General features: G+C 43.2%; 1 protein-coding gene, 1 long non-coding RNA gene and 1 pseudogene across 4 annotated transcripts; 1 reads left to right on the top strand and 2 right to left on the bottom strand.

The window, feature by feature from the left end:
- Positions 1-17,068: 17,068 nt before the first annotated feature.
- Positions 17,069-121,917, bottom strand: LAMC1 (laminin subunit gamma 1). Its single transcript, XM_084866567.1, has 28 exons — positions 121,092-121,917; positions 57,377-57,681; positions 53,500-53,630; positions 51,388-51,554; positions 49,392-49,580; positions 48,457-48,574; positions 47,992-48,090; positions 47,758-47,894; positions 46,781-46,903; positions 46,500-46,689; positions 46,083-46,195; positions 43,695-43,916; positions 43,406-43,594; positions 38,185-38,430; positions 37,537-37,690; positions 36,825-36,967; positions 35,638-35,816; positions 34,210-34,366; positions 32,439-32,644; positions 31,687-31,766; positions 30,039-30,176; positions 29,353-29,497; positions 28,208-28,357; positions 27,833-27,947; positions 25,430-25,629; positions 24,290-24,448; positions 21,695-21,794; positions 17,069-20,098 (listed from the first exon to the last, which is right to left on the bottom strand). The coding sequence occupies exons 1-28, from the start codon at positions 121,483-121,485 to the stop codon at positions 19,842-19,844; spliced, it is 4,806 nt and encodes a 1,601-aa protein (XP_084722693.1). The 5' UTR covers positions 121,486-121,917; the 3' UTR covers positions 17,069-19,841.
- On the top strand, positions 82,078-88,887 carry LOC311613122. Of its 2 annotated transcripts, none has more exons than XR_014793398.1 (3): positions 82,078-85,372; positions 85,410-86,840; positions 86,980-88,887. It is a non-coding gene; the product is annotated as an uncharacterized lncRNA (long non-coding RNA). The 2 variants fall into 2 exon arrangements; XR_014793399.1 differs by having other exon boundaries at positions 85,410-86,951; positions 87,103-87,824.
- Positions 107,458-109,513, bottom strand: LOC311613118 (adenylate kinase isoenzyme 6-like; annotated as a pseudogene). The gene has a single exon. The product of its transcript is annotated as an adenylate kinase isoenzyme 6-like (transcript).
- Positions 121,918-127,502: the final 5,585 nt, after the last annotated feature.

Genomic DNA, 127,502 nt, shown 5'->3' with positions numbered 1-127,502 from the left:
TCAGCAAAAGCAGAATATGACTCCTCAGTGTTTTGGAAGAATTGTTTATATGGAAGGGAATACATTTTATAGGCCCCAGGAGTTCTTAGAATGACACTATGAGAAAAAGTCTGCACACAGAAAAGAACATATTTTACTTGAACTCCAGGTAGAAAATGTCCTTTTGAGTAAAAACTGTGGGCTTTTGTCTGGTTGGTTCGCTTCTTAGTTTTAATCTTATACTCAATATTTTCTAAGAAATGTCTCATCATTGGGTTGTACACCTAAAACTAATATAATATTGTATGTCAACTGGAAAAAAATAAAAATTATAAAGCATTATAGGGCAGTACAGATACATACATGAAACTTTGAGACGAATTAAAAAAAAAAGGGGGGGGGGGCAATTCTATATCTTTTGACCATTCAGGGCCTGATGGAAAATCCAGCTTAGAGGTACCTGACTCAATACGATCAACATTCTAATCTTTCCTGTTGGAATTTTCTGAAGGATTAACTTTATACCTAATTTTATATTAATAAAAATTAATTTGGTGAACTTCCTTTCAGAACCAGATCTTGTCTAGCCAGTCAGCCACGACATAGATTTCCCCCTCTGGAACAAAGACAGAGCCAGAAGGGTGATGCCACGCAGGGCCAGGCCCATTCAGAGCAAGTCCCCTTACGCAGAGCGAGGCTGGACCCCACAGGAGAACCAGCAGGTGTTAGGGGGTAGGTGGACTCTGTGACACTAACCCTCACTGAATGTTCAGGAAAACAGTGCAAAATATCCTGGAATTTATTTGTTAGCATATTATAAAATTATCTGTCACCTGTAAAGTTAACCAACTTTCTTTTTAAAATATATTTTCTAGGAGTTTATTGATCTGATATATGAAATCAACTCTTCTTTATTTTATTAAAAGGACCTCTTAATTGTTCTTGGTTCTAAAACTTTAGGATTTGCTAAACAAAAGTATATTTTAGCATTTCCCAATATTTTATGATTTTATAAACTTTATATGTCTCCTGGTCTATCTGGCTGAAAAATCCCTTTTTTTTAGACATCTAGTAACCATCCCTGGTGATGGTTTTGGTTGTTCTTTTTTTTAAGCTGTTTCCGGTTTTCTATGAATGTTTTGACAAAGAAAAACCAGATTGAAAAAGGTTTTTACATTTAACAGCTTACAGTCATTTTCTTAACATTCTTAAGAGGTAATTTAGATAAGATGTAATTTCTATCATATTAATATTTAAAGTGAGATATAGAAAGGTGAGATTTGGCCTGATTGGAAGAAAACCAATTCTGAAACTCAAGTTCTCTTATTTTATTAAAATAACATATCACCAAACTGTAAATTCATACAACTAAGTGAGACTAAAATGAATATAAAAGAATGATGTATAAGAATGCTATAAGAAACATCAAACGTCAAAATGAGATGTTGCTTATGAAAGATTTTTTTTCTTTACATTTTACAAGTGGTTTCTTTTTTTATAAACTGTTTTTATGAAGTCCTAAGTTTTAAGATCATTTTCATTCATTCAGTTTTAGATGTGAATTTGAAAAGTACTTTCTGAAGTTTAGAGCTTGAAGAAGATGAAGAGACCTACGCTTAAGACCAAGAGTGTCCTCAACCAAAGGACTTGTATGCATACATATAAGCTTAACCAATGGACACAGACACCAGGGGGGTGAGGGCATGAGTAGGGGGGCGGATAATGGGAGGATAAGGACACATATGTAATACCTTACTCAAAGAAATTTTTTAAAAAAAAGACCAAGGGTGTTACTAGAGAGAAAAACCATGTCCATATTCTCAGTGCCTCTTGGCATTCATGTTCTTAGTCTCATCACAGAGAAAGTGTCCTCCAACCCATATATTTCATAGATTTAACCAAACCGTCGCTGCCTTCAAGAAGGCCCACACCACCACTCTAGGTAATTAAAAGAAGTTAGTATGCCCTGGCTGGTGTGGCTCAGAGGTTATAGCATTGGCTTGTTCACTGAAGGGTCTCGAGTTCGATTCCTGGTCAAGGGCAGCTACCTGGGTTTCAGATTCTATCCCTGCCCTGGGAAGCAACACAATCAATGTGTCTCTCTCTCACATAATGTTTCTCTCTCTCACATAATGTTCTCTCTCTCTCTCTCTCTCTCTCTCTCTCTCTCTCTCTCTCTCTCTCTTCTTTGGGAAGCAATGCAATCAATGTGTCTCTCTCACATAATGTTTCTCTTTCTCTCTCTCCCCTTCCTTTCTTCTCCTCCATTCTCTCTAAAAATCAATAGAAAAAATATCCTCGGATGAGGATTGACAAAAAACAGACAACACAAAGCTAGTGTAGCTTTATTCCCTATTTTTCACATTTATTATTTTTTATTTATTGTTTAAGGTATTACATATGTGCCTTATCCCCTCATTCCTCCCCTAACTCTGCTCTCCCGCTCATGCCCTCACCCCCTGGTGTCTGTGTCCATTGGTTATGCTGATTTTCACATTTATTTTTAATGATGGAAAGGAACTTTTATAGGAGATGTCAACTCTTTTTAGTGTCTGCAAGTTTTGAGAGTCACAAACATTTTAAGTTTTCTATCAGCTAGGATGGATTTAGCCGCAAGGAATAGAAATCCCAACTCAAAGTGGTTTTTACAATAAGCAAACCTATAGGCTCACATAATTGAAAATCCAGAGGTTGGTGAGAAACGGGGTTATATTATCCCGTGGTCCATTGAGATCATCAAGGAGGCAAGTTTTATCTTTTTCTTCCATCACCCAGAGTGCAGTTCACCTGAAGGCAGCTGTCCTCAAAGCTGTAAACTGGTGGCCAGTTACAATCAGGTTTATAGGTTTCCTTATTCACATAGGCAGGATGAGATCAAACTCCTCTCCCCCAAACTCCAAACAAAAATCTTTCCTCTGTCATAGGCCTGTCTCTGAACTAGTAATTTTCTCCAGGAAAATTGCTTTAGGCTGATTGGTTTTAGCCTAGATGCAGTAATCACTGGCAAGAGGTTTTGGAGAACTGTGATTAGCTTAGTCCAAAGGCCAGCAAACGTGGCTGTGGCCGAATCCCGCCCACCAGCTGCCTCTGTGAAGTTTTATTGGGACAGTCAGACTCTCCCTCTGCACGTTACCCATGGCTACTTTTGCGTTGTAACAAGCGAGCTCAGTAATTGCTATCAGAGACTATCGGATCCAGAAAAGCTCAAATAGTTACTCTCTGGACGTCTACAGAAAAGGTTTGCCAGACCCTGTGTTGGGTGAGCATGGGCCTGCTTTGGAGCTGGGTCCAATCCCTCATGTTGCCACACACGAGAGAAAGTTGGACTCAAAGTTAGGTTGACATGTAGTCCCCTCACATGTCAACCTAAGTGGAGTGTTTTCTCGTTTTTTTTTTGTTTTGTTTTTGTTTTTTGTTTTTTGTTTTTTGTTTTTCCTGAGAAGAGCTGAAAACAGATGAACAGAAACCAGTCTCTGAAAGAAAGCCCTCGTTTCTGAAATCCATGGGCTTATGTCTCATCTAGATTCATCGATATCGGTTCCTTCGATTGATCTGTGTTCCAACCTTGGCTCTATGGTTCTTTGCTTTTGATTCTTATTTATGGGTGCGTGCTTTTCTGAATTGTCTTCAAGAAATTTGTTAATTTCATGGAACCCCCAAGCTTTATTCAGATCTTCAACCCTCCACCAGCGCTACCTGGAGTTTCCCTGAGACTCGCTGCAGTCAGAGGAGAAGTCTGCGGCAAACCAGGGCTTGGCAGTGCCGGCCCAGTCACCGGAAGGGCCAGGCCTGCCCAGGGTTACGTCATGATCTTCTAGGTAAGCAATTTCCTGCCCAAACAGCCATCTGACCTTTCTTTTTCCATAGCTTTCCTTGTTTATTTTTCTTATGACAGGTGCAATGCATGCCCACTGTGGAAACATTAGAAAACACAGATAACAAAAGGGGGGAAAATAAAGAAAGAAAGCTTGTCATCATCCCACACCCCAGGGAACTCTGCGAACATGCTGCTGCCTGTTCCAGAGGCGCAGTCTTCCCTGCAAGTGATCCGAGCAGCTTTGACTTTTCCAGCAGGAAGTCGTGACGGAATGGTTTATTTTATTTTATTTTATTTTTTTTAGCCCCCTCTATTTACCAAGTTACTGAACGGGTGTATTCTTGGACTCGCCTTTCTAAGGGTCTTCAGTCAATCGTGAACTTTCTCACCGCTTTTGGAAGAGGCCAGAGTCGGAGAAGTTGCTGTTTCCCATTGCTCTCTCAATGCCTCGCGGACATCGTTTGCAAACATGAAAGAGCCCCCTTCTCTGCATTTGGGCTGGTTATATACAAATGTGCCGTATTTTGTAAATAAAAGGGAGCCAACCTTTCTGAAGTATAGGGTTGGGAAAGTCTGCCCAGTTTCGCAAATCCTCATTTAGGCACACCTGTGGGTTTGCTAAGGCTCATTATAGAAACCACTTGAAAATGCCCCAAGGTTGGGTTGTTTCCAAGGCATCAGATGGGTATGATTTGGGTGTAGGGCTAGAATAGACTATAGGATAGGACTCAAGGTTACTCCAAGTGCCTGTGGGGGTCTGAGAGTGTGCTCAAGGCCAATGTTGTAATTAGGAACCAGGCATGACTTCAGAGAGGGGTGCCTTCCCGCCTTGCTCACGCACCCACCCCACTCCATTATTTCTCTATAGAATCCACACACGGGCCAAAATGACTCTGGCCATTCATAGCCTAAGGATACTTCCTGTTGAAGCTCCTGCTACCAGGACAAGGAGTGAATGGGGAGGAAAGTACAAAAATGATAGATGTGAGAATAACACTGACTTTGGGCCCAGACCATCTGGGTTTTTATTCCAGCCACACTTTTACAGACGAGAGAGCTTGGGTCTGTTTTTCTTCATGGATAAAACAATGACATAATAACACTCACCTCCTTCATAGTGCTGGCTGCTGTGAAGGTGAAAGGTACTACATGGGCTAAAAACTGAGCGCAGTATCCTAGTAACACAGGCTCTTATTTTTACGAGGGGAAAGGGTCCGGAATGGGAGAACTGGGAGCTCTGAAACATACTTCTCTTCACAGAATTGCCAGCCTGTGCAGTCCATATTTACAGGGTTCTGGCTGCCCAGAACTGCCTGCTTCGTGACCAGACTTTCTGCATCAGATGGACTCTGAGAGTTTACTTTCCAGTCAAGTACATTTCTATACATTTGGCCCCAGCCAGTGTGGCTCAGTTGGTTGGGCGTTGTCCTGTGCACCGAGAGGTTGCTGGTTGATTTCCCCTGCTAATTTAACTCAATGTCCCTTTCCTGTTCCAGGATTCTACCCAGGCTACCAGATTATTTAGTGGTCATGTTTTGCTCGGCTCCTCTTAACGGACAGTCTCTTAGACTGTTCATGTTTTAGATGACCTCGGCAGTTTTGAAGAGTACTGGTCACTGTTTTGTAGACTGTCCCTCAGCTGAGGACTGCCGGATATGTTTCTCATCATTAGATTGGGGTTGTGAGGTTTGGGGAGGAAGATCATAAAGGTAAGTGGCATTTTTATTTCATCTGGTAAAAGGTATGTTGATATTGACCTTGATCACCTGGCTGAGGTTATTTGCCTGGTTTCTCTTGAAGTTACTCTTTTCTCCCTCTTCCCATATCTGACTCTTTGGAAGGAAGTCACTACACATGCCCACAACTAAGGTGTGGGGGGTTACCCACTCCCTCCTCGAGAGCAGAGTATCTATGTAAATTATTTGGAATTCTTCCGTATGGGAAAGTTGTCTTTTCTCGTCAAGTAATTTTCCTAGTCGAATCTTTTTCTTGAATGAATTATTTAATTTCTACCAAGAAACCAGTGAAAAATAGTCTAAAGCCAGCTTTCCCCAAACCGATGTCCTTAACATTCACCACTTTCTGCCATCAAGTATTAATGCTTGGAGTGTTCTTAAGCTGAGCATGGGGGGAATATAACAAAAGGAAGGTTGCTAAAACCAGCTCTGGAATTAGAGAGTCCTTGTTAACCCTACATGGAAAGGCCTGAAAATGAAGAAGGAGCTAAAAATAAAACGAGTGGGATGGTCAAAGCCAGTATGAATGAAAAGCTGTGAGCCAAGTGGAAAAGAATCCTCTGGCGAGTTCAAACTGGTTGCCTCAGCCTGTCCTGAAAATGTGTTCTCCGTGTTCTGGGCCACACGGTTCCTTCTGTAGCCATAACCCCTGCCCCTCCTCAGAAAGGAAGCCATCTCCACGTCCCTCCTAAAGCACACATCCGTAGATTGTGCTCTAGCATTGGCATGCTCCCTCAAATCTCTCTCTCACACACACCACACAACTCGAGAATAAAGGACGCGTCATGGAATTAGGATGATTACAATGAGAATAACTGGCTGGGTAGCTCAACACCCACTTGGACTTTTTCTTAGAAAGCCTTACTGTAAAACTAAAAAGCATGCGTTTGGAGTTGTTCGTTTGAAAGGAAATGGGGGATGATATTGTTGGATCAGCCTATCAGATTTCTACCTCTGTTTGGTCAGATTAAACTTTAGTGACCGTTGTCTTCATTGCTTCCAAAGCATCAGCTTACAGAAATAGGCGAGTGTTTGTTCATTTCTTCAAAGTTTACCCCAAGACGGAGAGACCTTGAATGTGCTCACCGGGTAGCTTTCAATCCCCATAGGTAGGGCACAGCCTGGGCATAGCATTCCACGGTGATTCTGACACATTTCTTTGGGAAGCCACCCATTGCATGGGCTAGAGAGGCATCCGTCTCTCAATGGTGAACTCCTGTCTTTCCTTGTTCTGCTGTGCTCCCACAGCTCTCTGGGACAGGCCTTCATTTTCACTTGTTATCCCAGGCCACTGAAATGAGCAGAAGGAAAACAGCCTTTGATCAGCTCCAGTGTAACCACCGTGAAGATTTTTAAAAGAAATAACTCTATCTGGTTCAGAGACTCCTCCATTTCCCACTTCCTATAAATGAAGCAAATAGAGAATCCCTGATTAAATAAAAAGTTCAGGAATGAAGCTTTTGGAGTTGACTATGGTTTCTGGCTAATTAAACCCTGCTAACATTTCCCCCCCTAAAGTATGGCACTCGCTCTTCTTTCCAGACTAAGGTATTCATGCCTTCACTTAACATGTTGGGTGCCCTCTCTGTGTCCCCCAAATTGTATGAAGTGTGATGACTGTCATCTTTCTGGAATATTTTAGATCTCATTCACTCATAACCATTATTTTTCCTCTTCAGCGCTATAGTTAATGGAGACAGTGTAGGCCGAATTTTTGCCCACCCTTTGACCTCACTTCAGAATTTTGAAAAGTTCTTTGTCTTTTTTTGTTTTTATTTTTCAGAGAGATCAGTAATATGAGTTTTTGTTCTTGAGATATTTTTCTTCCCAATTAACTCAATTGTTGAAAAACAGCCAGTCAAGTTAAGGGTTCTGATTAAGAATGTCTAGCTTAAAGGTTTTCAAATTCTTTGCCTGAAAAGGTACACATGGAAGAAGGTCAATTTGCAGGACTCATGGCAACCACAAAGGGAAGTACAGTAATCTGATATTTGGTTAGAGCAGATCAAATACCCCTTGTGAAACCATTGGCTTTACAGAAATTACTCAAGTGTACTTCACCAACCCCAAGTATGTGCGCTTGCTAATGTTCACCTGGGATTCAAACCCATCCCTTTCCATCAAGGAGTCTCATCAACTGTCCCAGTCGTGTGTGTGCAGGATGCAGAGAGCCAGGGCATTGGTGAGTCATGATGGATCATGCATGGACTATGGACTACCAGTGAACAATGATTTAATTTGGTTTCACTTAGAAATAAGACTTTTGAACAATTTACTAAAGTGGCTTCTATGGGCACAAGATTGAAAGAAAAAAAAATGCGACTGCTAACCAAATACATGATCGTTTAAAACATACCCTGCTCGGCTACTCATTCCTGCTATTCCAAGTAACAGTACCTCTTCCAGAACTTCAGTTTCAAACACCTAACCTCTAATCACAAACTCTGCCTTTTCAAAGTCAGTCTCTCTATTGACCAGACCTTAATACCAACCCCCTCTGGGACCTACAGTCCACTGAACCTACCACCTTTGCACTCCTCCAACCCCCTCTTGCCATCTCAGCCCTCCTTACTCACTATAAATGCCATGGTCAGTCATGCCTTCGAGTCCCATTAGAACCCCATGCACAATTTACTGTCATAACTTTGAATCCATGCCTATTAACCTCAGGCGGTTCTGACCAATCAGACTCCATCTCCATAGTCCATTGGTTCTCCTATTCTCCTTGAAGACTACTTCACACTTTCCCCTTTTCTTCTCACATTTCACACTTCCTCCCCCATGTCACTCTCAGCTAGTGGCCTAGCTAGAAGCACCAGAAGATAACCTCTGCCACACGCTTTGCTTACACATCCACTGCCTGTCCTCCCTTTCATCTTCCCTATGGTTACATGCCCCATGGAAGGCCGACAGGAGGACTTAGCCCTTCTCCTGGAGAAGGTTTCTCCACTCTTTCTCTGGAGTCAATGGCTTTTCTTTCTTTTCTCAAATGTTCCCATCTTAAAAAACAAGAACAACTCCTTTGAGTCCATGTTATACGTTAGCTTCTGCCCTATTTTTCTGCTCCCTTATAGGCAATAAGAGTTGTCTTTACTCGAATGCTAACCTTATCTTGACCACTTTGTATAAAAATTACAAGCTCCATTTCACACCCCAAACACTTTCTGCCCCTTCCCTGCTTTATTTTTCTCCATAGAACTTTCTACCTTACAAGACATTGGCATGCTACTTGAAGGTAGTATGACGTGATGGATGAGATGGTAAGTGCTGGAGTCTGTTTGCCCGAGTTCAAGGCCTGGGTGTGCCATTTACCAGGTAGTCAAAATAGAATCTCTCTCTCCTTCATTTTCCCCATCAATAAAATGAGAATATTAACTAATAGCACTCACCCCATTGGGTTGTACGCTTAATATTAATAAAGTGCTTGGAACAGCATCTGGAACATATTAAGTGCTACATAGTTAGCTTACATAGTTCATCTACCCCTTGTTTATTATGTCTCCCCTGCTAGAATGTAAATTCCATAAGGGCAGGGTTTTGTCTGCTCTATCCCCACCACATCGGCAGGGCCTCACACAGAGCTTCTCAGTATATAGTTGTAGAATGACAGGTCATCAGTTTCTCATGTCTGGAGTCAGTAGGAAACATTTGCTAAAAAAAAAAAAAAAAAAAAAAAATGCTTACTTTAATGATGTGCATAAGAACAAAAATCAGAGTTCCCCTAGTGCATGGGCCTGGATAATAAATCCGTGCAAATCATCGATAGGTGGTAAGTCTCTCTCCCGGGTTATTCCAGAAAGTCACAGAATAGATTCTCAGTGTGCTAGGTGGACATGCAATGCTTTATGTTATTAGATGAGTAACCATCAAAAGTCATTTTCCTCTGATACCAGAGAACCAACCGAGGTGTTCCAGTTCTAAACTGAAGCTCCTCTCAATATCTTTTGACCAGAATCTTCTTCACAGTGCCACTGAAGAGAGCAAGTGCCCACAGGGCACTCTGGGGTACCCAGTAGAGGACCTAAATAAAAGTCACTATTTTCTTCCTCTACCATCTCGCAGGCTCTGGAAATATAGACTCCAAAGGCTAAGCTGCAGAGTTCAGATCTTTTAGTTCATGGAAGCAGCATTATTTCTGCTGCTGTTTTGTTTTAATAAAAACATACCTGGCACCAAGTCCTGGCTGATACATCAGGGCTATGAGCTTGCTGTCCAGAGCTTATGTTCTAAGCATGGTGTTCTAAGCTTATGTTCTAAGTGGGTTTAGAGCAGGTCAGGGCCCAAGAGCAGCTCTGAACAACTCTGGTTTTGAGTGTCGACCTGTGAACCAGGAGGTCACGGTTCGATTCCTGGTCAGGGCACATGTCCAGGTTGTGGGCTCCATCCCCAGTGTGGGGTGTGCAGGAGGCAGTGGATCAATGATTCTCTCTTATCATTGATGTTTCTCTCTCTCTCTCCCTTTCTCTCTGAGATCAATAAAAATATATTTTTTTAAAAAAGAAGTCAGTTTTTCCTCTTCCATTTCTGAGTTTGAAAGGTTTAATGAAGCAGACAGTGAAGGCTCTGCCCCGTCAAGCCATTGCCCGTTGCCCCAGTGAATGCACGCCTTGGGGTGCCCTTTCTTCCTCTGGCAGAAGGCTGATTCTGCAGCCTCCGGGCACATTCTGGAGGCCCGGCACTCCCCGCGGAGCCGCACCCATGTCGTCATGCAGTGAGCACACCAAACAGGTTCTCCTGGCCAGACAGCGGCTGAGGTGTCTGCAGTGCAAGGGAAGTACAGTCATGCACACGCCCAGTGAAACAGTGACATAAAGGAAGCAACTGCTCTGCCTTAAAATAAATATAGTAAGTGCACTGCGGTTGGATTTCCCATGTGGGGGTGATGGAGCCCATGGGTCCTTCCGGGCTCCTTACTTTTGCATTTGTGATTTCGTATGTTTTTAAAAACTAGGCCCCAAGTACAAGCTTCAGGCCCCACAGTAACTTAAGTTTGCCTGGTTATACTACATGTTGTGTAGCTACACCTACTTACCCATTTCTAGAAAATGACTTAGCTAAGGGCACTCAGCGAATTTGTCCATGAATCGTGGCCACGCGATAGGGCCCGAGGTTAAAACAGAACTTCTTTTGATGTCTTCAGGTGTATTTGTTGGTTATCCTAATTTCAAAGGCCTCTCTCACACTAAGTGACTTGGCTCTTTCATTTTGTGCTTGAGGAAACATTTAAAACAAGCTCGCCAAATTCATAGCATTAGATGGTAATGATGAACTATAAAAAGTCTCATCTATTTCATGATCTTTTGGTCTGTTCACAGCTCGTGGACACAAATTAGTATTTCAAAGATCTTGTGGAAAGTGGAGAAATCAATTGGAAGTGAAAATACTTCCATTACAAGGTTTAAAAAGATTTATCGCCGCAACCAGTTTGGCTCAGTGGATAGAGCGTCAGCCTGCGGACTGAAAGGTCCTAGGTTCGATTCCGGTCAAGGGCATCTACCTTGGTTTCGGGCACATCCCAATAGGGGGCATGCAAGAGGCAGCTGGTCAATGACTCTCTCATCGATGTTTCTAACTCCCTCTCTCTTCCTCTCTGTAAAAAATCAATAAAATACATATTTTTTTTAAAAAAAGTAGATTTATCAATATCTTAAAATACAAAGGAAGTCTCAGGAACTGTTCCAGATAGAAGGACATGAAAGAGACATGACAACTGAACACAACACGTGAGTTCAGGTTTTCTTTTTCTATAAAGGACATTATTGAGACAAACAATATATTAATTATCTATGGTTGTGTAACACATTACCCTAAATTTAGTGGCTTAAGACAACACAACTTTATTGTATTTCTGTAGGTGAGAAGTCTGATTGGGGTTTTCCTAGTGTCAATCAAGGCGTCTCTATTCCCTTCTGGAGGCTCTAGGGGAGAAGCCATTCTCGCCCCTTCTATCTTAGAGGAACCCGCGTTCCTTGGCTCCTGCCTGCTTCCTCCATTCTCCGGCCAGCAATGGTGGGCTAGTTCTCACCACATTGCATCACTATGGCTTCCTTTTCTGCCTCCCTGTTCCAATTATAAGAATCCTTAGGATGATATTGGCCCCTCAGATAACCCACATAATCTATTTTAAGATCAGCTTACATTCCCCTTGGCTGAGTAACCTAATCCATTCACAGGTTGTAGGGATTAGCATGTGGATATCTTTGGAGGCCCATCATTCTGCCTACCACGAATGGTAAAACCTGAATAATTAATGGCTGTAGATCACATATGTCAAACACAAGGCCCGCGGGCCAAATCCAGCCCGCCAGGCCTTGCAATGTGGCCCGCACCGCGCTGTCATCACTGCACTCCGCTGTCAGTTTATGACATTGTCAGTTTATGACTGTTCAGTAAACCATTCAGCCCGCGATTTAGGCTGGATTTTAGATTTTGGCCCCTTCTCTGATTGAGTTCGACACCCCTACTGTAGATAATAGTAGTGTATCTATGGTAATTTCTCCGATTTTGGAAACTATACTGTAGTTATGTAAGAAAGTTCCCTGTCTTTACATTGAAGTATTTATGGGTTAATGGGGCAACATGCTTGCAATCTAAAACAGTCTCTCTCTCTCTCTCTCTCTCTCTCTCTCTCTCTCTCTCTCTCTCTCTCCTCCCTCCCTCCCTCCCTCCCTCCCTCCCTCTCTCTCTCTCTCTCTCTCCCCTCCTTCTCCCTCTCCCTTTTCCTCTCCCTCTCTCCATCCTTCTCTATCTCCTTTTCTCCCTCCCTCCTTCCACAGACAGCAAGAGCAAGAGTGAGAGCAGCAAAACAGTCAATGTATTAAATATTAACATTTAGGGAATCCAGGTCAACTATCGAAGAACATTTTGTACTATTCTTGCAATTTTTCTGTAAATGTGAAATTGTGTAATAATAATAAAAAATGTTAATGTAATCTTTGTTGTAAGTAAATCTCCCATTTCTAATAAATACTTAAATTTGTCACATTATTGTGAATGACATGTTCATTCTGATCTTTAAAAATCTCTTTTGAAGCATTAATGACATTTTAGCCATTTGTTTAATGACATTATTTGTAATGAACTATGAATGTTATACATGGGGGAGTCTTATGTCTATTACGAAAGTAAAATAAATTATTTTGGACTTCACATTAATATCCAATCTGTGGGCATTAATGTGGAATATTCTGTTTCTATTTTAAAATTCAGTATTATTTTAAAAAAGGTGTCTTGAAGAAGAAAGTGTTTAAAAGCAGGCAAAAGACTATAGTTAAGAGTATCCTGCCAATATTAATTTCTTAGTTTTGATAAATGCACCGTGGTTCTCTCAGATGTTGACACTAGAGATAGCTGAGCTAGCTTTACACTCTACCCCTGGACGGACTAGTAAATGGGGCAGCAGGAGAGGAGTGTGAGCTGGGTGGTGTCTATGGGCCAGGCTGCTGGAGGACAATCGGGGTCCAAGTGATAATTCTGCTACTAACTGGTCATGTATATTGGTCAAGTTACTAATATACTTTAAATTCTGTTTTGATTTCTCCAAAAAAGGGATTTGCTGATGCTGAAAATAACTGTGTACCATGAAAATTCTTAAAGGGAAAATAAAACCAAAATCACAGGTGAATAAGGCAACATGCTGAGGTAGTGGTGAGGATGATGGAGCGGGGGACCACGCTTGAATTTCCTCACTGGGCCAATGGACACCCTAATCAAACGAGGGGCAAATGAAAGAAAATAATTATGAAGGTGCCTTTTCAAACAGGGCATACAATGCAGGCTACCCCGATAGTGCCAATCGGTCCAAAGTCCCCAGGAACTTAAAGAGGGGGCGACCCATCTGTAATCTACAGGGTGAAACTCGCATCTCTGGCCCGTTCTCAGCCTCTGCATCAGCTCGACCGAGACCGCGGAGAGCAGACTGTCTGAGCCAAGGGCAATCAGCAAGTTGCAACACACACACTTCTCTGACCAGGCTAAACGTGTAATCACCCAAATCACAGCTGTCTCCCCCGAGCCTTCATCCTGGACGCTGGCTCAGCAACCCAGGAAGGTGTAATCCACACCAGCACAGCCCCTCCTCCCCACACAGGTCTGCTGTGGCTGGACTTGTGCTTACGTTGCATGAACCTCAAGCTGGAAACTATGCTCAGGAGGGAAGAAGCATTTGTGGGAGAAATGGCGGGGATCGATTAACAGCGAAGAGCAAGGAAAACGAATGTACAGCCCAGAAGGCAGGCGCTGAATATTCAGAAAGAAATCGCACTAGAAATGCTTAACACTTAGTTGCCACAGCACAAATGTTGATGATCACATTTAGTTACTGCAATGATGAAGGATCTCAGTATCAGGACAGTCTCCATGGAATGGACCCCCTAAAACATCAGCCTTAGGTTCAAGTAGAATCTTTTGCTACTAGCCATAGCGAAAATGGATTGTAGGAGGAAGGGAGGGTGGTCCTCACAGGTGTGAGTAGGCACATTTCACAGCCACTGAAGTCGACGTGGACATTATTGTGGGACTCATGCTGTAAGAGAGTTACATTTCCGATCAAGGCGTTATCCTCCACTTTCTGTAGAAATTAATACAAACTGTTTTTGAATTACTCATAAACCATACCTCTACGGCCTCTATTACAAGGCTTCTAATCCCAGTCTGTTTAAATTCACTGGGACCATTCCAAGGAGTCAGAGAAAAGGGAAGGGAATTAATGCTATAACTTGGGCCGGAGCCAGAGATACCTTCAAAAGAGGCTGTGGGTAAAAAAATCACAGCCCCACACCCCTGGCACCGGGAGTGGCTACTGTGTGGCTGGGAGCTGGAGGAACAGATCCCATCACTCACTGGACGCTGGCTGCTTAGCTGTGTGGCGTGTGCAGTGCCATTGAGTGAAAGACAGCAGTTGGTTTGCTTATCGTCCTGCAAACCCCTGCGTAGATGAGTGTGTGGAGGGAGCAGAATGTTGTTGGAAGGAGGCAAGAGAGGGCATTAAGGAGTATCTCTAAACCTCCCTCTCTGCTCACAGCAGGGGAAAGTAACAGGAGTAAGGAGAAAAGGCAGATGAGGAAGGATGACTACGTTCATGTCATCTAGACAACCTGAGTAACTACACCCCCCAGCCCCGAGGATGTGAATAGGAATGACACAGACCTGGGTCTTGGGGAGAGGGAGGGAGGTAGAGGAGGGTGGAACACCTGATCAATAATCGTGCCCAAGGGCCGTGCTAGGAGAGTACAAGGCTGGGAGGGATGGTGGACATCAGGAAGGACTGGCTAGTTTCCTATATTGGGAAAGGGCCATCTAGGCAGAGAGAAGAGTTAAAGCAAAGACATGGAGGTTTTATACAACACTTGAAGTGTTGTTTCTCGCATTTGAATTGCAAATCTGAGACTTTGAAGCTTTTCTTTGGACTTCTGCTAAATATTTCCCTTTTTTAAAATACATATTTTTATTGATTTCAGAGAGGAAGAAAGAGGAAGAGAGAGATCAAAACATCAATGATGAAAGGGAATCATTGATCACTGCCTCCTGCACGCTACCAATTGGGGGTCAAGCCCGCAACCCAGGCATTTGTCCTTGACCAAATTCGAACCTGGGAACCTCCAGTCTGCAGGCTGACACTCTATCCACTGAGCCAAACCAGCTAGGGCAAAATATTTCCCTTTCTTAAGCATGCATTTAGAATTCCATTTATCCATGCAGAGCAGATGCAATCCTTCTAGGACACGCAGTACGAATAGAGGACACGCTAGTTGACCACTCCTGAACCAGTGGAGCCTGAGAGAGAGGTTACTAACTAGAAAGTTTCTTACTTTTCACTCCAACTAGGAATACTCACTTCATTTAAACCCGCTTAGTGTGAATGGGTCAAACTATCCGCCTTTCTCACTTGTTTCCACAAGCTATGGGCCTGCGGAGATCTGATGTTTCCTCGGGCCGGGGCTTTCCTCACCTTAGGGAGAAGGTGCACCTGCTTTTCTACCTCGGGACCCCTTGGTCCCAAGGGGTCCTCTTTGGCATTATCCCACTATCAGCTTCATGGACGGAGCTGGTGAGTTCAGATTCCCTGGGGACTACGATGCTTATTTAAGGAGTTGGCCTCTGGGGATTTTTGTGAATCACCTTACCAACTTTGCAGAAACTGCTGGTACCAACTTTGCAGAAACTGTGAAAACAAAAGGAATAGGCCCACGTTTTAAAAATCCCACTCATCCCGCTGACACAGTCACTAGAAAGGATGTGTTTGTATTTGAACCAGATCCTGCAAACGAACTAAGAGGAGGTGTGTGAAGCTCTCGGAGGAAGTGGTAAGGGAAGCCCTCAGGATTTCTTCTACAGGTCACGTAGTCACATGATACCCAAGCTGGGGAAGGTGGCATGTCCTCCACAGGGACGCAGGGCTGTCAACGGCTGAGGAGCGGACCAAAGCCCACCTGCTGTCTCTGTAGCTCCAACGCTGTTCGCCTGGTCTCAGGTGACTCCAGCCGGCTCAGCCCGGCAGGCCAAGGTACAATGAGCTACGCCTGGCCTGCTGGTCCGGCACATTCCTTACTCACCTTTCTTTTTATTCCAGGTTTGGGTGTTTCCCTTCATCTGAAGAAACCATCTTTAGCTAAAGACATGTGAGTATTCAGAAGGCGAGACAACTTGTTACATGCAGCTGCTCATTTAAGAAGCCCAAGTAACTTAAAAATAGTCCTTCTCCTTGCCAGGACCGGTTTGGCTCAATGGATAGAGCGTTGGCTTGGGGACTGAAGGGTCCCGGGTTCGATTCCGGTCAAGGGCATGTACCTTGGTTGCGGGCATATCCCCAGTAGAGGGTGTGCAAGAGGCAGCTGATCAATGACTCTCTCTCATCGATGTTTCTAACTCTCTCTCTCCCTTCCTCTCTGTATAAAAATCAATAAAATATATATTTAAAAAAAAAAATAGTCCTCAGCCGAAACCGGTTTGGATCAGTGGATAGAGCGTTGGCCTGTGGACTGAAAGGCCCCGGGTTCGATTCCGGTCAAGGGCATGTACCTTGGTTGCGGGCACATCCCCAGTAGGGGGTGTGCAAGAGACAGCTGATCGATGATTCTCTCTCATCAACATTTCTAACTCTCTATCCCTCTCTCTTCCTCTCCGTAAAGAATCAATAAAATATATTTTTTTAAAAATAGTCCTCAGTAGTCATTCGTCAAGTTTTGAGATGACACCAGGGGTAAACTACAGACGGCAGGCCCCTGGCCTGTGCTTGTCAATAGCTTTCCTGGGACGCAGCTACACTCAGTTGTTCCCGTGCTGTCCATGGTGGCCTTTCTCCTCCAATGGCGGAGCAGCTGTGACAGATATCGTCTGGACGGCAAAGTCTAGGACAAATATTTGCTCTCCAGCTCTTTCCAGAAAAAGCTTGCCAACCTCTGGGCTACACAGAAGTATCCCAATCTGAGAAGGGTAAGAGGAAAAAAATGTACACACACACAGAGGACTGTTCTTAAAAAACAAGTAAACACCTTTTCATACCTCCACCCCCCATATTCAAGACACACCAAATATGAAGGGTTACAAATATTCAGATTTTATTATAAATAAAATACTGGTTGTTTTTTTTTTAAACATAAAAATTGCCAAGTGTTGCATTTTATTCACCACCCTGGAGAGCAAGACTGTAGAAATGAAGGCACACAGCTCAGGTGAAGGCACATGGGAAAGGGCCACCGTGGGGATTAAAAACAGAACCCCAGGGGACAGCGGTCTCTGCCCCCGTGACACCCAGCACTCCGCAGCAGCCACCCTGTCGGTTGTATTAAGCTGTAAAATACAGATAACTGGAACTCTACAATGAGACAATGGCTATATTGCAGGGGTGTAATCAAGGTATCATCTTATAAAGAACCTTTATTTAAAAAATAAAATTCTGCTTACAAACATACCACACAGATGGAGGAGAAAAGAAAAGAGAGAAGAAAAAAAAAAAAAAAAAGAGCCAACAACAACAGAATCAAAGTATTTCACCGTTGCCCAAGACTCACTGGAGTGACCCTGACCCAGAGGCTGGATGGAAAACTACCCTGGCAGTCTATCTCAGGCCTCTTCCTGCAACCTTAACCACACGTCTATTAGGAAACGGCCACTTTGCCAGAGGAACTAGCTAGGAAACTCTGATGTGACAACTTGGCAAGAAGGAGCCATGGGTCCTGGGAGAGCAGGAGAGAAGCAAGAGCGAAGGCTTAGGGGTGTGCCACGGGAAGCCACCTCTGGTCGCAAGGGGAGATGGGAGGGGCAGAACTGAGCTAGGCGGCTCTCCCGCTCTATCTGGAGCGCCTCCCTGATGCGCTCTCAGGAATGATGCAATCTCTCCTAAGACTGACCCATCCCCAGCTCCAACCACTGCAGAACGGGCACCTCTAGCTCATTCCTGGCTAGAGCTACACTGATGTTGAAGACATCCTGCAAAATGTTCTCACCCCACCATCCCCTGGCAGCCTGGCATTCCTGCTCGGGAGCAGGCGTTAAGAGCAACACCGTGCTGCCGTTTAGGATCACACCGGGGCTACAGTGAAGCTGGGGATGCTGGCTGCGGCTGGAGGACAGCAGGCTGATGTTCGAGTGAGAAAACGGCATGCTGCAAACACAAGGCAAAGAGCAAAGGGATGGACCAGGTACAACCTGGAGAACTGCGGGTGGGAGGGGCAGAGGTAATCAGACACATTGTGCCCGGGACGAGGCGAAGTGGAGAGAAGTGAACAGACAGTGCCATTCTAGAAAGAGGACCAAGTATATTTACATAAATTCCTTATTCTATAATCATGATAAACAAAAAAAAAACACATTCACACAAAAATATAAATTTTGAAAATAATTAATAGCACCAGTGTGTCAGATAATAGTTTCTTTCCCCCGCTACGCAAAGTATAAAGTTGCATAGTGTTAAAGGCTATATATGAATCTCGAAGGCAGGTCGGTAGGAGGAAGGGGTCGTGTGGCAGGGAATTGTCACACTGTGATCTTAAAGGAAGACCACAGAGCTGAGGATCAGAAGTCGAGAAGCCCACTAGGAAACTCCACGTAAGGGTCTTCCCTCCACACATAGAGGGAAGCGTTCGAGTGGGTTTGAAATCACAAAGTGCAGGAACTAGATGGTGTCGGCAGCTGTATGGACTACGGAGGGCAAGTATTTGCCACCTGGATTTCTGCAAACACGTGTTTTTGAGGAATTCTAGACGATGGGAACGTCAGAAGAAATAAATGAGGCTAGGGATCAAATATGTCATCTCTTCCCCATGGAAGAAAAATGGATCCTGACAACAAAAACTGACCTAAGTTTTATCCCTTCGCTAGAAAAGTCTGGGGCTTGTTTTTCTTGTGTTTTGTCAAGATCTTAGGGACCAACTACTCTCTGCCAGATAACAACACTAGTTCCCATACCAACACACTAACACAAAGCTCTAAGAATCAGATTTGGGGAAGAGGGGGGAAATAAACAACTTTAGTGGTTATCATATCCCTATTTCTTCTTGCATAGATTCCATGGATAGGAAATATCAAAGGATGTCTAGTGGCAAGTACAAGCTGCCCATCCAGATTGAAATGATCAGCTGCCCAAGGATCTGAAGAATGTGTATCTTCCTAGTCAATTGTGAACATAGGAGAAGATGTCCGGCCCCATATTCTCCCGGGGAACTGGCGTGAACAATTGCATCCTTCCCCGGGGATGGCTCAGTGTCCTATACTCAACGTAGCTAAAGCAAGTGGTGACGGCTCTCGACCTTCTTAAGGACCAATACCTTTGGCACAGGAGGTTTGGTTACTTTTGCTTACGAGGAGGAGGGGCAGGAGACGTGGATGCATTCTCTTTAGCTATAGGCTGGTTATACTGGCCATCGCAATGCTACCACAAGCAGCCAAACTTTTCCTTCATAGAAACGACAGGACTGGGGCGGAGGAGGTTCTGTTGGCACCAGTGAGAAGGGGAGGGCTACTTGCCCAGCCCCGGCACGCAAGGGTTCCCACGAAGTGTGCACGCCACTGGAGGAGGCCACTGCGTGAGGATGCGTCCTTGCGCGGCTCAGAAGGGAAAAGTGTGGATATGGGAGCGCCGTCAGTGGAAGAGAGACTTGGTTAGATAAAACCCTTGGTTCCCGATTCATGATGATGGTTCCTTTGCTTCTCTTAAAAACTTTGTGACGTTTCCTGGTTCAAAAGGACAGCAGTGGCGAGCAGCAGAGAAGTGGGGGTCTGAAAAATGTCATCTTTGTGCGGAGGCACACCCCGGCCTCACAGCGGCTCCCGGCAGCGGGAGGACTGCCTGCCAGCCCCGGAGAAAGGCGTTAGGGCTTTTCGATGGACGGGGTGTTGAAGCAGCCGGAGGGTAAGGTCTTCCTGATGTCCTCCAGGTTGTGGATGTCCTTCATGATCTCCTCGATGTCCTTGTTGTAGTCCAGGATGGCGGCCTCCTGCTTCCTGGCTTCGTTCTCCAGGTCGGACACTTTCCTGTCCAAATCGCTGGCTTTCATTTCATCTTTGGCTTTGTTCAGGGTGCCTTCGATCTCGTTGAGCTTGTTCAAGTCCACGGTGTCCAGCTGCCCTGTAGAGTCAGAGAGGACCCAGGAGAGAACAGATGCGTTCAGAAAGGATCATTGAGCCTTTTTTTTTTTTTTTTTTTTTTTTGCCTTCACTCCACAAGCACCCCTGGCCTTCTCACAGAGCCCAGCAGCTGCTGCTACGAAAAGGCGGCCTGCGGATGGGACGTGTCCCTGTCGTGCTAGGGCATCCGCAAGGCAAGCCAAGCACCACGCCGACCCAACCAGGCAGGAAGCGGGAGGACGCATACTGAGTCCTGGGCTGGATGCATTCTCTGAGAAAATGGTTTTTGTGAAATGTTTCCTAAGTGCCCAGCCTTGGGACCTTAAACCTTGCTGTGGTTTTGAAGGTCATCTGGTGGCATTTAGTACTTTCCCCATGTAACCTGTGCGTCATTGCAGTGGCCTCTAATATACACAAACCCCTTTGGGCTAGAACCCGAAGCCTCAGCGCTGAGGTTCCAGGGAAGCTGAGCTGGTTCTGGGAGTCATGTCCTGCTCTCCAGAGTTAGACCCCACGAGGGGCCCTGTGGGCAATGGCCAGGGCTGAAATGCCGGCATCATTTCGCGAAGCTTCACTTTAAGGTCAGCGAGAAAGAGAGGTTTCTTTGGAAAGGAACTGCTTCCATAATAAATGGAAGTAGACTTCCACACACAAGTCAGCACTTCATACATGCTGTACTGTACTTGATTGTAACTGCTCACAAGGCCATGTGACATCAGGGATTCTCAGATGTTAAGTAATTTGCCCAAGTCTGCACAGCTTCTGGGCAACAAAGCAAAGATTCCAACCCAAGTCGGATGAACTTTAAAAATCCAGCTCTTTCTTCCACAAAAATCGGCCTCTTTTGGCTAACTTTCATTTTCAAACCCATCTGCTAGCACACCATTTATTATTCTTGACATTTGAGACAGATAAAAAATATACCCTCACTCCCCCCCAAAAAACACTGCCCAAACTTTAAAGGCTAGGAAATGAATGAATGCCTTGTACAGAGCTGTGCGGACTACAGTTTCCCACTTTCTGATGAAGGCCAGTGACAAAGGAGATCTGTCTTATAGGAAGTCTGCTCTCTATCAAGCTGGATGAAAAGAGGGTTCCAGTATGCTTATATTTCCTTGGGGGGGGAAATTGAGCCTTTTTTTTTTTTTTTTTTTTTTTGACATATAAGGTTCACCTCATCAGATTATCCTTCCATCAGCAAATGAAGAGAATTCCAAGCAGTGGCGTCACAACCAGCCGAAAGTGTTCTTTTATCACATCCCTGAAATCCTTTACAGGCACTGCCAGCAGGATGAGCTAAGGATAATCACTGTTCGCCTGGATCCTAAACCTCAGTCATAAATGAGCCACCCCTGCTGGCAGCACATCTCCAAACTTCTGTGGAGTCCTGGGACCACCGTCAGACACAATACCTAGTCAGATTCTATGGGAGGACCTTGTACGTACGTACTAACTGAAGTACTACAACCAAAAGTCAAGATTCGGTTCACACAAAACTTGCATCATATATAATATCTGTTTTTGAATCAACTACATCAGAGCCCAAGAACAGTACAAAGGATTCGGAGATTCCCTAAGTGACACTATGGCTACTCACCCAGCTGCTCCAAGAGGTTGTTAATAAGGTTGAGGAGGCTGGAGACGGAGTTCTTGGCCTTCCTGGCATTGATCTCGGCTTCCTGGGCAGCCTGAGAGGCCTGTGGGGGGAAGGGGGGGGAAGGATAAATGATACACCTCTCCTGACCGTATGCTCTCATCTGCTTGAAGCACTTCTTCCCCCAATGAGCCAACTAATTTCATTTTCCTAACTCCTAAAACCTCAATCTCTCACTGCAGGGTTATGTTTGTTTTTTTTTGTGTGTTTTTTTTTTGGGGGGGGGGGGGAGTTAGAGGGGTGGGTACATCTTCATGTTGAGGATGTTGCTATTTTTAATACACATAACAGTTATGAATAGGCAGGCACTCAGCATGCCTACACTAACTGTGTTTGTATTTCAAAGATCAGCATTATCTCCTTCTCTCACTCTCTCACTCAAAAACACATGGAGTTGTATTCATAATAAAATCCATCAGGCAGAAACAAGTTATTTTTAAAGAATGAGCACAAAAACTATATTTTAGACCTAAAACATGTCTTTCAGGACATTCTTAGAAGTTTGATTATTATTAGAAATGTCCTATCTTCAGGAAACTTTCATAATCAAGTGACACTCTTCAATAATTGTCTCCCCAACCTGCCGTGCGTGCACACACACACACACACACACACACACACACACTTTACATACCCCAAAACAATTTACATTTTAAAAATCAACCAAAGATAAATATAATTGGGAAAATTCCAGGAAACCTGAATAAATACACTTGTGCATGAGTCACAGGAGTAGGCCAGGGAAGAGGAAGTGTCCAAATATCAGAACACAGATGCTCTCAGAAATAAAGCTCCCTGGACACAAGCGAGTGGCTGCGAACTCCCTGCCACATAAATGCTTTTCTTAGTTTTGGGGTCAAGACAAGGTGAAATTTTTGGATAAGAACAATGTCAAAATTTTAAAAAGAAAAAAAAAAAAAAGCCTTCACCTTAATCACAAACCAATGATTAATCTCTGTGGAAATCACAGTCAGCCGTCCCTCCGGAGCCTTTGCAGGCTGCTCTGTGCACGAAGGACGGAGCTGTGGCCGAGAGCAATGCTGCTGCCCTGGCCCTGCTGCCCCTTCTGGGAACAACCATGAGCCTGTGCTCTTTTGGTTAAAAAAAAAAAAAACCACAACAAACCACCAAGTCACAATACTGGCCCAATGCTGGCCTTTCAGGATTGATAAAAAGGCAGATAGGATACTGTGTGTGATGGTGCGTTATTTACCAAATAGAAGTTATTTACCGAAAGGAACAACAACAAAAAATGGACCTTCTTTCCACCCTTCGAATAGAGCCCAGGCCCTTTTTGGAAGATTAACAAGAATATAGTCTTCTTGCCCGACCAGCATGGCTCAAGTGGTTGAGCGTCGACCTATAAACTTGGAGGTCACGGTTCGATTCCCAGTCAGGGCACATGCAGGGGTTGCAAGGCTCAATCCCTAGTAGGGAGTGTGCAGGAGGCAGCCGATCAATGGTTCTCTCTCATCATTGATGATTCTTGCTCTCTCACTCAATAAAAATAATATTTTTAAAATCAATAAAAATATATTTTAAAAAAAGATAGAAAAGAATACAGCCTTCTTCTTCCAACAGGATCTAAAACTAATGTTTCTACAACCAGATTACAGATGAAATCTGGAGACCCTCGATGAAAAACACCTATTTTTGCTAGAAGGAAATTTCCAGTGAGGCCACACCTTGCTACGGAAAATGAAGACAATCCAAAAAAAAAAAAAAAAAAAAAATGACAACCATCAAAAAAAAGCATAATAAAACAGGGTGTTGGCACAGGAATGCTTCCTGTTATCACTTCCTTAACGTCTTCTCTACCTACATGAGCTGCCTAGTATTTCTCCTTCCCATCCAAAGGCGAAAAAGACCCACAGCGAAGGGCCTGTTTTTTGGCAGGACTGGAAGTGCACAATGAAATGAGTTCATGTCTGTCATTCCTGTGACTGTGATCAGATGGAACTGGGAAGGAGTATGTCCACTGTGGCTTCATTCAAGTCTTTCAAAAGCCAAATACGGCATCAACCGTTTTTGGTGCATTCACAAGTCAACTTGGTTACAAATGGCGTTATCACACAAAAGGGGAATGATTCAATGTGATGCAAGTTTGGGATGGTTTGCCAGCTTCAGAAAATGTCCTTTTACACAAGAAGCAGGTTTTTGCCTCAAGGGAGCAAGTGGCTGGGAGAACAAGAGCAGGAAGGAAATTGACTTTTCATGGCATCCTTCTTTGTTCCTTTTTTTTTTACTTTATAACCTCTATGAATTATCCATTCAAAAACATAAACGCATACTGTGGAGTACCCTAAAGCCTCAGATGTGCAAAACAATGTTTTGATTTTAACTGAGAGCAGCTTTGGGAGGGGACAATTGTGCAACCACCTGGCAGAACATCCAAATTCTTTGTCTTCTATGTAAGTTTCTAACCCAATTCCTGACTAAAAAACACAATGAGAAATGGAAATCCGTATGAAAGAGACTCTTTTTATATGAAATACCCTTCCCTTTCTGCCCATGAGCACCTATGGCAATATCGCTTACCATCCCCGCCATCATCATATCCTGGTCCGCGTCATCTTGTTTTTTCTTCAGCTCCTTTTCTGCTTCTTGTAGCTGTTTCAACATATTGTTCACCTCATTGTCCAGGTCTGTCACTTCTGCAAAAGTCCTTTCAGCTTCTGCCTTGGTGCTGGTAGCATTCTAAGTACAAAAGAAAGAATGGTTAAAAAACAACAACACACCATTAACCTGTCAATGGCTCAAACATACAATCCAGAAAGAATAAGGCAGTAATTTATACTGGATGTTGACTTGCATATTGAGTTTATCGTTTATTTTTGTCTTCTACTATTCCCATTGTTAGTTGAGGTCACAGAGCTGGCAAATGCTGAACATTTTAATGGGGTACACTTTCCACCACATCATATTGATTAGATTCTTTTTCACTTGGGTACATTTTAAATTCAAGGCTGGTTTTGTTCTACTTGGCAGTTCATCATAATGCACAAAAAGACCATAATCCGAAAGTAGGAATATCTCATACAATTCAGTTAAGTGGAAACTGACTGTTCTAAAGAAACTAAAAACGTGTGATTCTCAAATATGTAATATTAGAATCAGCACCAACCCTCCTGTAGATTGACCTGTAGGTAGGAAAAAAGCCAGCCAGACAATGAGTAGAAAAGGCCAGCAGTGGCAGCTATAGAAATTCTAAATAGGTGGCGGCTTAGGTATGGCCAATATGCTTGACTGAGCAGCTTCAAAGATGTATTGACTTGGCACTCTATACAAGGTTGAAAAAAAAGGTCAACTGTCCAGGTCAAAGAACTGTCCTGATTTCGAAAGAGCCTAATTTATTTTTTGTAGGAAGGTGCTCTATGGGTCCCTGAAGTCATTTACATGCTCACAAACTCAGGTCCTGCCACTGAGATAGTAGAAGTTTTAGTCAAAGACCTTTCCAATGATTCTCCCTCCTAGATCAGAGGAGTTGTCTATTCTAATGCCTTATAAAAAATATATATATGTGTGTATATATATATAAATCATAAGGTTAGTTTAAGATCATTTTACTGAGGCCAAGGAAACATTTACCAGGGCTCTTGAGTGTCTGGAAGGAAACAGAAAAATAACTCAAGAAACACATGAGCAAAGACTTTGTTTCGAGAAGAGGCAAATACACACCTTCTGGACAGCGCTGGCAATCCTCTCCGCCTCGTGGGCCTTGTTCTTAGCCTCTGTGGCATCCGCTGCTGCATTGCCCAGGGCCAGCTGTGCCTCCCTCGTCTTTTCATTGGCTTCAAATATGGTCTGGTTGATGGCGGGGATTCTCTTTAGTGCCTCCTCTGCAGCAGTCTTGTTATCATTCACTCGCTTATCAAAGTCTAAAACAAGTTCAAGGAATGCATTTGAACTAGACACTTAACAAACCAAAGGGAAGCTTTCAGGGAGCTGAGACTGGGTTTTATGATACAAACTAGAGGCCTGATGCATGAAGATTCGTGCAAGAATGGGCCTTCCTTCCCCTGGCTGCTGGCACTGCCTTCACTCAGGCCAGAGCCGCCATTTTGCCTTTGCTCCAGCCCAGAGCCATTTTTCTATCTTTGCCCTGGCCCAGAGCTGCCTTTCCGTCTTCCCACGATGCCCAGAGACCCGGAGTGGCTGGGGCAGGGTGGACTGCTCCCGGCTACTGGGCGCCTGTGTATGCAAATTATCCTGCCATATTTGTTGGGGTAATTTGCATGCTCACTCCTGATTGGCTGGTGGGTATCACGAAGGTATGGTCAATTTGCATCTATCTTTTTTTAGTGTAGACAAGGAAAGTCAGGGGAGAAAAATGAAAGCAGCATGGACTGAAATCTCAGAAGAACAAAGCACACAGCTCTATACAGGAGAGTCGGAGGAATGAACATCTAGCTCTAAAAGGTAAATTCTTACCTGGGAAGTGTATTTTCAGGTAGAGTGCTGGGCATACCATCACTACCACCTCAACCAATACTAAAAACTGCCGTTTCCTTGTGTTCACTATGTGCTAGGTGCTGAGTGAAGAGCTTTGTTGTGTCTGTGATGCAGGCATTGTGCCATTTTTATATGTGAGAAAACTGAAGATTAAAAAGATAGGTAATTTCCCCAAGGGTTCACAGTGAGACGGAGATCAGCGATTCTAACTCAACCCCACTGACATTGGGACCCTACATTCAACCATCCTTATGTCAAGCATTAGTATTCATAGAGCCTGTGGCTACTTTATCAGAGATAAATCCAGGACTACATAGTGAATTCAGAACATTTCTTTTTTTAATTTGGGCAAGAAAAGAAAACACAAATATTGAGATGCAACTGGCAGAGAAAATTAAAGATAATCTCCATTTACTAAGAGAGGTCAGCTAACTAGGCATATCTAGGTTAAGTAAGTGAGCCTACCAAAAAAAAAGTTTCCTTTTTTTCTCCATATGCAGGAGTGAGATGACATGAGCTCTGGTTTTTGTTTTTGTTTTTTCTCTTTAAAATATTTCAGAAAAAAAGTAAAATGGGCCCTGGCTAGATGGCTCAGTTGGAGCGTCATCCTGTACAGCAGAAAGGTTTCAAGTTCGATTCCTTGTCAGGGCACATACCCAGGTTTCGGGTTTGATCACATAGGAGGTAACCAATCGGTGTTTCTCATATTGATATTTCTCTCTCTCCCCCCGGAAAATAAATAAAAACATATACTAGGTGAGGATTAAAAAAGGTAAGATGGATATTGGGGGATGAAATAAATGCAGTAAAAACCATAACTGTTGAATATGGATGACAGTATATAGAATTTATTATACTACAATAGTTTTCCCCTTATCTATGATTTTGCTTTCCACATTTTCAGTTATCTGCTGTTAATCACAGCCCAAAAATATTAAATAGTACTTCTATAAACAAACAACTCCTAAGTTTTTCCCAACTGGCGTGGCTCAGTGGTTGAGCTTTGACCCAGGAACCCAGAGATCACTGGTTCAATTCCTGGTCAGGGCACATGCCCACGTTGCAGGCTTGATTTCAAATAGAGAGCATGCAAGAAGCAGATGATTGATGATGTTTCTATATCATCAATATTCCTATCTCTCTATCCCTCTACCTTCCTCTCTCTGTAAAAATCAATAAAAACATATTTAAAAAAAAAGAAAAAGAAATTTCGAACAATTTTGAAGTGAATCATCCCCTTATCCAACCTAGGGTATCATGCTGTATGTGGAATTTAGGAAGATATTTTGAGAGAGACCTCATTCAATTCCTTTTAGTACAGTATATTGTTATAATAGTCCTATTTTGTTAGTAGTTATTATTGTTAACCTCCTTATATGCCTAATTTATAAATCAAACTTTATCATAGGTATATATATCTAGGATTTGGTACTATCTGTGGTTTCAGGCATCCATGGGGGGGTTAGAGGGGGTGTCTTGAAACATATCCCCCACAGATAAGTGGGGATAACCATTACTTTTCTAAGAATCGCATGGTTAAAATAAAAAATAAAAATAAAAAGGAATTTGGCCTTGTGGAGGAAGCATACAAATTGACCCTGTGACCCTTGTTCCCTGACCCTTTCCTACCTTTCAGGTTGTTGAGGATGTCATTGGCTTCTTGTAAGGTATTCCGGCCCCGTTTAGCAGCTTCTTCTGCAAGCGCCTTGGCAGCATCGGCTCGAGCTAGGAGTTGGTCGGCGGTCTGCAAGCACATGGCTGATCAGAGGCCAAACCAGCCAAGGTGAGCCCCCTCTCCCCTAACAGATCAGACACAGCCAGGCAGCCACCCTGAGACTCGCCAGCACCCAGCAGGCTGGGCCTGGGCATCCCGCACAGGCCCTGCTCTGAAGATGCCATGCTGTGCTGCCTCTGCTACTGTGGTGACATTACAGACACAGCTTACACGTGGACGGTTTCAGATTTTTGCCCCAAGGAATGAAGCAACCTGCAAATCAAACCGACCTGCTGTTCGACCTTGCCGCCCTCCAGAAGTTTCTTCACTTCGTACTCCTTCCCTCTCATGTCATCTCTGAGGTCCTCATAATCTTTTAACTTCTGGTCAATCAGACGGCTCAGATCCTCAGCTTCCTTCTTTATCTTATTTGCCTCATTCTGTGAGAAGTAAGACCATTCCATTTTATATCAAACAAACGGATGAAGGGGTAGGCTTAGCTACTCTATAATACTTAGTAGGTATTCTTAAAAGAACAGCATAGGTCAAAATATGGACCTTTTTAAAAATTGAGCATATTTCACACGTGGTGAAATGCACAATGCTTAGTTTGATGAATCTAGATAAATATATTTACCTATAACCAGCACCCCAACCAGGATACAGACTATTTCCTCCCCAGGAAATTCCCTTGCATCTCTTTCCAGTCAATTTCCACACCCATCTTTCCAATAACGCAGCTGCCACCAGTCTGATTTTTAGTATCATCAATTAGTTTTGCCTATTCTCAAATTTCACATATGTGGAATGATACAGTATATACATGTCTGAAGAGACCTAAACCTTTATGATAAAAATAAAATCAACACTGTGGATATAAGAAGGGTAATATAATAAATTTTAAGTTTTAATGTTATATATATATAAAACATTAAAACTTAAAATTTATTTTATATATACCATTTATCCAGAACCTGGTATGAGGATTTATTAGAGTACAGATGAAATAAAATACTACTACCAATTCCAAAATATTTTACCTGACTTTGAGCATCCTGATGTAATTTTTTCATTTAAACCATTCTCTTTTATTTCTCTCCGTTCTCAACCAGGTAGTGCCTGGGAGTGACGGACTAGGTGTACTCTGCTTTAATTAATCCAAGTATGTTACAATTCAGATTTAGATGAAAGTCTTAGGGGTAACTATTCATATCACTAAAGTATTCTCTGCTAGTTAACGTTTATAATCACAGATTCCTTACCTCAATTAGTTCTATTATGTGTATAAAACAGAACTCGCCTTAGCTGGTCAGAATAGCTTTTACCCAGACTGTGTGTGTGTGTGTGTGTGTGTGTGTGTGTGTGTGTGTGTGTGTGCAGGGAGGGGTGACAGTGACAACCAAAGCTCTGTGCATACAGGCTGTCAATCCCATACCTCCAAGGCTTCTGAGTCCACAGGCGACAGCTGGGACACGCTGGCATAGATCTCCACAGCTTTCTCCCCGGCCCTTTTGGCCTCCTCATGCACTCGGGCCGCTTGCTTCTCTAGATCCTGGGAGATGTTCTTCGCTTGTTCATACCTAAGGGACAAGAGATGGGGTTTCACGAAAAACTCAGTTGCTTTTGGCACCTTAATGTTAAGTGGATTCACTTCCGTTTAAATCACTAGGAGCGTATTTCAAAAACCTCAAAGAAAATGCCGCCTTAAACTGCTGTTGTTTAAAACCAACATAGCTAAAGTTTACATTTCATCTCATCAATTCTATTCCTAACATTTGGTCTACCTTATACTTTCTCATAACGACACTTTTAAAATATTTCTAACTCAAAGTGTATTTCCTCTCTGTTATGATTCTTCTTCTGTTTTCATTTATGCAGTTTTAAGTATCATGGCTAGTCTTGTTATTGTTTTCTGCAATTATAGTAATTGGACCAAATGATATCTCCATGGTTCTACATCCTCAGCTCCAATTATGGGACCAGGTGAAAAGCAGGACGAGCAGAAGAAACCTTAGCGCATGAATGCATGCTCTGAATCCGCCGGCATTTGATTTTTCAATGAACTGGTGTTACTTACAAGAACACTGGAATAGCTATAAGCCACTTTTAGATTTCACTCACTTCCTATTAAGCTCTTCAATCTCCAATGCTGTTTGATTTTCTCCTGCCAGTGTCCTCAAAAGCAGATTATATGCCTCAGTTGATGTGTCATTGGCTGTCTGGGCCACCCGGACAATGTCATCAGCTTCTTGTTTATGGCTGTATAACACATAAGAAAAAATAAACCATGAAACAGAGCCATCTGATGGGGAAAGCAGTAGAACTTAGGGAATGCTTACCTTATTACATATACTAATGTATATATGCATCTACAAATACTAGAAAATCTTATATCTTTGGAAATAGGCAATCATTTTAGTGGGCCTGGGTTTACAAGTAGCATTCTATTATATAAGAAAATGGTATTTTCCAAGAAAATTAATGGTATAAAATTTATAGGAACAAATGTTTCTATTTCTTCAAAAACTTGCCTACAATTACTTAAGAGTTATTTATATATAAAACCATGTATTCTAGCAAGAACGCCTGTATCTACTCATAAACACAAATCCCAGACCTACTCTGGTTCATTTACTACACAGTCTTGAAATAGCTTTGACTATTCAGATTTCTTACATGCAACCCCATTACTGGCCAAGAAAAGCAACTCAACACCAAATGGCAAGGAACATATCAAGAGGCTCTCCAGTCAAATAAATGCATTTCAGATGGGTAACCGCTAAGGTATTTTTCTTCAGCTCTAAAAGTTTGTATTATACTGCAATGACACACGGCAGTAGATAGCCGCTCATGTTGGTATGATAAACTTTCCTTCAAAATTCACGTATGAAGTACACTGGAATTAACTGATCTCCAAGATCTAATTTTCTTGGGAGCTTTCCATACTGTTTTCAGCTGTCTCTTTTAATCAGAAAATCCAGCTATGAGACCAGGAATGCTCTGTGAGCTGAAGGACACAGCTCACACATTCACATTTGCACACGTTTCAGCAAAATGCCAATGTAATTGCTCTGGACACCAGGGATAAAACTCCAACCTCAGGCTTTCCGAAGCAGCCATGAGGTTGACAGCTGTTCTGCAGTGCATTCAACAAACATTATTGAGTGCTTACTGTATGCCACACATTGTTTTAGGCACTGAGGACTTCAGTAGTATATAAAACACAAAAATGCCTGCCCTTACGGAGCATACATTCCAGCAATTTTATTTTTAAAAAAATTTTTAACTTGATCCCCTCTACAATTTAAAGTGTTCTTAAGAAATTACATGACACTTAATTTTTTTTTTAAAAAAAATTAGGAATGAAATGGTCTGTTTTCTTTGGCTAATTTTCAAATGTACTGTGGCTTAGTAAGTGGTTTTTCCTGAAGCTTGAAAATTAAACATTTTTGTTAAAAATAATTAAATTCTGCTGAGCTTCTTAGTTACCTATTAACTTTAAAGTTTTGAAATTAAACATCTAAAAATTTTATTTTTTTCAGATGTGCAAACATAATTTCCCTTCAAGCCATCATACTCTAATATCCAAAGTAAATATTCTAATTTCAAAGCAAAGGAAGAAAAGAGCACATGTAGCTGATAACATTCCAGAAAAGAGAGCCAGCGTTGCGAGGGAGGGTGGTGTGGAAAGAGCTTGCGGGTGTAGGATACGGGAACACACCACAGGCAAAGCCACAACTTCGCCAGGGAACAGGGGTCTGGCCATTACCGTTCCGCAAGTCTTCGTGCCTCTTCTGCCAAAAGGGTCATGTTGTTCGGATCCCCCGTGGACTCTGGCTGAGTGATTGACTGAAGGAGAAATAAACAAAACACTAACTTCAAAGGGCTGGATTACGGTATTTCATTTTAATAAAGCAAGTGTCAAAGCCAAATTTTTAAAAAACATGTTTTCTGACAGAGGATTTCTGAGAGAGGAAGAGAGAGAGAAAAACATCAATGAGAGAATCATTTGATTGGCTGCTTCTTGCACGGCCGCCTTCTGGGGATTGAGCCAGCAACCCGGGCATGTGCCCTTGACCAGGAATTGAACCATGACTTCCTGGTTCCTGGGTCCATGCTCAATCGCTGAGCCATATTGGCCAGGCAAAACTAAATTGTTATTAGTGTCATTTAGCAAAAAGAAAGCCTCTTCTTAATTTCAGAGATCTTTAATAGCAGCATCCTTGATTGTAGTTATTACTTCTAGTTTCAGGAAAGGATTAAAAGAAACTAGAGCCATAGAAGGAACAAAGCTAGAGAAAAAGAACCCAGATGTAACTTTGGTTCTGGATCCAGCTCCTGATAACTGTTTTTATGACTACTGTGAGCAACCTGGTTTTCTTGCTCCATGTTTAGTGACAAATAAAAGGACACAGGAGGCAAGTTAGCTGAAGGAGTGAACACTCCACTGACTGTAACAGACCTGCTACGAATTACCAAGGGATGCCCCCACCCCCACCTCAAAGCATCATGCTCACTCACCACGTTGGCAACAGCAATCTTTGCTTTCTCAAGTTCCCTGGACGCAATTTCAATCAACTGCTCTGTGCTTTCGACCCGGGCACGCGCTTGTTCAGCCAAGTTTCCAGTCTCTTCAATGGTATTCCGGATATTCTGTAAGCGGCTAATCTGGCTGGATAGGGAGTTATTCACTCTCTGGAGGCGATCCATCAAATTTTGATCAACATCTGCAAGGGCAATGCAGAAGAAGGTGCATGGATTATTGCAAGGGTCAGGATGGGGGACACATCACCACACATGGGATCCGAGGCACCCATCATCCTTACTCTTCCAAACACAGCAGCTTCCTGAAAAGTTTCCCCATCGGCAGAGCCAGTCAGTCATGACTGTGCCCAGTTACATTCATCACAGTGTCTGTCTGTCCCACTTGACTCTGAGATTCTCTCTCTCATTCATCACTATAACCCAGTCATAGTGTGTAGTCATGACTTAAAATGTTACAATCAATGCAAATAACCAAAAAACACCTATCGTGGACATACGCTCTTGACATATCGTTTTATTTTCCTTAAAAATTTACCTCACAGAACAAATTCTGGATTCTCGTGTAAAATTTACCCGGCCAAAAGCAGATGCATCCAATTATTTCCTTCTCTACATCAGTAATTTTTATGGAGTCAAAATTCTAGATATTAGATACTGACAACAAGAAATAAGCCATGTATTAAGTTTTTGTACTCTAACTGGAAGACTTCTCTAACACCGCATGGATACAAATTCATACACTCAGCAGGCAAGTCCATCACTGCAGCCCCAAATGTTATAACGTTAACGCGCATTTACTGCGAGCGTCTGTGATCCGGGCATCTCAGAGATGGAGAGCCCCAAAGCAGAGTGACCTCAGCCAGATGGTGAGTACCTTACTCATCTTTCCATTATTGCTGTTTAGCACCATGCTTGGCATACAATAGGCACTCAATACCTGTAGGAAAGAACTTGTCCAAATGTAGGAAAGAGCTAATTCAGAGTAAGAAATAAAGACCTAAAGTGATTTTAAAAAGCAAGTAAATTATTTAAAGTAACTTCTTTTTTACATCTTTTACTTTCAAAGCTTCAAAAACTGTTTCTTGTGAAGTCAATCAAGTATCTACTCAATTGTTTTCTTAATCTTAAGTCAATCCCTTTGCTGCCTGTTACAGGTCTCAATCAGATAATATACATAGAACTGGTCTACCAAATTGGGAATGATATTAAAGATGCACATAATATGTAAAATATATACTTTTATGTTTACTAGCACATATGCTTCTAATTAATTAGAAAATTTCCCAAGTAGACACCAATTTCCAATCTTTGCTTTTGTAAATACTGTTATACATTCAATATCTGTTTAGCCAATAATCACAGTCCCTAACTTTTCCTCACAAGAGTCCTTTCTACGAAAATAATAAAGCAGTGACTAACATAAACTCTTACTAGAATGATAGAAAACCAATGCTACAATTTTCTATTTAAAATAATGCACACCTTTAATGATTTTTAAAGAAACTATTTAGAACACGTTGTAATGAAAAAAATGTATAAAACAGAATTTTAATGTCTAATCCTTTTTGATGTATTTGGAGAATTTTTTAGGTTTACTTAAACCATTAAGTAGACAGGTTCTTGAAAGGCTACAAATAGTTTAAAAATCGAGAAAGAATTTTATAAAACCATACAAATTCACCTTGAATTAAGACTGGATTGCCTCACGGAAGTTACCCACCCCTTTCCCCCATTGGATCCTGGGTACCTTTGACATCCTGAGCCTCACGAAGGAGGTCCATCACCTCTCTCTCTGCTTCCTTCAGTCGATCCTCGAAGGCTTGATCTGGCACCACCTCACCCCCAGTGCCAAGGTTTGCCATGAGAGCCTCTAATTCCTGAAGTTTCACTCGATGTTCAGCGACCTAAATATAATGAAGGGAGAAGAGGAAAAGGTAGGACATACAGGTATTCCAGAAGAACTCAACTGTACTTCCTGCAGGAATACAACTCAGAGGGCACTCTATAACAAGTAGGTCCAGTCACTCTATGCATGCCCATTCCATCGACTTCATTTTTATTTGTATTTAATAAATACACATTTTATTTTTCAATTACACTTTACATTCAATATTACAGGCGTTCAGTACCAGAGTTAGACAATCATACAGTTTACAAAGTGTTCCCCTGGTATTTCCAGTCCCCACTTGGCACCATATATTACAATGGTATCACCTGTACGCTTGTGCTGAACTTCACTCCTTTGACTTTAAACACCACGTGCTGAGGATTCTCCAGTTCTACCTCTCCCTTACCCTTTAGACTACCTTCCTGACATCTCCACTTGGCTATCCAGTAGGTATCTCAACTTAACATCCAAAATTATACTCTCGATTTTTTCCTCTTAAATCTGTTCTGAGTCATCTCAATAAATAATTGACTCAATAAAAATGAGTCAATGACTCAAGTCAATCAATGACTCAATAAAAAATTGCCTCCGGTACCTTAAGCAAAATACCCTACATCCATCCCGACCCTTCTCTTTCCCAATGCTTGCCCGCTGTACTGACTTACCCCGCACACATACATGTTTATCCAGTTCAATCTAGGCTTCCCCTTTGCCATCATTATTCACGTAGCAGTCAGAGTGGTCTTAAAAGAGGAGTTGGATTTCCTAGCTTAAAACTCTTTGGTACATTCCCATTTGATTTGGTATGGAATCTAAATTCCTTACTCTGGTCAACGCGTGCGACCTAAACTGTCTCTACCTACCTCTCCAGTTTTATCACAAACGGCTCCCTCCTCATTCGGCATGCTCCGGGCACCTCCCAGAGTTGAGGCTTTGGTACCTGTGTTCCCTCTGCCTGGAACAGCCTACCTTCCACTTGCTTGTTCCTCCTTATCCTTAAGATCTCACCTGAAGTGAATTTCCTTCCAGAGGCCTAGGATAAAGTAGCTCCCTCAGTTTTTTTGTTTTGGTCTCTATTCTTACGGGCACTAATCTCAGTTACCATTTCTCTATTTAATGTTTATACTTTATCTCCCAACAGGAGCCTGAGTCTCTGAGAGCAGGCACTGTGTCTACCTTGTTCACCATTTTTTTCTCCAGAGCTCAATGCACAGGGAGTGGCCATTCAACACCTGTACTGTGAGTAAGTGAATGAATGAATGAATAAGTGCACTGCTGGCAGCTCACCTTATCCTTCACCAGCCGGTAACATGCTGGACACTCCTGGCAGCCAGGCCAAGACCGATTGTAGAAATAGTTCTCTTCACATTGGTCACAGCGATTTCCCACAAAGCCTTCTCTGCATTGACAGCGACCATCGTCTTTGCACTGGAGTGAAAGGGACCCCTCAGGGTGACAGTCACAGGCTGCAGAATAAAGGCCAAAAAGAACAGAATAAGGAAAAGGAGAAAGAGTGCATTTTCTCTGAACTCAGGCTACCAATAAACTTATGGTAATATCATGATAAGTAGACTTTAATAAAAAAAAAAAAACAAAAAAAAAAAAACAGGCTTACTTAGAATTAAATGGTAAAGTCTACTTAGTTGAGAATACAGACATTTTTATAGCAAAAATAAATAATAAAGTAACATGTACATCCTTTGGAGGGGGGCACGTTTCATGTCACTCAATAATTACAGAAATTAGTCTACCGTATTAAACTGATCAGAGCCCTTTCTGTGCATTTGGAGAAGTCTTCTCTCCGCTGTTTAATATTTCTCTCACTGAGGAGCTAGAAAACCCAAACGCTAATGCTTGTATTATATTTGCTGGTCTGTTTCCTCACTTTGTTCTCTGAGCAGAAACTCAATGACTTGTGCTGCGTTCCACAGGAGAAACGAAGGAATTCAGCAAGCAAAACCCACACTGTTCTGAGGCCCAATTCCAGGCGAGTGTTTATGCCAAGGAGCAGCAGCTGTTTACGTGTAACTGCACCAAAAGCGCCCCAAGGGTGGGAAGCCACTGCAGCCAGCGAGTCAACAAACAGTTCTGAGCAGACGCCCTCCCCGTTCCACTATCTGCACTAAGAACGTGATCAATAAAATGTTTTACTGAGCACAGTGGGACACTGAGGAACCGAAGGGAGGCTTCTCTTTGGGAAAATAAAAGGCTGGCAGAAGGAAGAATCAGGAACATAATAAAAGAAGACATCAAGAGGGTGGCTGCCAAGAAACCAGAGAGGCTCTCAATCCTCAGAGTTGAGAAAAGGAAAATATTCATGGAAAAAAGCAAAGATGATGATTTAGAAACTGGCTGTGAGCCATCGGGGAGACGGGGGGGGGGGGGGGGGGGGCTGTCAAGAGTTCTTTCTGGACTTACGGTCCCAGCTAGAATTAGGGGAGACTTAAGAGTTCACTGCCATGGACACCCCTTACGTTTGCAGCCTTCGGGTCCAAAGCCAAAGTGGTTGACCTCACAGTGCTCGCAGTGCTGACCGGTGATGCCAGGCTGGCACTCACACTGGCCGGTGCGGATGTCACACAGTCCGTTGGTGGAACCCAGAGCATGGCAGTCACACCTGGAATGAACACAGGACATTTCTCAGGTTAAAAAAAATACACACACACAAAAAAAACACAGACTTTAAGCAAATTTCTTTTTTCCCCCTTTTAGCATAAAACGGATAGAATTTGTAACAGAAAACAGGATGTTAAGGACTACTGAGCCCCTGAGGTTCAAGTAATTTTCAGGAGCTCTTTTCCTAAGCCAGCACACACACACTGTTATTCCACCACTAAGCCACTGCTTGTGGCTCTCTGACCTGGCGCCTCCTAGGCCCTGACCAGGGAGTTTTGAAAACAAGAATTCCCCAACTGCCACCCTGGAGGTCTGAGTCTAAACATCTCTGAAAGGGCCTCGTCATTTGTCTATTTTTAAAACGCTGCTCAGATGAGGCTGACCCAACCGCGGCCACAGCAACCCGCCTTGCCTCCATTAGCTTCATTACAGCTTTCCAGTCCTGCCTCCCTCGTCAGGCACTTGAGTAACTCCTGAACCGAGTCAAGCCGACGACAACGCGTGAACATTCATCGCTTCCGATGAAAAAAGCAACGATCACTTCTACCCAAGGCCCCTGACGCCCCTCACCTCTGGCAGCCCTGCCCGCTGTGCAGGTTGTAGAATCCGGGTTCACAAGCTCCACAGTCCCGGCCGGTGACGTGAGGCAGGCAGTCGCACTGGCCGGTCACGGGGCTGCAGCCGCTCTGCTCCCGAGAGGTCCCGTAGGGGTTGCAATCGCAGGCTAAGGTGGGGAGAGAGGGACGGCAAAAGAGGCAAGTCACCCAAGAGAAACACAAAAAATGCAGACTTTACAAATAGGCTCTTTAGATGTGTGTTGTCCAGTGCAGAGGCCACCGGCCACCTGTGGCTGTTGAGGGTAGCTGCTTTGAACTGAGATGCTGGAAATATGAAATACACGTGAATTCCAAAGACTTGGTGTGGGGGAAAAACATACATCTCAATAATGTGCTATTACTGGTTACTTGTTGAAATGATAACCTACGTTAGCTATGTTAGGTTACCTAAAATATATTATTAAAATTAATTTCACCTGTTTCTCTTTATTTGGATGTCCCTACAGAAAAATGTAAGTCACATAAGTGACGCGTAGCTATTTCTACTGCGCAGTGCTGCTTCAGGCCAAACAACTGTAAATATTTAAAGAGCCTGACCACACAGGGAGTTCTCAGAATGAGCACAATTGGGACAGACAGCATCTGGCCGGTGGCTGATCACCTTTGCATTTGTCTGCCGGGTTGGGAGCCAGCGGGTTTCCGAAGAAGCCATCTTTGCAGCGGTCGCAGTAGAAGCCGGCCGTGTTGTAGATGCACTTCAGGCACTCTCCCGTCAGGCGGTTGCAATTTCCGACCGCATTGGGATCGATGTTGGCGTTGCACTGGCACAGCCGGCAAAGCCTCACAGGGCCGTTCGTCCCCTGAGGGTCTCCAAAGTAGCCATCATCGCAGAGCTCACATCTCTTACCTGCGCACGACACAATCGGATGTTAGGAAAGAAAGGCCTTAGGTGTTTCCGGTGCTGCTGGTTACGAAGAGTCTGCTTACAAATTACCCTGGTGACAAATAGCCTAGTGTAACCACTGACTGGGAGGCAACCTGGTGCAGTGGATGTGGCAGCAGCCTAGGAGAGCAGAGGACCTGGGCTGTGGTCCTGGCCCTGTGACTATGGGCACCTCTCCAGTTCCGCATCAGAAAGTTTGCCTACTTCAGCTCAACTGTCCTGAGGATTACCTGAGATCACACACTGAACGTGCTTTGTGAGTCAGGTTCAGAGTTAACCTCTCCATTCCCAAGGGATGGCACATTCACATGTTTGCTTTGTTGATAATATGAAGATGAAAAGTGACTCTTGATAGTATAAATCTCCCATACCAGTGGTCGGCAAACTGCGGCTCTTTGCCCCTTTGAGTGTGGCTCTTCCACAAAATACCATGTACCCTAATTAAGTTAATAACTATGTACCTACCTATATAGTTTAAGTTTAAAAAATTTGGCTCTCAAAAGAAATTTCAATCGTTGTATGTTGATATGTAGCTCTATTGACTAATGAGTTTGCCAACCACTGTCCTATACAACAGGGTGAGTAGGATCATTCTCTTAAAAAATAAAAGGCTAATCCTTGTTTGAGCAGCATCAACCAGCACAGAATCTGAGCATTTTTTTTTAAATATATTTTTTTGATTTTGTACAGAGAGGAAGGGAGAGAGATAGAGAGTTAAAAACATCGATGAGAGAGAGTCATCGATCAGCTGCCTCTTGCACACCCCCTACTGGGGATATGCCCGCAACCAAGGTACATGCCCTTGACTGGAATCAAACCTGGGACCTTTCAGTCCCCAAGCCGATGCTCTATCCATTGAGCCAAACCGGTTTCGGCGAATCTGAGCATTTTATAAGGGAATCTGGAGATCATTTGCCACTCACGTCTATCATAGCTAAGGGACCGGGGAGAGAGGTTAAATTACTTGCCCACAACCAAACAGGTAGTGAGACAGAGCTAGAATTCAGGGCTCTTCCTACCACACTAAACGCATGACTCTGTGAAGCAGGAAGAGATGAGAGTGATGTAGATGAGGTTGGTGTCAGCGGAAGAAGTGAAAAGTGGTCAGATTTACATAGAACTGGTATCGCTTGCTGGCTGCCTGCATCTGGAAATCAAGGATATGCCTAGGATTTTAACTTGAGCAACGAGGTGCAAGAAAGTATTTTTACTGAGATGACCAAGATTGGGGAGGGAACAGGGTTGAGACAGGAAAAAGAAGAAATCTAAGATCTAGCTGGATTTGCTTAAATTTGAGATTCCTTTAGCCATCTGGACCAAGACCACGGAAGAAAAGAGTCAGCAGATTCAAATCAGCAAGACCTGAAGAGAATTTGGTAAAGATATTACCTACCCAGATATGGGCAGAGTATAGGGAAACCACCGGAAGATGTAGCACCTGGGGCAGTAACCATGGGACTGATGGGCTCCACAACCTGGACTTCAGGGGTGGAGGGAGGGAGTAGTTACCAGAACCTCAGAGTTTCCAATTTTATTAGAAAGATCTGTTTGGAACCTAATAGTTTCTAACTTTACTAGAAAGATCCGTTTGGAGAAGGCCACCTGCCACAGCTGAGAACTTTGATTAAGGCCACCAAACCATGAGGATCCTACAGAAAAGGAGCCTCAGAACAAATACTCTGCATTTGCCAGGGAGGCTACCATTCTATGTGGCCCTGTAGGTCTCGTGAGGGTAGAGACAGATGAAGGATGGAGGAGGAGGAGCATATGGAGGGCTTCCAGCCACCACCCGAGTGGAGATGGTAAATAGATAGCCGGTGCTCAGGGCATCAAGGCCAGGGCTGAAGATACAGATTTTGCAGTTGTAACAGAGAGGTTTTGAATCCCAAAGATGGATGCACCTAAGGGGAGACTATCAAGTTGACATGAAAGCCCGAGGTTGAGAATCAGAAGTGATCAAAGGACACCCAAGAGAAGAGAGGTAGGAGGAAACCAAGGAGATGGAAGTGTCAAAAAAGGCAAAGGGAGAAAATGTTTGGAGCAAAGTGAGCAGTTAACAGTGCCCAGTGTGGCCAAGACCGGGCCAGAGGAGGACTGACCACTGTAGGTGGCTAACGGAGACCACGGACGAGGCGAACAGAACAGAACAGAACCGTGGCTGGGCTCAGGCAGAAGGGGAAGAAACAGCATGCTGAGAGAGGAGAGGAAGCTGGTCTCTGATGCAAATAGTTGCCAGACCCCCACCTGAATCCTTGTCCAGAGTAGCTTGAAGACAGCATTTCAGTTCTGCTTTTTCATTAGATAACTTAGCTATTCTAGATAGGATCCACATTTAAAATGCTTTGAAACCTGTTTGGAATAAAACTTAATTTTAAAAATCTGGTGGAAAACATAAACCAGAACTACATGGTAGCCCCACTCCAAAATACCCTCTGGCAGCTACGGCTCATCTACTCTTTGTCTTAAGAGTCTAGGATGCAGGTTCAGGTCCAGGCTGTACTATTTACAAGGTGTTGGGCAGGTTACATGCCTGTTTAGCCTCAGTTTTCCTTGTCATCCCTCCCAGCAATAGGAGAGGTGTCCTTCTTTCTTCTCCTTTAACACAGTGTGCATCCCTCCGTCTGAACTAACCATACTGTATTAAAATTACCTCGGCTTCCCTCCATACTTTTAGCCCCTGAAGAGTAGAGACCATCCATTAATCATTTTTATATTCCTAATGCCATGCACTCAAAAATCGATTGAAAAAGACTTATTATTAATTTATCTCAAAAAATGTTTTAAAAATTAAATGTGAATGCAAACTACGTTAGGATCTCAGTGATTATCAGGAGTTATTTATATTCTTCAATAGTGTCCTAAATGAATTGCATCTTACCTTGTATCTGCATTCTCTATTCATTTACTCAATAATTATTTGCATTCATTCAACAAACACATATTTTGAATGCTATTCTGAGTGTTAGGGATACAAAAAGTGAATAAAATAAATAAAGATCCCTGCTCTCATGGAGCTTAAACTGGGGGTGAAGGAGTAGAGAGGGAAGATAGATAATAAACAAGAAAATATCAAATGATTAAAGAATGCTGGGGGGGGGGGGGGGGGAGTAAAGAAGGATAAGGAATACAGTGAGAGCATTTTTTACTGCGGCTATTCTGCTTTTCAATGACATCTATACCCCAATGCACATCTCCAAGAACTGCTATAGATCATTCCTTCAAGCCAGGTGGTAACTACTGAGACAAATATACTTCCCAAGCTTTGTGGGAGAAACACCTGATAGAAACCAACATGTTTATAACATTTCCCAAGATCTCTTATTTTACACTCCATTTCTACATTGAAGCATCCCAAACTGTCTTAATCCAACATTGGTATCCTTTAGTATAGACATGAGGACAACTGTTTTGTTTTTGCAAATGCCATCTGCCCAGGGAAACAACAAAATGAGTAAGGGGCTCTACCATCAAACGTTATATTAAGCACATCCAAGAGTAGATACTATACATGTGGTACGTGCTAGATCCTATGGCCGCAGAGTAAAAGGCACGAAGCACCTAGGGTAGCAGGGCAGGGAGGGTCCATTGGAAAGTCTTCCTGGGAAAGTGATGTTTCAACCCCACCTCCCAGAAGAGACAGGCGTTGGCCAGGAAAAGGGAGGTTTGGGTAGGAGAGAGTGGGGTGGGCACTCTAAAGGAGAACAGCAGACGGCAGCCAAAGAGCCTGGCACACCTGAGGGACGACGAGAAGCCTAGGACTGGAGCAGAACGTGGGAGTGGGTGACGGGGAATGAGGCTGGGAAGTCTGTCTGTGTGAGACTCTTTTGGGCCACTGACTTTTTTTAAAAAACAGGAAAGAGTAAAAAATATAAAGTTCTATACAAATTTCCACTCCTTATTTTTCCAACTATCTTACGCAAATGATCACATCTCTGTGTTGCAATGTCCTGATCTTGGGAAGGGGTCAGTGGAGAAGGGAGGGAGATGGGGTGTTTGGATGCTTCCCAATGATTAAAGAATGTTTTGATGAAACACAAGAGATACCGATGATTAGCTCAGTGTTCTGGTCTCTCGCTTATTTTTATGCTCTGTAGCAACATCTTTGGAACAAAAGGCTTGTAATGGAGCCCAAGGCTGTATCAGAGGCCTGGCCAGAACTTCTCCATTACGTGGAGGCTGAAGTCAATGTGAGAAGGGAAATAGTCACCAGTGAGCCTCTGTCTCCCCAGGCAGCCAGCCTGGGTGGGCAGTTCCTTGAGTAGCTAGGAAAGACTTAGTTTTATGTTTTCATCAGAAAGAAAGAAACCCAGAGAATGGGAACACTGGCCTATCCAAAGCTATTAAAAAAAAAAAAAAAAAAGAAAGAAAAAAAAAAAAAAGAACACATTTCCCAATAAATGTGATGGGCTCTGATACTCTGAAAGAACAATTTGGAGAAAGGATATAAAACAATTGTCTTAATGACCACTTTGTATCAAGAAGCCAAGGATAATGGCCCCACAAACTAAAAACCAAGTTGTTTTGGTTTTCATCTTAAGTGGGGGAGTATACGATCTCGATCAGCATCTTTGGGGCCAGAACACCTAGGTTGAAATTCTAGCTCCTCTAATGATGAGCCCGCAGGCTTGGTCATGTAACCTAGTGTCTCTGTGCCTCAGTTTCCTTAGCTGGAACATGGGATGATAGCAGAACCTATCTCACAGGGTTCTGAGGATTAATGAGACAGGAAAAGTTCCTGAACATAAATATGTTAGCTACTGTAAGTATCTAATATGCGTTTTATAAGTCTATAACCAACCCATTTCCTACAAAAGGTTGTCTACGAGGAAAATTGTATTCATTAAAGCCAGACAAAAATAATCCAGACATTTTCAAAGCCCTTCTCCTCACGGTGTTTCTAAGGATGGGCACTGTGAGCAGGGGGAAGGAGCAGACTCACCGGTGGTCCCAGTAGGACAGTTGGTGCACACCACCTCCTGGGTTGTAGGGACAACAGCACAGCTTGAGCCCCCAGGACACGGGCAGGGCTGGCAATCAGAGGAGGTCCCCGCGGTTGGATCTCCATAGTACCCGTCACTGCACTTCTCACAGTTGGGGCCGGCAGTGTTGTCTCTGCAGTTGCAAACCCCTGTTTGGAGAGGAGGTGTGAGAAACAGGCAAAGGAGACAATGAGGATTTCCTACCCGTCTGCTGAGGAGAACTTAGGCCCCCAAAGAACACCCGCTCACCTGTCTCAGGGTCACAGGTCTCACTGTGTCCGTTGCAGGTACAGAGCACACAGGGGCTATACGGCCCGAGACTCGGGGTTTCTCTTCTGTAGCCCGAGATGCACACCTCACAGAACTGCCCTCCGTATCCCACAGGACAGGTGCAGGTCTCCACCCAAGCGGCAGGGACCCCTGGCCCGGGACGAGCACTAGCCAGGGTGACATCATCCAAATAGCCAGCGCCTGTGTGAGGTGAGGAAAAGAGAATCGCTGAACTGGTTTCCGTTTCGCAAATGCTCACAAGAAGTCAGTAACATTAAAAGGTAACCAAATCCAAGCTTCCAGAGACAAGCAGCCATCAGTTTAATGCATTTACTGGAGAAGATAAGTAGAAAATAGCATTTAGAGTAAACATGCGGTAGCTGGTGCTGTTCCTGGAATATAGCAAACATATTTTTAAACACACACCGAGATTGTTGGCTTTTACAGTTCTCCCAATCACCAATATAGAAAATTAAAAGCACTGGACCATAATCCAGGGCAAGAAGAGAGAAGAGCAATACTATGGAGGACAAGAAGAGTTTAGGTCTGCAGTCAGTCAACCGTTTTGTTCTCTTGTGACAAAAGCAGGTACTGATCGTAGAAAGACAAGAAAGCAGAGAAAGCACCTGTCAACAAGTACCACTCAATTGTATTTTTTTATACTCTGCATAAAACAGCAAAAATAAGGACACACGTTCTAATACTCTGGGCTACTTCAACACGTACGCAATTATTCCAAAGCAATTATGCCATATATCACAATGCTTTCCCCTTTCCAGAAGAAAAAAAAAAAAGAGGAAGCTTTATAATGGCTTAGATCAGTGGTTGGCAAACCTCGGCTCGCGAGCCACATGCGGCTCTTTGGCCCCTTGAGTGTGGCTCTTCCACAAACTACCACGTGCGGGCGCGCACGTACAGTGCGATTGAAACTTCCTGGCCCATGTGCAGAAGTCCGTTTTCGGCCTGGGCGAGTCTATTCTGAAGAAGTGGCGTCAGAACACTCAAGGGGCCAAAGACCCGCATGTGGCTCGCGAGCCGAGGTTTGCTGACCACTGGCTTAGACCAATGATTCGTCCAACCCCACAGTGCCAATGATGGTCTCGGCTGGAGCATCCCATGGAAGAGGCAGGCCTTGATGATGTCATAAAGTTTCCCTTTACTTTCCATCCCACTCCTGTCTCTGGCAGTCTATCTTTCAAGTGTATTTCCCCATGTTATGAAATATCATTGGCTGCTTATATCATTCTTAGAAAATGACAACCTGAGGCTGAAGGATATCTCTTCTGTTACTGCCTTGAACTTGGGAGTTAACTTTAAATATGTTTACGGGGTTTTTCAACAATTAGATCATGAGATACTTTTCCACTGGCTAATGGGCTTCCAACCGTAAACATGCTTAAGGCTCCCATCCTAAAAGTACTCCTCCTCCCATCTTGTCCCTACTCCCAAGTTATAATCCACCTCTTTTCCTTCCCTTATATCCACACTTCTTAAAAGAATAACCTTTACTTTTCTTCTTGACCTTCAAATTACTATTGGGACACTGCACTCTAATTTTAGTTTCAACACTTCTTAAAAAACACACACACAAAACACTCCACCTCATCAATGATTCCTTAGTTACCCAACCCAAAATCCAATGGTGTTAACTTCTTAAGCTTGTTAATGGGTTAATGGTTGATTCCTCCTCAAAATTTTTTTTCTTTCTTGATGCTCAGGGCATGGTCCTTAAATAGCTCTTTACAGAATTGCATATTTTTTCTTTTTTTTTTTTTTCAAGTTTCCAAGTTTAAAAATTACTGCCCATGCATTGCCAACCTTTCAATTCTAGATCTCCAGTCCAAACGTTTTCCTAAGCCCCAGATCCATGTTTCTAACTACCACTTATAGGACATTTTCATCTGGATATTCATGCAGGCATCTTGAGAGTCACATCCAAGGAGTTGAGGGCATTGTGCTAAGTGAAATAAGTCAGACAGAAAGCAAACACTGAATGATCTCACTTGCACTCAAAATCTTTAAAAAGAAAACAAAAAGAGAAACTAAACAAAACAACCCAAAACACTTACCTCATAGCTACAGAGAACAGAGATTGATGGTTTACAAAGTTCCAGTTATAAAATAAATCAATCATGGGGATGTAATACACAGTGTGTTAGCTATCCAATATAATAAAAGGGTATTATGCAAATGACCCTAATGGCAGAAAGGGCAGAAGGACCAGAACAACTGCTCAACCAGTCGCTATGAGGCGCACTGTCCTTCTCTCGGGTCCTTTCCCTGGCCGGCAGGCTCCCATCGCCCAACAGCGAACAGGGAGCCAGGGGTGGGTGGATGGCGACTCTTCTACATTACATCATAACTTACTTCTCTCACTGTAGGTCCCACGGATCTTGATAGAAGTCAAGTTGTTAAGGAGCTTTTGAAATTCGAAAGGGGTAAGAGTAGGCCTCCAAGGGTAATCTGTTGCTTCATGGAGCCTGTAGAGAAAGAAGGGGCGCCAATAGCTTCTGTAAGGACAAGTCTGGGGGCCGAGAAAGCATTTTCTTACTCATTTAAGCCGCCAACAATGTAATGCTCTGCCAATGTGACCAAGTCAGAGATTGGTTTGCTGGTCTGACAGTGCCGGTGGCAAGGGTACAGGGTGACACAGGGAAAGCTCCCTTTTACAAAGGCCCCTTAGACCCCGAAGCTTTTCTTTCAACATTCACCTGGAAGCCTGAGAAGCTCAGATAAAGAAACCACTTCCAGTCAAATCACACTTTACAACCAAGAGGACCTTACCTGAAGACGTATTTCTCAGTGGTCTCACTTGGATAGGAATTGCCCTGAGCGATCAAGGGCACGGACACTCGCAGGCCAGCTCCCTCGAGCACCACGTCTTCGGCAGAGAGGCGAGTGTCTCGCCTGTCCACTCGGAAGGAGAAGGAGAGGTTCTGGCCATAGCTCATCACCTGCTTGCCCAGGAACTTGGCTGGAACGCAGACACATGGGGCAAGGATGTGAGGAGGAGACTACAGAGGAGCACACCCCGCCCGGCCAGACTGCTTTCCGGCTTCGCTTACCAGGAGCGATGAAGTACCGAGGAAAGTAGCTGTCTGAGATGACGGAGATGTCTTGTCTCTCAGGGGACCACTCCATGGATGATTCAGAGCCATCCCTCTGCTCTGCACGCCACCCATCCTCATCTGCAAGCAGAGGACAAAAACACAAGTGCTGTGACATTGTGAACACCCTGAATTCACCTCCGTTATGGACCACAAACACATATAAAAAGTATAGGGAGAGCCCTAGCCTGTTTGGCTCAGTGGATGAAGCGACAGCCTATGGTCTGAAGGGTCCCTGGTTCGATTCCGGTCATGGGTGCCGCATGCCTAGGTTGTGGGCTCAATCACCAGCAGAGGGCATGCAGGAGGCAGTCGATCAATGATTCTCTTTCATCATTGATGTTTCTATCTCCCTCTCCCTTCCTCTCTGAAATCAATAAAAATATATTTTTTAAAAATCTTTTAAAAAATGGATAGGGAAAGACAACAATGAATAAATGAATTCTACAACAGTACCTAGATATGCCATACCCCCTCAAGTTACATTTTTTGCTCTATTTTATGTAGCATTTAACTATGGTGAATTCTAAACCCATATGTATGTTTTCATAAAGTACGGCATAGAGAATAGAGCAAAAAATATAATGACTATATATGATGTCAGACGGGTACTAGATTAATCAAGGTGATCACTTCATAAGTTATATGAATTTCTAACCACTATGCTGTATACCTAAAACTACTATTATATTGCATGTCAACTGTAACTGAAAAATAAAAAAATTTGTAATTACTAACTTCAAAGAGAAACTATAGATGATGATAAAAACAAAAAACCCCCAAACAAAAAAGCCAAATAAACAAAAAATCATGTTCATTAAAAAATATGAAGTGTTGCTACCATCAAAAAAATCCTTCAAGAGTTACTGATTTAAAAAAAAAATACTGTACATCTAGTGATACATTTTAGGGAAGGAAGGGAAGGTCTGAGTTACCAATCTGAAAGGTGGAGGTGATAGAGTAAACGCTGTAGCCCACAGCATTGGTGCAGACGGAAGAATGCCCGAAGCAGAAGCAGGGTGTGCAGCCTCGGGGATTCGATGGTTCCAGATTAAAAAACCCAGGTTTGCATCTGAAAAAGATTAAGAAACAATCAGGCATCTTTTGTGTGCTTGAAATATGATAATGGAGAAAAAAAAGCAACCCAGCCAGAGAAGGGAGGAGCTTACCTCTCACAGTTGAAGCCTTCAACGTTGTCTTTGCAAACACACCGCCCTGTCTCGACGTTGCATTCATCCGTGCTGCCTGAAGGGTTACACACGCAAGGCCTGATGGGTGGGAAATGAATAAAACAATGAGAGAACAGACGGGAGCAAAGAAATTGCACTCTTATAGTCAACCTGTTGGTTTATATGTTAATAATAATAATAATAACAATACCTAACTGATGTCACTATCTGATGTTACTTGGATCTGGTTTCAACCAAGGATACTCATAACATTTAATATGTAAAACTCTGCTTAATCTCTGTGCACACCAATCCTGGGTCATCGTTACAGCCAGAAGTCTTGAATCTCGCGGACAATTATTTTGGGGCAAATGTTTATACGGCTGCAGATAAGCCTCAGGTCTATCATTAGGAATCAGCTCCATGTAGGTTGTGCCTCCCTGATTTGGCGTGGAAAGGTCTCACCTGCACCCTGCCTCCGTGAGAGAATGGAACCCGGGCTGGCAACGGTCACACTTGTCGCCCATCACTCCCGGCTTGCAGCTGCATCGGCCATAGCTGTCACACTGCGTGCTGAGGGAACCTAAAATGTAAAAAAGCGTGTCAGCCACCCGGCATGTCGGCAATATTACATGTCAAAAAAAGAAAATTGGTAGCTAAGAACAATGCCCGAAAACCAACATGCAATCTACGTAGATGGTTACAGGGGAAAAAGGTGAAATTTTAATTCGGAATTCTCTCAAAATCAGGCCCCTTGTAAGCCATTACATTTTACCTTTCCAGACAAACACCATGCTAAAAACACTAACATGTCACTCTGTACCCAGTGGTAAACTGGACACGAGGCCCGTCCCTCCTCTGTGAGAAAGCACTGGCTCCCTCGGGGTCATGCCTAGAACTTAAGTGTACACCGGCATGCACAACAAACACAAAGGTCAAACTCTTGCAACAACAGAACGGTCTAAGAGCACACTACCTCTGTGGACATATACTAACATGAAACAGCTCAAGCTCTTGAAGGGTTTCAGACTAAACAAAATCATTAACAAGGAAGAACTCACGAAGCAGCTAACCTTTCACAGTAGGGTTCAAATGCTCTCTAGGATCTTGTTGCTAATTATTTAAAAAATCATTGCTCAGGCCACCCCCAGTATTATACAAACCCGACAATCATTGGAAAGTCCAACGTGGTTTAAAGAGAGTGGAGGTGGAGGGACAGGCCTATCCTGAATCATTGACATGTTATAATTTCCATGTTACAGTAATGTCCAACTTTCATACCAAACCTGTGCACATGCCTAAGAAATAGCTTCATTTTCTGGGGCTACAGGAAATGCTTACTTTTTTTGTTATTGTTCTTAAAACCCATCAGGCTGAAGCAGACACTGCCTGGCACTTACCCACAGGACTACAGTGGCACGGAGAGCAGGGCTCCGTGTTCCCAAGGCGGAAGAAATTCTCCCGGCACCTCTCGCAGTGGGCGCCGTCTGTGTTATCCCGGCAGTTGGTGCAGTGGCCACCGTGGCCGGTGGAACGGTATAGTTCAGGGTCAAAGTAACACTCTTGTGATCGACCATTGCAGTCACAGGCTGTTAGCCAAACACAAAAGTTAAGGGAGATCCATGATCCTTATGAATGGCGTTTTTACAAGACTAAACAAACCAACCAACCACAATTTCCCACATCTCTGTGACAGATGGTGTTAGAATAAAAATGACGGCCAGATGCATCACTCAATAAGAAAAAGATAAAGTTTGTCAATAAAGAGTTTATATAGAAAATGTTCATCCTGATCAAAAACAGCAACTTCATAAAAAACAGAGAATTCCTTTGTCTCATTCACATTGGATGGCTACTGATGTGTTGGCTGGTGCCATTTTGCGATTTGACAACCTCGGGGAAAGAGGTCAGTGCCCTGATGAAGCAGTTAGGTACTGCACGTTTTAACAATTCTTGCAGCACCCTGGCTGAAAATCGCTGTCTATCCCACAGCTCATGCAGAGGCTGTGGCTCCCTTCTCAGCAGCTGGTAAGAGAGAAGGCAGCTGTCATTTCCTCTTCCGTAGCTCGTAGCTCCAGCCCCTGGACAATAGTGAACTAATGTCACAACCTCCAGAAACGTTCTCTGAGGGGTCACAGTGCCAAAGGGACAGAGGAAGAAAGCAAAGTGACTTAGCGCCTCATCAAAGTCCTTTGCCTACAGCATTCAGCTCATTTGCTCGAGGTAAGCTGGCGATCCAGTGTCTTTGTTGTTCTCATAATGTTCCTGGATGGACTCTAAATATGCCCACGTCATTAAACAGAACACTTTCTGAACACAGGTGTACATTTTCTCCGGTAGCACACCTCAGAAATTTTTCATTCTTTCTCTTGCCGGCTTTTATCATGTAGCTTCCAACACGGGATATTACAGTTCAGTAACATAACTAAAGAAGCCCAAGCAATCGTTTAGGAATGCTGGAGGAGGCTGTAAAGTTAATCTGCAAATCTGGGATTTGTCGAGGGAAAGAAAAGATGAATAAGGAAATCTGCTCTGGGCAGCTAATAAAATTAGTCATAAGATATCAATTCTTTCTCAAGGCTTCTGCCAACAATCCCTGCAAGTTCACAGGGTCCGCTTTCTTATTCAATTTATTCCCGAGAGAATATGATAAGGGATATTTATAAGAACATGAGAAAATTATAGCTGCTTTAAAATTTTCTGAAGTCCTTGGCGAGTCCTAATTATAAGGTTTCATGGCTCCTTTCTCCTGAGATTCCTTTCCCTATCTGTTCAGAGTAAACTAAGACATTGTGAAGGAACAAACAACGTGCTATCTTCTTCAGTTCACCCTTTCCTAGGAATTCCAGTGTCTACTCTTCCTCCCAAAGCTACCGCCTCTGCATGAGGGGAGTCAGAAAATTCTCCCCACTGTGCTCTTGAGCGACATCAAGGAAAATTAATTTTTTATAAATAAGCTTTTGAATGGCAGTCTTAGTCTAGAACTCGCTGTAACTGACACATGTTAGCCAATGGCCTTAGCTCTGGAGCACTAAACAGAAGAAGACTATTTTAAAGGACAACAAAGAAGAGAACTAGAGAAATCATATGTTAGAGCTGACCGCACTGGCCCGGTATCTGGATCTAAGCACAGTGCCCGGCATGGAGGATGCTGCTCCCATCCTGGTGTGTGCGTTCAGGAAGGAAACACACAGCCAGCACGGTTTATGTTTACGGCCAATCGCCCTCATCTGTGATGTTCCTCTGACGTCACGTCCTACGCTTTCAAAGTATGAAAGAAGCACTGCCTCTCGTTGTTTTCCTTTCAAGGAGGCATCAATGCAAGTCACCCATTCCTTCCTCCACCCCTGGAAGATATCAAGATAAGTGAACGGCCTGACGCCAAGGGGCACTCACGCAAGCATTCGCTGGCACTCTCGGCAGTCGCCCTCCTCCACGGCCGGTCGTTGAAGAAAGGAAGACACTTCTCACAGTCTACTCCATAGGTGTTATGCTTGCAGTCGCACACCAGCTTGTCATGCTCGTTCTTCACACACTCGCTTGCGTGTCCGTTACATTTACACCTGGGGAGAGGAGAGACACTCAGAAACAGGAGACAGCTCAAAAGCCCCAGAAATGGATGCAGAAAAAAAAGGATGGACACAGGGAACCAAAAACAACCTCTGAATATGCTGGAGATCTCCATTCGAAACTGTAAACTGAGGAGCTGAGCAAGATTAGGTAAGGGCTGTCTGAGTTTTCAGGTATGAGGAAAAATTAAACAGGAGGGGGGGAAATGTGACTTTATTTAACAAGGGATGGGGCATTAACCAGACTCGAGAAGAAAGTCCCTAATGATATCAGAGGGCATCTGCAGCATCACTTCCTGAAGTCAAATGTGCGTGCCAAGAGGCAGCCAAGTGTACTGGGTAAGAAGAGCATGGGTTCTGCAGCCAGGCTCCTGGGTCTCGAGCCCTGCCCTTGATTCACCTGTAGAATAGGGAAGATGATAATGTCTATTTGGTTCCTCGGAGGATCAAGAAGTTGCTTTATTCATGTGCCTAGGATTGTGTAGGCACACAGCAAGTCAATAATTATGTCAGCGATTATCTGCCATAATGATTTTCAAGTATTCTGATCTGAGGGCAATAAAAGACATTAGATACCTCATGACCAGATGGATCTCTCTGGGGTAATAATCCTTGCAGGATCCCCTAGATGTAGGCAAAACCATAAAATAAGAGCTCGTGGAAATCCCCATGAACACCAACGTGCACTCTGGTGCACTGAGTTTCCCTCACAGGCTTCCTTGAAGATAGCAATCGGTTCCATAGCTTCAACTACCACTTAAAGATACACCCAAACATTTCTGGAACATCTACAGCATAACAAAATGAGTCTCCAGCTCTCATGTCTCTCCCAAACTCCTTGACTGCTGCACACATTTAGACATCCTACGAGACCTACAATTTTACATGTCTACACCCAAACTCATCATCTTCCCAATTAACTCATCTTCTTTATTTAATCTATTAATGGCACCACTCCTGATCACCAAACCTTACAATCATCATGACTAAATCCTGACAATTCTTCCTTCACAATAAAATGCATCTAAATGTTCCTTTCCATTCTATTGTCACCACCCCAATGCCAGGTGTTTGTCAGCTATCATCTAGCTCACACCGCGTCATAACAAGAATAGAAATTCTCTCGAGCATACTCAGCTCGTAACTTACATAAAACCCCACAACTAATCTTCCTGATCCGCTGTGGTGGTATCACAGCCCTACTGCAAAAAATGACATGATTTCTCATTGGTGACAGTTTCCATCAGCTTCCACTGAGCTTCAACCCCTCCCCAGGAACACTGCATACAAAAAAAAAAAAAAAAAATGTTTCTGCTCTTGAGACCTCATGGTTTTACAGGGGAGGTAAGTCCAATATTCTTGCCTGCTATGTAAAGTCTCTGGCTACCAATCGATCTCTCTGGTTTACAACTCTACCAATTCACATAGATTTTCCTTGAGTCAAGGCTTATACTCTGCCAACTCTAAAATTTAGTTCATGACCTGCCCATCCTTCTGTACCAAACCAGACATCCTTCCTACTCATCCAAATCATCTAAGACCCAGCTCTGAGCCCATCTGCTTCTCTAGCCTGACAGTTCTGCAGCATTCTCTGGCATATGGCATCTTTTTATCTAAAACATGGGGCTATGCTGGTATTTACTTTTTCACATATTCATCCATTGTTTGCCCCATTCCTGTGTAGGATCCTAGAAGGTCCAGTTCTTATCCGCGGGTGCATGTCAGCCCTACACTTCCTCCGGAGCTTCATAGTGTCTCTCTATTATACAGCTTTGCACTATATTCTCAATAAGAACTCACGAAGGAGACTGATTTGATAAGGTTTTCACAATAACAAGAAGGTCTAACAACATTATTAATACAGTTGTAAATAGTTGCTGCATTCACTTCTAAACCAAAACTCGAATCCCTTTCAAAGTGTGTTTAACAGTTTACTTACCTACCACCTACGGAAAAGTCAGAGATTGCGTAATAATAGGACTTGAGAACTTTGGGGTCATTAAACACCTCGTCTCCGAAAGTGTTGAGGCGATTGAGAGTCACTCGGATGTCGGTGGCTGTTACCCACTCCTGTGAGAAAACAAAAACAGAAAAAAAACAGCTAGTGGGATGGAAGATAAGAGATATAAATGGGACCAAGTTTTCTAAACAGTGACTGTATCATTTAACATATGGCCTCTTCTAGCATTAACTCAATTGTAATAGTCAATGGTTCCTTTAATTCCTTGGATATTCTTCTCCTTGACGCTTCCTTTCTTTGTTCTAAGTTGTTACTTTACCCACTCAGAGTCCCCCAAAGCAGGGATAATACTAGTTTCTTCACAGGCCATTGAGAGGCTTAAATGAAATATACTTCTCAATGCCTGGCATACACTGGGTACTCAATGCATGTCCCTTCTCCCCACCCTGTGTCCGCAACCCAAATCCAATCAGATATTAGCACAGAGCTCGCGTAACTCCACGCCTGTACAAGACATGCTGGTCGTTGCTACCTCCTCCTGCCCACTTGGCACCACCTATTGCTCCCTCCGTAGCCAATCCACGCCAATAGGTCTGGGAGAGACATCCTAGTAGAAGCACTAAATCATTACACTGGCATCAACCAATCAGAGTCAGTCTTTGCCTTGACCCTCACCACAATGTCACTTCTCTGCAAGGCCTTCCCTGGGCCACCCTACCTAAAACTGCTACCACCCCCGAACGCCCAAGTTCCCTTCCCTATTTTATTTATATTGTCTGTTTCTGATGCCATCATCACCAAATTGTAAGCAGGAAATTTTTGTTCTGTTCACTGCCATTCCCTTAGTATAGGAGGTGCTCACATGACATGTGCTGAGCAAATGACAAATGGGAAGAAACTACAGCTGATCAACTTGGTAGGCGTACCATAAGGGCCAAGGGTAAGAATGAAGGTTGTACAGTTTCCCGCTAGATTTGGTGACATCAAAGCCAAAGTAATAAATGCCCTTTCGCTGAGCTCATGCGAGTCAGGTGTTTACATCTGTGACAGACTGTTATACAAATGATGCCAACCCATTGTCACTGCCGGTGTCCCCACCCTGTGGAGTCCCCTTTCCACATGGGTTCTGGGCTTGGGCGTGTGATCTGCTTTAGCTGAGGGGACATCAGCAAATGTAACACGAGCAGAGGCTTGGTAAGCACTTGTCATCAGACTTGCCCTCCTGGAATAATCCCACCATGACATGCAAAAGCCCAGACTGGCCTCCTTGAGGGTGTAAGACCACAGGGAGAGAGAAACCCAGCTCCCAGCTCACCACCTGCTGGTGAGTGAGCCCAGGGCAATACAGAATCAATGAGAAATAAGAAATCATGGCTGTTTAACCAAGACACCATCTCCACTTCAAGTCCTCTCCTGGGACGTCACTACAGTCACCTAATGAGACGCAGCGAGCGAGTGCACGCCCCTGATTAGGAGCCACTGCTTCAGCCACGCCAAACACCTGGCAGACAGAACACAGGGAACTCAGAGAAGCTAACCTCCACCAAGCCTCCAAGTATAATTAGAAAGGAAAGAGATGATGATTTCACCGCATCCAAACTTGGAACTCCAATAACAACTCCCACTCATGGCCACAATGCTAGGAATCCTTTAGCCGTCTGTAATGTAAATACCTAACCATATCCGTGTTTAATGCTTATTATATTTTATGCAGCCTTCACCTTTATCACAGCTCTCCAGAATAAAAGTTTCTCAAGGGCTGAACCTAAGGTTCTCCCCCCTCTTTTTACCCCCTCATCGTGGGAACCTTCAAAAGAGCAGACAGACCCTGGAGCAAGACTTTCTGGGTTGTGAGTCCCAGTTCAGCCACTTCAAACTGTTTGGAGGCAAGCTATTTTATCCTTTCTGGGCCTCTGATTCCTCATCTGTAAAATGGAGATAACCAAAGCATCTACTATATAGAGTCATCCTGAGGGTTGAGTTAATATTATCTGAAGGGCTTAAATGCTAGGCACACTGTGGCACACTGTAGTAAGTGCTGTAATAAATGCTAATCATCATCCTAAATCAATGTGTGCTTGGTTAATATTCATATACCATGACACCAAGAAGGGCCTCCCTCCTGGCAGGGCAGCACAGGGGTGATGAGGAAAGGGTGCTTGCCCTCTCCTCACTGTCAATCAGCTGGAGCTTAAACCCCCTTGGCAACCAGACCTCAGAGCCAGAGCGCTTACATCTAGAGACACATAGTTAATGTCTCTGCATAAGGATGCCAACTGACCAAACCCACCGCAGAGGCTTACAGCATTTTTTCCACATTAAGTCCCGTGAGTTCCTGTGGAACAAGAGCAGCAAACATCAGAATTCCTATAGCTGGCGAAATGGCTTCAAGACGGCTGACAAGGCATCCAGTTAGCGAAGGTGCCGGAAAACCAGTCACAACATTATGTCAAGGCCCTTTCCTACTGGCTATCCTGTTGCCTCTCCAGGACAGTCAAACACAATCATTTGTGTGGGAAGAAACAAAGCTAGCGAATGTCTGCTGGGTCAGCCTGAAGAGTCTTTGTAGATCACTCCTCCCCTAGGCAGGCAGTCTCCTGCTTTTTCATCCATCAAAGTCAGCTGGTCTTCCTGCCATTGACTTTGAGCACCTCTTACTGCCAGTGCAAGAAACGCTTTTCTGAAAGACTCTGCAAACATATCCATTGCTCACTACACCCTCAGAGTTTTCCAAAATCAACATGTATAATCTCCAAGCCAGCAGCTTACAGAAATACATGGAAAAGAAGAACTAGACTCAAAGAGAAATATAATCTCATCTATGGCCACTGTCCAAAACCATACAACCAAATTAAAGAAGAGTCCTGAACATCCTAAATGCCAGAGAGAAAGAATGAGAAGACACAAAAGCATAAAGTCTCCCTCCCCTACTGAGAAATCACAATAGATTTTCCTGAAACGAGCACAGCTTTTGCAAACCCACATCCAGTATTTCTTGTCTCAGTCAATTATGACAGCCTGCCCCCATTCACATGTCAGCTTCAGCCACAGGACAGAAGAGCCTCCAATTCATGCGCTGGGTGTGTGTGGCGTGAGTCTCTCCATGATCAAACAGCCAGAACATAACAAAAAAAAAAAAAATACACGGAAATCTAAGCAATATGTAAAGGTTCTGTATGATGGTGCATAAGGAATATACACACAGCATTCATGAGAAAAATTCTTTCTATTGCTAGATAGGGAAAAGTTTCTGCGACAGTGCTTGAGCATGATACCAGGGGTACCTACATTTATATCCGGGCACAAACACGAGTGCTATAGGCGATGAGGAGTTTTCATGATTGGCAACAGTGCCAGACAAGCCCAATCAGACTTCCCTGGCACAATAATGCAGGAAGGTGGCATTCTTAACTATCCTGCTTCAGCTGGTCCCTCTTGCTAATAAAATATCTTCTACTTTGTCCAAAGAAGAGGTAAGAAAGGATGCAAGAAAACTGGATCGATTAGTTCAAATACCCTCTTCACAAGGTCAGAAGCAGAATGTTTCCACTTCAAGTACAAACACTAGAGTTAAAATGGTCCAACTTAAAAAAAAAATATTTTCGTAAAGTTTATATATCCCAGGACGCACTTGCAAGTGCATGAGAACGTAAGAACAAACATCAGCTGGGGGAGTGAGGGGTAGGGACAGAAACAAAACTGCTTTCCTTCGCTTAGTGAGAGGTCACAGGAGAGCAGAAGGAAAGCCAGCTGTCGGTCTTACTGGGAAACCACAGGTCCCATTACCAACATTTTCCTGCATCCCGTGCAGCCGTGGGAGAACCACCTGGCTCCACCCCACCCACTGGATGCCTACCTGCAGCACGGGGCTGTTGTCAAAGTTGTAGGCGCTGGGTCTTCCCTCCAGCGTGGAGAAGGCCACGTTGCCCCCCGTGAGCGGGGAAATGTCGCTGAACTCGTCCGTGCACAAGGCCTGCTGCTCGTCCTCGCCGGTCCTGATGAAGCCGCGGTTCACCTTGAAGTAGGTGTTCTCGCAGGAGCCGCTGTAGTACTGGTACGGCACCCAGGGCCCGTCTTCCCGCGTGCGCTTGTAGATGGCGAAGCTCTCCGGCCGGCTGGTGTGGAACCTGAGGCGCACGTATGTGATGTCAAAAGATTTTCCTACAGGACAAACACATCGAAGTTCAGATCTCATGTGGGAAGCAAAAAAAAAAAAAAAAGTCTCCCAGTTCCCAATTTGCTTTGGAGCTTGACAGAGAAAGAGTATACCAACCACCCTGTGCACAGCAGACTAAGAAGGCTCCAGAACATAGGACACATCGGCTGTGTCCGACAGGCTGGTCTGCACCTGGAATGGAGCATGCTTTCCCACACAAATGACAAGTGATAGTTGGTTCATAAGTTAGCTCATGAAAGCCTACTTATGACATAGGTTGTTGAAAATTCGTTTGCCATAAAAATCGTAACCTTATGTTAATACTGTACTTACACTATTAAAAATAAAATGGGGGGGATACATTTATTCATAATGCTGAGGTTTCAGCAAAAGCTTAACTGAGAGACAGAAAAAAGTGTTTTTGAAGTGGGTATTCTGGGCACTTTCAAAATGTTTAAAAACTCATTCCTTATTAACGATAATATTTTCCCTTTATACAGGAAGAGTATCCTGGGCACTACCATGCTACTTATCGACCAGATTAAAAAAGATAAATCTGATACCAGGAGGACAGTGGTTGAGATAGGAGGCAGGGCATAGAGTAGGACAGAAGACAGAAATTCCTCCGGTGGCTGAATAAACAGGAAGAGAAAAGGAGAAAGGTGGCTTAAAGAAGTTGTGTTTGAACACGTTCAAAGGACCAGGTGAGAGGTGAGCTCTGGTCAGGGAAGGACAGTGAGGGGAGGAGTCAGTGGTCTGCCATCCCTCAGGAAGAATCCCTGAACCAGGCAGCTCCCTACAGCTGCCAATCCGACGGCAGGGTATCTTGGTCACCAGCCAGCATGCCTTCGGGTGGGTAAAAGAGGTCATGTGCAACTGTTCACTCATTCATTCATTCATTCATTCAGAAATTGGGTCCAACACTATATTTTCTTTGCTGCTTTTATGCCAGAGTGAAGATCACAGTTTGGTCAACAAGTATTTGTTGGGCACAATGACAACCTCAGGCCTCGCCTGTACACTTTGGGGGACAGCATGTGTTAGGGGTCCTTGTACTCAAGGAGCTTCTAGTCTTTTCTCCCCAAGTGAATTAACTGCACAGGAAGAACCATCCTAATCCTCCCCTAGATGTTCAGAAGTGCTGAGGGCAGACTTCAGCCGTTTCCTCATCCCCGGGAGAATGATGCTAATGAGTGAGTCCACCTCCTGCACTCCTCAATGCGAGACAGCACCTCTGCCTCCAGGCAGGAGGCCTGCTGCAGTCCTGGTACAGATCTTAGACCCAGTGTCACGGCGAGTTCAATTGGGAAAAGAAGGTGGCAGGGGGAGGGGGCAGGAAGTAAGAGCAAAAAGTCCATGGAAGCCATGGGTGTAGGCTCTGTTCTTCACTCCAGTCTATCTACTGATGTGATAAGCCCTATCTGATTGTATTTCTCAACTGGTCCTGATCTTAAAAGACAGGTTTAATTAACTGCCCTCCCCCAATCTACACAACACACACACACACACACACACACACACACACACACACACGACCTTGAACACAAGGACATGTGGCATGATGGAAAGAATATAAGACTGGGCACCGTGAGATCTGAGTTCAGGTCCTGCCTCCTTCAACGACTAGCTGTGTGGTTTCTGCTCTGCCATTTTCCCCTCTAAAAATGAGGATGATAATCCCTGAGTCACCCCCTTCAAAGGGTTGTTGCAAGGTCAAACTAAAATCTTGTAAATATCAGACTCATTGTAAAACTTTATACAAATATAAGGTACTATGACAACAAGGTTTAGGAGAAAATTCCTGAACGAGGACCCAGGATATGTTCAAACGTAAGGCCCTGATTATTCCAAGACCACCTGGTACAGCCTGGATCATCTATCTACAATGCAATCCAATACTTTGCCTCAACACAGGTGGTGGAAACACAGTTTACAACCCTCCTGTTGCAAGAACGCAAATTTAACCTCTCTTTACTATGTAAAAAATGTCAAGACATCAACTTTGCATGAGGGTGAGGCTATAATGCAGTATCTAGGACATTCCAGCGACTATCTAAGACATTCCAGAATGGGAAAACCACTGAGGAGTATAGGTGGCTCAGGATGTTCAAAGGCTGACTCGCTAATCTCTAGATTACAGATGACCCTTACTTTTCTACTCTCTCTGTCTACACTTACCATATCGCAACCTCATTTTTCTTTAGCAACCCAACCTGCAGAAGCCTGGATCAAAGGAGAGAAGGCAAAAGAGATCGGGGTGCGTTTGAGTTCCATAGCAACATCTGTACCACAAAGCCACACCCCGAAAGAAACGGGCCTCTGTGCTCACCCTCACTGGTGACACACCTAGAAAGCAATCTTGCTGGCATTAAACCTGAAGGCAACCTCAACCGTTGGGAGAGGAAAGGCTCCTGGGGATATCTGTGGAGGGGTTGCACACGGTCCACACGGGACAGCCACGTGGACTGACTGCTCATAGATGGCAGTCCATCCAGCAGTCGCTACAGAACGTTGTGCTTCCATGTGAGGAGGGCTACGACAGGGAAGCGCATCATGTTTTGGGAAGCGCATCATGTTTTGGGAACGTGGAGGGAAGTCACCTCATCTAGATTTGCGAGGTTTTCCAGAAGAGGTGACATCTAAATCCAAGACCCAAGGAATGCAGAAGAACTGGCTGAGCAAACAGGGCTCAGTTGTCCAGGCAGGTGAAAGAGCACATGTGAAAGCCCAGAGGACAGAGACGTAACCGCTAGAGGAATCGGAGTTGACAGTATGGCTGGAACTGGACAGGGTAGCTGCAGATGAGCTAATGAGGAGGTAGAATACACCGGCCAGACGTCATGCTAAAGAGGAACTTCAATTTGGAAGATTTGGAAAATCTTTAATCACTGGAAGATTTGTCAGGAAATGGCATGGTTTGGTTTGATTTTTAGAAAGATCCCTCTGGCCTTTGGAAGGGACAGGATGAAGGGTGGGGAGAAGAGTGAAGACGATGTGGCAGTAATCCCGGAGAGATGACAGTGGCTGAACGAAGAGTAGGGACAGCGGATGAAAAGAAATGAATGGATGCCAGTGAGATGGAAGAAGCAGACATCAACAGTAACTTGGTCACGGATGGAGGGTGACGGGGGACAGGAGCCACTTCTGAAAGCCTCCTCTACATTTATCCTGTTGACATTCTGTTTCACTGTCAAATCTTTTATTCATTTCATAAAGGTGGGATACAGAATGTGGCTAGTGGTGGTGGAAGGATTGCCTCGATGTGGGAGGAACCCTGCATCCCTGCTTGCTGTCTGGATGCAAATGCAAGTGACTTTGTAGGTTTTAAGGGATGGACATTGAAAGAATTCTAACTGATGACTTTTTCTTTCTGTGCAGTGAAAATCAAGGGTGTCAGCTAAGGGGTTGGGGAATGTTGGTGGGGACTATGTGAAGAGAGCGTAGAGACTTTCTAAGAGCCACTGTAGAGACCAGCAAAGAGATGACAGGAGAAAAAGAAGGCTTGCTGGGTAGAGACTACACCTGCGGAAGAGGGAGGAGGCCATGGCTTTGTATGGACATCGTTGTGCAGGTGTGATTTTCTACATAGGTGCAATGGAAGGACAATAAGATAAGGAGACTTAAGTTACTTCAAGAAATCTGGAATATATTCTGAATAAATACAGAAGCAAATACAGAAAAATAGTGGAAGAATCAAAGCTTAGCTGTCTATGGTATCCAGGATTACCTGGAACCATGAATAAGGAAGAACTGGAAAAGTAAGGAGCTACTTTTTATTCCTTTAAACATTCCAATTCGGAAAGTCAGAAGTGCATGTCTGAAAAGTGTACCAGCAAGTACACAATTAGAACTAGGACATCTTCCGCCCCTCTCCTCATGTTCATACAACTGAGTCAGTCGGTCTGTGTGTCTCTCTCTCTCTCCATACTTCCCTACTCTGTATCTATCTGTCCTCCTTTGACAGCAGATGAAGTACAATGATTTAGTTAATTGGTAGATGAGCAGAAAACAGGACCAGGTCTCCTGATTTCCAGTCCATGACAGCTACCATACTATTGTTACACTGACAGGGTGTCCAAGAAGACAGTCTGACTTGCAGGTGAAGATGCCAAGCACACAATTCAGGAAACCAGAAGTGCGTGTCTGAAAAGTGTCCCAGCAACTGCACAACTAGGACATCTTCCACCCCTGGCCTCATGTGCATGCCCGTTAAGACTAACGATGAATATACACACTCTCAAGAAAATATTTAGCTTCTGAATGTTCTCCTGCCTCCCCCCTCTCTCTGCCACATTCCTCCCATAAACAAAAAGCCTCAAGTGCAGATGTTTAGAATGAAGCACACAAAATTAACTAATACTTCCTGCTCTGAATCCTACCCTTCAAGCTGGCGAGGGAATGAGAGAAGGGGAGGGAGCCACCCGAACGACGAGAATCAGCCTTTGTTCACACGGGGCCGAGCCAAAGAATTCCGCTTAAGCCTCCTACGTGGTGAAGTATTTCTAATCGCTGAGCAGGGGAGAAACCCTTCCTGTCTCAGAACTGGAGTCAAGCACTGACTTCTGGCGAACATAAACGCCTCTCTGTTGTGTGCAGCTCAGAAGAATTCCACTGAGTTCCTCGTACAACAGCCTTCTTCACAATGAAGTAATGAGCGACAATGGCCACACAGAATTTTGCAAAACTTCAAAATGCCCTTCCGTGGCCTGAATTAGGCCAAGAAAGCGGGTTCATTCTGAAGTCTCCAATTAGGAGTCACTGATTCACAATTGTCCTTCTGGGCGAACTCCTCAGAAGCATAAACGGACTGCTTCCCTTGCAGTCAGCCTTGATCTTCTGAATCTTAAAACTTTAATAAGGTGGTAGCACGTAAAGTCCACGAGCGATGAAAGATGTTTAGGCTGCGAAACGAGATCCCCCAAACAGTTAACACAAACAGTAGTCACCACAAGCAACTATCTGAGGACGTTTTTCCATTCGGTGAGTGGTGTAACTGCTGGCTGAAACAACAGTTCCCAGGACAACATGCACAGCTGCGCTCCAGCTGTTACCGCTCCACCTCGGCAGGCAGATTGTCCAAATACGGCCTCGCCAATCAAGATGACCCCGGGCCAAGTGACTGCTGAGTGTGGGATCCTCAAGTGGACACGGGTGGGTGAGCAGGAAGAGGACTGATGAGCGTGTGCAGAATGCAATCTGGGTACGTGGAGTCATTCCAGGAAACTCAGTCCTGATTGCCTGCTAGTTACTACAGCCCAAAACTCTTCTTCAAAACAGGTTCTTTATAAAAACTTACTAGCCCAGTCCTTTCCCTTAAATTTCAGTGTCCCTCTATCATGGCCTCTCTGTCAATCGGCTTGATGCCAACAGTACGAGGGCACAATCCCATAGGAAATACATCTAAAACACACTACTTATACCCAGGGCAAGTAACCTTTATAGCTCGGTATAAAATAGTCACTTTTAATTAAATTAAAATAAATGCAATGGCATTTACAATTTGAGAAAGTTCAATGGTTCACATTTCCTGAGTACATGCAACACACATTTCCTATCACACGTGTCCCTGCCATGTCAGAAAGACATGCTAAGATGAGTAGTGCTGGAATATGAAGTTTCAGTGCCAAGCTGCCACCTGATATATAACAGAGCAGGTAGGTCAAAGAGAAGTGATGACAACTATTTGAATCTTGTTTAAACCCAACAAAATTCTATGCCATTGGCTATTTATAAAAATAACTGTACAGCCGTGACAAAGGAGCTTAGAGGAAAAGAAACGTTTTGAAACACATTTGCATGCTTTGGGGAAGATAATCTCTTGGGAAAGCAAGATGTTTCCATAAAGCACCAAATTTAAAGTATAAGCCTAAGAACAGTTCTACCTGTATCTCCCCAAACTACCAGTTGGTGTAAGACCATGGCCCTAATCTAGTGTAGCAATCTTCCAAACATAAAGTCTTTCTGCTTGCATTGCCCAACTGCGATATCCAAAAATGCCATATACCCTTCAGCAAATGGAAAAGTCAGAACTGATTTGGTTTAACACACATCAAATATGAGATCATCAGACAGCTGTTTTGTGAACAGAGAGAATTAGAATTCTTCACTGAACGCCAGAACATCACACACTCTTGAAGAGTAATTTCAAATAGGTGTCTATCACTGTTAGATCCTACAGATATTTTACCATTATCATAACATAAAATAAATTCATCCTAATTTGTATATCTTTGTCATTTTATTTGAAACCTTCACCAGGAGAGACAAGATTCCCAAGTGAAATTCCAAGCCAAGAATTGAGCATATGCCCTCTTAACCCAAACCTCCTGCTCACAAGACTCCATACCAGCCCTAATTCAGGCTAGTAGGTCACAAGCATGCCTAAAATCCTTGAGCTGAGCTAAAGGAATGAAGCCAGCATTTACTCCCACTCACCCGAGCTGAGGCAAAAAATCCGTTCTGCAGAACAACAGAGTTCTAACTACAGGGATTGACTGACAAGTGGGATTTAATGAAGTCACCTAAAGAAAGCAAAGAATTATAATATTAAGGAAATGAAATATAGAAAAAGGAAGGCAATAAAATATAAGCTACATAAGTAAAACCCATATTTTAAAAATGTAAAATTGTCTAGCTGTGAGGAAAAAAAAAGACCACACAAGCATATGGGAATTAATGTCTTCTGTGATATCCATGAACTATTCAGAACTTCCCACACTTTCACCCATAACAGAGAAGTGAAGAATGCAAAATAATAGTGAGAAAATCTGATTGGAGAATAAAGACTCTAAGATAAATCCTAATAAACCTTCAACTCCCCCCCTGCCCCACCACACACACACACACACACACATGTAAGGCCACAGAGCGCTGAACAATAGTGTTCTTTTATTTATTAAACCGCTATTTGCTAAGTGAATTTAAGCTGAAGTCCACCAAGACCATCTATTTAGAACACACCATTCTTCATTTTGCTAGAATACCTTTACTCTCATTACTTTAATTCCTAATAAACTTGGCCCCTTATCTTATTTCCCTAAATCATATACTTTTTTCAAAAAAAAAAAAAAAATAACCATAAAATAATCTTAAATACTAAATTGTCTTTCTCAGTTTTCATAATTGCTTAATTTCTGACCACAGCCACCCATTAGGTCAAGCGCAGTTAATAGCCATAACTGATCTTGGTAATTCCATGTCCATTTTTCCCCCCACTCATTCAACAAATATTTATTGAGCACCTACTATTTCATCATTCTATGCACTAGGGCTATGGAAGAGAATCACAGAGCCCAACACCATAGGGCTGAGAGTACAGTTGGGGCGTGGAGGTGGGTAAAGGATAGATAAAAAGCAAAAATAAGAAAAAAATTTTGTGGGTCAGATGATAAATGATGTGGTGAAGAACAAAGGGGAGAAATTCCATTTAATACAGCGTCACCAGGAATAGCTTAAGGTGGACAAGGACATTTGAGAATTCGGGAGAAGGGAAACATGGGGGGGGGGGGGGAGGGACATTCCCAGAAGCACAAAGGCAAATACCATGAGGCATGAGGCAGGAGCATCTTGGCAAGTTCCAGGGAAGGTGACAAGGCCAGCGGGGCTGGAAGAAGAGTGAACAAGAAGGAATGTTCAGGGGAGAAGGTCAAGAAGCTGAGGGGAGGAGGACCTGCCCATCATGCAGGCCTTCTAGGCCATTGTAAGACTGGCTTCTACTGGTTTGTTTTGTTTTGTTTTGTTTTGGCTTCTACTCTGAATGAGATGAAAACCCACCGGAGGACTTTATACAAGGGAGAAACATGATCTGACTAGCATTTTAAAAGGATCGCTCTGGCTGCTTTATTGACAAAAGACAACAGAGGAGGCTATAGGGACAAGAAGGCTGGCCAGGGTTCTTTTGCAATCACCCAGGCAGGAGATAAGGGTGGTTTGGTCCAGGGCAGAGCCAGTGAGCAGTGAGCAGATTCCAGCCATATTTGGAGGGTAAAGTGGGTCTGATTTACTGATGGAATAGAAGTCAGGTGTAAGCTCTTCCATAAGCAACCAGAAAAAAGAAGCTGTTGTTTTCTGAGATCACGAAGAACGTGGGAGAAATGGGGATGGGGATGGAGTGAAAGGAAATTGGGAATTTAATTAGAAACCTTTTAACTTGGAGACGCTTATTATGAAACAACAGAGTGGAGATGCCACGTAGGCATTTAAGTCTGAATTTCAGGGAGAGGTCCAAGCACAAGAGAGAAATCTGGAAGCTATCAGCAGCCAGACCGAACTAAAGGCCACGGGATTAGATGAAAACACCTAGGGAATGAACGCAGACGAGGGGGCCGCAGCTGGGTCTTGGGACATGCCAACTTTTACAGATGGGGAAATAAGAAGACTCAGCAAAGGAGGCTCCAGAGGAATAGACACTGAAACAGAAAGAGAATCAAGGGTAGAATTCTAGAAGCCAAGATTAAAAATTTTCTTTTTCAATAAGGAGAGAGTGATCGATGGAATCAAACACCCCTGAACAACTGAGAAAGATAAAGACTGAACACTGGCCACTGGATTGAAGAGCATGACAACTGGTTTGGTATAATGACAGGGATGAAAGCCAGAGAATGGGGAGGGGCGGGGGGAGAAGGCAGAGATTGCAAACAGCTAATAAAGACCATTTTCCAAGTAATGTTGCTATAAAGCAGTGTTTCCCAAACTTTTGACATATGTGTACCCCTTCTATAATTTTCGTAACGCTGAGTACCCCTCGTACTCATGAGAACGTAGAATTAGGCGCAGCTAAGCACGGTGCAGTGCATATCCCCACCAAACTCCGAGGCAACGCGTACTCCCACCAAACTCTTCCCGTACCCCTGGGGGTACACGTACCACACTTTGGGAAACACTGCAGAAATGAGATGGTGGATGGAGGGGACCCTCTCTGGCAGTGTCAATGGACGCGAGTGGGTAAGAGAGACCCACTCTGGCCCACCATGAAGTGTGTGAGAGAGAACCTTTCCAAAGGCCTCCTTCAAGAAAGAAGAAATAATGGAACTAACAAAAACAATGGCATCAACAGGATCACTGAAGTATCTAGATGAAAAAGAATCATCTGGTTCCCAAACGGTTCAAACCCCACAGGAGCTCTGGAGGGCGCCTCCCCAGTCGCTCAGCACCAGGTTAGGCTTTCCCATAATCTGGCCCACCGAGTGAGCTTCCGGGAAAAATGCAGACTGTTAAGCCCGACCCCAGAAGTTCTATCGATATTTTGGTAGGGGCTGGGAGGGTTCCCCAAATCTGTATTTTAAAGGGCACCCTTAGGTGATTTTTATGCACATTTGAGAAATACTGCCCTAATGTAAACTTTTTAAAATAAAATAGATATATTTTTAATTATTTCAGAGAGAGAAGGAGAAATAGAAACATCTATGATGAGAGAGAATCATTGATCAGCTGCCTCCTGCACACCCCCTATTGGGAATCAAGCCTGCAACCTGGGCATGTACTCTTGACTGGAATCAAACAAGGGACCCTTCAGTCCACAGGCCAGCGCTCTCTCCACTGAGCCAAACCAGCGAGGGCTACACAAACTCTTCTTCATCATGGCATTTACCCTTTAAAGACTCGGGTAGGAAAAGGCTTCTGCCCTCGGTGCTCCGCTGCAGGATGAACTAAGGCGCTCATGGGTGGTGACTTTGACTTTCACATGTCATGTATTTCAAGGTAAAATTTATTGCAAGTGTTAACTGTGCAGGCCTGCGCAGTGATCCGGAATAATAGCAGTTTATCTTCTTTAAGACACATTCAGAGGCTCATCACCACAGGGGCTGCTCACTCCATGTCCAAGGAGGCTTGGAGTGACTGGGCCAACTGAACCCAAACTCTCTCCATCATTATTTTCCATGCCAATCTCTCAGTCATTCAACTTGTGTCCTCAGGGTCCTATCTCCCAGGCAAGTAGAAGTAAATATATGTTTGATTCTAAGAAAACTGCCTACTGCTGGGGCTTTCGCTGTGCTATTCTTCTCGTGCAGACAATGGTCAGGATTCCCCGAAACCAAATTCCCCATCCCTTCTGGTTCCTGTCCTTCCGGCCTCCTCCTCCCAACCATTACTGATCCGTAATAAAATGATACAAGACCAACAGCGGTTCTCGGTGGCAAGGGACAAATCTGGAATCAAAGAGTTAACTTCTGCTTCAGTGCACTCAGAAAGATAAGAAAACACTTTTTCTCCTTTGTCTAGTAGCCTAGACTTGTTTAATCCTAGTCTGTGTCGGGCAGTGTTGGCATTTTCAGGGAGGGTGCTACATTCTACTGGTTAAAGACCAATGCGGAAATATTTACTTTTCAGAGGAGAAATTTCAGGTATGTAGTGTGTGTGTATATATATATATATATATATATATATATATATATATATATGCGCTTTAGAGCAAAGTATCAGGCACTTACACTGATATTAGAGAGAGAGAGAGAGAAAGAGAGGCGGAAGGGGAGGGTAAGAAATAAGGGGAGGGAGAAGAAAAGAAGATTGATTAAAGAATTAGAAGAACACTCCAAACCTCCAGACTTGATATTCTGGGTTTTAAATTCTCCCACAACATTCACACTGAATCTATAGGGTGACCTTTTAGTTTTCATGTTTGAAATACTTGGAGGCCCCTGTTCCATCTCCTTCCAGACACAAGCCTTAGGGACACCCCGTTAGTAGTTTAGAATCTAAGGTTAGCACACTGTACCTTATAATCAATAATTCTGGGCATCTAATGTATTTGGATTGCTCTAAACCTTGTAAAATTTCTGAATGTACCTCCTCCTTCTTCCGCATTTTTGGAAACAATAGAGGACACATTCAGATTTCCCTGGCCCAAATTTTGAGCCTCTGTGCCCTGCAGAAAAGAGGTGAAATGAAGGGCAAAAAAATTAGCAGTTAAAAGGTGAGGAGCTGAAACCAGTTTGGCTCAGTGGATAGAGCGTCGATGCCTTCAGACTGAAGGGTCCCAGGCTCGATTCCGGTCAAGGGCATGTACCTTGGTTGCAGGCATATCCCCTGTAGGGGGTGTGCAGGAGGCAGCTGATCGGTGTTTTTGACTCTATCTCTCTCCCTTCCTCTCTGTAAAAAATCAATAAAATATATTTAAAAAATAAAAATAAAAGGTGAGGAGATGGAGATTCAACTCATTTCCAAGGTCAAATCTGTACTAATAATCTTTAGCTCTTATACAGCCCATGAACTTGAAGCCATCAAGCAAAAAGACAAGGAAAACAACACTTTTTCAGCCGAAACCTGTTTGGCTCAGTGGATAGAACATCAGCCTGCAGACCGAAAGGTCCCAGGTTCGATTCCAGTCAAGGGCATATACCTTGGTTGCAGGTACATCCCCAGTAGGGGGTGTGCAAGAGGCAGCTGGTCGATGTTTCTCTCTCATTGATGTTTCTAGCTCTCTATCCCTTTCTCTTCCTCTCTGTAAAAAAATAAATAAATAAATAAATCACTAAAATATATCTTTTTTAAAAAAGAAAACAACACTTTTTCAGTCACAGCATTTCCCCAGTGGTGCCCCTGTCACCCCGCTCCAGTGGAGACTTAATAGCAGTAACGGCAATGAAAGGAGGAAACCCGACTGATCAATTCAAGGAGCCGTGGGAGCTGGGACAGCAGGAAAAAACATATTAAAAACCGCACACAAAGTGGAGAAGGCGAGCAGATCTCATTTGGTCTCTGCGAGAACCTCCCTCCCCGCCCGCTGGGTGGGAAGGAATTCGGTCCTTCACACAGGCCTCCTTGTGCCTCTGCTCTTCTGAGCGGATGGACACTCTGCATCATGAAAATGCTCTGCCAACTGTCACTCTGGCCACAAGCGGCCGATTGTGAGCAGAGGCCCCCGTGAATAAGTATAGGCGCATACAGCCCCTTTGCATTTGTCGTTCACCCCTGCCCCCCTCTTTGCATAGGAATGGCAACGCACACTCGACAAAGTACTTCTCAGACACCAGGGTCCGTGTTCTCTGCATCTCTTCATCCATCGGGGGCTGTGCTTGGGGGGAGGGAGGGAGCATTGCTGATTAAGTGAAGCCCCCCTCCCCCATCGAATATCTGAGATGTCTGCAATCTCCCTGAGTGTTTGTGAGCAACCTTGTACCCCCAGATGCTAGGGTCTGCCTATGTGTCCTGATGCCTCGAATTAAACACTGAGTTACATTCTAGAACAGCTTCAGTCTAGAACGTTTGATAACCAACTACAACAGAGTCAAAACGTCTCACCAGAGCCGATCAGAATTACTGATGGATGCAGTGTTACAGATGAAATAGTCATGTTTAAGGGCACTTTTTTTCCCCCTATTAAATCCCTTTCCTTTTCATGTATATTATAATTTCAGAAATTTCTTTGTTTTAAATTTCTGTTCAGGAAATTAGTAAAGTAATGAAGAGGGTTTTTATTTTATTTTTTAAGGAAAATAGTAAAGAGTATCAATGTCCCTATTTAGGGAGGAGAAATATGTAGTGATCACTCCCGCAGCTGTCTTATAAATTCTGCACACACCACATCCAGTGAGGGGTGTGCACTGAGGTCAAAGAGAAGATCATGACAAATTATTTGCATAGCACACCCTTCAGGTAGGCTGGTCAGATTCCCGGCACTTCAAAAGGAGCCTCCCTTATCTGCTTTTCCTTTACAGGGAGAGCAAACCCAGCGGCGGTATCAGAAGAAACGCTCGCGTCCATCCTTCGCCATATTTCAAACAGACACAGGAGCGCCTGGAAGGCCCACAATGGAACCCGCTCTTCCTTTCTATTTACATTCTGGATGGCAGCCAACGTCCTCCTGCCTCTCTTTGATCGGATGCCAAAGGCTTGGTATCCAACACCCACCTAGAAGGAATTCCCTCAGGAGCGGCACAACTAACGAGGGGTTAGGAAGGAGCTGGGAGACAGTCTACGAGCCCACCCTACATCCTATCACCCCCCAGAGCATGAATCTGTGCAGGTTACCTGGGCAGGTCAGTGCAAATTCCCGAGGTGTGTTATTGCAAGACTTGACTGAGTCTGAACAACTGTGCTTCATTTCCTACCTCCAAGCCAGACCCTAAAACACTCCAACATAACTTGAAACTCCCCTCCAGACTTGCCATCTTTTTTCTCCATCTACCATTTCTCCCTTCTACGTCATCCTCCAGCCTTTACTCCTTCAACCCCCACCTGTAGTTAGTTCAGGTTTAGTTCAAGGGCCACTGTCCCCAGGACACTTCCAACCTGTATTGTCCTCTAAGCTCTTCAGGATGCACCGTCTAACTTAGCACTTGAGTATTTACTCCTTTGTGTATGTTTCTTTTCTCCTACGAGAGTTTAACTTATTCAAAAGAAATCTATCTATACTTTTTAGATATTCTCAAGAATAATATTTGTCAAGCTCTCCTGATCACCATACACAGTAAAAAAAGAAACTTTACGTTGTAACCCCAAACACACACAACTGAAACTCCAGCTTGAAAACACAATGCAATACTGTGATGCAATCTGATATTCTATCCTATTATCCATTTCATTTGTTAGAAGATGCTAGTCACAGCTCACTACATTGATTTTATGACCTTAGGAAGTTGTAACCCACAATCTGGAAAGCACTGTTCTGCAGTCTCTTGGGCACCGCTCTTGGCACAAAACAGGTGACCAGTAAATATTTGTTTACTGTTGGTTGACTCACGTCCAACACACAACTGGTCAGAATTCTACAATGAAACAATGCTTTCTGGATACTGACATAAAATTTAAGATGATACCTATTAAGACCTTCTTCCAATTATTGTAAAAATAGGACAATAGAAAAAAGGAACCTTTGTATGTGGCAGCCTTTATTTAACAAGATCAAAGAGGGGAAAAATACCTTTTTCCCAAAAGCTAACAGGCAAAAATTCCATTCATCAAGATGGCATCCCTAAGAAGCCAGAAGCCACCAGCCCTGCCTGAACTAATCCTTCCAGAGACCTTCTGTTTAGCAGCTCTGGTTCCAGGAGTCCTTCCCCCATGAGCATGCATGAGCCTTCAGGGGAGGAGCATGGATTTCCTCTCTGTGGGGTTAGATGGACTAATGCCCAGTCTTGGGGGTAAAATTTCTACTAAAAAGAAGACATTTGGGTATTTATTGAGAAACTCAATGCTCCATGTTCATGGCACTTTTTCCATTGGCTTACTGGTACCTGGAATTATCTCATTTTTGCATGTTTTGTTTAAATCCCCGTTTCTTATCCCTCTCCCCACCTTCACTCCCGCCCCTCACTCACACACTCATACGCAAGAGAGTAATGAGGACCAGGACTTGACTCTTGCTGTCTCTTTACTCCGGGGTACATTTTTCTTGGTGCCCTTTAATGGGAGAGAAGTGTCTGACTCATGAAATAAGCAGCATCCCTATGAGAGCAAGAGAGTGGCCTAGGTAAGTCTGGTTTGCCATCTGGTTCATTCACTCACCGATTCACTCATTTTGCAAACATAGGCTAAAACTTACTGCATGATCCTCAGGTTAGACACTGAAGATACAGGGATAAAGCAAGACTCAACCCTAGCTCTAAAGGAATTCCATACAATCTCTAAGGGAAGACACGAATAATTAAAATGTAAAGTGAGTGCACTGCTGGGGTAGGGAGCAAGCAGCCACCTTACATCTGCTTCTCATCCGTAAGCCAGTTCTGACCAAAGGAACTTTAAAATCCAGTTCCAAGAAGCTTGGACTCTCTACTCTTATGTGTCTGTGACATTTCTAAGGATCTACCTCCCCACTAGATCTGAAACCCTTTTTCTTAGAGTTACATTCCAGAGAAATGCCAGAATGCCGTAGGAGCTGATTTCACATGGACAGATGATATCTGAGACATGAAATATCAGCTGGTTTCCAATTAACTTCAGCTCTGTAAAGACTTGGGTAATTTTCTGAACCTATACACAGCACCCAGTCAGATCCTAGATTGCCAGCTGCCAGTGAGCGTATACTGAATGACCTGCGAAGGATAACAGAAACCCGGGTCCCGTTTTTTAAGGGTAAGACTTCTCTACTGACTGCGAGCACAAGATTCTCACACAGCGGCTTCGCCTCTGGATGAGAAAAAGATAAACTTTTGGTTTCTGAGGGCACAAAAGATGAAGCATTTCAATCTCCAGGCTCTAAACAAATAGTCAAACATCTCTGTCCACATCTAGCCACAAGGGACAAAACGACACGCAATGCCTCCCAGTGAGTTCCTCAGCAGCAGAAAAGAATGGGTTTTCTGCGCTTGCTTCTCTTCACCAGAAAAAGTAAATGTCTGGAGCCCTTTGAAAATCAGCCCAATCCGCAGAACAGTGGAACTGAACTCCCACCACTGCTTGGCTCATGCATTCTTCCACAAGCGTGGAACAAAGACCCCATTGACTTCCGCATGTAGGCGGATTAGAATTGCAATGCAGCCATGCAGCACATTGCTGCACAGCGGACCCACCCCGGTGAGTCCGAGGAGCCGTTGGCCCTAGATTTTGCCCTGTTTTCCTTCTCTCCACAGAAACACGCTGGCAAGGCCCACCATAGATCACCTGAATGTGTCATTTAGCATAAAGCAGGTTTGCGTGTGGATTTTAGAACAGATATGGGCATTACATTTTTTTATTTTTTTTAAAGATTTGCCTGCTTATACTCAGAGCTGTGTCCAATCCTTTTAGAACTCTCCTAAAAAGTCCAGACTAAGTGGGCACATGCTAAGAGTCAAACCACTTCAAGTTCCTAAGTGTCCGGTGAGGACCGAAAGAGAAAAAACATGAGTATGAATACACGAAAGGCATGGGAGGATGGGAAAAAGGGCTCAGTGGGAGAAAACATGAGCAAAAGGAGAGGATGAGCGTAAGCCAGTTTCCACCAGTTTTCTGTACTTTTAGAATTCTTAAAGCGTGCTCATAAAGCATTCTTTAGTGGCAGCAACTTTGGGAATTGATTTCCAAGCATTTACAGGAAGAGAATATGTAAGAATGGATGTGTCTCTGCCCCCCAGAAGTTTACAATCTAGTGGAACCCAAATCCAAGGACAACACAGAGCAAGCAGGGTGTGGGGTTTCAGCAAAGGCATAAGCAGGCTGACTGGTCCCAAGTGGGTGGTTTCCTAATGTTTAAAAAGCAGTTACATACACATTTAGATTTCTTCTCCTAAATAATTGATAAAAATGGGTGTTTTTGACACAATAAACCAATGTAAGATGCACCCCTAGCCGCATTTTATTTCAGCATTCCTCCTGATGTTTTCGTATATGAATTTTATGAATATTCACATTGAGAGTAAGGGCCTGGTACTGTCAGCATTTCACAGGAAGGAACCGACTCAGAACTTAAATGAACACACGTACAGGTAAGGGCAGAGCCTGGTTCTAATATCATATGTGTCTGAACAAAGAAAATAATTTCTCCTCTGTGTTAATCCTTTCAGAAAGAAGAGAACTGCTTTATATTCCAGTTCTTACTCAGTTGCCCAATTACTTCATTTTAGACCACAAATTACTGTGGAGAACTCAAATTAGCTTGCAAATAACAGAGGTTTTGGACGTTCATAAAGAACACAGGATAGAGGGTTTTTTGCTTTGGGGGGTGTTTCTTTTTTCTTTTTTCTTTTTTTTAGAGGCAACATTTTAAGCCAGATTTATATAATTATCTCTGGAAGGTATAACTTTAAAATTAAAAGTACTGAATATTGTAAATAATAAACCTTTTAAATGATACTTTATTAGACAGGAGAGTAAGTGGCTATATCATTAAAACCCCAAATATAAAACAAAGGGAAAAAATATATACTGTTGTTATATACATGGCTTAAGATTAGATTTCCATGATAGAAAACCATACAAATTTGAAAAGTACAGTATCATAAACGACTTATTCATGGAAATGAATGTACATAATGTACTCTGGGAAACTGCTGATAGCTAAAAAGTAACTTTAACCAACACTGATGTCAAAGATATAGGCAAAACAATTGTAATTAAATGGTTCCATAAAGGTGTAAGAACGCAAGAAACAACCCTAACTTTTTATTTAAACACATAAATTAATCAAGTAAATATTTTCAAAAGACATCTGATTATTTCATCTATATCCCTAAAATGTTTACATATTAAAAGTTGGTAAAAAACCTGTTTTAAAAAGTCGTCTAAAAGGGAAAATGAGGAATAGCTTAATATTTACAAATATTCAGATGGTAAATTTCATGTTATTACTCAAAAGAAACAGGATGGGAACCCAAGGGGGATTCTGTATGGGAATTCTTTAATAGTGAACAGAGCGGTACCCACACCCTTTTCAGTCCCTGAAGACACCAGCACAGGCCAGGTAGCACGTGGGTGGCAGGCCAGCCACACGGCAGGTATGAACCTCGTATGTTGCCACACAGTAGCTACAAGTCACCCAGGCGGAAGGGTGCGCTGCTTGAGACTCTTCCATCCCCTTCCCACTTTATTCCGATTTCAAAAAGGAAAATCAACTTTAAAGGCAGATCAATCATCAACACTAATAAAATAGAAGATCAGCACAGAAATCAGTGTACTAATAGAATGGGAGTATGGTAACAGAATAGCATAGGGAGGGGGGGAAAATCTTTTTCTCTTATTTGCCTGGCACCAATTCAGAAAATGATCACCTTTCTTTGCTTCCTCTGGAGTCCTCCCACCTACACAAGTCCTTGTGAAAGCCGGAAGTGTTGGCAGAATTGTTAGCTCGGACAGCCGGGATGTGAGCTTTTGAGCATGTTACTTATCTTTGCGGGAGCTGCGCGAAGGCCCAGGAGCCCTTGGTCCACGATGTCACTAACAGGACACACGACGATACTGTCCACAGCGAGGCTCGAGCCGGGGAGCCTCGCCAGGAAACTATCCTGACTCTAAAGAGCGCCGTCCAGGGTCACAGTGCTCACTTCTACTCCCAGCGCTAGGCTATGGCTGGCACTGGTCCTAACAAACCCCAATGAAGCCGTCTTCAGAGAGCCAGGCGTGTGCCTGAGATGCCTCAGATCTCTTCATCAACACTCACACAGTGAAGCATCAGTGCCGTCGTCGCAGCAGCAACCTGACTGCATTTCCAGCAGCAATTCCAAACGTACGGTGCAGCTTCAGGATGGCCAGTGCTGATTCGGAAAGGGGAAGGGGTTGGGGAGTCCCCGTCCTTCAGCGCCCTCTCTCAGGCACCAGTGTGGGCACGCACGTGCCACACACCACTGTCAACCCTTTTGCCCTGACCTTTTACCACTTCACAGTCATCTGCCACATGATATCCTCATAAGGAAGTCATCAAAAACACACTGAGCATCCCAATCTCTTTAGGATTAAAAAGCATTACTACGCTCATTCGTTGTTGGGGGGAAAGGGGGCAAGGGGAAAGGGAGTAAAATGGTACTGTCACCTTGGAAGACAGTTTGACAACTTCTTACAAAATTTCACTCACGCTCCCCATATGACCCAGCAGTCACGCTCCTTGGTATTGAAAACGAAATGAGGTGAAACCTTATGACCACACAAAAACCTGCTCATGAATGCTTATTACAGCTTTACTCATAATTGCCAAAACTTGGAAGCAACTAGGATGTCCTTCAACAGGTGAGTTCATAAATAAACTGTGGACTATCCAGACAATGGTATATCATTCAGCAATAAAGAGAAATGAGCTAACAAGCCATGAAAGGGCATGAAGGAACCTTAAATGCGTGTTACAAGCCAAAATGAAAAGGCTACAGATTGTATGATTCCAGCTATAGGATATTCTGGAAAAGTAAAAACCATGGTAATGGTAAAAAAAAAAAAAAAAAAAAAAAAAAAAAGATCAGTGCTTGCCAAGGATTTGGAAGGAGAGAAGGATGAATCAGTAAAGCTCAGAGAATTTTTAGAGCTGTAAAACTATTCTGTGTGATAGTGTAATGGTGGTTACATGTCATTAAACATTGTGCAAACCCACAGAACATACAACACCAAGTGTGAACCCTAATGTAAGCTACGTGGAAACTTCGGGGGACTATGGATGTGTCAATGTTGTTTCACAGATTATAACAAAGGTACCACTCTGGCACAGGAAGTGGGCAGTGGGAAAGGCTGTGTGTGTGGATGGGGGAGGGAGAATGTGGGAAATCTCCATATTTTACTTTCAGCTCAATTTTGCTACGAACCTAAAACTGCTCTAAAAATAGTCTATTAATGTAAAAGGGAGCATTACTAAATGTCATTTGAAAGATATGTTTTAGAGGCCAAATAAACTTTGCAATAGCCTTTCCAAGGCAGTTTTCTTCCAAAACTATTAAAACCGTAGAACATTAGTGCTGCCAAAAAGGTTGTCCTAAGGTCAATTTTTGTCTTTGTTCAGTTAAGCAAAGACAAAAATTGTGTTAAAAAAACACACAACACACAATAAAACTAAAAACTTGCCAATCTAGAAACGTAAGTGACACAATAACAACATAAATTTCTAATTAAAGATGAAGGATACAGCCCAGAAAATGCAGAAACTATCTTGATGCCTTCAGTATCCACTGTAGAAAAACTAGCCAACACGGCAAAAAGTCTGTTTGTACATTTTCATGGCACTGTCATTACTCACTAAGCTGTCCCTTCATTCTAAGATGACTACGGCGATACAAATATTTATGTTGCTATTCAGTAGAACTCCATGGCATCTATTACAAATATTGAACACTGGTTAGTTTTTTTCTGGCAAAATCATCTGACCTGCAGCTTTTCAAACTAGAAATGCAATGTTTATCGGCTGATTAAGGAAGTGACTTTTGGTAACCAAAGTAACCATATACCATAAACAACCACATGTTCGTTTTGGATGAAAGCTACTTTGGTCAAAACAATAGGACAGATATCTGCACAGGGCAGGTCCTTACAGAGGACCAAATTAGGGATCAGAAGGTTGCTTGGTAAGCAGAGAACTGGGGCAAACGGGAGTTGAACATTCTTAGGCAACAGTTCTTCTATCAAGTTATGGCAAGCTGCCCTTCTCTGGTCTAGGGGTGGTTCTCTCTACTAGAAAAAGCAATCAGACCAGTTGTGTAAAAAGTTATAGCATTCTATCTCCCAGAGAATGGGACAAAGATTAAAACATTTACTCTTCACGTCTCCTTTTTCAATATCCCTTCTACGTCATGAAAGCTGTTTTTTACAGTTTCTCACGTTAATTGCTTGTCATGATCTCCTTAATCTCCCAATGTAGCCTCTAACTGTATCACAGGAATGAGCTAAAATGACTCCATCTATTAAAGGTTTAGTTTCCTCACCATAACTCCAGATTTGGGAATTTGAGGATCTTATCTCATTACTGGAGCTTTTAGACTAAAGAGCACTTAAAAACACAATTAACATTCCAGTGTGATACACACTTTCCCATTTAATACTTGTCTCCAGACGCAGAAATTCATAGGGCCCATCACTAGTGGGGGTGGGGGGTGAGGGTGGTGGAAATGTGACGTTCCTGTTAAGAACAATCTTTCTGAACCAATATCTTTCATAATTTTAATCTAAATCTAAAAAAAAAAAAAATCTGTATTTAAAATATCAAGGAAAATGTACCTGAAGACACACAAACACAAGCAAACAAGCAAAAAGCGAAGCACAACTCTCAAAGGTGAAAGGAAGAAGGACACCAGGGTTGAATAAACCTGAGAGAGAATGTTATGGCCTCAAGTAACCGGTGAAGGGATGAGAGAGAACTGGTCAGAGCTAGTCCGCACAAGCACAGGGACTGGGCGGGAGGTGACAGGAAAGGGAGCGACCCCAGGAAAAGGCATTCCTGCATACAGTCCACCCCAGGAGTTTCCGGGTTCAAAGCGACCCAACAGGATTATCTCTGGGATCACTATGTAAAAAGAAAAATGCTATAGAATTATGCCGCCAGGTACTTCAAAGGAATTCCCCGCTTCCCCCAAACTTTCAGCAAGTGTGCCTGCTTTTCAAGGAAGAAAGAAAGAGGGGCAATTTAGGTTTGAGACTATTTGCATTGTTAGGTCCTTTCTTTTGTTCTCTCTAAATTAAAGAGGAAAAAAAGCAACCCATGCTGTTTCCCAAAGTGCCTCTTACACCAGTTAACAAAGTGAATCCAGGAAAAGCTCTGACTTGGCCTTTCAGGGGCTAATTCAAGGGACTACAGTTAGAAGAGTCAGTCACTGGTAACAACTAAAACCAGCAGGCTCTTCTTTAACTGGTTGGGGGTGAAGTTAAAGTATTTTCCTGTGTTTAAATATTTAGGATGGACATGGGGGAGGAACATATTGGGATCTCTACGAGAAAAGTTTAATTTTTGGCACATACACAAATGTGAATGTCCAAGGGTTTCCCATCAGAATTTATATCAAAGCTTTGATAACCAGTGATCCAACTTAAAACACTCATTAGCGTGCATTCTCATGATCAAGTGACAACTGAGATGGCAGGAAATTAAGAAAAACGAGTGAAGATGGACCCTGCTCTGAAGGGGGGCAGAGGAAGGATGGGGTCCATGTGCACGGTCGCATCCTAGAGGTCTGCAATGGCGCCGAAGTAGGATGTGCATGTGAGAAGGCAGGGCAGGGTGAGGATAAACTCCGGACTCCACTGTGGGGCAGGGCACAGTTATCCTCCATTTTGTGTAACTGGACCCTAGCCCTCACCCAACCAATCAGGGTCAGCCAAAGCAGTGACATCACCACCGGAGTAAAACCCCCGGGCTTGGCGGAGTTCACTCTCTTCCGCCATGCGGTCGGCATGTGTGGGTCAGAGCCCATGTTAACATGGAAGAGGCTCTCTTGTTAACTGCATCGGACTTGGCTCCCTGCTGGTCTTTGGGGATCATGGAATCTCATGGAAATCATGGTACAACACATGAAGGTGCCTTCCTGCCCCAACTCCCAACTTGGCTCTACTGTTCCCCTAGTATGATGGACAAAGATGGCAGAACATGATGAAAAAATCAACAAAGTCATTAGACATGTTAGTGGAATAAAATATAACTACCAAGGTGTGTTTTTTTCTCTCTCTCATGATTCTCATTTTTTTCATCAAAAATCCCATGGCAGCATCCTTTTGTTCCTTATCACTAAAGAATAAAAATGGCAAAGCTCTGTTGGACAAGATGTCCTTTTTCATCACTCAGGGATAAAGGCGAGTAACAGGGAGCTGAAGGCATTACCGTGAAATGTGTCTAACCATCACAAAAACACTCGGAGAGCACACGGCCTTTCACAGGGTGAACAGAGTCCTCACTTCCGGCCTTCTTACCACGGTGCAGGCCTATTTATAGACTCATGTTGGGAAGAACTGGCCAAGGAAAGTTCTCTCTTTATGATAGCTATAAGATCTGGTAAAAATGACAGAATGAGGTTTTGTAATACATTGCTTATGACAGCTGCAGAAACATTTATAGAAATTGGCCAGACAACGCGATGTTCAATCCACTGATTTCACATGCCCCAGTGCGCCAAGAGATTAAGAAACCGTTACTGTACTGTATCTTTCCTTCTGTCTCCACACAGGAGGCAGCTGAGAGCTACAAGCCAAACATTTCAGAGTTTGAGGATTTATTTTAAAGGAAATGTAGTTGTAAAAACTCTCCACGGGTAGAGGAGTTCTCTCTACCAAATGCCTGTAGCTATTCATTCCAATCATGGAACTACAGAAATCACTGCCATACCTGAAGTGGCTGAGTCTACAAGCTGTAAATTCCGTCTCCAGGGAAGGACACAGATCACTGCTATCCACGGTGAGCAAGCAAGATGGACCACTGGGATGTGTGTGAGGGAAATACTAGAAACTCTATTTATATTCAGTTTTGTCTTAACCTTTTACATTTTACATTTACTACTATAAGTTACAATCATATATGTGTATATAACTCATAAATAAATTGGTATACATATATTGTGGGTGTATGCCATGAAATATTTTTATTCTAATGCTCTGAATCAGGAAAGTTTAGAGACCACAGGGTCGGCCAGCCAGCCGCTTAGAGCCCAAGCTTGAGAAGGGACTCAAACACTGGGCAGGACTTGGAGATAACCTGAGAGTTCACTTCCTAATTTTAAATTCCGTTCACGCTTGCCCAAATGTACCTATCGTTTTAATAACCTGTTTTAGAAAATATTTTCCATGAGATAAGAAAAATATAAACAGCAGACACACCTTATTTCAGTAAAATTCTTTTAGGCTTAACTGGAATTGAGACTATGTTAGAATTTTGGAGGAAAAAAAGTCTTTTAAAAACCTAAATGAGATAAAAGTCCAATCTGTATATCCAAAGGTAGGCAATGAAAGAGGTTTCCATTACTTCTATTCAGCTGTCTGATATTTAAGTGAAGTTTCTTCTTTCACTCTTGCAGCACTGAATTGAGAACTTCCAAGATTTTTGTTCTTATAGACTCCAATGACTGTGAATTAAAATATAAAATTAACGCATCAGAATGTGAAATAACTTTTTCTAATACATAAAGTGTCCAAATCCTTTATAATGGGGAAGATGGAAAAGATGTTGTATGTTCAGCTCTCTTTTAGGTAAGTACTCCACCTCTTCTTCATGAACTAAACATGTGACTCAGGCTCAATATTATGGTACAGTCATGTCCACAGAGCTGCCTGGGGACCTTGCAAGGACCACCTGAATTAATTGTCACAAGGCTTCAGAGAAGCAAGACTATATTTACACTCAAAGCTCACCATAGTCACATTATCACAGATGGTGCCCCCAAATAACCAATTTCAGAAAGTCACGCTTCACCTGTGTGCTAGTATTTGTTCTTAGTTCCAAATTAAACAGTTCCCTTAATTCTCAAGAGATTATTTTTACCTTTTAAAAAGCATAAAAGTACCCCATGTTCACCCAGACATCTGAACCACAAGGAACAATAAGCTTCTATCCTAAATACATTCAATTTTTCATTATTCTTGGTAGTTATCCTCCTATAAAATAAAAGGCTAATATGTAAATAAACCCAACGGCGAAACAACCAGTCGCTATGACATCACTGACCACCAGGGGGCAGGCACTCAATGCCGGAGCTGCCCCCTGGTGGTCAGTGTGCTCCCACAGGGGTAGCAACGCTCAGCCAGAAACCAGGCTCGTGGCTGGTGAGCGCAGCAGTGGTGGCAGGAGTTTCTCCTGACTCCGTGGCAGTTGGACATCCTCTGAGGGCTCCCGGACTGCAAGAGGGCGCAGACCAGGCTGAGAAACAACTCCCCCCACCCCAGTGCACAAATTTTGTGCACCGGGCCTCTAGTGTTCTCTAAAGTTGCTATAAACACCAACTTAACAAATATTGAAGCAATACTCCCAGAGGAAATACAGGCTTAGATTCTTGCAAGCCTCTGGTCACATCCAGTCAACAGATCAACCTTGTCCTATGAGTGCTGCTGTTTTAGGACACCTCATTTAATACATATTATTGATTCATTACCATTGGGGTCATGGCCAACATTGCTACAAATTCGTGCCTGAACAAAGCTAACCTAACACACGCATTTCCTCCCACATCAAAGCCTTCTTGTGCTTAGGGACACTAGACCCCTGAAGGCCATTTTAGGTAGCACAATCAACAAAAGCACAAAAATGTGCAAAACCTGGCAGTAAATAGACCATGGGAAGGACACATTTGTAGCATAGGAGCTGAAAAATGAAGGCAGAGCGCGTCCCCTGAAATTCAGCTATGGATGTGCATATCAGAGGACTCACATTTTTCACTGCTCTGCACATGTCCCCAAATAACTGAGAAAATGATCTGAATATTGATTTGTGGGTTACAAGTGAGTAGGCTATTTTGCAAATACCAAATCTGTGAATAGTGTCCAGAAAAGAAAAAAAGTAGAAGGCCTATCCCTATTGTTTTAAATAGGCTATCCCTATTGTTTTAAATAGGCTATCCCTATTGTTTTAAATTATAGCTGTGACTGGATGCAGTTTCAACTTTCAAGTGAGAAACCCCACAGGATAAGAGCTACAGGACACAATGTAGAGCATGTTCCTACACCCACGTGCAGACAAAACATGCACAGGTCCAAATTACTCATGATGTCTCTTCCTCCACCAATCGCTAATTCCCTAACCTGACCACCTATACGTACACACACACACACACACACACACACACACACACACACCAACTTTCAAATTTAGAGCCTTGAGAGACATTTCCTGGATCTGCCTTTTGTGCAACAACAACAACAAAATAAACATGGGCTTCCTGACATATAAAATATGGTTTCCTAAACAGCAATCTTGAGAAGTGCTGTTACTTTGTATAGCGACACAGCAGGTGGCAGGGTGTGATGAGACAGGAAATGAGAACAAATGTCTCCCACGCAAACTTGCGGACCACCACAGGGAATTCATCCACACACAAGAACACATCATCAGCCACTATCTGCAGGGTTTCTCCTCCTTCAACTCACCCCCACCCACTGCTCAGTTACCCTTTCACCTGCCTGACAATTCTTTCCATATAATTCTTTCCATGTTAACCAGAAATTCACCAAGGGTGACATTACAATGAGAAAGACTCCACTAAATTCAAGTACAGAAAAATTCCTAATTCCTAAGCAATAATAATAATTCTGAATTCTCTAAATTAAAGCATTTCTTCTTCTTAAGCCCCCAATTAAAAAAAAAAAGTAATATTAATATCTCTAGCAATTGTTAAGTCCCTGTCCCCTCACCACCTCCAAAGAAAAAGGGTTCCTTAATTACCCACTAAATATAGCATTGGTTCCACTTATAGAAATCTAATAGGAGCTTTTATCTCACTACCCCAGAGGTCAAAGTATCCAAATAAATGCAAATGGTGGTAATGACCCTGACAACAAAGGAAGAACACACAGATGCTACCATCACCCCCAAAACTGGAAGCACCCCAGGAACACCTGAGCATCCACAAAGCCTCTCAGTCATCTAAACGCTACAGCAGGCTAGAGTGACACTGACAGTCAGGACACAGAACCCAACCAAAGGGGCTCAGCTCTGAGGCCCCACAGAAGCACTGGTCCCTGGTCCATTTTCTTAAAACCTCAGATGCTCTAGAGTGGAAGGAACAGAAGAATTCCCAACACAACTACTTCATTTATAGGTGAGGAAATAGGCCCAGAGGTTAAATGATTTGCTAACAGTTTAACCATGGAATCAGGGACTCAACTGCATGACTCTGTAGTTGCCTCATGAAGGGCTAGGGGAGGATGACTTCATAGGCAATAAAATCACCACAGTTTTATAAAACACAAATCTGGTCATTCCATCCCCTTTCCCAGGCTTCTAATAATTTCCCAAAGCACTTCGGACTTTAAAAAGTTCCTAAACACGTGGCATAAAGATTTTCATGGCCAAGTCCATGTATCTCTTACCTAATTCTGCACACGCCCTACAATCCAGCACGTTCATTCATCTGTCCATACACTCAATCATTCTTTGAGTAATTATTTATGAAGAGTCTACTCTGCGCCGGGCACGGTGCCATCCCAAACTACTTAACATTCCTCCACTGAGTTTCTCCTTCTGGACTCCGTGACTTTGCCCACACCACTCTGTCCACCTGGCACGTTCTCCCCACCTTCCACATCTGTATTCCCTGGAGTACGTAGGGCATGGTAAATGAATTAACTCAATAGTTATTGTATAAATAAAAAAATGTACAAAGACCCTGAGGTTTAGATTAATGTGCCAAATATGTTATATCCGATGGGTGCCTGAGAACACTCGTCTTCTTTCGATTGACACAAAATTCACATACTATAAAATTCACCCACTTGAAGTTTATAATTCAGTGGATTTTTGTACATCCACAAGACTGTGCAGCCATCATCACGATCCAATTTCATATACTTTTATCACCCCTCCCCCCAAAAAAAACAAAAAACACCAAACCCAGGAGCAGTCCGTCCCCATTACCTTAATCTACCTTCTGTCTCTATGGGTTTGGGTACATTTCTCATGACAGGTGAATACCCTAAGTATTTAAATATTTTTAAAACATCCTAACAAGAAATTCAGCAAACATATTCACTCAGACTTTTTATTTTTTTATTTTTTGAGAAATATTGAAAAATAAAGGCAAAATTCACCTTTACATAATATACGAATTCCAGCTTAACTTTAATAAACTCTTAATGCAGTTTAACTTTAATAAACTCTTATTTATTCCCTTATAGGCAACAAATAGCACACTCAGTATTTCCAGGGGGGGAAATGAAGCCCAAGAGGGGATTTTTGAGAAAACAGTCTGTAGACATCTACAACTAAAATTCACATATCCCCAATAATAGAGAAAGTAACATGAATATTGATTTTCAGGTTACAAATAGTGAGTAGGTGATTTTGCAAAAGCCAAATCTGTGAATGGTGTCCAGAAAAAGTAGAAGACCAACTGTGCTGCCCCTGTTATTGTTACTTTAAATTACAGCTGTATCTGGATGAGATACAGTTTCCTGGCCGTCCAGTCAGTTCAGGGACACTCACATACTGCTGTGGGCTCGGGTAGTCTGATCTGCCGGGGGACCTTTTGAACTATGAGAAAGCCCTTGATTCGAGCCAGGAGCTAACTTTGGCATAAATGTGTGGCGCTGCAGCATGCTTTGCACACAGGTGCACAACCTGTTACTAGCGCTCAGAGTGTAAGATGGACAGAGTCTTGGACCCGCAGTCTCCCTTTAGGAACCTGAATTGTAGAAATGCTAAGACGAGTGCAGACAGTGAAAGCCTGAGGATGCTCAGAGGTGAATCGCCTGGGACCGCTGGCACTGGAATGCTCAGTGGTGGATCGCCTGGTGAATCCCTGGCACTGGAACTGCTCAGGCAAAGCTGCAGTGACCCTTGTGGGCGTGCAGTAGGGGGATTCCTGCATCCCCATGGGAAACTGCACTTGGTAACTCCAAAGGTTCTCCTAACAATACGCTCTTGAAGACGAGGGACAGCCCTATCTGGTCTCACTTAATCTCTTCTCTACTTCCCTGTTTCTCCTCTCGGTATAGGCCATGGAGCGCCATGGAGAAGGCGACCATGATCAGGTCAGCATCAGAAGCCTTCCCACTGTCACTGAGGTGTCTGGGGCCACCTCTCCTGCTTATGCTGGTGGGAAAGGAATCCAACCACCTGCTTCACACAAATACTCCGTGCTTAGGAACAGACTACACTTTTCTAACCCTGCACCAGCAGGGCTGAATGGGCACAGTAGCAGTGACGCCAAGGTCATTGTCAGGGTGGTGGCAGGAGGGGAGATGAGGGCAGACCAGTTAAGAGACTATGGAAGGTCCAGACGCTGGACCCTTCTTGTCAACCTGGCAGAGTAAAGACAATACCAGTGTACAGAGTGGAGACCAGATAGTCTCCCAACACCAGACTGAAGCACTTAGGAAGAGAAAGAAAAAAGGAGAAAACTCCCACCACATGACCTTCCTATCCTGATAGGAAGTAGGAGGACAAGTCAACTCTAAAATCCCATGGAACCAGTCAGGGAGATTAAAATAATCAGCAGCCCAGGGGCCAAGGACCTGGCACCTTCCCCCAGGAATACTACAGCCTCAGCATCACCCAAAAGGAGCTGATTCTGGGTGAGGGATCTGTTCCCTCATCCCTCCCCCATTCTGCAGCTCTCTGTAGTCCAAGAGGGCACACTAGCTATTCATGGAACTTGTACAGATCGACTAGAATTGATCTCCAGGGTTATAATCCACCCACCCTTTCAATATGGGGAAACTTGAACTTTTCTGAAGTGGGTCAATTCTTTCATTTCTAGAAACTAATAAATGTCTACTATATCCCTTAAAAATAAATAAATAAAGAAGGTGTAAATTGGTCTGCTATGGCCTCAAGAAAATCCCAGTCTGGATCCTTTCTCCCCATCTAAGTTGAAGTGGGTATGTGATTTCTAGTATATGCTTGGGTTATCTCGACAAGACCATCAAGATGCCCAAAGAGTTTGGTGTGTTTGCAGCTATCACTGCACCAAATTGCCATTGCAATTAACTCTCACACTCTGCCATTGAGCTCGCCAGAGTGTGAGAGTTAAGTATGCCTGAAGTACTGCATACTGTGTGTCTGTAATAATCTGTGTCCAGAGATTTCAGTGGGCTTGGGACGGTCCATTTGTATATAGAGTGCTCGCAGTTTTCAATATGTTTGGCACACTGTGTTGGGAGGGGTAAATCTGTCCTGGTTATCAGAATGTACAGAGTTGTGCCTTTGGTATTGGAATTTACTGCCACATCCTAACAAGTTTCAATCACGGCCTGTTCTTCCAACTAGCAATGTGGCCCGAGGCAAACATGGTGGGTCTTGCTGGGAGGCAGTTTCTCAGTGTTCTGGTTATTAAGAATGTACAGAGTGGTGTCTTTGGTATTGGAAGTTACTGCCACATCCTAACAAGTTTCAATCACAGCCTGTTCTTCCAACTGGCAATGTGGCCCGAGGCAAACATGGTGGGTCTTGCTGGGAGGCAGTTTCTCAGTGCTCCATCCAGAGCACAGATGCATGCAATGAGGAGCCCATCGCTACCTATAGTAACTATACCCTACTTGCCACAATCCTGAACCTCACACTTCATATTCATGTAAGGGAAGACAGCTGTTAATTCTGACCTTGAAAAGTCTCACGTTCTAGACTCTGATCCTCTCACTGCACCTCTACCCCAGACTGAAGGCTTCTTTCTAAACATCTGTCATCCCAATAGCTCCCTCCTGCCTTTGCATCCACAGATAGTGAGGGCTTAAATGAGGCTGAAGAACAGGGTTCTCCAGAGGTAGTTCAGACACCAGCATTAGGTAATCTGAGCACCACCCCAGGCTTTGAAAGACGTGGTTTAACAGCCCCATTAAGACCCAGGCAGCTGGGCTGGAAGGCTTGCAAATCTTCTCCCTGACATCATGAGCCTATTCTGAGTTTTCTCAACTTCTCCCATTCAAATGAAAATTTTAAAAGTAAACACTAATTATAGTTAAATATATTGCAGTTAATTCCCAAGAAAAACACTAGCAGGTATGTTCTGAACCCTGAAAAACAGAGCAAAGTCTTAAAGAGCAAGCTGTTTCTATAAACAAACCAGTAAATATGTACTAGTTTGCAGCCAAATAAACTATTTTCGCATTTCATGAAAAAAAGACAAAATTAAGAGAGATTGCTAATAAAAACCTACCAGGGGAAAATATATAATAAACAAAATGCTCTTACCATAGAGTAAGGCTATAAATTATAAAGAAACTTTGAAAATGTTAGGAACAATTTCGTGTAGAAAACAATGAAGAGAAATCTCCTAACTTCAGCTGCAGGACTGAAATTTCCCAGTATTGCACTAAAACCAGATTAAAATGCACATTCTAACCTGCATTTTAGAGGGAAAAGAATGAGGTGGAAAAGCCAATATTGACTTATATTGTCTCTAGAACTCACTGACACATAAAAAAAATCAGAAACAATGGGGCCATGATAACAAAAGATAGAGAAATGAAATGACATTATTTGTGTGTATCTGCTCTTATTCCAGAAACATCATATCCTACTACTAAGTGGTAAATGTATGAGTAAAGGTCAAGTCTCCTTGGGAAAATTATTTTTCTAGGCCATTACTTTCTTAGCTGTAAAAATAGAAACACTGGTCCATAGTCCCTTTTCCTCAAATCTGAAATTCAGAAATTCCCATAAGCCAGTTTTTGTTGTTGTTTTTCAGTTAGCAGCAGATTCCTTTGGCAGAAAAGCTCACTGGTAGCAAAATCTGACCTGAAGGACATGGGGCTATTTATAGTCATCAGTCCACTTATGCGTGACTTTTCTGTATTTCACTACAGAAATAGTCATCCGTTCAATTATGGGATTCTTGGCCAAAAACTGTTCGGGGAGGGAGAATATATAATACAAAGTATCCACACTGCACTCCCTTTCTAAAAACCCAAAAAATTCATGAATTCTGAAACACGTTTTGCCCCAAAGGTAACTGACTGCACACCTGCAATAATTTAGCATCTACTTCACAGAGTGGTTTTGAGGATCATGAACTTACAGAATGCTAGGATAGTGCCTGCACATGGTAGGTCCATTTCAGGAGTTAGTGGCTGTTGCTAGCCTTCCTGGACTAATCCGAGGGGTAGCAATACCCCTAAAACATTTCTGGTTTCATTTCTTCTTCATTCATACCCCAACGGATGTACTTATCCCTCTTTGAGCATGTACAAAAAACGAGTGCTGGCTAACTATTTCTTATACCTTGGACTGTTGTATCTCAGGTGCTACTTTAATCTATATAAAATAATTATCTTTCACGTTAAGTTCATTTAAGCATTTGAGATTAGGACAACTGTATCCAGCACCATTCATACAAAAAGAAACCACAGTACAAAACAGATAACCCATTCAAATGTACCATCCCCTTAGGCAATACGATTGCATAGCAAAGGCTTTTTAAAAATAATTATTCCATTTTCAAGTAAGAAAATGAGTATTACTAGGTACTTTCGATCTAACCCATAAGCTTCTTAGAAAGTTACTAGGAAACAGACCCCAAGCACAGGTCCCTCTGTGCCATGGGAAGCTCTGAGTAATGGACTCCAATCCACTCGTTTTCTGGGAGATTCATCAGAAGCAACAGCTATACACAGTGAAGTTTCTTTTTCTCGTTCATTTTATCACCCATGCGAAGCCCAAATAACATTCCTTTCCCAAGGCCTCTCTGCTATCATGATACTCCTAACACTATGAATATTGAGGTCAATATCGATAAGCTACAGAACACTCAACGTGGAACCACAGCAACAGAGAAATGCACAAAATGGTCAACTTCAGGAGAAAGCACACTAATCATTCTGGGGGGGGAAAAACAAAAACAAAATAAGAGTGCTTCCATAACTTTAAAAAATGCACTTTTAAGAAAAACATTCTAGACAACATTAAAAGCTTTACAGATCAAAGATTACTTTTTATTTCTGAGCAAAGTCCCAGAACAGATTGGAAAGTCAGCAATAGTTAGACAAGGTTCTAGATGTAACATCTGTAAGAAGATGACCTGCTTTAAAGATTTTCCAGACCATAAAGTTCCCTTTCAAGAATACTGGTGTCAAAACAATCAATTAACTTCCAGACGTACCCTTAGAATTTATTTAAATGTAATTATGACTTCAGAAAAAATTATATACCAATGTCTAAAAACACAATAAGCGAAACTTATTGTCCCAACCTCATTTAATCTTTATTCAACACTTTAAGATCATAATGTCACTTATTTTTAGTTTGTTCAATCATAATAGACTTTAAAAAACAGAGAATGATAAATTTGAAAGATGCCTGATTTTTATTGCATTTTTCCTTATTAATAATACCAACAGTATACTCAACAAGACATTCATGTATAAGGCTACAGGGTACAAGATACAAAGGGAAATTGAAAACTTTAAAATGCAATATAAATCTAAGTCTATAATAATAATAATAGTCACAATAGTAAATCCTCATGTACTAAATGCCACTATATGCCAATCACTATATGAGGAGTTTTACGATCCTTCTCTCCTTTAGTTACCAAAGTAGTCTGATGAAGTAACACGTCCTTTTATAAATGAACAAACTGAAAATCAAGTTTAAGAAACTTGACCAAGTCAAACACATTATAAATGGCAGAACTGGAATTTGAACCCAAGTCACTCAGCTCTAATCCTTGGCTCTTTCCATACCCTTCTGCCTCTCAGAGTCAAGAACTTCTGATTCTTGTCAAAGCTCTGGGCTTCCAAAGAAATATTCACACCGAACAAAATTTAAATTTTATAACGTTTACAATGTCTCAACACTTGCTATTAAAGATTCACACTACAATGGTTACTTTTGTGTGTCATCTTGGCTACACTATGGTATCCAGACAGTTGGTCAAACACCACTCTAGATGTTTCTGTGCACGTATTTTTTAGTTCTGATTAATATTTAAATCAGTAGACTCTGAGGAGAGCAGATTAACAGGGGTGGGCCTCATCCAATCAAGTGAAGGCCTTAATGACAAAGACTGATGAAGTTCCCTAAAGAAGAAGGAATTTTGCCTCCAGACAGCAGCATAGAAATTCTGGCTGAGTTTCCAGCTCTTGGGCTTAATCCTGCAATATAAACTCTTAACTGGATTTCTAGCCTGCTGGCCTGCCCTACAGAGTTTTCAAACTTGCCAGTCTCCACAAATATGTAAGCCAACTCCTTAAAATAAATTAGTATATAGAGATTTATGTATGCATGTACTTATTATATGTTGATTTATACATACATGTACGATGAGTATGTTTGTGATGTGTGTGTATATCTACCTCTTATTGGTTCTGTCTCTCTGGAGAACCCTGACTTTTATACTTAGATGCATTACATATAAAACTTTAAACATCAAATGAATTAACGCAGACAGATAAGTCAAATTGTTTTTACACAAACATTGGGATAACTTTTCTCCATCTCTGTGGTGTACTTGTGTGCCTTTAATTAGGTTGGTTCTGCTCTGTCTGCATGTGAATTCCTTTGTGGGCTTGTGCACTTGCATAAAACTTTATAAGCACGCACACTGTCATTGTCCTTGCGTGCCACACTGATATGCCAGGGAAAGCCTAAACTCGCCTGCTCACCTGGTGCCTGCACCTGCCACAATGTAAGAGTTAACTCTACAACAATAAAGACACTTTAAAAAAAGAGATTTAGGCGCTGTTTTCCGATTGTCACTGTCCACGACAAGGGTGACAGAAGGAAGCTATGCTATTTATTATGATACTATAGGTACAGCTTGTAAATGACAAAAGAACTGACAAATTATTTCCCAAGCTTCCTTCTGGGCCCACAGCCCAGCAAGAGATGAGCCTAACCTGAAATAAATAAATAAAAATGTAAATGTGCTTAAAAACCCCCGGAGACAAGAGTTATTACAGAAAGAACTTCTGTTCCCCTTTGAAAAATCAGAGTATAGACTTTCAGAGTTAGGTGTTTTTAGACACGCATGCCAAAGACTTAAATAGAAAGGACTTTACTTTTGAAGGGAAGAGGGAAAGGGGAAAAAAATAACACCTTGGCAAACCAAAATGTGAGAAACCTAAAAGTGAACCACTTTGCCAGAGCTGGAGGTTTGTTGTTTTAAGTCTCTCCTCTTGCCTTTCTCAGCCCTCATTAACTCACATCTGGATCGCTGCAATCCTTTAACTAATAGTATTCCAGGATCCAAACTTTTCCTCATTCCAAACCATCCCACCCCGAGGCGAATTTCCCCGTAACTCTTCACTCTGCTGTGTAAGCAAGCCACTCCTCTGACAAGAAACCTAAATGGCTCCCTTCCGTAAGACAGCTCAACTCCTTTGCTTCAGGTCACATGTGTCAAACACAAGGCCCGCGGGCCGAATCCAGCCTGCCAGGCCTTGCAATGTGGCCCGCACCGCGCTGTCATCACTGCACTCCGCTGTCAGTTTATGACATTGTCAGTTTATGACTGTTCAGTAAACCATTCGGCCCGCGATTTAGGCTGGATTTTAGATTTTGGCCCCTTCTCTGATTGAGTTCGACACCCCTACTTCAGGTGAAAGCCTTCCAAACGAAGTGACCCAGTCTTCTCATTTACACAAGCCCACTTCCCAACACAGACCCTTCTTTCCCACTCAACTGTCTCGTTCTTCCCATCAAAATAAGGCTAATTTTGCACCCTTATCTCTACTCGTGTTGTTCTTTCAACTTAGGATAACCTCTAATCAGAGTAATTTATGTTTCCAATCATTCATTCATTCATTCATTCACTCGTTCACAAGCATCTCATGAGTATCTTGTGCCAATCTAATACTAGGGATACAAAGAGGACCAAGACCTGACGTCAGGGAATGTAATGATTATTGGGTGAGTCAGACGTGTAAACATATCACGAGGACACAGTTTAATAATTGCTGTAACCTTGTGTACAGGGTGCTATGGAAACACAATGGAAGTACTGATTCACTGTAAAGAAAGGTAGGAAGTGAGGAGACCACGGTCCAAGAGGTGGAATTTTTTGAATGAAGTCTTGGAAGATGACTAATGGGGAGCGGTGGGACAGGATAAAGGGACAACCGCTACTTAAGAAAAGCAATGAAAATGCATCCTGCGGTTTGGGAACTGCAAGAGATTCCCCAGGACTAAAATACGAGCAGTAACCACGGAGCACGCGGTCACGTAGGCTCTTAGATGTGTGAGGGGGAGCCCGGGAGGATTCCTAAGCAGTGAAACTGGTTAGATGTGAGGTTTTAAAAGGTTTGTTCTGAAGACTGTCTCCTCAACATCAGCAGAGCCTTCTTGTGATGGTTATTTTTCTGTGACAGCTCCTCTGGGCCAAGGGGTGCTCAGATCCAACATTATTTCTGCGTGTGTCTGCGAGGGTGCTTCCAGGTGGCCTAAGCATTTGAATTGGACTCAGTGAAGTAGATTGCACGCCCCAATGTGGTGGGCATCTCCCAATCCTGAATAGAAAAAGGCAGAGGCAGGAAGGATTCACCCCATCTTGCTTCCCACCTCCCTGCCTGCGATGCTGAGGATGGTCTTCTGCCCTCGGGCCGGAACTGACACCATCAGTGGCTCCCGGGTTCTCGGGCGCCTCTGGTCTCGGACTGGAATCACACCACCAGCGCTCCTGGGCCTCCACCTTGCAGACAGCAGATGGTGGGAGAGCTCAGCCTCCATAACCACGTGAGCCAATTTCTCATCATCAATCTCTCCATTCATATATATTTCCTCCCCTCTGGAGAGCCCTAATACATCTCCCGGCTACCACACTGCTCACGTTTCTCCCATTGCTTTCCCCCCTCCTGCCTTGAACTCCTGGAATAAGAACAGCTGCCAGGATGGAGCATTCGCTGTGTCCCCACACACTGAGCCACACACTCCACACCACCATCTTATTTAATCCGCTAAGATCTCTACGGTAATAGAGTCAGAAAAATGTTATTGTCCAAATATCACACAGCTTGTAAGTGGTAGATGGTATTCAAACTGACTCCAGATTCTGTGCTCTGCATCCATCGTGACTGGCCCTCTCCTTGTCTTCTCCCCGTTCCACATCTGTGTCCTCTCCTTACTCTCTTATAGATTGCTGCGGGACCTGGGTTCTATGCCCACAGCGGCCACACATTAATGGTTGACTCACACTGGGCAGGGAATTTACCCTGGCTACTTCCCTTGGCTAAAATAAAGAATTAGAGCAGATGGCTTCTCAAATCACTTCATTATCTCCTACCACACATTTGGGTCAATACAAACCACAAGTGTGGGTATAGAACAGGGCAACCGGGCTGACAGAACCTGGGATGTCATGTCCACCGAGATATAACTTATGAATGGTCCATCCATCAATCTTCAAGCACAACACCTCTCAAAGCAGGAAGCCACGCCTGGATTAGTAAAATCATCCCCAGGGAAGGCCCCTCTGACCTCTGAACAGGAGGTTTAGCCTAACACTGTCTCCTCCGGGCATGGATGCTCTGCTTGTGAAGGCTTGATGTCGAGACCACTTCACTACCAGGAGATTCTAAAAATCACAAGCTAAGCAATAAGCTGCTTCAGGGGACACAATGGAAGCAATTGCCTCCTTTAAATACCCACCCAACTGAGAAACAAAACAAAGCAGATCCTGCCCTGGTATAGCTATCTTCCGAGAAAATCTCTGGAGACTTTATTCCAAAGAAAGAAAATGCTACATACTACAAAACAGAACAACATATCCATATTACCTTATGTGAAGAGTCCTTGGCAGCTGAGATTGGAGCTGATGAGTCTTATCTTTAATAAACATGTCAGTAGCTTTTTGTTTGTGGTTTTGTGTGTGTGTGTGTGTGTGTGTGTGTGTGTGTGAGGGTTTTGTGGTTTTTTTCCCTCCTTCATTAATCACCTTCTTTCACCCTCCAGGGAAACCAAGTAGGTGGGCAAAAATTCCTGGAGGTTTTCTGGGAGGTACTTAGAACACCCACACCCAGAGACATAAAAAAAAATTTTTTTTTTTTTAAAACTACTTCAAGTCTAGATAAACAATTTTAATTTGCTTAACAGGAAATATTAGTATGAGTAGAGATAAAATATTTACACATTGAGACATAGAAAATGTTACAGGAAAATGGAAAAGATGTGTAAGAACTACAAAACTTCAACCTAAACCCTGCAAGATGTGTTTTCTAATGAGTCATTCACATAGCAGACTCTCAGATCCACCAAATCCACCATTCTCTCCTGGGGACAGAAAAACAATATCACTCACTATTATCTATGATAATAAATGCAGAGAAGAAACAAGACCAGGCTTAAATCTACACCTGCCAAGCAAATTAAAATATAACCACAGTTTTCACCACAAAAAAAGTAATGTGTTCATTTCAAGAATCAGACAGCCATAAAGAAGAAGGAAACTAAAACATTGTAAAAATTCAGTCAACCCCAATATCCCTATGCTATTGGTATAAAATACAACTATTAACCAAAACTCACATTCATTCAGCCACACAACCAGCAGGCTTGAGATAAAATCTTTAAATTGTGTCTTTACCGGTAAGTATATTTCCAAGAACTGACTACATTTAGGATAGATCAAACAGCCAAAAGTGGTGAAGTTTTAGGAAACTACATCACAGACAAAAAACTAAATGTCCTCCCAGGTTAGAATGAGAGAGTCTCTTTTTAGAATGGCCAAATATACTCAATGACATAAACTGATGGCTTATATTTAGAAAGAGATGAGGTCTGCTAATATTTGCTAACCAAGAACAAATCCTAAAGATGACCTTTAATTATGAATTGGTTACTTTTTAGGTGTTCAACTGCACCTAAAAAATATACATACATTTAGTGAGGATACAGTATTTTGGTAGGAAAAGAAATAACCAAAAAAAACATTCAGAGAGACTAAATGAAGTTGATGTACAATGTATGTTTTCAACTTCCCACCCCCACCAGCTTAGGCTAATCTGAAAGTTGTTATAAAAGTTTTTAAAATAAATTTCTGTGTGGTTTGGGATGGTCCAGGAAGTTTCCAGAGACACAGGCAAACTAGTCAAACTGGACACTAGCCTGCATCCTGAAATCTGTTTACCCATCAAAGGTGGCTAAGGAGGGGCACAGAATGAAAGCAGACCTCCAGAATGAAATGCCTCCAGAAAGCTATGAAGCAGGCACCCCGGCTGCTCTGAAATATAAACACACCTGCCACTAGCAAATGAGAAGCGGAGAGAACTGGGTGGGCACCTATCTGTGTCTCTCTGTATCTGTCTTGTGGGAAAAACAACAGGTTTCCCGAAGGCCTCCTTATTCCCACGGCCTCTTAACAGCCCAGGAGGCCGTGAGCTCTCCAAGGCACAGACTCTCTGATAAAGCCCATGGTCCTCAAAGCTTTGCACGCAATAGGTGCTTAGTAAATTATACCTATGGTGTGTGTGAGCTTAAATAAGACAGAATTACTCAATTATTATACCTACCTTCTAAATACGACAGGTATATAGACTGTGAGCAGGAGCATACCTGGAAGAGGCTTCTCTGTCCTACTAGGTACAGGTCTATATACATAACCTCCTAGTCCTATTTCTTTGGGGTTTTGTTTTTTAAAGAAGCTCAAAAATTGAGATGGTGCGCAGAGTAGTGGAAAGAGGACCAGTGAGAGGTGAGAAACCTGACCTTAGGCAACCACTCGGTTCCCTGGACTCCAGTTTCTTCTTCTGTGAAATGGGTGTGGTGGTGAAATGAATTCTGAGGTCTCTGAGGTCCCTTTAAACAAGTGGTACCAAAGAATGAGGATGGAGGGTAAGATCAATGAGCTGGGGGCGGAGGGAGAGGGGACACTCAGTGAAGAGCCCTCAGGAATAAGAGTGCTCAAATCAGGCTTGAGAGATGGGGTACTTGTCCACTGGACAACAAATACTCTGGGATCGGCAAGGTCAGGTGTTCATACAGGGCAAGTTTTGAATTACATGAGACCTTTATAAAATCTTTATAAAAAGTTTTCTTACTGCTACCGCATTTAAGGCTTTGCTGGGGATCAGCTTAAAGGTGGTCCCAGCACCTGTCTTCCATTCAGTAGCCAACAGGAATACCGACCAGAAAAGAGCCTGCTTTCTCAGACACAAGACGCAGTGATAGGAACTTGGTCTGAAACTTCAGCTAAGCTTCAGTTCTCATGCAAAAAACGCACAGCCTCAGGATAGCTCTGGCTCCTTTCCCACTGCTCTCCAGTAGAAGCCAAGGAGAAGGGCAATTTCTGCTGGGAGGGAGTCCACAGGTTCTTTTTAAGCAATGTTCCAGGAAGGAAGAGAGGCTAATTCCCCTTGGGAAAGAAAAGCTTAGCCTCTCATATCAATACCCCAGAGGCTCAAAACTGTTCCACTTATCTACTGCTGCACAGCAAGCTACTCTAAAGCCCAGTGGCTTAGGACAACCATTGTTTTTATATCTCATGATTTTGAGAGTCAGGAATTTGGGAAGGGCTCAGCTGGGTGGTTCTTGCGCTCCACACAGTGTTGACTGAAGTCACTTGGTAGTATGCATCTGGCAGCTGGGGTGGTCATACATGGTGCCCTGATGGGGATGGGATGGGTAGCTGGACACAGCTGGGAATAGCCACCAGAGTGCCTGTCCACGTCCTCTCAAGCCTGTTGGTTGTAGGGTAGTCAGACTTCTCCATGACGCTTGGGCTTTAGGAGACCCAGGTGGAAACTTCACTTCTCTGGAACTGGTATGTCATCTTACCTTCTACCCATATGGGTCAAGAAGGTAACAGGCCAGCCCACAGGCAGAGGGACAAGTGTTCAAAACACTGGTAGTCATCTTAATCCATTGTAACAACCAAAATCAGAGCTGCATCCAAAGCAGTCATGATTTGCTAATTCCTGAATATTGGACATTTAAACATCATTTTGACTAGTCAAAAGGACATCTGACTACCTCACATTAAAAGGAGAGGAGAAATGGGGAATTTTTAGAGCAAGAGATACACTCTGACTGTTAAGAGTTTAAGACTGAAACACCTACAGGCCTTACAAATATGCAATTCTTTTCATTCAAAGAATTCTGCCTAACAAAACAACCAGAAAGGCACATAAAGTTAGGCAAGTATATCAAAGCATTATTGGCAATAGTCACAAAATTGAAGTAACCTACATTTCTAACAAAGGATGGGATAAATATATAAATACAGACAAAAATTACTTTTAAACAATTAAACAATGTAATAAAATCCACAGGCAGAGTCAACAGGCAATGAAACCCTACACTCCAGTGTGATCAATAGCAACTATTTGAAATCTGACGGATAAAGATCAATTAGTAGATAATTGATTGGGACCTGTATTTCCAGCGTATAGGATGCAAAGCCCAATCAGGCAAGGATATTGAGTTTGGAAGACCAATGCGCAAAAACATACGTAAAATGCTACCCAATACAGATATGATTTACCAGGGGTACTGCCCCAGCTCTTGCTGTATCCAGAGTAAAAAATAAATAAAAAATATAACTCACACAGAAGAGAGATGGTCCAGATTGATTTTTTTTTTTTTTTTTTTTTTTTTTTTTTTTTACAATGTGGTAAGAATGGAAGAATACGGTGTTTAGGGACAAGAAAAACAAATTTCCTCTCTAGGAAACAAAAACAAATCTCACACAATAAATCAAATTCCACATTGGAGAAAACAGCTATCAAAAGTCAACAATATATTGCCCTAGCTGGTTTGGTTCAGTGAAAAGAGCATCGCCTGTGGACTGAGGGGTCCGGGGTTTGATTCCGGTCAGGGGTACATGCTGAGGGGCCCCAGTGTGGGGCGTGCAGGAGGCAGCCAACCAATGATACTCTCTCATCAATGATGTTTCTATCTCTCTCTTCTTCTCCTTTCCTCTCTGAAATCAATCAAAATATTTTTAAAAGGTCAACAATACAGTGTTGACATACCTTTTTATATAAAGTTAAAAAGCATGACTTCTTTTACTACAATTAAACAATTTTAAAGTAAACATTTTAAATGCTTCCACCACACATTATTTGAATGCTATAATTACTCTCAGACAAGTATTAAGGCCTTTCCATTCCTATACATCTTCTCTACAACCAAAAGCGATGTATATGCCCCTCCACCATGGAAAACATTATGATGACACTCACCACTGAGACTCCCTGAAAAAGCAGTTGTGCTTTTTCAACGAATAGGGAGAGTTACAAGGAAATATGGAGAACTTCCTCCAACTTCCTACCATAATGGGGGGAGTGGGGAGGTGTAGACTAAATATATCAGCAAGCACTTCTGGAATACACACCAGTTGCAAAGAACTATGTTAATGTTGGAGATACAAAGAAATTTAAGATATAGCCCCTACCTTCCATGTCTCCAGTTGGTGAAACCAAAAAGTTAATACAAGATAGTACTTGGGTCAATAACTAACACCTGATATTTGGGAAGATGCTTTGGCTTCCAAGTACAACAGACTGGGTTGTGGGGGGCGGGGGAGCGCGGGGCAGAACTCGGAGGCAGGACACAGGAGACTGCACATGATGATTCTCAAGCCACCAGACTCCTGCTCCTTTCTTATAATAAACATTCTGTAATGCCTCCACATTACTATCCCCAAATGAAATGAAATCCTTAAGTTATGTAATCTACAACATCTATGACTTCCAACTAGGGTGTGTGTGTGTGTGTGTGTGTGTGTGTGTGTGTGTGTGTATGCGCGCTCGCGTGTCCCAAACTATAATGTAAACCAGAATTAAAAGAAAACATGCTAATTTCAAATCTTGGGGATTACTACAGTAGAAGGCATGGCAAACCTATCTGACACTTGTACCTACTCACTACATCATAAGTTAGAATTTTAAAAAATAGGATTGGATGCCATTCTGTATAAGACACACAGACAATGAAGGGGCAGAGGTACAGGTAAACCCTGCAATGAAAACTGGCGTCAGAAGTAATCACAGACTAGATTCACCTGATGTTTTGAGACAGAGAGGATTATCGCTTTAACTGAGTAGGTATAACATGTCAGGACAAATTACAGACTATCAGAGTGGAGAACATGAGGAACGATGATATACTTCTGCCAATGTGATCAGCTTGTTTCCTTATAAAATATTCCACTTAATTTAATTATCTCACTGTTCCAGAGGAAAATAACATGTTGGTTACTATTCATATGTAGGAAGAACTGTAAAGGCAAATTTCAACTGAATGTTATCAACACTTTTCTTTAACATCTGATACTTTAGAAAAGAGGCTAAGTAAGAATATGCAATACATACACAGAATCCCTCAGACTGTGGTCTGCCTGTGTGTTGTATGGGCAATCTGAACACCACAAGAGACACTGTTGGCAGCAAAATGACTTTCCTGATTGTAAACTCTTGTTGTTAAGCTCAAAAAATATTGACTTACATGGCACTTGTATTCATGAGAAATTATGTACAATAAAATCATGTTATAAAACCACTGTGTTTATGTATGAAGACAAAGTTATAGACTAGGCTCAGATCTTTATAACTGGGTTTTTTAATAGTATAAATGTCTCCTGGGAAATCCCACAGATGGGCAGGATTCAGGCAATTCTTTATTGTGTGGGACTGCCTCCTCTCCTCTCCTCTCTGAGACCCCCTCCCCGCCACCTGTCCACTATATGGCCCTAAAGTGACAATACTATAACTCCTTTCAGAACCATTTCTGTGGGGTTTACAGATGAATGATACGTGGGTCTTATCTATCCCAAGAACTCAAAAGACATGACATTTATCACATTTTACATTGTACAGACAAACTTTCTACCAAGTCACACAGATTCACCATTCTTTGTTCAAAGAACTTTAAGTTCAATCCATTTCTCAGATATAAATGAGGTTTCAAAGTGTATTAAATTTTAAAGAGAAGAGGAGGAAAGAGCTTAAAGCCTATGACCCACATTCATGATAGGAAAACCAAGAAGACTGTCCTAAAACAGCTCAGGAGCTTGAGAAATTTATCAAACTCTGCAATCAAGAGTGATTCAGTTATGAAAACTTAATAAAGCCCAGGTACCTCCAACAGGGCCTCCTGGAGTTGCCATGGAGACAGTTTGCTTTGTGTTTTAGGGACATAAATGTATTAATCAAGTCTTCACTGAATTTTATAAATATTAAACTTTTCATTATTCAAATTACCACTTATCAGGTCAAACAATATGGATAGCAACTAATTTGGTAACTAATTTTACCAAAGAAGTGAGTAGGACCTAACTATTACTAAGTTTAATAGTTTAGAGCTATTTTAATCCATTAAAATCTGTGCCCAAAATATTTCTTCCAGTGGTTTAATAGCAAAAAAAAAAAAAAAAAAATAAAAAAAAAGTCAAAAACTAAGCTGGAAAAAATTTTGTATTAATGCCACATCTCTTTACAAAAAAAGGAAGTGAGGTAGCTTACAGAAATAAATATTATGCCACAGAATAAAAAATAGCCTCAACAAAAGAAATGCAACCTAAAATAAAAACATTTCTCATCTTTTAAATTAGCAAAGCTTTGGGAATCACAGTATTTAAGGGCAATGTTTAAACAGAAATTTTGTATATTGTTCTAATTGACAAAGAAAAGAGAAAAATAAATAAAACAGTTAAGGATTGGTAGGAAGAAACAAGTGTCATTATTTACAGTGATTGTCTTCTTATAAAACCCAAGAGACTCTAAAGACAAATTATCAGAATTAATCAGAGAATTAAGCAAGTAGTTATAAGATCAACATACAAAAACCAGTGACATTCCTATACACCAGCAACCAACATGTAGAAAATGTTAATTTTAAAAAAAAATTATAAAAGATAAAATGTATCCAGGATTAAATCTAACAGAAAAAGGCCAACGCTTAGGTAGAGAGAATTAGAAACCATTACTGGAATTCATTAAAGAAAGGCTAAAATTATACTATGTTCATGGATAGAGAGACTCAATATTGTCAAGGTATCAATTCAACCCAGATGGATGTATAAAGTTCATGTAATTTCAATCAAGATCTAAATAGAGGTTATAGAAGAACTTGATAACCTGATTCTAAAATTCATGTGGAAGAGCAAAGGCCCAAAGACAGATAGGATATAACTAAACTAGAAGACTAAGTTTGAAAGGGGTTTGCCCAAGAAGTTAAGGACAACACACAAATCAATGTCAGATGGATTAAGAACTTAAATGTAAAATGCAAATTTTAAAATTTTAGAAGATCCTTAAAAGAAAATATATGAAGACAAAAAAAAAGGTTAACTACCAGAGAAAACACTGGTACACTTTATCATATTAAAATTAAGAGATTCTGTTCAAAAGATATCATAAGGAATATAAAAAGGACAAATCACACACACTGGTAGAAAATACAGACAGTACGTAACAGATAGAGGATCCGTACCCAGAATATATAAAGAATTCTAAGGAAAAAAGGGCAAAAAACACGGAGACGCTTTACAGAAAATGAAATATGGAAGACCCATAAACACATGAAAAGATTCTTAACCTTTAATTAAGCCACTGAAATATCATTTTAGACCATCAAATGGAAAAAACTTAAGAATTCTAACAATACTAAATTTGGGTCAAAAGCCTTATATTAACCCTACTGGTGAGCATTCAACTGGCATATCCACTGTGGAAAACTAGTTACATGATCTCATACAACTGAAAATACTTATTATGACCTAGCAACTCAATCAGAAACTCTCACACATGAACATCAGGAGACGTGTAAGAATATTCACAGAACATTATTCATACCAACAACAACAACAAGTCTATCAACAGGATGACCAATCAGTCACTGTAGTATAATCGCTTAATAGAAATCCTACAGAAGGATGCAAATGAACTCATTACCATTATTACACTTTAGAAATGTACTGAGTGACAAAAGCAAGTTGCAGTAGGTGACTGCACATAGTAAAACCATCCTTATAAACTCAAAAAACAAGCAATCCATTGTCTAAGGATGATAAAACTATCTCCTTTTGAAAGCAAGGGAATGAAACACAAAATCCGGGGTCGTGGGTACTTAGGGTTGGAAGAAGGGCTCCTCTACTCATTTACTTCATAAAGAAGTTTTCACTCCTACTCTGGCCTCTGTGCACTGAAACAATCAGTTGCATAAACCATATAATTATCTCTTTTATCTTGTATTTACCTGCAAATACTGAACAGCACTTCACGGTAATCCACATGACTTATTTCAAAAAAAACTCCAGAGGTGACCTGTTTGTTACTGGTGAGCCCTTGGGAACCACTAGCCTAAGTGACAACAGATTTCCTCACCGAGAAATAACCTCTGGGTTTGCTGGCAATCAGAACTGAGAGTTTAAAAGGGAAGTGGGACATTGTAATAACCTTCAAATGACACAGAGAAGGAATTTAAACACCTCCTTTGCAGGACTTTATACTGAGTGAGACAGAAATTCTTCAAGTCTCAAGTCTGAGAAAACTCCGCCATCCTAAAAAAAGAAAGGTACTGAACTTGGCATGGTGGATCCTGGAAAGGAAGAGGAGGCTTCCTAAAAAGAACACGTTTATTAGTGGGTTTCAGCCGCTTTCCTGTTCTGAAGAGAAAATGCATCGGAACACACAGGCAGGTCTTCTATTATTACTGTCCACAATAGGGCGATGTCCGGAAATTAGCCTGCACATATTTGTTAAATTTAGCCCTATGCTTCCCCTATCCGTTTCGAATTGAGTTTTCTGGTTCATCAAGACAGCCAAAGCACATGCAAACGCCTATCATTTCGCGAGGCAAGTACCTTGCCCTAACCTGCTGACCTAGTGGTTTAAGACATACTTCCTGTCCTCAGTGAACTCATGTGAGGAAAGACACATGAAAAAGATGCCAGAACAAGACAGCATGCTCAAGTGACCCAATGAGTGGTGCAATACCCACTGCTGTCTTCATCCTTCTGCATGTTGAAAGAATGTATTGAGAAGGCAAATTCCTTTAAAAAAAAAAAAATACTGGAATGATAAAGCCCAAAGGACATGACATATTTTAGGCAAAGGGTGATGGCAAAGGACTCTCCCTGAGCAAATGAAGATAACGAGTTTGACTAAGAAAAAAAAAAAAAAAAAAAGAGTAATTCAAGGAGATCACAATCTTTTAGAAAGCAAAAGCCAAGCTGAGAGAACTCAACAGGTAAAAGAAATCATTTATAACCATCTGTACGCTCATCCTCAAGATGAGAGATTTTTTTTTTTAAGATTCCAAGAGACACTGATTTACTACTAATTTAAAACAATAGGACAGAAAGAAAAACAAAGCTGTGCTAAGTAGGTAGGAAAATGGGGAGATGAATAAAGTATGAATAGAGGAAGGACCCAGATATCTGCTTCTGAGAACAAGAAATCAGAATTAACTCCAATTCAAAAAGTATCTCAAATGAGATGGCTTTAGTGCAGCCAGGTTCCTGACAAACTATGCATATGTATGGGAGATGAAATAGCATTTTTATAAATAAAAACAAAAAAACAAAAACAAAAAAAAAAACACAAGGAAAAAATACTTTTTCTTAGAATAGGTATTTTAAGTTAGAATTCAACCACTACTACTTCACTTAAACATTTCTATAACGCTCTTTTATGTACTTCTAAATATTCTTGCTGTAATTTGATAACCCATCCACTCAAATTCTCAAAGTAAGTGTTAAAATTCTTCCCTTGACCAAACAAAAGTTCCTAGTACGTGGGCTTTATTCATTTAGTTAGACAATCGTCAATTACCAAGTGCCTATTGGGTGCCAAATTTTGAGATAGACTTTAGTAGTCCTAATATTACTATCTATAGAAGTAGTATAACAATATAAATGTGATGCAACTTACCAAAATTCAAAAAGTGCTCAAGAGCAGAGGATTTTCCTGACACTTGACAACAAGCTATGACTTAAACTTAGTGTGAGGTCCTTGCAGCCTTTAATCAGCCTACAGTGTAAACACGTTTCGCTGCAGGAATACAAAAGTGTTTGTTTGGCTGGGGGTACTGCTACTGCTGTGGCTGTTATGTGTACACGTCCATTTTACTAAATTTACTCTGATCCATAAGTACCCAGCTCTGACTTACTGATCTAATGAATTTACACACAGTTCCTGCCCTCCGTGAACTCATATTCAAGAAAAAGGTCAACACATTAACAAAGATTCCAGAACAAGACAGGATGTTCAAGTGGCGAGTGGCACAAACAACAGGCACTGTTTTATCACTCCTGGAATTCTCAATCTAAAACACATCTGGATTTCACAGCGGACTTGATTCATCCATCAGAGCCCAAGGTAAACATGCTCAGGACTGTCAACTAAATCAGTGCTCCTCCGCCCTGGGTCTGTTACGCACTCCACGCCAAGGCAAGGTCTCAGTGCCAGCCTGGTCCTGTCTCAGGACAGAACGAATTCTGCAAAGGTAGGGAGTCGAGGCAGCCTGCAGAGAAGAGCAGGATGAGCAGGCATCCGCTTTAGCAGAGCCTCTTCTCCTGAAGCCCGAGGGTGTGAGGGTCCACAGCGGTTGCTACTTTTTCTAGATCCATTTCCTAAAACTCTGAGCCACAGAATGGGAGCCTCTAAAAGAAGGTGTTCCAGGAAGACCAGAACCCGGGAGAGGTAGGCTCTCGCACACAGCGCTGGCAAGGACATGACCAGAGTAGGAGTGTTGGCATGCCAGAACCACTTGCCAAAATCGGTTCTCCCTCTGTCACCGTAACAGACGTGTGGCTGGGTACAGGTGCCCAGCAAGCCTACATTTCCCAGCCTCCACCGCCTACAGGAAGTGGCCAGGTGACTAAGCACCCTGCAGTGGCAGATGACACAATGATGTGCCGCTTTTGGGTCTCTGTCTTAAGAAGGAAGCACACACTTCTCGGCAGTACCGTTATCTTCCCATGTGGAGTACAGAAGAGTCTATCATCCAACTTCCATCACACACATGAGAGCCACACCCCAAAGGATGGATGTCAGAGCATAAAGATGAAAGGATCATCTGTGTGGATCGATCAACCCAGCTGCCCACCTACCTCGGGACCACCCCATGAAAGGGAAACCAACGTTTTTTAAACAACTTTATTGTTGGGGCTCTCTGCTACTGTGGATAGCCTTTACCTAAGGATGTTGGTAAGGAAGCTACACCGTGCACTAGCCATCCCGTTCCACTTAAGTTCCGACAACCCTATGTAAAAGGCAGAGCCCACCTTGGGAAAATCTACACAAAACTGCCATTCTCACCTGCATCTGCATTCTGTGACCACAGCCTCATAGAAATAGGAACTCGCTCGTTCAGCAAACTTCTGAACCCCTAGAGGAAAGGTATCATGCTATACGCTATGAATCTTAAGAGCCAATGGAAAAAAAAAAAAAAAAAAAAAAAAAAAAAGGCCAATAAAAACCCTCCCTGCGTCAGGTCCTCTGAACTGCATGCTTTTCACCCAGAAGTTCAGCTCCAGGTCTTCCCTGCCCTGTCTCCAGCGCTTTGTGGCACCTTTTATACACAGGCACTCGGGAAGTGTTTTGTTAGATGAATCAATAAACTCAACTTGTTCTCAACCAACGAGTCTAATGGGGAAATAGAGAAAACAATAGAAGATGGCACCTCTTACATCATAGGCACGCACTATGTTTGTTGTACTGATTTTAGAAAGGTATACATGAATATCCAATAAGGTAATGGCAAGTGCTATGCAAGGGGCAGGAGGAACCAGAAATTAACAAAATCGTCCTAGAGCCCTGGCTGGTGCGGCTCAGTTGGCTGGGTGTTGTCCTATGCACCAAAATGGTTGCTGATTTGATTCCCGGTCAGAGCCCTTGCCTGGGTTGTGGCTCAAACCCCAATAGGGGATGTGTAGGAGGCAACCAATCCATGTTTCTTTCTTACATCAATGTCTGTCTGTCTCTCTCTCTCTCTCTCTCTCTCTCTCTCTCTCTCTCTCTCTTTCACTTCTTCTATCTCTAAAAATCAATTAAAATATTAAGATAAAATCTTCACGGAGTTGAAATTTGCCATGAGTTTGACATTACCAAATAAACAGGCAAAAGGGAAGAAAATGGAATCAAGAAAAGATGCAGCACCCACGCGGTGTAAACATGTTTACTATAACTGGGATTGGGGGCAGAGTTCCAACCATACAATGAACACAACCAATACTCCTTTGGTTTGAATACCATTGCTCCCATTAATAAAGGCCCAAAATGAATTTTTTTTTTCTTTAGCATTTTGCATCACCCTACCTCAGCAATTTTCAACTAAATGAGCCGCAAGAATTTTTAAAACATGCAATAAATACCTATTTAGTCAGGGGACACTGACCTCTTTTCTCTTAGATTGTCAAATAACAAATGGCAACAGCCAACACAACATTAGCCATCTGGCATGAATGAATGAATCCATCAAAATTATACCTATTATTTTGGTCAGAATGGCAAAATATATATATTTTGTGGTGTGCTGCAGAATTTTAGTAATTCCTTTATATGTGCTACACGATGAAAAAGGTTAAGCATTGCTGCCCTACTTGCTTAATATAAATTGTTTGCTCCCCCTTCTTTTGGAGATTTCATTTTCATTTTTAAATCTAAAATCAGGATTTGACTGGTCCTAACAAGTCCTCTATCAGATAATCAAAGAATCTCAGAGTTGGTAGGAATCTAAAAATTCTCCGTGAAGTCACTTATCTTGATCAGCTCTAATCAGATCTCCTGCAGTCCCACAGTTTTTATCCTTCTCTTCGGCGCCTTATGTTTTGTCCTGGAGTGTTATATGGTGGTAAACACATTTTTCACTTTATCTTTAGACTTCAGTTTTATTTTAAGAGATCATGTTCATTTTCTTCTAGAATAAACTTAAAAGATATTCATCCACACATTTGGCCAGATTTATTTATTCTTTAGCAACTGAAGCATGAAATGATGACTGTTTTTAGTCCCAATCTTTAATAACATTATATTCATTACACTTAAGGTTGTTCAGCTTTCTCATGGGGGAAAAAAACACAAAACAAACATAAACCTTTATACTATTCACCTACTAATTCTGCAGCACAATTTTAACAAAAGGGGTTTACTAATAATTGGACAATTTATATGATGTGGGCAGGGAAATACTAAGAGTGATTGTAAAGTGGCCAGTCTTGTAAGTCAAGAGCTATGATCTCTGATCCATTCTCAATCCACTTCAATATCTGATTGATATTATCCTCTAAATCTCCTGGTTTATTACTGGGCAGCCAGTGCGCTATTTCTTCCTTGTAGGATGCTAATGCTAATGCTTCTTCATAAAGAATTTGAAAAACTTCACACTGGACGTTATCTTTTAGTTTTTTCTCATTATAATCCCTTGTTTCAAGTCTTTGGTACAATACCATTACCAGTTTCCAGCACAAAAACTGTATGAAACAAGCGTTCAGAGAAGAAATCCCAACTGTGGTCATCAACAATAACTCCACCTTCACTTGTTTGGCTTCCTAACTCATTAACCTCTCTTAATTCATTTAAAATGGGACAGTCATATTTTCATCATAACCATCGTGTAACTGTTCTCCTCGAGCAAAATCACCCGCATGAATGTGTTTCAGTCCCAATAGTGATGCACGTTCTCTGCCTAGCGTGGGTTTTTCCATCCCATGGTGCACCCGTGAGCAGGAGGTTCAGAGGCAACACAGTCCTCACCGCCATGGCTCTGCTAGAGTGCCTGCTTCCTGCGTAGAACCCACTCTCTCCTTTATCTCACAGTCCTCCAGCTCAGTGACCAAAGGCTGCGCAGAATTTCATCTTTCCATCCGCCCTGTCCGCTCTCCAAGTCCCTGTGAAGTCCACCTCTTGGCTGATACCTGGGGACAGTGTTTGTCGCCTTCTGTAAAGGCGAGTTTATTGCAGCTTCTTTCCTAAGATCCACACGCTTTCCCACGGATAGAGCTGTCACGTTACTTTGTTCACCTCCATTTCTGTCTATTTCATGGATGAGGGTGGGAGACTCCAGACGTTTTTTTAAAAAATGAATCAAGTTCTGAAGAAAGGATCCCACCTTGAAGCTGCAGAGTGTCTGTATCTCAGGAGCTGTCAGCTGCTTCCCTGCAGATGGTTCAGGCTTAGAATCCGCCGTGGCCTTTCCCGTTCCACCTTTTGTTCCTCTGATGAGGATACTGCGCTTCCTTGAGACTTCCTGTTTGAATAAGCACACACTTGGGTGTTCAAATTCCCATGTGTCCATTATTCACCGTAGGAAGTGACCGGGCAGCTGAACACAAAATGATGTATGAACAAAACAGCTGTGTGTTAGCAGGATGAACAAAAGACAGCAGGGAGCGAGGTACTGCTGTGAGGTTCAAAAACAACGTCTATTTAGCCAGGCATGGTGAAAAGGCTGCTGAGTCAGAGCGTCCGGGGCCTGTTTCATAATTGAAAGTCACTGGAGATGTGAACGAGTCTGCTCTTAGTTACTGCCTTGGGGTTTCGCTCCAACACCACCCTGCCCAACAGCTACTTCCTCAAGACAAAGTTGCCTCTTCAATCTGTCACAGACATGGCAATACAAACTCACAAGTGTCCACACAAAAATTTAACACCTATTTTATGTCCCAATCCAAAAAGCAGATCCTCCCTTCCCCAAGGGGCTGTCCTATAAAAACACAGAGACACACACAAGGACACACAGAAAACAAGCCTCCATTCTCCAAACATCTGGGAAATACGTTAATTTCAGAATCAGTCCATCTTTTGGTAGGTATCCTGGTTCCACCATCCATGTCCTGTGCCAGCACAGGAGAGCTTTCAAATGGACATAAGTTTAGAACCAAAATCTTAGAATAGCCACGAAACTGAATGAGCCCTAATTACCCAAGCGTTGGTGTTAATTTACTTCTTGGCATGCGGCAAAAATGCAGAAAATAGCAGTAAAGGAACCAGTGTGAGCTTCTAAAGCAGTCCCGATCAAGTAAACAAATTTTATGACAGCTGTGTTACAGATGTTCCCACAAATTTTCATCATTTGTAGTAGATGTAAGTAGTTCTAAAAAGTTAGTCTTCAATAGATTTTTCTATTCCATGAACTTATCTAAAATACCATAAATCCCAAAACTATATACAGGGCTGCTCTAAAAGTTAATCCTGGACACTCAACCCCATAGAACATGACCCTTTTCCCATGAAGGAGTGATCACATGGTCAAAGCCATTAGACAATTGTTCTTTTGGTCTCCAACTCCCTCTTCCCCATAATCTTTATCCTTAGCCTCTGTTTCTTCCCAGTTCCAAAAAGAACACACAATTTCAATGAAAATTCCAGGATGCTCATCTCTACCAGATCATGATCTGGCATAAAAAAAAAATAATAATCTAAGAATGTAGTGACACCAAAACAACAGGAGTCACTATAGAGGAATAGGGTCCAGGACAAGCAGAAACCACTGTGGGAGGAACAGCAGCACCAGGCGTGGCTGTTCAGAAAAGTATAAACCAAGGCAACGAGACCATAACTTCCCAGTCCCTGCCAGTGAACAGAAAGCTCAGGAGAACTTATTCAACTCATTGTCATCAAGCTGTCCTACCCCCTTTTCAAAAACGTTTGACTCCCCCAAAACTTAACTATAGCCATCCCTCAGTATCTGGGGGGATTGGTTCCACGATCCCCGCTGCAGGTACCAAAATACTTGTGTGCTCAAGTCCCTTCTATAGCATGGCCTAGACAGGGGTCTTCAAACTACGGCCCGAGGGCCACATGCGGCCCGCAGAGGAGTCTGATCCGGCCTGCCAGGTTTTTTGGGCAGTGAGCGCAGCCGAGGTGTTACAGTAGGAATTAGTAGTTCATATAGTCCGGCCCTCCAGCTCTCTGAGGGACCGTGATCTGGCCCCCACTATAAAAAGTTTGAGGACCCCTGGCCTAGAATAATGCACACAGTTGGCCCTCAGCATCTGGGGATTCCCATCCCTGGATTTGCAATCACAGATCAAAAATACTGTTTTAGATCCCAGGTTGGAGGAATCCCAGGATATAAAACTGCAGATACAGAGGACCAACCATATATTTATTGGGGGAGGGGTGGGGGGGGTTGTCCACGTATAAGTGGAGCCACACAGTTCAAACCCACGTGGTGGTACTAGGGTCTATAGTTCAGATCTTTATGTTCTCTTTGCACAGAGTTGATAGAAAAGCCCTGAGAAAAATACTTACTCTCTATATTTTACCAACTGGGGCAAATTTAAGCCCAACACTCATTCCTCAGATGTAACAATGGGTGTCATCCCACCCAACCTCCCCATCAGAAAAGACACTGAGCATGCACATTTAAAAACCATCAGTCACTAGGATGTGGTGGTGTGATAACATCACAGGAGTACCATGTGAACTAAGCAGGACTATGGAGAAAGCAGAACTTAAAATTTAGTCAATCAACTGATCCTTGTAAAGAACAGCCCATCCTAACAATCTTGAGTTCTAGAAGTGGAGATAGTCTGTAGTGGGGGAGCAGCCCAAAATACAAAATCTAAGTGGGAACGATGACCCTGTTCTTTAGAGATAAAGCAAATAAAACAAAGCAAAACACTTTTTTTTTTAGGGTATCTAAGAGTCCCCCGGATTGAACCTTCACTCAGTGATGCTCTGGGGAGACTAAGAAGGTACAGATTAAATAACAAATGGAAACATAGATAAGGTAGATCGATAGACAGAGTTAGAGATTTACAAAGCAACTTATACAGAAAAGAAGGTGAAGGGAGTCACAGTGACAAAGAAATTTAGGACCACCATAGTTACGGATCAATCAATCAATAAAAGGTGGTTAGACCTATTCAGTTAGCAAATCTGAACAACAAAAAAGCAGCCATGTACGAGTTAGAATTCACTCGGAGTAGTGGGGAAATGAAATAGAACCTGAAGAGGGAGGGCCTGGCTGCTCTATCTTCAAGGATGTCAGATAACATAAGCAACCGGACTAAATTCAGCAATTCTCAACAACCAGAAAGGGTGTTGTGGATAAGGCAAAAAGGAGATAAGCTGGCATTCCCCCCACCCCCCACCCCCACCCTGACCACCCTTCAGGAAATGGGCAATGAGGTTCACGTTCCCTGTCAGGAGATGCTGACAAAGCCCAGGATCTCATTCTGAAATTCAATAAATTCCTTACAAAGTCCTAGAGGCATTAACGGTTAAATATTTTAAAATAGTGTAAGTGCCCCAAATTTAAAATTCTTCCATTGCCAAGAAAAAAATTGCAAAGCCCGTTTCGAAAGAAGCAATCCAAAACCAGAGCTCCTCAAGCAGAGGTCTACAGAGACACCAGGCTCAGCTCCTAGGTTTTAAGTTCTTGTCACTCCCCAATTCAAGGTCTTCCTACAGTTCTCTCTCACTTGTCAGGTCTGTTCTAATGTAGACTCCGTCCACAACAGGCCTGGATTCCAACCTCAACTCAACCTGTCCAACTTGAGAGAAGTCACAAGTTAGTTCGTATTATTATTCCATAGTAGATCTAGTAAGAGAGATTCTCAAGATCATTTTTTAAAGGATTCAAAGAAGTAACCAGGGGGCACTCGATGGAAGGTAATTTCCTTTCTTTTGTCACCTAGTTTGCAAGATCCTCATCTCCCCAGAACCCACCCTCCATGTCTCCTCTACTCTGTGGAAAGCAAACAGTGCCTTCACCTTTATCTGATTGCTTTTAGACCTTCATTCAAGCACCTCACCCTTCCTGGAAAGTCCTCCATTCATGTCCCGCCTGGGTCTTCTCTTCAAGACCCAAGAAGCTTTTCCTCACTCTTCATTCAAAGGCTCTGCAGGTTTCCCCTCTGCACTTCAAAAAGTTTCCACTGAATTATTTTTGCTTGTGCTTATATTGTCCCGTAGATTTCCTGCACATGAATGTCTCTGTCTCATCTCCTCAGACACATTACAAATTACTTGAGGATATAACGTTTCAACATCTATTGTTACCCTCACATCCCATATTACAATGGGCATTAAATGAAGAATTCTCTCACCAGCTGCCTTATTTACATAAGATCTTTGTCCACGAACTATTCAGAATCCCCAGTCCATTAAGCGTCTCATTTTGAGTGAGTGGGTCTTTTCACTTCGTTGTAAATACTTCACGACATTTCATAAACTTCTCTAAGAGAGCCACACAATTCAAGCTGGCTCAATGAGAAGAAGCCACTGGTAGAACAGAAAGGAGACGGGCCTGCACATTAGCTACACGTCATTTGTAGAACGTTTCGTTTTCGCCACAGAAATTAAACAACTTAAATACAAAAACCAGACACTGGAACCAAGCACACACCACCACCGTGCAGACACATTCTTAGAGAATTATCTACCAGCAGCAAAACCCACAAATTTACCAACTTATCACTTCAGACCACAAAGCATCAACCAAAACCATTACCTGCTTAAAGGTAGGTGAGAAGCTCACCCAAACACCCTTCTGAAGGCACTCTCCATGAAAACCGACCCATCAAAACTGAAACCAGCGGGATCATTTATTTGTCCTTTCACTCAGCAATTATCAGTCAACACCTATGAATGCCAAAAAATAGAAAGACAGTAGGAGAACTATATCTTAGATGATCAAGCCTCAGATTCTGTGTTCTTCTATTTTAAGACAAAACCTTACCAAAACCAAATGAAATTACCTATATATTATTTTGTGTTATGATTGTGGTTTGTGTGTGTGTGTGTGTGTGTGTGTGTGTGTGTTTTCCTATGGAATAATTTACATACAACGAAGTGCACAAACATTCAATGTGCACTTCTGAATTTGCACATATGTGTATACCTATGTAACCTCCACCCCAGTCAAGACATAGAACATAAAGTTAGAACTATAATGGAGGGGGTTAGACTGGTCATTGTGGTATCTCTGGAAACATGGGCATGTGCCTCAATGGTTACGGCCCTAGGGCCTAGCCCAGTGGTCGGCAAACTCATTAGTCCACAGAGCCAAATATCAACAGTACAATGATTGAAATTTCTTTGGAGAGCCAAATTTTTTAAACTTACACTTCTTCTAAGGCCACTTCTTCAAAATAGACTGGCCCAGGCCAGGGTATTTTGTGGAAGAGCCACACTCAAGGGGCCAAAGAGCCGCATGTGGCTCAGGAGCCGCAGTTTGCCAACCACGGGCCTAGGCAATCATCCTGGTTAGCAGAGAGCTTCACATCCACGGTGACTTGTCATCAAACAAAATTCACTGAGTCTCAAACGCTATACAAGACCATTTGTATTTTTTTATTTCAAGAAAATTTTTAAAACGTGAAGGAGGCTGATTCTGGATTAATATTTCCAGAAACATTCAAAACAGAAGGAAGATAACATAATAAAGAGTAAAAAGTAAATTTTAAAAATCCGAAGACAATTTCAGAAATCCAAGGAAGATGATATAACAAAAATCTGATGTCGCCCTCACTCTGACAGGAAGCAGCCACACAGTTGGAAACAAAGAGTAAAAGAAGGAAGCCGAGGGAATATAAGTCCTAAAGTTTGAAAAGAAATCTTGTAAATCCCCTAATTCATCCCCCAGCCTCGCCACAAGGTTCTCCTCCCACGAGAGATCTGAGCGCGCCATTGTCTGAGGAGGAGATAAGCCTGCTTTATTTTATTTCATGAATATGGAGCTGCCCAGGGCACCAGGCTGACTGGGCCCAGTTATTTTAGGCTGGCCCCCGGGAAGAGACCGTGGAAAGAAAAGCAGACATACTTAATTAGTGTCACCACAATCTGGCACAATGCTCCAAAACCTCAGGGACATTTCTATAAATGAGTTTTCTTGGTAGGCCCCTTTTAGCAAGCTGTCAATGGAAGCCCAAATGAGCAAACATCTAACTTCATCATTTCACAGGAAAGAAGAAGCCTGCAAATCCCAGCAGGTCCCTCTTACAAATCTGAGAGCGAGCAAGTTGGGCCAGGTAACCGATCCAGCCAGCACACAGGCACTTGAAATGTTGCCCTTGGGAACTGATCATTGAGGATAAGGGGCAGATTAATCCCTTATTTTTTAACGAGCAATTAATTAATGTTAGTTTGGTTGCACTGAACTGAGAAGAAGACGGCAAAGTCTTTGATGCTGTCTTCAAAGACCTCAAGGTCTAGAAGTGGAGACAGACAGAGAGACACAGAGTGGAACCCCTAATCCAGGCCAGAGAGTGAGAATGGAAAAGGGAGAGAGAGAAATGGGGGACAGATACCCGGGGGTGGCAGGACCAGGAAGAAGTGTTCCACAGCAAAGAACCAGCCGTCTGAGCATGAAAATGACACAACTGAAGCCCAGCGATGAAGAACGACTAGATTCTAAAGTATCTCGTACCCCCGCACCCAAGGAGTCTGCACATGATCCTCAAGTCTTAAGGAACCACCGCACCATCTTCAGCTGGGAAACGTTATCCTCAGATTTGCATTTTAGAACCATCACTCAGTCCAGCGTGAGGCTGTCCCAATACCAGGGGCCAAACCGGAGGCAGTAAGACCACCAGTTAGCTAGGAAGCTTTGCAGTGACCCAGGTGAAATTCCATGGGAGCCACAGTCAGGCAGAGACCGAGATAAGGATTCCAGAGACCAGGTGGCAGATAGAAGAGGTAAGACTGGAGTCTTAGGCAGATGGCGGGGAACGATGGGTGGGAACGAGGGGGTAGAGTTACAGCTGGCCAGGCTGACCCACCACCCAGCAGTGAATCTTATCTGCTCGCCAAACACGGTAATCTTTGCTGATGAGAGCCTGCCCAGCATGGTTATCTTTCATGGGAGACTTGGCAAAGGATGGATTTGAGGGCCTAGGGGGTAAACATTCAGCTGTACATGAAGATACGGCTTTTGAGTGGGGTAAGACGATGATGCGGATGAACTTAGTTTTGGACATGGCCTCTGGACATCCCAAATTGACTGTGTCCAACAAGGCTTTAGGCCTGGAGAGAGAGCTGGCCAGCCTAGAGATGAAGCCTTGAGATTAAGAGCTCATTCAGGGAGAGCGAGCAGCATTTAAAAAAATAATAATAATTTTTTTAAAAATAAATAAAAGGCTGCCCTCGCTGGTTTGGCTCAGTGGATTGAGCATCAGCCTGTAGACTGAAAGGTCCCAGGTTCGATTTCAACCAAGGCCACACGCCTGGTTTGCAGCAGGGGCATGTAGGAAGCAGCCAATCAATGATTCTCTCTCATCATTGATGTTTCTATCTCTCTCTCCGTCTCTCTTCCAATCTAAAATCAATAAACTATCTTTAATTAAAAAAAAAAAAAAAAAAAAGACTTCCAGAATCAAGTAAAAAGGAACCGAGAGGGACTAGGAGAGAAACCAAGGGAGTCTGGTATCTCTGAGTCAGAGTGTACATGACCTTGTATTTTAAAGTTGCTCTGAAATAAACGAGTTTTTTAGAGAGATTGTTAAAGAGTCCCAGGAGCCAGTGCTTTAGACTAAGGAGTCAAAATCTACCTCTACTGGTGAATGCTGGCAAATCACCGCCTCAGGATCCTCACCTTTACCTGCTGTGAAAATCAAATCTGTGATATCCTGGAGGCTTTGTAAACTGTGCGATAGTATAGAGGCACTCCCGGTTTATTATCGAAATGGCATTACGAGTGAGCAGGAAAACTCCATCTAACAGAGTACAAACTTCGGAAGGCGAGACCTTCAAGCTTCTATACCTTCCTGTGGGCTACTGCGCCATGTAGTGAGTGGGTATTTTTAAAATGCTTGCAGACTCTCCGGCAGTAACCTGAGAATGTATGCACAGCGGGAAGGAGTGCATAGCAGAAGGCATATCCAACTTCCTAAAAGGATTTAGCATTGAAACAGGCCAGCCTTGGCCTTCCCACAGATGTAGCCAATGACAAAATCACGGGGAGGGCTTGGGGTGGCCTCTGGTTCCAACTTCCCTCCTAATGTGTGCGAGGCTTTTCTGAAAACTTTAGAAACTCGGACTAGGTATTTACAGGAAAAAGCAGGGAACTGCAGAACCGGAAAACAAGGGCTTTGTAAAACTGTGTTCAACAACCCCTGGCCATTAAAGAAGAGCGTCTTCGCTTCTCAAGTTGAAACCTGCACCGTGTAAATCAGGCCTTTGTGAGACAATCTGAAATAGTGTCCCCCCGGGGTACGCAAATACCACAGTGAAGTCACCGAGCACACCGAAGGTTTTCCTGGGGAGAAAATGCTGTTTGTTTCATGTTAAATATACACTTAGTGGCCAGATTATTATGATCTCTGAACGCATAATCATCTGGCTACTCAGTGTATAGCCTATGTAATGAAAGGCTAATATGCAAATTGTCCCCTCAACCAGGAAATCGACCAGCAGGCAGGCTGGCCAACCACTCATGTCCCCTCCGCCTGGCCAGGCTGGCAGGACCCCACCCATGCATGAATTCATGCACTGGGCCTCTATCTAACACACACACACACACACACACACACACACACACACACTGAGTGGCCAGATTAATATGCGTTCAGAGATCATCATAATCTGGCCACTCAGTGTATACTCAGAGGACCAAACAGGATAAAATGCAATATCCTTATAGATCAATTATTCTGATTTAGATACACAAAAAGGATATTTAGACAGAGATAAAAATGCATCACTTAACCACCATTTGTTCCTAAAGCTGATGAGGAGCTTGGAAATGAATCTGGTCTTGGTGTAAATTTTAGGAGTCCCATAAACTTCGATTGAGTTGGTTTTATAAGCACTCCCTTCATCTAATTGTTTTTAGGAAGAAAGCTGCCTTCCCCCAAGATGAAGACCCAGTCTGCCAAGTTTCCATCCACAATGACTATCAGGTTAATGAAAGGGCAGCTTAATAAGAAGCAAGTCCTCAGCCACACGCTGACTATCAGCTACCCCACTGATACTAATGGAACCTATTATGATTTATTATAAAAACCACGAGCCACACCACCAGCAATCAAGTAACCCACACAGACGTTCGAAGATCCAAAATTTGAAGGAAAGATAAGACTTCTTTTCAGAAAAGGGTGCCTGGTTGAGATTTCTCTCCACAGCAAGCAGAAGATGCAAGTCTGGTTCCCACAGCAACTTTAACTCATTTTATCGGAAGTCACCCTGCAGGGTGCACCCTGGATGCCTGGGTATGCTACTGAAGGCATGGCTACTTTCAGAACCAGCGCTGACTTTCCTGGCTTTTGTACAACTGATGATAATAGTACAATGATCTAATTTGTACTTGCCATCTGTTAAAAATGTGCCTCATCCCCACCCCACCCCCCCAAAAAAGGTAGCAGTTAAAATGATCATGTAATTTTATATACACATGTGTGTGTGTGAGAAGTTCCCAGAAGGTTACATAAGAAACCGTGCACTTTGGTGGTCTCTCAGGCAACTTAGCCACCGGAGACGCAGAGACTCGCTAGTCATTACACTCACTGTTTTAATTCACCGTGGCATGTGTTATTTTTACCATAAAAAATGACTTACGGCCGGTGCCAAAACACGTATGCTTCTTGTGGCCGCTTAAGTGCGACCTGACTTTGCTTATTTTGAAGTGCGCTGTGTCCAAGGTTGAACATTAAAAGGGAGCCTGGAAAAGGGGCCGCCAGAACCCGTTCTCTCACGCCGCTCCCTTCGCGTTTCACAGGCTCCGGAAGGGCAGGGCACCGTACGCATCACTTGTTTAAGGGTATGTGAAACCCGAACTGGAGGGGAGGTTTAATAGATGCACAGGCAGTCATGGTGCTTGCATTCGTGGGAATAATTAGTTAGCCAGGACCCATGGAGTAACTGGGGCGAGGGAGTGAATATGCTGGACATCATCAAGCCTTGCCTATTGGCCACAAATTATAAAAAATATATATTTTATTGATTTTTTTTACAGAGAGGAAGGGAGAGAGATAGAGAGCTAGAAACGTCGATGAGAGAGAAACATAGACCAGCTGCCTCCTGCACACCCCCTACTGGGGATGTGCCCGCAACCAATGTACATGCCCTTGACCGGAATCGAACCTGGGACACCCCAGTCCGCAGACCGACGCTCTACCACTGAGCCAAACTGGCTTTGGCAATTTGCCACAAATTATAGATCATAACAAGCATGGATACATATATATATATATATATATATATATATATATATATATATATATCCTTGTCATTTAAAAGGGGGAGGGGGAGAAAGAGGGATAGAAGGAGAGTGAGAAGAAGAGAGATATTGATTGAGACATCAACCCTACTATGCACTGATCTCCCTCCCCTTCCCACTATATACCATTTCCTCCAGGACACCATTTCGGACCCAAGAACAAGTACAATCAGTTCTAGTCAAGTTTTTAGAAATTGTCTATCGGAACCGTTTAAAGTAAATGTTTTTTACTGTTAATCACAGATGGTAATCTGAAAACTACTTTAACTTTATTTTGTACTTAGAATTTCTAAACCTATAGCTTATGAACTGCATTTACCAAGAATATTATTTAAAAACCCTGGGGGTGGGGGGGGGGAATCTTACAGCAAAAAAAACAAGTCCAAACATATATTTTTAGGGCAAAAAGTCACGTGAGAGTTCTAAGTAGGTGAACTCTAAAATCTCTTTTTGACCTTTTAATCACCAAGACCCACAGGTCATTTATCTACCTCCCAGCAGTTAGCAACCTAACTTGAGTGATCCTGTCTGACCTACCACATGGTGGTTGTAACAGAGAAGTAATCACTGAGTAATCTAGCCGCCTCTGGGATCACCTCAAATAACCTTGTGCTACACGGTACCCACCGCAGCAAACTCGGAGGCCGAGACTGACAGCCCCACCTTTACCTCAATAAGAAGATTCTTGTTCAGAAATGTTCAGCAGAGGCTCTAGGGCACTTTGAGACATCAAGGCGGTGCCTAAGGCAATGCCTCTGCTTTGAAATAGTCAGTATTTGAAAACAGATCGTATAAGACTTCATGGGCCATTCCAGATTCAGCACAGAAATGTTCACAAGTCACCATTTAAACAAAAATAGTTGGATACACATTTCAAAAATAATCTTGGCCAAGTTTAAAAATGTTAACACTTAGGAGGAAACAGCTCAAGGGCAGCCCCCACTAAGTCTGAGACCCTAGGTGTCTTGCACCTGGCTCTATCCACAAATCTGCTAATTCCACACATTTCCAAGATCTCTGGGAAACTGAGCTCAGCACAGTTTCCTTCTTTCTGAAAGAGAGGTGTCTCGGAACTTCACTTTTTGAACTTACTTTCCAAATGTTTCCTCTTCCTGATGCCTCGACTACCAATAAAACGGGACTTGCCACAACAAAGGTGCTAACTACTGCTTTTCTAACGCTCCGTACACAGTAATTTCACTCCCCTTTTCAAAGCACATTTTTGGTAAGTCATATTCCTCCTCTGGCATCTGGACACTTGGATAAAGTTCAGTGTACCAGGGAGCAGTGGAAAGAAAAATGCCAAACCACCCCCAAAAGAACCATTTGCCAACAAAACATTCCTTCCAAGGGCCCCCAAATCACGTCAGTCTCTTTATCGAATAATCCTGCGTTGACAGAAGAATGGCTTGTTACTCTGCTCTCTCTGGAAGTTCATTACTACCAGCTACCGGCGAAATCGAGACTTCCAACGGCAATGGGGATTAAAGCTCCCCACAAATCAAATGCTGGAATGCTGGTTTCTCACACATCGTGTTGTTTGTTACTCTGTTAAACAACGTAAATCATCTCCCTTGTTTATATGCTGCCGTGATGAAGAAACGCTTATCTAGCTGAAACATGATGTTTGATCCTTGGGGATAAACATGTCCGTCCGAATGCAGCCCCCTCCCACCCACAACGAAGTTTTCTATACATCCCTTTCCTGATTTCTAAAAGCTCACTTATATACATGTTTCCACACTTGCTTGGAACCAAAGCAAAAGGGAAGACAGCCAGGAGAGCCTTTTTACCCCGGGACAAATCTGGGCCCGAGCAATTCCAGGGAGGGCAGACACCTCCTTTTGTTTTCTCTGTACTGGGATTAGCAGTGACATAGCTCTGTGGCTTTAAGGCTGAAGAACTGGAAGGAACAATAACTTTAAAAGTGAATTTCGCTTTATGGGTCGTCAAGGCACTGGGTCTCCTCAAACTCCCTAATCTTGGACTCCCCTCCCTTCCTCTCTAGCTCATTCAACAGAGCAAAGAGCAATCACCCTCAAGCCCGGAGACGTGGCAACAGGTAAAAAAGTGCTTAAGGGGGGACCTTCCTGCATCCGATCCAAGAATGCGCGGTGATGGCCCCGCGGGGAGAGAGGAGTGCATGGGTGGGAGTTCTGCTCCGTGTTTCAAAGCAGAGGGACAAACACAGCCGAAATAGTGACTAATCAAGGGGGCGAGAATCCGGCCGAGAGCTAGAGGGAAAAAATAAAAAAATAGAAAAGCAATCGGAGAGATGCTGGCGGGAAGCATCCTGGCCCTCGCGGGATGTTAAGCGTTAGATCTAGTTTGGAAGTTGGAGAAGGGAATTCCTGGGTGGGCCCCAGAGGCCGGGCCAGGAGGGGGGCGAGTAGGAGGGGGCGGGGGTGCAGGGCTGTCACCGCTTACCCAGGTGCAGCGTGAGGTTGATGGAGTTGGGGTACTGCACCCCGGCCAGCATGGTCTGGCTCTGCCACCAGGTGGTGTCGGCCTGGTTGTTGTAGTCGGTGAGGAAGGCGGCCCCGTGCTGCAGGTGGGGCTGCCCGGCGTCGCACAGGTGACAGGACTTGGTGACCCCGGTCACCCCGGTCTGCACGCAGTACTCCTCGGGCGGCGCCCCGCACGTGTTGGTGGCCACCACGGTCACGTTGAAGGCGGCGTTGACGAACTCGGGCATGCAGCGCTGCGGCCGCCCGCCCTCGTCCGCGCACTCGTCCATGGCCGCCCGGGCGCAGCCGGCCGCCGCGGCCAGCACGGCCAGCACCGGCCACAGGCGCCCCCGGGGCCGCTCGCCGCCCCTCATCCCGCCGCCGCCGCCCGCGCGCTGGGCCCCGGCCCCGGCCACGGCGCGCTCCGCTCCCGGCAGCGTCCCCCGGAGGCCGCTCCGCGCGCTGCGCTCCCTCCCGGGCCCAGGGGCCGGGCTCGCGGGGCGCGCGGTGGTGGTGGCGGCGGCTCCTCCGGCCGGAGACCCGCGGGTGGGCGCTGCTGGCGAGGACCGCGCGGCTCGCTGACCACTGCGCCCCGCACGCCGCCTCCGCGCCGTCCGCACCCGCCCGGGATCGCTGTCCGCACTCGGCGCCGACCCCCCGACTTCCGAGCGCGTGCCCGCGCGCGCGCCCCCGGGAGGAAGGCCCAGGGGGTGGGGTCGGCGGGGTGGGGTGGGGTCTGGCGGAGGCGCAAGCCCAAGCCCGGCCTCCTCTCGGCGGCGCCCGCGGCCCCCGCCCGCCCTCGGTCCGCCCCGGCGACTCGTGGCGGCGGCGGCGGCGGCGGCGGGGGCGGGGGCGCCTCGCGCTCGGGCCCGGCGCGCGATCGGCGGGGAGGGGCGCGGGGCGGTGCATGCCGGGAGGGCGGGGAGGCTGCACACAGCGCCCCGCGCGGGCTGGGCATCGGGGTCCCCGGACCCCGCGTCCCCCGGGGACTCCGGGCCGGGGGCGGGGGGAGTGAGGTGGCTTGAAAGGCGCGACGGGGAGGTCGCTCGGGGTCGGCCTTCGGGCCCCTCGCCAACCCGAGCCGCCGCCGAAGCGCGGACCTCCGCCCGCCAGGTGTCTGTCCTCGCGTCCAGCGGGGCGCGCCCCGAGGCCGGCACGGGAGGGACCCGGCGGTGGGGGTGGCCCGCAGGCTCCGAGCCCCCGCCGCCCGCGGCCCGGGATCGCTCCCTGCCCTTTCCGGGGAGAGAGAGGCCCGGGATGGCTAAGGGGGAGCTGACCCGGTCCCCGGAGAATAAGGGTCTGTTGTTGCAGCATCAAAATGCACTTTCAGAAGCGATTTCCTGCCTCTACATTCAAGTGTAACCTGTCGTCTAACAAGGGGCAAGGAAGGAAGTGAAAAAGGCTGGGAATGGAATGACATTTTTCCCCTGGGTACGCACCCGCTGCGAAATTCTTCCACTGCGTTGTTTATGTTCCCCAGCTTGCCTTTAAAAGACTCGAAATTATCTGGATCTGACATCCTCCTTGGCGGCCCTGCTGAGTCACGGAATATTTTCGGTGCCAGAATGACTCAGTTCACAGAACCTGAGCCAGGAGATCATGAGTTTTGTCCCAGATCGGAACCCGGTGCTGACCAAGAGCTGACAAAAGCGCACAGCCTAGGGCGGTGATGTTTAAACCTTTCGGGTCCCAAAGCTTAGTGGATGCACCTATCGGTTCTCCAGGTGACAGATTTAAAAACAATCAAAAATCTTTTCAAGATCTTAATAGTAAAGTGAGAATAATAATCCCACCGGGCATGGAGGGTGGGGAGCCATGCCTGGTTTGGGACCCAATGGGCCCGTATAGAAAGGGATAATGAGTATCTGAAGTGATGACATATGTAATGTTAGGATACTATGGTTGCAGCCAGTGTTAACTCCTATGAGGACTCTAAGGAGATTGATGTGATGGAGGAGAGGATAGGTACTGGGAACCTGTCAAATGCTGAGGTTGCTTAGCAAGTACATAGATCACTCACGTTGTTCATTTATTTAAGGAGATGGGTGGAGATTGTGCGTGGCTGAAAGTTTAACTCTTCACCCCTTGGCACCTCCTCTTTGGGAGAAGAAGGTTGTGGGACTGTCCGTAGCAATGTTTTCATCCTTTTATGCTTGAGGGGAAGCGAAATAAATATATTCATTTATACCCAGAGGGGATGATAGTAGGGTCTTGATTGTACTCAAAAAAACAAAGAAAGCCATGTAAGACAATGGATGTTCGTTGTAAATGAAGCTACAGACATTTTTAATAAACATATGAATGCATTTGCCTTATAAACCAAGTATTTTATTAGACGTTGTCGGATGGTGGGGGTCTTTTTTGCCACCAAAAAGGTAAGGAGATCCCAAAGGCTGCAAAGCCCAGTGTTTGCTTGTCCCTGCTCCCTTTGGGGTTCTCATGGCCAAGGGCACCTTTCAAGCTATCACTTATGCTTATCCATACCACAGTTTCATTACCAGAACCTCATCTGGTATTTGTAAAGCACATAAGCAAGGTTTTTGTTTTGTTTTGTTTTAAATATATATATTTTATTGATTTCGTACAGAGAGGAAGGGAGAGAGATAGAGAGTTAGAAACATCGATGAGAGAGAGTCATCGATCAGCTGCCTCCTGCACACTCCCCACCAGGGATATGCCCACAACCAAGGTACATGCCCTTGACCGGAATCGAACCCAGGACCCTTCAGTCCCCAAGCCGACGCTCTATCCATTGAGCCAATCCGGTTTCGGCTAACATAAGCAAGGTTTTAAGTTAATTTCTAAATTCTGTAGCGCAATGGGGATGTGTTACAGAGACAATGAAATGCCTGTTTTGAAAAGAGGTAAAAAGTAACCAGCCAGTGTGCGCAATGACCTAAAGGAAACACACACACACACACACACACATGCCTATCTTTGGTCCATTGTTTCAGGATTCAAACACACCAAAGGTTAAAACAAAGTGTGTTAAGGCAATTGGGGAGGTTAACACTAATTGGATATTTGGTGATAACAAAATACATATTTTGGATGCCTGGAGAAATGCCACTGTGGACTAGGCTTGGTGTGGTGTTTAAGTGAATGTGTGTGGCATTTTCTTTTACATCAAGTAACTCTAAAAAAAAAAAAAAAAATTACAGAGCCTTTTCATATCTGTTCTTAACTTCTCGGAAACTCCATCAGCTAGTAAACAGATGTGGTGCTGAGAAGGCAAATGTGAAGGTGTGGACGGAATAGGATCAGACGCCACAAAAGATGATCTTAGTGCCCAATCAGCAGTGCCTCCGTGCAGCCAGAAAGGGAAAATGAAGGAAGGTAGTAGCTGTTTGTTGTACAGACAAAAGAGCTGCACTAAAATAAAAAACAAAAATAAAAATAATCCACTTAGAACTCCAGAGAAAAGAGATTTCCCCCCTCAGGAAATAGGTAAACAATTTCAAGGAAGGATGCCAATTTCCCGGCTTGGGTCACCTGCCAGCTCCGAGCATCCCATTCCTAACCAAGTGCACACAGGTCCCAGGTGTTCGGCAGCCCACCAGAAAACCACAACGTTTGGGGAACGCAGTTCCCCAAGGAAAGAGGTTCTGCTGCCAGAAGGAGGGGAGGTTATAGGACAGAATAAAAACAACAGATGTCCACTACATCAAGATTGAGGTGTGTGTAATTAGAAAAAATAATGTAAAAGGTTGCATTGGCCTTTTAAGATTGCAACTTTGCCCTTATTTTTTCATCCTCTTAGAATTACCAGTGTGTTTATTTTTCCATTCCTTCGTCTTTCTGACCTCATTTCCCTGTATTCTTCCCAAGCCAGGCACCACTATATATATCCTTTATCTTTTATATTTAGAATGCAACCTAAGATAGCAGTTATAATGATGCTAGCCTACATTTAATTCTGTTCTACACTTTTCAAACGCAGTGCCTCTGAAGCAGGGGACATTAGCTGTGCAGGGTTGAGAAAAACGAAGACTCAAAGAGATGAAGTAACCTCTGTAACCTTGCAGGCGGCAAGGTCAAGATGAGAACCTGCCCTTTCTGGCTCCCTGTCCAGGACCGTTTCCTTTTCTGCTATGAAAGGTCATCGCAGAGAAGAGGATAAAGGAAGCTCTATTTCAGACTTCCCAGGTTTTTAGGTTATCAAATGGGAATTTAAAATTAGGTGAAAATTAATGTGATACTGGAAGAGAATTACAATATCCATCTTCAAAGTTACAGTAACTACACATGATTCTTTGTGTTCGGTTTATAGCTCTTGCCTGGGTCCTTGGTCCAAGTCCAAGCATAACAAGATAAGATATCTTTTGTGGCCATGCTCAGGTAGACGGGATTCTTCTTGTATGAGGTAAAGTGCCTCCTTCCCACCCAGCCCCACACATGCAATTTAAGCCACCCTGATACTGTGATACTAGTTGAAAAGGGGAGAGAAAAGACATCATAATTCATAAAATTTAAACTAGAACTTTATTACAAAGACAAGAAAAGAAAATATTTCCCAAATATTCACCCAAAGTGAAGAGTAAAGCTCAACCCCTCCCTGACCCAACATGTCCAAGGAGCCTCACATCTCAAAAGTTGGATTATTCTACTGACTGGATGTGCACTGCATCCCACCGTAGAGACTGGAGACAGAAATAATCTCTTACCTGCAGACGACATGGTTTTTCTGTGGGAACTCATAATGTCCTTAGGTTTTGACCCTGAATGGTTAAATATTGTTAGAAAGGGTACAGGCAATAGCCCCGGTGACTATAGTTAATAATCCCGGGTTGCATGTTTGAAAGCTGCTAAGAGAGTCTATTTTAGAAGTTCTCATCACAATAAATAATTTTTAACTATGTATGCTGACAGATGCTAACTAGACTTATTGTGGTGACCATTTCCCAACATACGAGTGGACAAATATCAAATCATTATGTTGTATACCTGAAACGAATGTGATAGGTCGATTGTGCCTCAATTTAAAAGTTCAACTCTAAAAAAAAGAGAAAGACAATTCTTTCAAAGCAAAAAGAAAGTTATTATTGTTGATTGTTCTCTCCTAACATCTACTTGCATAAGAGGTTCATTACCTCATTCAATTATTTGGATGTATATTGCAATAGGTTGTTTGTTTGTTTTTAGGATGTGCGCCTGGAAATTGCGTTGTTCAAAATTCGAAGTTCATAGCTCTCGAGCAAGACTTTTTAGGAGGTTGTTATTATACCAGCTTAAAAAGCTTTTCTGGCTGAAACTGTGATGGTCCTGGCACAGAACTCAAGAGTCTCCTTCTCCAGTTTACATATGTATTTGAATAAATGTTAAATTACTTTATCCTCCCACCCAAAATTTGTCTATTATAGCAACCAAATTAAAGCAAGACTTTAAATAGCTCATCCATAATTCTACTACACTTAAGGGACTTTTTCATTTATCAGAATTCCCTCTCCTAGCCCATATTATTATTTGGTTTTCATAGACATTCTTTATTGAAGTACAATTTGCATACAGGAAAAGTGCACAAATTCCAAGGGCATAGTTTGATAGTTTGTATCACAAAGTGCACACACTTGTGTAATCCTTATCCAGGTCCAGAAATAGAATCTTACCCTAGCCCCGTGGTCGGCAAACTGCCGCTTGAGAGCCATATGTGGCTCTTTGGCCCCTTGAGTGTGGCTTTTCCACAAAATACCAAGGCCTGGGCAAGTCTATTTTGAAGAAGTGGCGTTAGAAGAAGTGTAAGTTTAAAAAATTTGGCTCTCCAAAGAAATTTCAATCATTGTACTGTTGATATTTGGCTCTGTTGACTAATGAGTTGGCCAACCACTGCCCTAACCCAAAGCCCCACCCTGCCCCACTGACCATCAGTAGCCTTCCTTCTCCCTAAATGTAACATTCGTGCTTACTTCTAACAACCTTGCTAATGTCACTTATTATGTCCTATGGTTTGTAAATTCTTCTTGATTTTCCAGCTACAAAATTAGGTTACCTGTGCATAGTGACAGTTTTAGTTCTTATTTTCCTTTTTAATACCTTTTAGCTCTTTTCCTTCTTAACTTGAACTGGTTGGGACATCTAATATAATAATATTGGAGTGATGATAGCAGACATCTTTACCTTGTTCCTGATCTCAGAGGAAAACGTTTCAACATTTCACCATTAAATATAATGTTTGTTGTACATTTTGTATATTTACCTTTTATCAGATTAAGGAATTCCTTTATAGAGGGATTGGGGGAAAGTAGATTTATAGCTGCGAATAAATGCAGTTTATTTTTGTATTATTATTATTATTATATAATACAAAATACAAAATAATGATAATATTTACATATGTATTTGAATATGTTGGTGGTTAATCTTCACCTGAGGATATTTTTCCATTGATTTTTTT

This window comes from Pipistrellus hanaki (genome assembly GCF_964339955.1).
Source record: "Pipistrellus hanaki genome assembly, chromosome: 18".
In the NCBI taxonomy this organism is placed as follows: domain Eukaryota; kingdom Metazoa; phylum Chordata; class Mammalia; order Chiroptera; family Vespertilionidae; genus Pipistrellus; species Pipistrellus hanaki.
The sequence above is the reverse complement of the archived record's forward strand: the minus strand, read 5'-3'. Positions and strand labels throughout refer to the sequence as shown.

Excerpts from the sequence above, each read along its gene's own strand:
- LAMC1 (XM_084866567.1), bottom strand. The coding sequence starts at position 121,485 with ATGAGGGGCGGCGAGCGGCCCCGGGGGCGCCTGTGGCCGGTGCTGGCC. Across the intron at positions 46,690-46,780 it reads TCGGTACTTCATCGCTCCTG|CCAAGTTCCTGGGCAAGCAG; the intron begins GTAAGCGAAGCC and ends TCTGCGTTCCAG. Across the intron at positions 35,817-36,824 it reads TGGACCCGAAGGCTGCAAAC|CCTGTGACTGTCACCCTGAG; the intron begins GTAAGGGGTGTC and ends TTTATTCTGCAG.